The sequence below is a fragment of the Phoenix dactylifera genome, chromosome 9, assembly GCF_051530095.1.
Source record: "Phoenix dactylifera cultivar Ajwa chromosome 9, Ajwa_hap1_PhDact_Kaust_v1.1, whole genome shotgun sequence".
NCBI classification, from domain to species: Eukaryota; Viridiplantae; Streptophyta; class Magnoliopsida; order Arecales; family Arecaceae; genus Phoenix; species Phoenix dactylifera.
This window is the reverse complement of record NC_143198.1, coordinates 24,915,023-25,050,428: the sequence shown is the minus strand read 5'-3', so window position 1 is coordinate 25,050,428 and position 135,406 is coordinate 24,915,023. Positions and strand designations below refer to the sequence as shown.

General features: G+C 41.6%; 9 protein-coding genes and 1 long non-coding RNA gene across 11 annotated transcripts; 5 read left to right on the top strand and 5 right to left on the bottom strand.

The window, feature by feature from the left end:
- Nucleotides 1-9,181: 9,181 nt before the first annotated feature.
- On the bottom strand, nt 9,182-11,384 carry LOC103709309 (membrane protein PM19L). The gene is made up of 4 exons (XM_089925160.1): nt 11,122-11,384; nt 10,813-11,032; nt 10,662-10,707; nt 9,182-9,680 (listed from the first exon to the last, which is right to left on the bottom strand). Exons 1-4 carry the CDS (start codon nt 11,246-11,248, stop codon nt 9,585-9,587), a joined length of 489 nt encoding a protein of 162 aa, XP_089781286.1. The 5' UTR covers nt 11,249-11,384; the 3' UTR covers nt 9,182-9,584.
- Nucleotides 11,385-16,498: 5,114 nt separating this feature from the next.
- LOC103709310 (uncharacterized) lies at nt 16,499-24,231 on the top strand. The gene is made up of 2 exons (XR_604429.6): nt 16,499-16,968; nt 23,990-24,231. It is a non-coding gene; the product is annotated as an uncharacterized LOC103709310 (long non-coding RNA).
- A 2,067-nt stretch (nt 24,232-26,298) lies between these two features.
- Nucleotides 26,299-28,468, top strand: LOC103709360 (uncharacterized). The gene has a single exon (XM_039131740.3). It carries the CDS (start codon nt 26,461-26,463, stop codon nt 28,135-28,137), a length of 1,677 nt encoding a protein of 558 aa, XP_038987668.3. The 5' UTR covers nt 26,299-26,460; the 3' UTR covers nt 28,138-28,468.
- Nucleotides 28,469-42,855: 14,387 nt separating this feature from the next.
- LOC103709311 (uncharacterized) lies at nt 42,856-45,459 on the bottom strand. The gene is made up of 3 exons (XM_008794602.5): nt 45,145-45,459; nt 44,957-45,032; nt 42,856-44,096 (listed from the first exon to the last, which is right to left on the bottom strand). Exons 1-3 carry the CDS (start codon nt 45,181-45,183, stop codon nt 43,039-43,041), a joined length of 1,173 nt encoding a protein of 390 aa, XP_008792824.4. The 5' UTR covers nt 45,184-45,459; the 3' UTR covers nt 42,856-43,038.
- A 12,124-nt stretch (nt 45,460-57,583) lies between these two features.
- LOC103709312 (beta-glucosidase 1-like) lies at nt 57,584-62,259 on the top strand. Its single transcript, XM_008794603.6, has 11 exons — nt 57,584-58,148; nt 58,334-58,392; nt 58,591-58,666; nt 58,768-58,839; nt 58,932-59,019; nt 60,183-60,426; nt 60,945-61,060; nt 61,143-61,363; nt 61,457-61,488; nt 61,669-61,771; nt 61,855-62,259. The coding sequence occupies exons 1-11, from the start codon at nt 57,896-57,898 to the stop codon at nt 62,127-62,129; spliced, it is 1,539 nt and encodes a 512-aa protein (XP_008792825.4). The 5' UTR covers nt 57,584-57,895; the 3' UTR covers nt 62,130-62,259.
- A 5,515-nt stretch (nt 62,260-67,774) lies between these two features.
- On the bottom strand, nt 67,775-69,301 carry LOC113462868 (heavy metal-associated isoprenylated plant protein 21-like). The gene is made up of 3 exons (XM_039131741.3): nt 69,130-69,301; nt 68,885-68,960; nt 67,775-68,206 (listed from the first exon to the last, which is right to left on the bottom strand). Exons 1-3 carry the CDS (start codon nt 69,214-69,216, stop codon nt 67,914-67,916), a joined length of 456 nt encoding a protein of 151 aa, XP_038987669.3. The 5' UTR covers nt 69,217-69,301; the 3' UTR covers nt 67,775-67,913.
- Nucleotides 69,302-76,505: 7,204 nt separating this feature from the next.
- Nucleotides 76,506-92,041, top strand: LOC103709313 (UDP-Glycosyltransferase superfamily protein). 2 transcript variants are annotated; one of them, XM_008794604.6, is made up of 5 exons: nt 76,506-76,839; nt 76,945-77,787; nt 84,426-84,534; nt 86,860-86,995; nt 91,670-92,041. In XM_008794604.6, exons 1-5 carry the CDS (start codon nt 76,676-76,678, stop codon nt 91,795-91,797), a joined length of 1,380 nt encoding a protein of 459 aa, XP_008792826.4. In that variant the 5' UTR covers nt 76,506-76,675; the 3' UTR covers nt 91,798-92,041. The 2 variants fall into 2 exon arrangements, with proteins under 2 accessions (XP_008792826.4, XP_088560658.2); XM_088704532.2 differs by having other exon boundaries at nt 76,619-76,843.
- Nucleotides 92,042-93,407: 1,366 nt separating this feature from the next.
- LOC103709314 (uncharacterized) lies at nt 93,408-103,304 on the top strand. The gene is made up of 5 exons (XM_008794606.6): nt 93,408-94,055; nt 94,472-94,621; nt 102,391-102,486; nt 102,585-102,740; nt 102,834-103,304. The coding sequence occupies exons 1-5, from the start codon at nt 93,585-93,587 to the stop codon at nt 102,963-102,965; spliced, it is 1,005 nt and encodes a 334-aa protein (XP_008792828.3). The 5' UTR covers nt 93,408-93,584; the 3' UTR covers nt 102,966-103,304.
- Nucleotides 103,305-105,400: 2,096 nt separating this feature from the next.
- On the bottom strand, nt 105,401-113,796 carry LOC103709315 (alpha/beta hydrolase family protein). The gene is made up of 9 exons (XM_008794607.6): nt 113,193-113,796; nt 113,032-113,109; nt 110,818-111,495; nt 110,527-110,629; nt 109,121-109,221; nt 108,838-109,012; nt 106,097-106,267; nt 105,923-106,023; nt 105,401-105,833 (listed from the first exon to the last, which is right to left on the bottom strand). The coding sequence occupies exons 1-9, from the start codon at nt 113,502-113,504 to the stop codon at nt 105,765-105,767; spliced, it is 1,788 nt and encodes a 595-aa protein (XP_008792829.1). The 5' UTR covers nt 113,505-113,796; the 3' UTR covers nt 105,401-105,764.
- Nucleotides 113,797-115,631: 1,835 nt separating this feature from the next.
- Nucleotides 115,632-116,186, bottom strand: LOC149752908 (uncharacterized). The gene has a single exon (XM_089925661.1). It carries the CDS (start codon nt 116,184-116,186, stop codon nt 115,632-115,634), a length of 555 nt encoding a protein of 184 aa, XP_089781787.1.
- Nucleotides 116,187-135,406: the final 19,220 nt, after the last annotated feature.

Here is a 135,406-nt window from a genome sequence, read left to right as displayed (position 1 = left end):
GCCCATAAGGGCCTGGGCTGGCACGATTCATGGGCCAAGCACGGCACGGCCCGCGAACTAGCCCGGAACGGCCCATAAGGGCCTGAACCGAGCCTGGGTCGGGCCTGAACCGGGCCTGGGCCGGGCCAGGCACGGCTCGTCCCCCTTAAAATAAATAGGAATAAAATTTTTTTAATAAATTAATAAATATTGGGAACTAAGGATTTATTAATATAAAGCCACCTTAATGGTGGGGGGTTTGACATAGACCCCTACCAGTTTATTAATTTAAATCAAAATGGTACATGAAGGGAGGTTTGGACCTTGGTCTGACCTCCAGAATACAATAAGAAAGGAAAAAAATAGGGATGATTCATTTTAACAATTAAAAAAATAAAAATGTACAATTATAAAAAATTAAGAAATAAATATAAATGATCAAAATCTTACTAATCATCAGTATTCACTATTCAATAGTGTTTGTATTATCATCATCAGAGGATGTTGTATCATGTCCACCTTTATCTTGAAGTCTCGCCTCAGCATCCAACCAATCTTTGAAGTAGAGAAACATCTCATCCGTTTCGCCAGTCATCCTACTTCTCTTTTCGTCAAGAACACGCCGACCTGCACTAAAAGCGGATTCCGATGCTACTGTGGGCACCGGCACAGCTAAAATATCGCGTGCAATTGCAGACATAACAGGATATTGATTTTTAACACTCTTCCACCAAGATAATACATCTAGACTCTCTATTTGATTTTTATCATATACAGACTGAAGATCATTTCGTAAATAAAATTCTAGTTCACTACTTAAAGATGAAGAAGATGAAGATGAACTTGAAGCATGTGTGTGTTTTCTCTGTGCAATGAATGAAAAAATAGATGACGAACGAGAACTACTAGAAGAAGAAATAGAGCTTTGTACGGAAAATTTAGATCCACGAATTTTTTCATCATATATAGCATAAATATCATAAAGAAGTTGTTTTACCTCAATTTTAGCAGGTTCAGGATCTTGAATCATATTTTCACAATATGCATCAAGTAAAATTAGTACACCATTCAATATAACTCTTGAATCAAATACAGCAACTAAGTTATGCATAGGACATATCTTGTCCCAATACTCATTCCATTTAGATTCCATTTGTTCAATAATAGGCATTAAAACATCATCATATCTATGTTCTGCAAATTTTTGACTAATCATATATGCTTGTTGTAAAAATGAACATGAAGTTGGATAATAAATACCAGAAAGAACATTAGTAGCATTATAAAAACTAAGCAAAAAATCTTCCAAAATTTTTTCTTTATTTCAATCAATTTCAGTCAATGTAAAGCCTAATCCACGATCATTAATATATGCACTTAATAAGTTTTTATATGGGTATGCATCATGTATCATGTTATATGTTGAGTTCCAACGAGTAATTACATCAAGTTTAAATTTTTTAAAACGTTTACTATGATTTATACATAGTTCCTTAAATTCTTGAAGTCTTGATCTTGAAGCATGAATAAAAGAAACTGCATTTCTAATTTTTGAAATGACATCTTGAATCATGCCCCATGCCAGTTTGAACAGAAAGATTTAAGATATGACATGCACATCTAATATGCAATAAATTTTCATTTAACATGGGATGCAATGAGTCCTTTAATAATGTAACAGCAGAATTATTATTAGATGCATTATCAAAAGTAATAGACATAATTTTATCATTAATATTATATGAACATGTAGTTTGATAAATGGCATTTGAAATTTGTTGCCCAGAATGTGGAAAATCAAAAGCACGAAAAGCAAGAATACGTTTATTTAATTGCCAATCATTATCAATATAATGAGTAGTAATAGCAATAAAACAATTACTACCTACAGATGCTGACCAAATATCAAAAGTTAATGAAACTTTTACATTTAAAGTAGAGTGTGTTTCAATTAAACTTTGTCTCATTGCTAAAAAGTTAGTCATAGCTACTCTTCTAAATATACGCCTACTAGTTCTTTTGTAAGCAGGTTGTAGGTTTAATTGAACGTATTCTTCAAAATTAAAAGATTCACATAAACTAAAAGGTAATTCATCCTTAACTATCCATTTTACAAGTGCTTTTCTTTGATTTTCATGATTATATGCAAAATTACCTAAAAGTGATCCCCCTTGTATATTAAGGATACTTTGAAGACTAGAATCATGCATCCTATGACTCTCTTGATGTCTTTTTAAATGACCTATTCCCCAACTACTACTACAACTATAAAGTTTGGCACATTTTTTACATTTTGCTTTTCAGACTCCATCAACCATAATTCTATCAAATTCCCAACACTAGTCCTCTTACAAGAAGAGGTTTGATCTTCACTCAGTTCACTAGTTCTAGAGGAACTAGGAACATGGGGTTGGGGATTAGTTTCTTCTCCCTCAGAAACATGAGGAATGCCAAAATGACTTTCCTCAAAAGATGACATATCTAAATTGATGAATGCAAAAAATAAAAACTAACCACAAAGAGAAATTGAGTAGAGGACCAGAGGTAGAGCCGAGGTTTGTGAGCTTCCTCTTGTGCTCTCAACAAGAACCTCCTTCTCTTCTCAATAAAAACCTCCTCTTGTGTGGCACTTGAACACTTGTTAAATGCAAACTAAAAATTAAATTGCTAGAAGAGCACTTGCTAAATATTGCTAGAAGAGAGAAATAGTAGTAGTAGATAAGGAGAGAAGAGTTGGTTTGGTGTGGTGAGAATGAGGGAGAAAAGGGGTATTTATAGGACTCCAAATATTTTTTTTCTTAAAATACCCCTCAAATTAGCCGTTTTATGATTGTTAGGAGGGGTATTTTGGGTAAAAACCAAAAATAGTCGTTATGGCAACGTTTTTTTTTTTTTTGCCCGGTGGCACGGCCCGTAGCGGCTATTTTTTGGTAGCCAGACGGGCCGTGCCAGGCACGGCCCGTAACGGCTTTTTTTTTGCCATACGGGCCGTGCCAGGTACAGCCCGTCTCGTGCCAGGGCCCGGCACGACCCGCCACCCCACGGGCCTAGGGCCAGGCCGGGCTTAGCTTTTAGGCTAAGCGGGCCGTGCCCGTTTAGTAACAGGCCGGGCTAGGCACGGCCCGTTTAGTCTGTGGCCCGGGGGGCCTGGGCCGGGCCAGGCCCGGCACGACCCGATGCCCATCTCTAATCCCAAGCCTATTTATGAAGCGTGTGGCAATGTCAGCCATACCAAAGCCAAATGTTGGACCATTATAGTTTTTCTACCAGGTCACCTGAAATCCCAAGTACAATAGTGGCTCGCAACAAAAGAAATCTCCTACATGTTTTGATGTACCAAACAATGAGTATGGTTTTGATCATGCTTCTAGTTTGGGCAGTCTCATAATAGCTCTTCCATTTCAAGTGCAAGTGCAACCAACATGCTGTTTTTAAATCTAATGATCATCCAGTACCATCAGCTGATATCAATTTTGAGTGTTGATTTCACTCCTTTGAATTGTACGGATATACATTCTAAGACTTATATAACACCTACTCATCCTTAGATCATTAGTCCAAAAGCATTTAATCATTTTGCATCCTCTCTATCTTTACTCAGGTTATCGGTAAATGTTTTATATCATGCATGGTAAATGGTTCCACCACTTATATCATGCATCCTGAAACATGTAACTTCTTAGACAAGCTCAACTTGAGTGATATCCACTATATGCTATCTTTTAATTGCAATCTACTTTTAGCTAGTCAAATGTTCTTAGTTGTGCTGTTATTTTCTTTCATATGCTCGACATTTTTCAGGACCTAACCACAAAGGAGCTGATTGGAACCGATGAAATCAAAGATCGGCTCTACCGACTCTATAATAATCTAGCCACACTCTATATTTTACCTGCAACTTAATATTTTCTAATTTGGAATTTCGACATTAAAGACTCAGTCATCCATTGCTGGGTTGAACTTCAAGTAATTTGTTATTATTTCTAAATTTCTGTTTGCGATGATTTATTTTGTGAACCATATGTGTTGGTCAAACATTCTAGAACTCCTTTCCATTTAGTTCGAATAAATGTGATACTTCTTTTAGTTTGATACATACATTGTGATATTTTGGGAGGGTAGTGTACTCTCTCCCACTTGGGTGCTTATTATTTTCTTAGAATAGTCGATGGCTATTCTCACTTGAATGCTTTTGGATGCTTATACTATGCTAAGAACACTAATACTTCTCATCAATGGGTCTTCGTTAGTTACCTTTAATGATAGTGAGGATATCAAGTCTATGACTTAGAAACATATGAAATTTTTACTAGTGATATAATTTTTTGTGAGAATGATTTTTTTTTGCCCCAATACCTAGCAAGGACCATCAAAATCATGCCATCATGCCTTTTCCCATTGCGATAATGGCATCTTTGACGCACATATTAGACCTCGTGATAACATTTAATCTCATCCATCCAACTCACTCCCCTCACACATTACTCCAAAAGACCATCTTATTTGAGAGATTATGTTAGTATTCATTATTCAAAGCCCATTTACTGCTACAACCAGTCCATCACTATAATATTCAGATACCCCTCCATCTAGTAAACCATATCCTATCTCTCACTATATATTCGTTTCAAAAACTTTCTTATCCCATCGTGCTTCTCTCAAGTATTGCCTCTCCTGTTGAATATAGTATTACAACGAGGCTGTCAGGGACAAACATTGGAAGAATAGCAAGGCTGCTGAGTTATATGCTCTCGAATTAAGTGACGCCTGGACAATTGTAACTATTCCACCTGGTAAGCATCATATCGGGTGTAAATGGGTGTACAAAATAAAATACCATTCTGCTAAAAAGTTCCATAACTATACGGCTTGGATTATAATAAGATATTACATATGTCATCAAATTAGTCATAATCATCTGTGTCACAATCCATGATCTTATCCAAAAATGGCTGGCCGAAAGATATTATTCAGATTTCTTGATCCTATATAAGTATCCAAGATCTACATGCCGAATAATCAATGTAGGACTAAATACACGTCCACATAAGTCCTCACATACTCTCCTTGTTTAAGCCTTGATGTCCTCGTGAAATTAAGACTAATGGTTCAAATCTATTCAAATCTAATCATAAACACCATATCGGTTCATAATCAGCCTCAATGAAACTATGCTCTAGTGTCCCTTAGTTCATATAGGTTATGGACTGGGTCAGCTCTAATACTATTTGCCATAATTCAGGACCTCATCCAAAATAGGTAGTCAAAAGGTATTATTTGAATTTTTTGATCCTGTATCTAACGAATAACCGATATAAAATTAAATGCATGCCCACATGGATTTTTATACTTTATTTTTTTTTTTTTTATTGTTGCTAACTTAGACGTGAACAATGCCTTTCTCTCAAAATATCTTCATGAAAAAGTCTGCATGAAGTGACCTCCTTAGTGATGGTTCCATCCCATGCCGAACTAAGAAATAAAGCATTGGCTCTCACTTTTTTGTTGAAGTAAAGTACCAAGACTAGCATCAAATGCAAACTTGTACGGTTATGATACTAGCCATTGGATTTTGTTGACGCATGCCATAGCCAATGCAACTAAATCACGACAATCAGGCATGAGAAGACTAGACATATCAAGTTGGACTACCATGCTATTCAAAAGAAATCGCAAAATGGTATCATCATGGCTTCCTTAATTTCATCTCAATTTCAACTTGTAGATATCCTCACCAAGGTACTTGATAAAGCTAAATTTCAAGCTAGGTGTTTCTACTCTATACACACTAGCTTGAGGGGCAACCGATTATGCTTTCGTACTTGTGCCTCTCACTTTCATCTCTCCACAATTATTGAAATCTATTTTGACACTTGTGCTTTCTATAATTATGAGATTCTTTTTCTATATATTTATTAAAAAAAATTTAGTCAAGCGCATGCACTGTCATCTCACCATGATTATTGGGATCTACTTATATATTTATACACTCTACAATTATAGATAATTATTAGGACTCATTTTCATATTTGTGCTCTCTACAATCATAAACAATCATTGTGATTCATTTAATTGGGATTCATTTTCATGCTTGTCTCATCAATAATGAATTTTTTTATTGTGATTAACTTGCACTATTATACATATCTTATTGCTATTTATAAAATAATGGGATTTGTATTTCTAGATGTTATAGAAATTATGAGATTTGTATTTGCAAGATTTTATATATTCAAGAAATACAGGAGTGAAGATCAAGTCATAATCAAATTGAAATGCAACGTTTGAGGAATGCTCAAAGTATCCCAACAAGTGGTCCAAAAAAATCCACCACCCAATATTTTTTGTCTCCCTCTCCACTTCCCATATTTCTTGTCCCTCTTTAGGCAACCCCAAATAGGGAATCTAACAAGTCCTCTAAGATGCACAACTTTCTACTTTTCTATTTTAATTATCGAAGCATAAGTCCTCTAAGATAACCCCAAATAGGTAACCTGATTAATTAGGCTTAGCTGACAGAATTCTATCAATTGTCTTGCCTAATAGTGACATGCCAGATAGGTTGGTGTGGGGTTCTGCTTGTACTTCCAAAGTCAAGGCCAATGAGCTTTATAAACTCTTGAAGGTAGTCCCAAAAGTAGGAAGGATTGTTCATGGCTATGGAAGATTGGGATACATCGTCGAGTGGCATTATTTCTATGGAAGCTTGCATGGGATCACATTCTATGTTATGGTATTTTGGTTAGAAGGTCTTTGAATATCCTTGCTATCTATGATTATTGTGAGGGAGTGGAGGAGACTGTGGATCACATTCTCTTTCAGTGCCTGAAGGCATTTTCAGGTTTAACGATTATCTAATATTCCATCTATAATTTTCAGGTTTAGACATTCTCTCTTGCTTTATCTGAAGACAAATGGAAATGATGTAGGTACTGAGATTAAATATGTTCATAGACAAGTTTTTGGGACGGAGGCTTTTTCTTCAAGATTTATATTAGAAAAGGCAATTATGCAAACTACAGAAATCGTTCGAAGCACTAACATAGAGAGCTGAAGATAGCAAGGGGCACCTAGGCCTCCTCTACATCTTTTGTATCTAGAGTGGTATTTATTACTTAGGAACTTTCTTCCCTAACTTGTCTCAAGATGAACTTTGATGGTAGGGTTAGTGAAGATGGTGGTAGAGGAGGAGTTGAATTTGTAATTAGAGGGTCTAATTCCCAATTCATTACAGTAGGTGGGAGACAACTTTTTTATATTTTTGTTCCAAGGGGCAAAGTTGAGGGCGGCAATTGGGAGGGGATCGGGTATGCTGTTCTTACTCTAAAAGCTAATTGTACCCTCCTTGAAGGTAATTCTGCTACAATGGTTGGATGAATTTCAAAACGCTCTCCATCAATAAGCGAACATCTGCTCATCTTGGATATTTTGAGGTTGATTGGAAGGTGCACTCTCTTTTAAACATATTATGTTTACATAGAGGCAAATGAGATTGTAGACTGGGTGGCATCATATGCATAGAATATTCTGGTGACAATTTATGGACGAATTTTGCTTCTAACACTTCATTCAGAATTATTATTTCCGATTATGTTGGATGTATCCATACTAGACAAATATGATTCAACTATTTCATTAGAAAAAATCAAGTCATTCTTCACAACCAATTTTCTCATATAATTATAGCATTAATTTAGTATTTATATCAAATATATTTATGTTATGCTATAGACATGTTAGATATTCTTTTGAGATCCTCTTCTGCTTGAATAATTGGTTCTACTAATAAGGTTCGCTAGAAATTTGCCACCCTGTTCTTGGGGTCCATCTCTAGGCCATAGACAACCTACACCTAAGTACACCATTGTTAATCAGGCTGCTGTAAACAACGAATTAAGAAAAGTGGGCTGAAAACAGATAAATTCAGAAAAAAAATTAGATACTTGGATATGATACCTGTGTGAACACCCTTTCTATTGGCTATCTATTTTACAGGACAGGTACTTGAATTATAAAATTTGGATATGTTATTTGTTATTTCATGCAAGGTGTAGAAGATAGTGGGAATTCTTCAAAGGAGATGCCTTAATGTTCAAATTTATTTTTATAGAAATGCTATCAAAACAGGTTCAAAGTACCTCCTGATCTAGACTTGGATCCATTGGGGATTTGGGTCAACATGTTGATCCAAACTTATGGGAATTGGGTAGGGGTGAAAGTAGACCGAAAAATATTCGCCCGAATCTATTTTTTAATCTGAATCCATTCATATATGGATAGAAATTTGAGCATCCGGCTAATATTCGTATTCATATCCATATTTGTAAAAAAAAATGGATATGGATAGATAACTGCCAATCTTTATCCAAACATCCAATTCTATTTATAACCTCATTTAATTTTATATAAATTTTTAAGAAAAATATATAATCATATTAACATACTATTAATTTGATTTACCATCCACTTAGTAATATTTTTAATTTTATGATCATAAAGTTTAATTATCCAACTTATATCTGTATTTATATTCATATTTTTGATATCCATATAAAACAAATATGGACATTAATTTTTGCTTCCGACTAATATCTGTATTCATATCTATATTCATCAAATAAATAAATATAGATATAGATATATTAATATTCAATCTGCATCTAATTTGGTTTCACAGTCCCAAACAAATACAATAATTTGGTTAGCTAAATTATTTTGGTTCCTTGGAAGCTATTTATTAAATATTTCAAAGAAATCCGAAACTTAATCTGGGCCGTGATTTCCGAGCCACTATAGTGTCAGCTTCATGGGGTTTCACGAGACCAACACCATGGAAGATGTGCGTTGAAAAGTCAAATGAGTGACTCCTAACGTTTTTGAAAAATTATACCCTATGCTGTGTGTGCTCCTCATCTTTTTGTTGTAGGCTAATCACTAAAATAAGTGCATAAATAAATAGAACCTACGGGAAAAAAAATAAGATGATTGGTGTGATGCATGGCCACATAATAAATGCAGTATAAAATATAATTTTTCAAACTCTTTGAACGATGATTATCTACACCTTTAGTGTCATTTGCAAGAATTATTCTTAACAAAAAAAAAACTTACTTGTAGGAAATCAAGCTTATCCACACTTACAATTAAGGCTATTAGTATATTACGCTGCCAATCATAATAGCATCTACAATTGGATCACATATGGGGCAATCAATTTGTGGTAGAACTAGAGCACATCTTGACACTAGCATGCATTTGGGTGCTTTTATAAAGCTCTCCCCTTAATGGCTTCATAGCCGAGCACACACGAGAACTCAAAAGTCTAGCAGGAAAAAAGAATCATCACACAAAAAATAACTCAATAAGTTCGAGGTAATACCGTATCCGTCGAACATAAAAATAAAGATATATCTTCGGCACATTTACTAGGAAACATCCATACTAAAATCACTCCAACAACATCAAGCCTAAGCCTTGAGTATTCAAGCTTAATCGCACCGCACAAATCAATAACCTTTGACCTCACTTGGAATGCATAAAGGAGGTTTGGAGAACTCAATAAAAAATGATGATCAAGAAAAATTCAGTCCAAACAGTTTCAGCTTTCAGCTCCTTGTCCTTGTAGGTGATGCTCCATGTATGGCAAGAATGTATACGAGCTGCGTTGCTGAAAGAATGATCAAGAAAGCCTCTATAGTTCTCTGCAAAATCCAATGCATAAATTAAGCAAACTAGACTTGTCAAAAAAGAGAGGAGAGCTTGTAACAATTGTAACCTTATTCCTTTATCTTTCTAGAAAAGAAAATAGCCATGCTAGAGACATCTTTCATTCTCATTTTTTACAAATTAGAGAACATGTTGCTTTCTGATTGGGTTTTCTACATGAGATCTACTTTTCCTCTACAGAAGAGAAAGAAATGAACCCCTTACTTTTTCTATTTTTCCAACTCTAGAATCCCATAATAATTGAAGCATTCATATTTGTAATTGCAGTGGAATCCAGTAAGGAAGCTAATTGAAATGTTTTACGAAGTAATTGGAGAAACCATAATAGTTGAGGATGCCTCTCATGTACATAACTAGGCAATCTCCAGTTTTTCTTTTGAAAGATTTAATCAATTTGGATCCCTTGGTATACATAAACAAATCTATTTTTTTTTTTTTTTTGAGAAAGGAACATGCATAAACAAATTACAAACTTCTTAGTAATGCCTGGAAAATAAAGGAAATTACTGGAAACACATGGTTGACCAAATAAACTAAAGTAGGAACCATCCATATCTGATATCTATCTTAGTAACAACTAGTCCCTTATAACTTTCAATGCAATACTCTTCTAAATTATTAATCTTTTTCATGCATGCCAACAACTGTTAGCTCTGTTGGTGAGTACATTTCTTTAAAGGCTCGCTCTTGAAGGAGGTCCAGGATTTAATCCTGGATATCACCCAAAAAACATTAATTTGAGCATGATTAGCACCAAGTCTAAGATTTAGATTTAGATTTCAGATTAGGTCGATACCAAGTCCTAGTTTAAAGGATACAGATGTTTTATTTTCGATTATGAACACATTAAAGGCCTAAAAATGAGGGACATCATTTGCGACGCACAAAACAAAATCCATTTAAACATCTACGAGAGAGAGGAGGCTAAGGAGAAAAAATAGCCGTTTTTCTCTTACCAGGCGCGCATTCCTTCCCTCCAATTCAATCTCTTTGCAGGCCAAACTGCAAGTAACAATCGAACGTTTTAGTCCTCCTCATGATCAGAGTTTTGGGATGTTTTCTTGTGCCAAATTGTTCACTTGAATGCATGAAGAAACTTTGGCTTACCCCATTGCAAGCAGAGTAAGAGCCCACGCTACCATACCAGAAGATGCTGCGGACGGCAAGCTTTGAGAGTTCCAGGTGCGGATGTGGTGGATTCCGGCAATGGCCGCAGCGGCTCCAACAACTCCAGCTACCAGTGCAAATATCACAAGGAAGCCGGTGGCCGCATTCCCAATCGGAAAGAACACCGGCGAGAAGTGAGCCGGGAGTGCAAGTCCTGGTCCTGCCGGTCCCAAAACCACCAAAAGCATGAGAAATTTCTGGGAAGAAAAGAAGAAAGAGATCATCATACCATGCAGTGACGATCCTCACCTATAGTGAACCCTCGATCCATGGCGACGTCGAGGGCCCAACCTGATATGGCTGCCACTATGGCATACATGCAGAAGTTGAGGACCAGAAGAAGAGAAGCAATAGGCTGTACACCCTTCCCCGCCATTGGTTGAATGCTACAATCTGAGATATGCGAACTTGGAAGATGAGGACGATGATGGGTTGATGGAATACCTGCTAATATATACGGCGAGTTGCCAGTTAGACTCTGTTCTTTTCTTGTTGGACGATGGAGGCATCTGAGTGTTTGTGGGGCTGCAAAGGCGAAGGAGACTTTAAATTCAAGGCAAGGAGGGGTTGATTGTTAGATAACGCTAGATATTTGTTTAGTATATATTGTTCTTTTGAATCGAATCAATTTCTTACTTTGGAAGGAATTCGATCCAGCTATAACACTTGCACTTTATTCTTCTATTACCTAAGCCATCCTTTGCTGAAGGATAGCAACATTTTTTGATTTTTTCAGCTCTTATCATCAAATGTAATTGGCATGTAATGGTATTCTTTTGAACTAGTTTGAGTACTTTCAGGCAAAATCCAGTCATCTCTTGTCATCAAAGTTTCCATGCTCTGATCAAATTTCATCTTTCTTAGCTTAAAACTCAACGGACATGACAGCATTCTGCTATAACGAGTACAGACATTAGAAAAATAAAGGCACCATGGTATGTTGTCTTCACTTTGGGTAGATAAAGTTTTCTGCACTAATTAAAGCATCTAGGAGAGTACATTGTTTTGTAGTTGTTGACAACCTAAAGTTCATCTAAAGTAGACTCTAAGGAATACAAATGTCAGCATTATTTGCCCTCCACAGGTGTTTGATTTTAAAGTGCGGAGGTTAGTGAGATATGGCGAACAGGTTCACAACTACTTGCTTGAGCTAATAGTAAATTCTGGCAGCTTCTATCCAAACATGAATAAAGAAGGCACAATGTCATGAATGGAAGCCAACACAGAACCAATAGTGGAAGGTCAAGAAAATTGATATAACCTAATGACAGGGGAATCGATGACCAAAGCCCAAGTCAATCGCATCCATAATTATAGCAGATGATTGACGGCCATAAGAACAATGGCGGTCATAAGAGAGCGAAATTCCTTGTCGAGTTTCTATTGCATAAAAGTTGAAATAAATTGCTATTATCTTAGAGAGGCTTGATAAAATAAACGTCGGAAAGATTATGAAACTTTAGTCTTCTTAAAATTGGCTTTATGCCTTTCATGCACAGCTTATATGAAAGGCTATAGAAGTCCTTTTCCATAATCATGGCCCAGAAAATCCAAAAACCACCATCCCAGAAGACTGCATAAAGTTATCAACCAGAATACCAAAACAAATATTTAGAACTATAGAGACACAACAGAGTCTGATGGAAACTTGGCTGTGGCCAAGCAGACTGAAGTTAAAAGCCACCACATTAAAATCGGTGGGGGCAGGGCTACTGAAGTGGTTTTGCCCGTCTTTTTGTAACCCCAGATGGGTTAATCTTTTTTACTAATGCTGTGGTTAATCACTTAGAGCATATTGCTTCTCACATCTCCCCTTAGTATTACAGCTTAATAGAATTGCTATAACTTTCCACTTCGAAAACTATTGATTTGAATATTCTAAATGTCGTGAAGAAAGAGATCACTGCCGGCCTCTCTCAAGAAGAACAATGGCTTAGTCCGACTATATTGTTTTCAATGATTAACATCAAAATGGTGGCAAAAGTCTAGATCTGAATGGATTAATAATGGGGACTGTAATGCTCGCTTCTTTCATATGCTTACTTGTATTCATCGTAGTGCGAATGCTATTAATTTTCTTGAGCTTGCTGATAGCCATAGAACTTCTGATAACCGCATTATATTGTCTCTTACTTTGCTTGATGGATGGCTGACTATGATGAACTTGATGCACAGGATGCTTCTTAATTAGCTGATGCTTACCATGGTTAACTTCACCCCTTTACCTAGAGGAAATCAAAGACATCTCACTGCTCTATGGCTTTGGGTAAGGCCTGGAGATTGACAAGCGCAATGGTGTTATAGTTCAAGTTCTGAGGCAGTCACTTCATGGAAAAAAAAAATCAAAGGTTAGGTTTGTCCTCGATCCGCTCCTCCTCGAATCTTGGATTGTCGGAATCATAATTGGGTAATAACCTTTTAGAAGGCAGGTCTTGGTGCAATAGTGAAGTTCCTCCTTTGTGATCTGAGTGTCACGAGCTTGAAATATGGAAACGTTCTTTTCGTACGCGAGTGTAAAGCCATATATGCCAAGAGTTTTGTGCACCAGGACATCCTTTGGGAAACGATAATATCGTGTTAATCCCTCAAAAAGAGCACTCACATCGAGTTCGAGAGTACAAGCCCGTATCCTTGACCAATGTGTTATAGGTCGCTTGCCAAGCTCATAGTGAAAAGTCCTCTCCTCCATATATTGGCTGGCCTTGAACAAGGTGCCTTTGATTTGCTGGTAGGGATATCAGTGAAAGCATTCTTATTGTTCAAGAGCTCTTGCATTCTATTAACCATTGTAGAGAGGGTGCTCCTATCAAGTTGATTAAACTTGATGCCAAAAAGGCTTGTGACAGATGGAGCTGCTCTGTTGTTATCCAGGTGCACTTTCCAGCCTCTTGGAGCTTCTATTCACATGTTAACTATTCCATCATGATTAATAGCAAGCCTGCCAAGTGGATTCAGGCCAACAGAGGGATTAGAGTGATCCCTTCTCTCCTTATGGATCCCAGTTTCTCACTGGCTTACTGAATGCCAATTAAATACAGGAAGGAAGATTGAAAGGCCTAGAGATTGCGGATGGTCAAAGATCCTGTCACCTTGTTTAAGCTGATGATGTTCTCAACTGCTCCTGGACTTATATTAATTGAAGGCTGCAATGCACCGAACCAAGCCTTGGATACTTCTTAGGTAATCACTGATAAGAAAGAAAATAGGAGCAAGTCTATCTTAGTACTTCGAAAGGCTTTCCTTCCTCCTTTTAAGAGTTTGGTTATCGTAGCTTGGACTGACTTTTGCTTGATAAACCATTTACTTCGGAGTTAGGTTTCTAGTCCTCGTGTGCTTTGGAAAGATGCTAATGATATTTTGGATAAAGTGCATAAAAATTGAAAAGCTTTCAGGTTGCAATAAAGAGCATTTATCTCCCGCTAGCCGCGTCACGTAGTTCAGCAACTTTGGTGCATGTTGAAATCCTAGATCAGATTCGTCGTTATCGTTATATTGGTTGGGGAACTCTTCTTTCTCCCAAGTCGCAAGGAGGTTTGGCCCTTTAGATTTAAAATTGGCCTAGAATGTTGTGATGCTTTGGCATGTTCTCCATGGATGTCTTACATTGGAAGGATTCCCTCTAGGTCAAGTTGGTGCCCGGCCTAGTTGAATCATTGGAAAACATTTTAACTTGTTTGTTCACACTTGGAACAACTCTTGGGTTTTGTAAGGACCCGTGCGGTCATATATTCAGTCCTACGTTAATTTTATACTGAGTAGATCTTGGATGCTTATATATGATAAAGAAACTCAAATAATGTTTTTTGCTTAATCTTTTTCGTTTAAGCCCATCTTTGTCGATGTTGACCATGAACTTTCCGATACTTTTGTTTTAAACTTCACCGCGATTCAAGCTAGAAATTTACCTTTATTATGGTAGTTTTAATCATTGAAGGCTAGGCCGGAACTAGATATGTAAGCTTCAGGTTGCATGGAGGGTTAAGATTTTTATTTGGAAAATGGCTTGAGAGAGGCTTCTGGCCCACTTTTGGTTGAATATCTTGCACTTAAATTCATCTCTTGACTGCAAAGATGCTAATGGCCTTTTCTATCAATGCAGAAAAGCTATGCAAACTTGGTAACTACTTTGGGATCTCCTGTGATGGGCGCCCAAGGAGCTCATGCTGGCCCCTGTGGTGGTTGGTTGGAGTTTTCTTTATGGAAAGGTTGCACTTATAAGTTCGAATTCTTTATACGTGTTTTGCACTGCAGAGGACTATGTAAGCCTGGATAGCTGTCACATGTTGTGTTTGGCACCTAATGTGACCTTTAGGATCCAAACTCTATTCATATATTGTCTTGGGGGGGTGGCTTTGTTCTAATACCCTTTAGCAAATGTGGAAGCCAAGAAATTGTGCTGTTTTTGGCTCCTCTCAAGGCAATACACAAATAGAGTTTGGATTCTATCCAGTGTATATTTTGCATCAATAGCCGCCACATTTTAATTATTTTATAAATTTAAGCTGACATCTTGATTATTTTGGACCCAAGCCTCAATTATCTTCAGATTGTTTAGCAAATTGGGTTCAATGGCAGGCCTCTTGAGGTTGTTTTTAACAAGCTCAATACCGATGGTTCCTTTTTGTCACTTGGAAAATAATTGATTGCATAATTTATTGAAGGACATGAAAAAAAAGGGTTTCAGGCTCCCAGCTATGAAATTTATTTTGCAAACATTGTAATAAATTAATGGACAAGTGGAGATTTTCATTAAAATCACGGCAAACCGGCACCGGACCTGGCGCAACCTAGCGTTGTACGTGCCATCCCATCGGTTAGTAATGGCTCTAAACAACCAGCCGGCTGGCCAGGCCGTGAGGCAGAGCCTTACCGACGAGTAAAAAGTCTAAGAGACAAAGGGAGGTCTTCTCGTCGGCCAGCCCCAATGAATCCATATTGCAATAGCCTCTATTTCACAATACTATTTGTAATAACTCGGAACCTTACCCATTTCTTGATCTTGCATGAGTACCAAAAATCTATCCAACGAATAATCGATGTGGGGCTAAACCCACGCCTGCACGGATCCTCACAACACGAGAGCTTATCTCTAAGTTTTTTTTTTAAGATCAACTTTAATAATTTAAAACTCTAATTCGAGATTGCTGGCAACTGGCCGATCTAAAATCTTTGATGTGTCATTTTTTTGAGACGCCATTGAGAGCAGTCTGAATAGGTATCTATATCATGCGAGTTTGAGGACAAACTGCATCACAGTAGTCGGTTAGATTCATAGCCAGAGGACAGACTGCATTACCATTGAGACTGACTAAATCATGGTGGATGGTTGGATCCAGGGTCAGATTGGATATTTGGAGGGGCTTGAGAAAATGCACTATATTTGTAGCTAGACACATCTATCATAAAGCAAATGAAGCGACGATTAGGCCACCTCCTGGGCAGTGGAACACTCCGAAAAGTTTTTATGTATCAACATAGAACTTCATAATATTTTATTTCTTAATTTTTTTTGGATATATTTATATCACGCAGCCGGAGATGCTCACGAAAATTAAATAAGTGGAGAAGCCGAACGAAATTATTTTAAGCATAACGGTCCCCGTTTCCGTCTCTCTCTTATACGCTTTGATGCGGAAAAATAAAACTACCCCCCTCTCTCGGGATCCGCGACCTTCTCCGGTCCTCGCTTACTTTTTCTTGAAAAAATAAAATTAAAAAAATGGACGAAGAGGAAAAAAACGAGAACAAGGAATGGAGCAGACAGCCTCGGCGGCAGGAAAAACAGCTGACATGACTCTCTCTTTCTGTCCTCCGTCTCTCTTTCTCACTCTTTCTCGGCCTAAAAAGAAAGAAAGAAAGCCTTCTTTAGTTGTTTTAATTTCTGTTAGGGTTTCTGAGGGAGGGAGAAGGCTTTTTTTTTTTTCCCCTTGTCTTCCTTCTGCTCCCCATCCCCCATCAAACCAAGCATTGTCGGGGTTTCGGATCCACGGAGGCGTTCCCGGCCCTCATCGCCATGGCAGGCCCGTCCTCCTTCTCCCCCTTCTTCTCCTCCACTTCTCCTTCTCCCGTAGTAGGACGTCCTACGCGGAGAAGACGGTATGTATGGCAACATCCCTTGCCTCTACTGTCTTACTTAAACATCTCTTTCCATTTTTCTCTTTGCTTGCCTTTTTCATAGGTGGTGCTTGCATTTTGATTTATTTGCTTGTTCATGGGCGGAGTATGTTCGGTAATGATAGTTTGGTTCCTTAGGAGCTACCAGGATTTATCCATGGATTGAAGCATATGGAAACTGGGACGGTGTTAGGATAGCAATTTGTTGGTTTGTTGGACGGCATTGCTGCCTACATTGACAACGAAAATTAGTATACTTATAAACAGAGGAGGAACTTGTTAGACGCTAGGTGTTTTTCTATTGTGAGGGAAAATTAAAAAGCGGAACAAAGAAAAGTAAGTACTCCATTGTGAGACCCTAGAAATAAGAGGTAAAAGATGGGATTTTGAGATATGGAGTTACACTTTGTGCCGCTAGGAAAATTCTTGCTTGTCATCACCACCCCACAAGAGACTTTTGTGTTTTAGGGAAAAACACCTACTGATGTATTTTGGCATATTTAGTTTATTTTGTCTCTGTTGAACTCTGATAAATCATGTCCCTTGGATGTGGATACTTTCAAGAGTTGAAGAAAGTGAAGGGGTCTGGAATAAAATCCAAACACGTTTGGCTCTCTGTGAAATACTCGTTTGGCCGAGGACTTCCAAACACGTCGTAAGCTAAACCCGTACTGACGAATAACCAACCCGCAATGAATAGAGAAGGTATAGTAATGCTATGAATGACCCAGTATCGAATACTGGTAATAATATCAGCAAAAGAACGTTCTCCCGTGCTTCCAGACATTCTGAGCTCCACAAATTTTTGTACATTCAAAACAAAAAAGGAATCGATTCCGTGAAAGATGGGATCAGTAAATGGAAAACTACGGATATTTCATCTTTGTGAGATCGTCCATTTTGTACCAAAGGTGTATTTCGAGTATACCGAATCAGTATAGCTATCCTTCCTCTGGCACAGCAACGCAGTCTCGATGGGTACCGAAATACTACATAATTATTTTTTCTTCTTTTTTTGTTCCTTGTCTATGCATAACTGTATGTTATTCAATAGATCAATAGAAAATTCCTAAAATTCCTTATAAGGTGTTTCCATTATTGGCTTCGTAATAGAAAGTAAAGATCTTGGAAAAGTTTGAATCAATGGGTTCTAATAATTCATGAAAGATATTATCATATTCAAAAATTTCAATTATATTGAAATCTATAAACCCTTTTTTTGGTTAAAAGTTTTTTTTGTTCGAATCTTTCATTTCATTTCAAGTAATTGGTTGGTCGTACAATAAATAAAAAATAATAAATAAATTATAATAAATAAAAAATAATAAATAAATTATAATAAATAAAAAATAATAAATAAATTATAATAAATAAAAAATACAAGAATAGATAATATTTAATGAAAGAAAGAGAACTATATTTGCAAGCTATCTCTCCACCTGCCTCTAACTTTGATGGGATCGACCCCCTCACTGCCAATCTTTCTTCCCTTGAGCACCAAAACAAATTGCCCGCTGCCACCTCCTCCATATTTGTCGCATGATAAAAGACGTATTTACAACCAGGTTGCACAAAGAGTAACTATATTTGCAAGCTAACAAACATTTTATCACTATAGGCTGCAGACACAATTAACTTCGGAAGTAAATAGAAAGTCAAGTTCTTTATGACCATTCGATTGGTAACATAAGAAAGTAAAATAAAAGTACAAATTATGTGGTGCATGTAAATAATAACTCAGAAGTATGTAGAAGTCCTCTGAATGGTATTGCACATGTATTGCAGCATTTTTTTAAAGTAGATAAAAAGTTTGAGAAGATATCTTACTTGAAGATATTAAAATGGAATAAAAATGGAAAAATGATTTATGTTATAATGCAAATATTAAGGTAGTGTTCAGTTCCTGATCAAGGGGTGGACAAGGGAAGGCTACCAGCTTAACCAGCCAAACAACCAAAAAAAGTGGTGGATAACTTTGTTCAGCGAAAGGGAAGAAAAGCTGGTTAACCTGGCTAACTTTATTCATGGGGGAGGATGAAATAAAGTTAACAAGGCCGGGAGTTCCTCTAGCCTCTATATTTATCCCATCTTTATCTCTGGAATCAATAATTCCCCATTCTTTTTTACTTTTACCTTTCACCTTCTCCGAGTTATTGCTACACTTATCTCTCCTCTCCCTGGCTCTAGCTTTGTGGAGGTCCTCTCACCAGTTGCTCTGCTTCCTTGTGTCGTGTGACTAGATACACGTGTGGCTCCTTTCTTGAGCCTCGTCACTGGTTGAGTAGCTGCTGCCTTTTTTTTGTTACCCCTTGTTTGAGCCTGCTTCAGCCAATCTTCCTCTCCAATGGGTTTGGTTGGTTGGAGGAATCACCATTGCTCGATCTAACCTCAGTTTCGGTTGCTCAGGTTTCCTTCATGCCTAATCTTGCCTTGGTTGGTCCTAGGCTTCTCATCTTCTCTGACCTTGAATCGTGATTACCTTGACCCCGTCATGCAGCAATCGCCTTCTTCTCTAGCCTTGGCATTGTCTCTTGGTTGCCATTGAGCTCTTCAGAGGTGCTTTGTTGTCTCCCTCTCCACAGCAGCTTTAATGGTGGATTAATTAAGCACCAACCAAAGAGCATATAACTTTATTCCCTAGTTACCTGGTTAGGGGTTGAATACTAATGGTCAAATCTATTCAGATGGTGGTTAGCTATTCAGCAACCAAACATTGCCTAAGTGTTATTTAAGGCACTTTAGCAACACTAGAGTTGAGGTGTGACCATCTAGGGATGGCCTGTGATGCACATGAGAACCTATGAAAGGCATTAAATTATGTTCGTGGCTAATAAGATTGATTGTTATGTTGAACCTGTTTACAGAAGAACAATAATCGGTTTTGAAGATAAAGGACAAAATTAGATTCTCAAATGTTTTATGCAAAATTAGATTCTCAAGTGTTTTATGCTGAATTAGATTCTCAAGTGTTTTATGCTACTAAGTTGCTCTATAGTAGACTTATAAATAAAAATCAACAAACATTGCGTGTTATATGCTACAACGAGGACTAAATGATAAGTAATTGAATATAAAGGCAAATAATATCCAAGAAAGCATCAGCGAAATCAGTTAGATAGTAGTGTTCCAAAACCCATTTGTCCTAGCAAGATAACCTATTTGACACATCACCATTGTACCATCATGGGTTGGGCAACTTTGTGTGCTGGATTTTCCTGTGAATGATTCAACATGTTGACTTGGAGTGGTTCAACTATTTGAACCGCTCAGTGTCAATCTGGACTTCAACTCTATAAAAGACAAGGAAAATGAGTAACCCCATCTCTTTAGTTGATATTCAATTCCTCTTTATCTTCTCCCTTTATCTAGTCCAATCACTATCGAGGTTTTTGTTGATGGCGTCGAGAACATTTGGTGCTGAAATCTTGTGAATAGCCAATTTTTATCTCCCTATCTCTCTTTGTTGATGATGGCCAAGAGTGGGAAGAGTGGGTTGATCTGGTGATGGTGAAGAGAGTTGTATAGGTGAGAAATGGTGGATCTAGTGGGCCATCAGATGCTATGTCCTCCTTGCAGCCCCTTGAAGCAAGCTGGTAATGCCCTCATGGTTGTTGCCGTCCTGCATTTGGACAATGAAACCACTGCAGGCTCGATGCCTATTTAAAGGTTGAAGGGTGGTCAGATTTGCTGCTAGCAGGCTTGCCTGGGGATATGGAGGGACTAGGAAGGAGAGATCTCAGATGGTGGAAGGGAGGATTAACATGAGTATCACTTTGAGGGTAAATTAATGTTGAGGGGTTTTCTAGAAGGAAAGGGCTCGTTAAGCCGACAAAGCATGCCTCCTGATCTAGCCACCATGAACACCATGGTGAAGTCGAGATTGAGGGAGGGAGGAGGCAAATAGGGAAGAACAGAAGTGGTGAAAAGGATTCAATCATAGAAGTGGAGAAAGGCCTTTGATCATAAAAGATAATAGTTATACAAGTAATCAGTATATGAGGTAAAATTGGATTGTCTTGGAAGGTGTGCTAATGGAAATACAGGTAAGCACCCCATGAGTCAGGGAACCAGGAATATCAAAAAAATCCATCAAGGATAAATAATTAAATTCTAGCAATTATAGGAATTACATAATGTTTTACCATATCAGATATGTGGGTTTTTTAACCCTTTTCGTTGCAGACGGCAGACCTAGCTTGTATTTTAGCTACTTTATTTTTCTAGCCTCATAACTTAAACTTTTTTTTATCTATTTTTTCACTTATGACAACATATGGATATATGTAATCAAGCTTAATGTTTCCTGTACTTCCCAATTTTCTGCACTTCGTTTACATTGTTTAGTACCAAAGTAATGCAGGTTAATAGCCTAAATCATAAGGTTTTTAGCTACATGAAATATTAAATTGTTATTTTAAAGGCAAAATAAGAATCCATTAGAATGGAACCTTAGGCTTATTGCCAAATCTTGTGAGCACTTGGTAGCGGTTGCTTAATAAGCCTAGGCCTCCTATGAGCCATGTGAAGGCCCTAATTAGTGCTCAAATTTGTAATCTGTTGGAATAGATTCCTTTAGTAGTAAGGTAAAGCTTTTGCATGCTAGCGCGCATGTGTTGTTCCTTTGCTAAGGAGAGGAACAACTGCAACACCCATTTTTGCTAGTTTTACTGCATATGCACATCTATCTAACTTGTGTATATTTGAAAGCCTTCTAGTTCACATTCTCAGATTAGGGCTAACCACTCGATAATTTTTTTTTTTCAAATTTCATAGTGTGTTTAATAGGAGCAGTGAAACTCATGTTTCCCTTGAATGCTCTTTATGGAAATTTAGTGACAATCATGTGATATGATTTATAGATTTGATACCATATGGCTTGAAGAACGAGGTTGGAGGATTTGTGAAAATACAGAAATTACAAGGTTGGAAGAGTAGCCCTATCCATACAATTACATAGTCTCAACCAAGGTTCACTGAATTGGTACTGAGAGTCGTACTGGCCAGCTACTATTTCGATACGGTACCAATTTGTACCATATTGAGCCCCAAGGTGTATCAGAGACAAAGGAGCAGGAGAAGCGGAAGGGAGAGAGAGAGGAGAGAGGAAGAAGAAGAAGGGAGAGGGAGAGAGAGAGGCGTTCGGGTTTGAATGCCCCGAGGAGGGTGACATCTTTTGGTGTTGACCAAGGGCATCAAGGATGATAGCGTCAACATTGATATAGGGCAACATTGTCAATCAAGGTCAATAGTGTAAGCTAGGATTTGAAGAAGGGGGTGGATAGAAATCAAAGTCGAATGCAGTCCCGAGGGTTGGGGGGGGGGGGGGGGCTTAAGGGGTTTATTATAATGTGCCGAACCGTCCCGATTGGTTTAGTTTAATACACCTTGAACCGCCTGGTTCGAGGCAGTTCAGCATACCTTGCGTTGAACCCCTTTCATACAATTTAAGAATACACGGCCAAAGTATATGAAATCCATCAACTCCTGAAGCAATATCTTGAATGGATTGGTTGCTAGATTAAAATAAGTTTCCAGTCAAGGTTAAAAGGGTACTGGTCCAGGAAGCTACTGGTTAGAGGTCTAGAGGTCAATTTTGTTGTTTATGGTGTTGGTTTTAAATCTTGAGTGTTGTCAAAGTTGATGTATGAATCTATTGGATGTTTACATATGGTTTCGAATAATAGGTACATGTTCAAGGAATAGATAGCTAGGGAGCTAGGGGCTGAACTGATCTTCCATGGGATGGTGTTGAGATATGATTGATGTGTGTACATCTTCAATTTAGGGACATGTTATATGCAGATTGGGAGTTGTTGCTTCTATTTCCTCTCATCTTACTTGCAGAAGGAAATGGTAAAACAATTGAGTCCTCATGTTCATGCAGAAGAAGCTGTGAATTTAATCTAGCCAGAATTTTATCATTTCTTATTAGCAGATCCACATGTAGCGTCCGAAATTTGCAGGACTTGTAGCATATTCTAGCATTTGAATGAGGGGAAGGTAGAAAAATAGAAACCCATATGACCGTACTTACAGAGGCTGGGATTAAATTATCAGTAGGGTACCAAATCGGTCCTTTAGAAAGGATCACCATGAGAAATATGTAAGGCAGCAATGCAGCATGCAACAAAAACACTGAAATCCACCATGGGCGAGGATCTAGAGAGATGAGAGCCAAGGGAAGGGGAGTGGTAATTGGGGAAATAACAAAACTCAAACAAATCTCCAGGTCTTGATTTTTCTTTTTTTGGAGAAATACTGTGAGTATTTACCACCACTTATGTTTGAACCTGAAACCTCTCCTATGGAGAGATGGGTGCCAGCTGGCTTAGCTAACTGCTGTGGTTTAATAATGTTTCAGTTTAGGATGTTGGTTCAAATATTTTATGGTGGAAGGAAAAGTTTGAAAACATGAATAGAATTAGTTTAAAATTTTATTAGTTCAAATTGATCCTTTATCATTTTCATTGTCAGTTTAATGTTGAATATAGGCTTTTGAATTAAGTGTCAGTGCCCATGATGTTATAGTGCTTAACTTGTTTGATGGATTTGACATGTTTTCTCATCTCATCATTTTCCAAGTTTCAGTTTTTGTAAACAGATGCTATAAATGAGGTCTGCTATTGTTAATGTTTCTTTTGTTTTTTCCCCCTGTTTTAGTTCTTTTGTTAATGTTAAAGGAGTATGGGGCATTGAGTAATAGCAGACAGTCAGCTATGATCACATTATTGGAAGAACCCATTTGAGCATGCAGCATGGATATTTCTTTTCAGGGATTTGGGAGTCTTGATGACACTCTTGGACAATACTTCTAAGAGCTAGGGCTTGTTGTCTTGGTGATCTTGCAAAACATTTTATGACCTGTGGAATTCAGTCCATGTTGCTATTGGAAAACACAGCTAACATTTTTCTTTCCTTAAGAAGTTTTATCTTTTTTGAATCGTGGTGATAATACTCCTTATTAAATTCTTTTTTCCCCTAACGGAATGTTCCTCACTTTTAGGTATGATGGTGGTTTTAGCTGCAGCCTTGCATTGAGAGCTAGATTCTTGTCCTTCTGATACTATAAGCAGATATATTGTGTTAGACAAGGACATGTTTGGAGAACCAGGGAATGAAGCCACCGGTCCGGGAGCACATACATATGTTTTTGTATTATAATATTGAAATTTGAGATATTCAGTGAATGATTCAGGCAGTTCCATATATATTTATTTTCAGATTCAGTTAAATGGCTAATATGCAGTCTAATTCTTTGTTATATATGTTTATTTGCAACGGTCAACTACATATCCTCGAGCTAATGGTTTTTCACCTACATATTCCACCCCATCCCATCACATCCTAATGTAGGACTAATCTGATACGGATCAAATACTAGCATATCTATAATCATGTTTGTTTTATTTGACGAACATAGATATGGATACAGATGTTACTCGGATGCAAAAAATTTATATCTATATTTGTTCTAAATGAATATAGATACAAAATGGATAACGAAAATACGAATATAAATTTGGATATAATTCAGATAATTAAACTTTATGACTATATAATTAAAAATATTTTTAGGGAGATAAATCAAGTTAATCATATATTAATGTGGTTATTTATTTTTTAAAAAAATTATGAGTATCGTATAAAATTAAATTGTGTTATAGATGAAATCAAATATTCAAAATGATTGTCTATTCACACACACAGATACATATATACGCATATCCATATTCATATGCATATGTATACATACACATATACATATATATACATATATATTTGATGGATATGGATGCTAGCATGGATATTAGTCGCATGCTCAAATTTTTATTCATATTTAGATAGTATTGGATAAAAAAATAAATTCTAAAAGATATTATTTGATCCACTTTTACTTCTACCCTAATGTTTTATTTTTTTTAATCTAGTGCAGTCATTAAAGCTCTTCATTGTGGTTTAAGACATAAACTAGATACAAAATAATTTACAATGATGGTTATTTGCAGGTTGGCCCTGTGGTATACTCGTGAGGCTGGTATCTTGAGTGAATCGATTGAGTGTATGCTTATACTGATGCAGAAATCCACTCCTAAATTATGATTTAGGAGAAAAAAGGATCAGAATCTATTTTTTTAAATTAAAGTACGTGCATCTGGCCAATTGCATGCGGTAAATTTTCAGTTTTCTATTTACTGTTTCCACCTCTATTTGTGCTGTTCTTGTTCCCAATGTTGCTTGTTGCCGGGTTACTAGCATGATAAAAGGAAGAGGACAATATTTTGGCCTTTTTATTCCTTCATCGTCGAGGTTATGAGCATTGACCTTGTATAAGATTGGTCGCGCTGGTCAGAACGAGTTGATAAGTTATGATCTCATTTAAGATCACGGGCAAATAAGAATGGTTAATTTTGACATCATAGAGCCTATTTGAATGACCGGGTTGAAAATTTTATGAAATTTATGGGTTGGGCTAATACAACCAACAAAATTATAAGGTTACAGACTGAGTTAAATTTATATTCATAAATATCTAAAAGTGATTTTGGAGTAGATTGGTATGTATCTCATAAGATGAAAATAGGCTTCATAGCCCAATTATCTAAATAGGCTCTTAGGTTCCTGCGCTGTATATTTTTTCTCGTTGAATCCACCTGTCACACTTTGCAACAAGGTAATTTGGAAGAGTACCTTAGTTCATTATTCAACCTAGTATCTTGGTGGAGAGATCAGCAACGAGCCGAGAGTAAGGGCAACACTAAAGGAGATGAGGTGGTGGTAGGATGGTTGGGGGAACCATCAAAGGGAGAGCTGGTGATGCTTCGGGCCATACTCGCAATAGACAGTGAGATGCCGATTTACTAAAAAAAATAAAAAAATAAAGAGAGAGAGAGAGAGAGAGAGAGAGAGAGAGAGAGAGAGAGAGAGAGAGAGAGAGAGAGAGAGCTGTGACGCTGGATCATCCCCTCTTTTCTGCCTTTAAATGCTTCAACAACATCCTATATCTCCTTTTTGCATCTCTTCTATTTCATCTCCGTAAATGAAATTATCTGATGGACATTTGCTCTTCCCTTTCTTTTTTCCCCTTTAATAAAACTTAAAACAACATTCAGTGTCTCGAAGTCTACTCATTCTTCAGTACTTGCCCTTGGTGATTACTTGAGCTGCGTCTGTTGATTAACTACATAGGCGTTTGCAGCACGAGGGAACCGATCGGACCCAACCCTATCTGGTTCATCCGATTCCAAGAATCAGGTTACGGTTCGACCCTTTTGGAGTCACCAAGTTAGTTTCCCTTAATGGTCGGGCTGCGCCTGGGCCGCCTCGTCCGGGATTCGTATTTTTCAGTCCGAACGCCTAACGTACGGTCTAGGGTTTTAGCGGCAGCGGCAACGTTCGACAAGCAGTCGAGCAAGGCATAAGAGGCGTCGGCGGCGGAAACCCTCCTACTTCTTCGTCCTTCTCGTCCACCAATCAATGGCCGCCGCTACAACTCCATCTTCTTCTTCGTCTTCTTCTCGGATGATCAGCCGGGAGACGGTGGGGAAGGCGGTGGATGCCCTCCTCAAGTGGATGCAGGCGCGGGCGGAGCAGCAGCAGAAGGCCCAGCTCCTCGACCCGGACGACGACCTCATCTACATCGTCCTCACCCTCAAGCGCATCCCCCCCAAGTCCCGCATCAAACCCTACCGCATCCCCCTCCCCCACCCCCTCTACGAATCCGCCGCCACCTCCGCCTGCCTCATCCTTGACGACCGCGACCGCCCCGCCAGCCGCCGTTCCTCCTCCTCCCTCACCGCCGCCGCCGCCCTCGACCGCGCCCGCTCCCTCTCCCTCCCCCTCGCCGACGCCATCCCCCTCTCCGCCCTCGCCTCCGACTACCGCCCCTTCGAGGCTCGCCGCCGCCTCTGCGACTCCCACGACCTCTTCTTCGCCGACCGCGCCGTCCTCCCCCTCCTCCCCCGCCTCCTCGGCAAGCACTTCTTCAAGACTAAGAAGCTCCCCCTCCCCCTCGACCTCTCCCGCCCCGGCTGGCCCGAGAATCTCCGCGCCTGCCTCCGATCCACTCTCCTCCACCTGCGCACCGGATCCTGCAGCGGCCTCAAGGTCGGCCGCCTCTCCATGGCCTGCGACCCGATCGCTGAGAACATCATGGCCGCCATCGAGGGGGCCATGGCGCATGTCCCCAAGAAGTGGGCCAACGTGCGCTCGATCCATGTCAAGGCAGTCAACTCCGTCGCCCTCACCATCTACCAGGCGATGCCCGAGCTGGGCCTGAAGATCGAGGTGCCGGTGCCTTGTGTGCCCCAGAAGAAGGATGAGATGGAGCAAGATGTTGAAGAGCCCATCAGAGAAGCAGAGGTTGTTCGGAAAGAAGAGAAGTCAAAGAAGCAAGATGCTGAAGAGTCCATCAGAGAAGGAGAAGTTGTTCAGGAAGAAGAGAAGCCAAAGATGAAGAAGAGGAGGAGGGAGGAGATGCCAAAGAAGGGAAGGAGGATTCATGAAGTGCAGCACACGGATACAACCAATGATTTTGACCTTCGGTCTGAAGAATTTTTAATTGGCGAGAGTGTGGATGAGGGCATCATGGAAGAAGAGGGAGGGGAAGCAAGGATGGAGGAGAGGATGAATGAGAAGAAGAAAAAGAATAAGACAAAGCAGGGTGTGGAGGTGAGTGTCCGAAAAGAGAAGAAGAAAAAGAAAAGAGAAGATGGTATTCAGAATGACAAGGAGGCAGATAGTGACAGGAAGGAAACTGATGAATCAATGGTGGCTCTGGCAAAGAAGAAGGAGCTGAAGAACGATGGAAAGATGAAGAAGGAAAAGGACAAGAAAGGCAGGAAACATAGTAGTGTTGATGATGAAGTAACAGATGAAAGTTATGATGTTGTTAAAGATGGTGATGTTGATATTGGTTCTGGAGACAATGATGAGGAGAAAGTGGGTGTAGGAAAGAAGATGAAGAATGCAAAGAAAGATGCTAATGTGAAAAAGGGGAAGGGTAAGAGAAGCAAGAGCGACGGCAACGAAGACGATGATCGTAATCGAAAGGATGATGGTGCAAAAGAAAGTAAAAACAAAATGGCTGGAGAGAAGAAGGTGTTGAAAAAGACTGAGAGAATGAAAAGGCAAAAGAGAAAATGTTTGGAATGACAAAGAAGAAGAGCAAGATAAGTAGATTGGAAAATAAGGAGGTGAAGAAGATCGAGAGGAGTAAGGTGAGGCATGACGCCATTTGATTGATTTTCAAACAAGCTAGAGCTTGATTTTCATTTGAGTTCAATTGGTGATCTTGGACTTTTTGCTGATTAAGACTGGCTGTATTTCATGGCCTCTTGTTTAGGTTTTGGTCTATCCTATCCAATTTAGATAGTTAAACTTTAGTTGCAGATAATTATTATTATTGTTATTTTCCTCATGAAGAACGAAGCCCTTTGTTACTTTTGCTCTACCCTTTATCTTATATGGTTGGTGTGAGTTAAAATTATGAAAGCAGTTGGAGATGCTATTGATGCTTTTTTGATGAGTGGTAGTAGGCATTAATTATGTAATGTCCTTAATCACTTTTCCAATGTTATTGGAGAGTGGGTTACTCATATTTATTGTGTAGTTATTTAATTTTTTGATATTTTGCTCTTACAATGCCATTTTATTGAAAAAATATTGACTCTATAGTTTGAAAGAGTAAGCCGACACTGACTTTGTAAATATGATACCTTAATGTTGATTATGCCAATCCCTTACTCAAACAAGCTTTGTCAAGTTATTTGTAAACAAATCCACATTAATACTCCTTGGACTTGTTCATGATTTGAATTAGGTCGGGTTTCCATGCTAGCCAAGCTCGAGTTATGAAAATTTTCTTTGGACCAGCCCAAGGCCCAAAAATTATTTCCAAATTCTAGCTCGAGACTAGCTTGAAGCCTAATCGAGCTGGCCCGGGTCTAGTCCCAAGCCCCTCCTTTCTTTGGTGCCAAATGTGAGATGGAGATAAAGAGAGCAGAAGAAGGGGAGGGGAGAAGAGAGATCAGGAGAGAGAGGAGAGAGAGAGAGAGTTCATGATGCAGAGAGAGGAGATTGAGAGGGTAGAGATATTAGCAGGGAGAGGGTGATCGAGAGAGAGGGATCAGGAGGGGGAGAGGGAGCAGATAAAGAGAGCAGGATAGAACACGTGCGCGCGGGAGAGAGAGAGAGATAGAGAGAGAGATCGGAAGAAGGGGATGATGGTGAGAGGGGGGGGGGCATGCTAGGGACGGAGAGTGGAAAGGGGAGAGAGAGTAGAGAGATAGAGAGGAGAAAGGGGCAGGGTAGGCTTAATTTTTGGCTTGGATGGGCCGACGCTAGATATAAGCCTTGCTCAGAATTTTTTGAGGCTCACATTATTTCATGCCTAAGCCTAACCCTATTGTTCTAGGGCTAGACCTAGAGCATGACCAAAGTTGGCTTGGCCGGAGCCCATTTCCTACCCTAGACTTGTTCTAATTTATAAGGAAAATAGAGATGATTAGAAACTTATAAAAGTTTATAAAAAGTTTATCTTGTTTTCTAATCTTTTCTTGCCTCCAAAATGAAAAGTTGGGTTGCTTGAGGTTGATGTAGTGACTTATTGTCCTTTATAATGCAGTATATTGGTTTTAGAGGGCAAAATGTTGATTCTAGTCAACCTTTACAAAGTCAAATAAGGAGAAAATGAAAAAAATATTGATTTCTTAGCTGTTAACTCACCATTTTTTTTACTTTAGATGAAAAGGTCATGTAAATTTGACAAGAACTTAAAATGAGATACTAGGAAAATAAAAAAGTTGGAAGAAAGGAGGAATAGAAATTTAATAGATCTTCTAGGCTAGGGTCAATAGGTATGCTTTAAATTTACCTCAGAATCAAAGAAAGGAGGAAGAAGGGTTCAAGTTTTGGTAGATTGTTGAACAAAAGGTAGGGAACATCCCATGGTGATGCTTAGTAGATCATATAATAGTTAAAATCACCTTGTACAAAAATAATCTGTTTTTACTTTTCATTTATAAGTTGCCACTTCAACCTAGTAGGCTACTGATTACTGGGTAATCTACTCACCCATCTGCCCAAGTTTTTGTCTCACTTGGAATCCAATAACCTATATAGTCATCTTGAATCTCTGCATAATCTGTTCGATTGCTCTTGATGTTCTGTTCATAATCACTACTTGGACATAAATAGCAGATTATCACTTGATAAAGTCGTGGTAGATATTGTATATGATTTTTTTTCCATCATATGTTGCTTCAAGCAGTACCTTGTGTTCTAGGAATTTTTTACAAAATTGATGTTTTAGATGCCCATTCAGCTGGACCTACAATATTGAAGGACATGATATTTTCTTCTTATTCATGTGACTTGATGGGGACATGTTGTTCAATCTTGGGTAATTTTGGCAATGAAAATGCTTAGTTGCAAGGATTAGCTGTGCATGTTATGTCGCTGTACCATGCAGTCTGGAAAAGAAGAAATCTGGTTTATGTTATGGGAAATCGACCTTCAACTGGTCCACTTCGAGAGGAATCCTGCCTCCTATTTGATATGGACCTTCAACTGGTCCACTTCGAGAACTGAAAAATCTGTCTTCTTCTTCTCGAAGGGATAAAAGAGGCTGATTCCCCATTGAACTTGGACCAATTGGAGGTTGGTTCCCATCGATGAAGGAGGCCAGTTCCCTCTTGAAGTTGACTAGTTGGAGAGGTCCATTCCCCTTCAAGGCACTCAAATTTTTTCTTTCCCAGATTGCAGGGGAGAAGGAACCCTATAATGCAGCCCATGTTAAAAATGCTGAACTTGACGCATTATTGTGATATTTTTATAGTTTAGAGTGATGCTCTTTAGCCACCCTCATATCTGATTTGCAAAAGTAAGGTTGGTGTCTTGGTGACCACTGTCTGCATTTTAATTATTCTATCCTATTCTTTAATTAAGTGCCTTTTTTATTTAGTATTCCATATAAGTTTTAGGGTTATCAAAGTCTATTTGAAGACTCATTCAATGAGTCGTATTTTTCAGACTATTTGAAGACTCATGCTTGATTGTTATTTTTTGATGTGGTGGGTTCCACAATTATGCTTCTTCTTTATATGGACTCTTCTGGCCTATCATACTTCTCCTACTCCTCCTGATCTTCCCCCCTTCCATCCCCATTCTTCATTTTTCTAAAAGATCTAATAGTAGGTTGGATCTAATATTTGATAGAAACTAGCCAAACTCTCGAGCCCCTCCCTTCAATCCTACCGGAAACCAAATCCTCCTCCTAGAAACCTTAGCCCCCCTAGATTGTCTAATTGCATAGATTTGCACAAAATCATTTTATTTTTTCTATGTAAGTTTTAGCGAGCCCAGAAAATAGATCATCTAATCCTAGTTATAACTGCACACTTTCTCCAAAATATCTGTCATTCATATTATTACATCATGAACATGTTTTCTCTTTTCCTCTTAATTCCCACCGTAAATTGGTCCATGGTAGATCTCTGAACAGGTTAACCCCTTACTTCCAAAATGCAAGTTTCATATGATTTCAATTGTGTTAGATTTTACTTTGTATAAACATAGGAAACAAATGGGAAAAGAAAACAGGTAAAACTGAACTCTTTCATTTTGGCGTCATCACAGTTTTATTAGCTACCACTATGGCTATCGCTAGGGAATTCAAGATATACCAACTATTTCTACAGAATGCTGTGTGAACAATGGTTAAAAGCAGATCCCTATTGGATGAATTGTTGTGCTGCTTTGTATTAAGTAACCCTAGTTGTCCCAGCAAGCTTTTACATATCACTAAGCAGCTTTTCCCTGCTATTGGAATTGATTTATGTTGGATGTAATCCAGGAGCAAAACAAGCTCTCCTCATAGCTTAAGAATGCTAAATTGGATGATTCTGTCCTTAAGTATTTTCCTGCAAGTTAAATACTATCCTGTAACTCTAATTCATGTTTTCCAGTACTATGTCAATGCATGACAGGCTTGTATAGGTCAAGCACCTTCCTATGTGCAAATTTATGTAATCAAAGAATGATTGCTTAATATGATTTGTGATGTTACAAGTGGACCATGGATTGAAACAAATGGTTTCAAAAGTACTTTTATAAGTGGTTAACTGTCGCTGTATATGTGGCTTCTAGGTTCATCATTATCCTTTGATTATTTTTTTTTAATTTCATGAAGCTGTGCTTTATTGCTTTATGTGGATTGGGTTGCATTTTGTTAAGAATTAGGGTAATCTATAGGGAACTATTGATTAATGACATCAGTATAGATAGGCATACTTGGTTGTCATTGTTGTTAATGGTTTTAAAGGTTATGTACTTTAGATTGCAGGTTTTGTTTAGAATGAAGTAAAAATGAACACAGGTTTGAACATTTCTGTGGATATTCATTGAGTTTGATTGTTCTATATGTTCTATTATTTTTGTCCTTGGTACTGCATTAAGTTTGATTGTTCTGCATATTCTGTTATTTTGTACTTGGTATTGCCATATGCATAGTTCTTTCACACTTGAATCCCTTATGGACAGTTAGGCCTGTTTTGAAATAGAATTCTGCCTGTTTCTTTTTAGATTTATGGCACTAATGTTAAAATGACCATCAATCCAAGGGTTGGACCTCAATTCCCTGAAAAGAAATAAGTGCAATAAACTCCTGTTATTGGCCGTCACGTTGTAGATAAGTCTATTGTTATGGAGCGTCACTAGGGGGAGCCACAATAGAGGCCGTTTACACAGACTGCTACATGCTTGAACAATTGTTGGTAGCAAATTCCCTTGTTGGATTAACCTCTCCCCATGGCTTTATATTAAGGTGGCTCTAGTGATCCGGCCATAATCATTCAATTGATACTAGCTGCACTGTACCTTCTGCATGGTATAAGTTAAACCTGAAATAGTGAAACAATTTATGTTGGTTATAGTCCTCGAGAGAAACATAGCTGTACTGCTAGCTCTAGAATTCCAAGTAGTTTCTCTTAGAAGGATTTTCTGCAGGCTGAGTAGTACGCTGAAGTTCTAATGTTCCATCATCTATTTCCCTTCCCTTGAATTTGCTAATGCTTAACAAGCTTGAGCAAGTTTTCTGAGGAAAAACAAGCTTGAATAGGTTAAGCATCTGGGGCCGTCCTATTTCTGAATTCTAGGGACATAGAACGTTTGCTTAAATTATTATTTATGATGTTCCAAGTGGACCACGCTTTGACCTGAATGGTCCTTCTATCGTCTCTAACGATATGTGGGCACTGTAGATGTGGCTTTTTATGTTTTTTAGGAGCATCATGATTGTCATGCATGTAGGGAAGCAATGTACAGGGAACAGCAATCATGAGTTGGTGACATGCCATGAACTATGGGATACTTTGCCCATACATTAATCGACTAAAAGACTGGAGATACTGCAGAAAATGGTCTTTTTGGAATCTCGAGCTGCATCTGTTAAAAGTCTGTAGAGAGGGGAGAGCAGGGGAGACGCAAACATCCCCTTGATTGAAAGAGATGTACATACTAAAATACAATGAAGAAGTGGATCGAGTTGGTATTTCTTCTGTTGGTCTATATAATATCAAAACAACAGTCGACATTTTTGTGATTATTTTCTATGATTTTATTATGAGTTATAACCATTATTATCCACTCTCTTTTTATGATTTATCTAACTATGTAATGGAGTCAATACCTTTCTGGTTATTCGACTGATATTTGTGCATGTCATCAGTGTATAGCTGAAATACCTGAACATCTCAATCACTTGGGATTTCCTTGCACCTTCCACTTTTACTTGGGATGAAGAGTTGTCTCAGCTGTTCCTCTGGTAAGTTGCCCGCTGCGACGACTGAGATGAAGAGTTGTCTCAGCTGTTTCAAGGCTGCACAGGCCCAGGGATCAGTGAGTCAGGTTGGATCAGGTGCAGAGCCAACTTTGGCTGTGGTTTGGAAACTTTCGGCGAACTACAGTGCACACCCGGCCAGTGTTGTAGAAGGAAATGAAGACCAGCCCGGGTGACAGCGAGCTCTCCTCTAAAATTTAGAGGTTTCTAGAGATCCTATTATAAGAAAGCACAGGAGTGTTCTTAATTGGATTAAAGAAGGTGCACTTTGAAGCAAGAATTAGACAACCCTAGCAAGTAATCCTTCTTTCTAGCACTTTGACCTATTCCGAGCCCGCTTTGATTTTGTTTGATAAGAAACCAAACTAGATCTATAGTAAGAAGGTCTTTTAAGCTGGATTTGGTCAGTTAGATGCGAAATTTGTAGGTTTCTAGTAGGGTTGCATACTGTTTGATCCTAATAGGTTAGCTAACTTAGGAATTGGGAATTAGGTGGCAGAATAAATTTTGATCTAGTTTTAAACAGTTGAACTATTATATGAGAGAATCATTTGAGCAATGGTGAACTTATCAAGGGTAGGTCCGGGAGTGTCCGTCTGTACAGGACAAGATGCATGCAGCATCATAAATCCTAGAAACTAAATTTTGTACAGCAGATGATGCCTTTCTGATCATAGACATGGGAAAGGAAATTTATCACGTATGCGACAGAAGTGATTTCGATGTTACTCTGATGAATTCCTCTTTTAATCTATTATTCCTTGCCATCGAGAAATATGAATGCCAAGCTTTGCATCAGTACCGAGTGTGGCACCACATTGACAGCATTCTGCTAGCTGCCCATATCTTCATGAATCTTATTGATGCGTACCCAATCTTTTATGATGCGACCCCCCATGTTTTTAGCATTCTGAATACGTTTGTACGCCTTATTTTGAAAGGCATGATTTACCACAGATAAAAATCCTATATCAGGTTTTGGTCCAGTAAATATAATTTCCGCAAATGACCCAGTTATACATAACACCGACATCACCTTTGCCTTTGCCTATGGCTATCATGTATTCATGCTGTGAGACCAAAATAAATAGATACAGGTTGGGATGTAAATGGGTTGGATCGGATCAGATAATGGGTGACTCTGACCTAATTCGGCTTTCTGTTTGGATCCTAATTTTAGATCCAGATTCAATCCGATAGAAGATCAAGTCGGATCGGATCGAGTCCATGTATAACCCGGACCCGATCCAAAAAAAATTTGGTCGGATTCGAGTGTTCGGTTCGGATCAACCCATCTATGAGTTCAAAACTTTTGTTTGCACCCCTGTGGGCTGCAGCTTGCGGATCCAAATATTTGTTACAGATTCGGATCGGATCGGATCGTAGCATTAAAAATTTAAATTATCTAAATTTTAAATTAATTAAATCAGATTTGAATTTAATAAATCTAGATTCGATCCGAAAAACAGAACGAGTGCAATTTTAGTATCTGACCCGATTCATAGTATCCTCCAAAATAAATTAGGTTGGAGATTTGAATTGAGTTACGTCATATGTCAGCCCAATTCATTTGTAGCTTTTTACACGGGGCATGAGATATAGCTGGATTCGGTGCGTGGGACCCTGAAACCAGGCCTGCGTGCTCCAGCTACCACGATCCGTGCCCAGAAGTCAAAAGGCGATGGGCTCTGCAAACACTCCACCTAAATTCTCGCACTTTTCTGTCCCCACATCATTTCGCTGTGCACCAAAAGCAAGGGGCTAGCAAAGAGGTTTTGTAGTTGGTAGCGCTTTGGATGTGCTCCTTTTTATCAGTTAATCCAGCTTTTGTTCAGTCTGCTACTCTTTGGTTTGGACCTCATGTCCATATCTTCCCCTTATATTTTTGGAATCTCTTTGCCGTCCAAAAGTGGGATGGCCAATGTGTGTCACATGAGCATGGCTGGTCAATCTCTGTATCCCTCATTGGATGATGCCTTTTAGTTGAGTGAGGAAAGCAATGGCATTGATTACTTCTACTGCAGAATCACTTTCAGTGTGTTTGTTTCCTTGACATGGTTTTGTCATCCCTTATCCACTAAATCCATGATTTTTCTATATTTAATTATTTCTTCAGATTACCTCAGAAGAAGATTACAAGAACTAAATTATTTTTCAGCTTCATCGAGTATATTTTCTTTTTCATGATAATTGTGGATGTTCCATTAAAACCAAAAAAAAAAAGGGAAAAGAACTTGATATCTTTCGATGGAGGGTGGATACATTTTTGTGGATCATTGATCTAAGATCATCCAACCAGCTTTCCTGGAAGAGCTCGAGCCACCGATTTGCCATTCCTTGCAACCTGCAAGGAAAAGGAGGCCAAAAGTAGAACACAAGCTTTGCATGCGATGGTGAATTCCTTTATCCATTTTAAAGTCTCAATGAAAATGTTCAGGCTTCACAGGCGAGCTGCTCGGCCCCTTCAACTGGTGCGAACTTTGGCGAGCAGTGCTTGCATTCTCTGATACGAGCAACAGTTACTTAGCAAGCTAGATGGGAGGGCTTAAGATCTAGCGAAGCTGAACCAGTGACTACCTCTCCATCTCTCTCTCTCTCTCTCTCTGCGCGTGCGTGCGAGCGTTTATGGATGTATTCAAAACTATCCCCAGAACCTATAAGCTGTCCTTGGAACCACCAAATCCTAGGCTAAAAGCTTGTGAAGAAGCTTGTTTAGCCGCTGTGAGGTCACAATGACGTCCCTGTTTTAGACGTATGAAAAATTGTGGGCAAAGTGAAAACTGCTTAATGTCAAGCACCCTTGCAACCCCATGAACACTTTAGCTTGCTAGACATGAGTTCTTTTTTTTTTTTTTTTTTTTGGTGAAAACGGCAATTCATATAGCTCTAAATTGACTACATCCAGCCATATCAAAATAAAGTAACGAGTACAACGTAGAGGGAATATCTCCTGACGAAGTCCAGATGACCTCTCCGGAGTGCCGAGCGGCAAAGGAGGCGACCCAGTCTGCTGCACTGTTCGCCTCCCGAAAAACATGTGAAGCCTGGAAGATTCTCGCCTCCTGAGCCAATCTCCGAATCTCACGGATGAGAGGATGATCATCTCCATATCTGTCCACTCCCCGAATCCACTCTATCACCACAGAGGAATCTCCCTCAAGGCAAATGTGCTCAGCACGTAGTACCCGCCTCGCATAGGATATCCCCTCACAGGCAGCCCGTAGCTCCGCACCAACTACGGTAAATCCCGGCGCGCGGCGTCCACCAGCTGCTATCAAGCTGCCGAGATGGTCTCTGATAACAAAGCCAACTCCTCCTGACACCCCATCAGCCGACCTACTACCATCAAAATTCACTTTGAGATGACCAAGGGGTGGGGGTACCCAAGAGACTAGGGCGAACCTGGGCGCTGTGACAGCAGAAAGAGTACCCCAGGTGTCCCTGGCCATCTCAGAAGGAAAAATAACAGCAGCGGAAGAAACCTCCCTAGCAAGACGCATGGCTCTGTCCACCACCATCTGCGGGGGAAACCGCCTGCCCTCAAAAATGCCGGCATTCCTATCCAGCCAGATAGAATGAGCCAAATATGCCCCCTGGATCCCGGCCTCAACTGTGCTAGGCCGCCGTAAAGCCGCTCTCAACCAATGAATCAAGTCCTGTGTCGACTCGACTGAATGGGGTAACAGTGTGGGCGATCGACTCCAAATGCCCCTAGCTCTGGGGCACTGCAAAAGAACATGATCCATCGTCTCCTCAGTCTCCGTACACTCATGACAGCACTGAGTGATCCGCACCCCTCGCCGCGCCAGTAAGCTCCTGGTCGGTAGGCAGCCCCACGCTACCTTCCAGATGAAGAGCGCCACACGCGGGTGAATCCGCATCCTCCAGATCCAACCTCCCTCTATCTGTCGTACTGGCTCTCGGCTCAAAAAAGTATGGATATCCCTGGCTCGCACCTGCGATCGCCCTGTCGGCATCCAGACTAATCTGTCCGCCCCTCCCTGGGCAAAAATAGGTAGGGCCAGGATCCTCTCCGCCAACTGCTCCCCGAAAGCCTCCCTGATCAGCTCCATCCTCCAGTGGTCCCCCTCCGGCTCCATCAAGTCACTGACCCTGAGACCGGCTAACCTCGATGTGTCCACTGTAATCGGAAGTCTACTCATAGGCTGCTCCGTCACCCACCGGTCCTCCAACACATCAATAGATCGACCATCACCAATGGCCCATCTAATCGCCGGGAGCACCAACCCTGCTCTAGCACAAATCTCCCTCCATATCGGTGAGTGGCGTCGCCCCGACCGGGCACCCGGCACTGGATCGCCATACTTGGCCCTCATAAGTGAAGACCACATGCCATCAGGCTCCAACACCACTCTAGCAGCGTGTCGTGCAGCTAGAACCTCACGCCTCGCCATCAAGGACTGCACACCCAAGCCACCATATCTCGTCGGCTGACATACAACCTCCCAAGCCATAAGATGGATACCCCTTCTGCCTCCAGCCCTTCCCCAAATAAAATTCCTGAAGATCTGCTCAATATTCCTAACTGTAGCTGCCGGTATAAGAGAGTTAGATAATAAATAAATCGGGATCGAGGAAAGAACTGACCGTACCAATATAATCCTGCCCATCATGGAGAGAGAGTGTATCTGCCACCCCTCCAGCCTATGCCGGATGCTGATCTCAAGAGGGGTACAATCACTGCTGCGCAGACGCTGCCCAGAGATAGGGACTCCCAAATACCTTAACGTAACCTCCTGCTCTCCCACCCCCAGAATCTCCAGTATAGCTGTCTTCACATCAGGTTTGGTCTTCGGGCTAAAACAAATTGCTGATTTAGATAAATTAACCCGTTGACCTGACATAGAGCAATAATCCCGCAAGATCGTCCAAATAATCCCTGCAGCCTGTCTAGTCGCACGGACTAGCAGAAGACAATCATCGGCAAATAGTAGATGGGATATCGGGGAGGCATCCGGCACAGGCCTATAAACCTCCAGCTCCTGGGTGGTCACTGCATGCCGCAAGGTCCTGGAAAGCGCATCTGCACATATAATAAACAGTAATGGGGAGAGAGGACAACCCTGACGCAGCCCACCAGAGGACACAAAGTACCGTGATGGCGTTCCATTTACCAAAATGGCAAAGGAAGGGCCTCTAATGCACCCCATGATCCATCTGATCCATGCCTCGGGAAATCCAAACCCCTGCAATGACTGCTGTACAAAATCCCACCTCATCCTATCATATGCCCTCTCCATGTCAAGCTTGACCCCCATCAGACTCCTCCTACTCGATGCCCTGCCAAGATCATACATGAACTCCTGGGCAATAAGAACATTATCTGTGATACTCCGTCCTCCCACAAAAGCCCCCTGCTCTGGACTGATCAATCTCGGAAGTATGATCCTCAATCTGACAGCTAGTAACTTCGCCGTCGCTTTGTACAAGGTAGTACATAGACTGATCGGGCGAAAGTGACTAGGCTCCGAAGCATCCAGACGCTTCGGTATCAGAGTGACAAGGGTCCTCTGCCAATCTGTAGACATCACTGCTGTGCTGAAAAACTGCTGTATGGCCGCCGTCACCCCCTGACCAACAATCATCCAGTACCTCCGGAAGAATACCGGTGGAAAGCCGTCCGGACCCGGCGCCTTGTCCCCCTCAAGGGACCACATCACCTCCCTGATCTCACTATCCAATACCGGCCTAGTCAGTGCGACCATATCCTCCTCTGCCACCCGTGCCACTGGCGATACGATACTCCCTGAGCTCCCAGTACCCATCTGCTCAGACCAGCTGGCCCTGAAGAAACCCTCCAGCACCCTCCGGATCAAATCTGGATCCTCCACTAACTGTCCATCCTCGTCCCTGATCACCCTGATCCTGTTCCGATGCCTCCTGATAACTGTCGACTGGTGGAAAAACCTAGTATTCCGATCCCCCTCCTGGATCCACTGCACCCTCGATTTCTGTCTCCACAAGATCTCCTGCTGTCTCAGGAGAGAATCATGTAAGGATAGTAGAGATCTAAGCTCCCCCATCTCCTCCTCTGCCAAACTCCCTCCCAAGGCCTCCTGAGCCTGTAGTCTAGCAATGGCCTCCTCAGACTCCTCAATCCTCCTGAAGATATTCCCTACCTCCTCACGGTTCCACCTCCTCAACCTTCTTTTGGTCAGCTCCAACCGGCGAGACACACGATACATAGCATCCCCTCTCACCGGTACATCCCATGCCTCCCTCACAATCTCCCAGGACCGAGGATAACATGTCCAGAACTTCTCAAATCTAAAAGGGGAATGAAAAGGGACAGCTGTATCGGTACTAACCAGTAAGGGGCAGTGGTCGGACGCAATCCTCGGCAAGTGACGGACATGGTAGTCAGAAAAACACTGGGCCCACCCCGCTGTGGCGTAGACTCTGTCCAATCTCTCCCAAACCCGTGCCTGCCCCTGCTGATTATTACACCATGTGAATGTTGGTCCCGAGAAACCCAAGTCAATCAGTCCATTTGACGCTATAAAATCTTGGAACTCTCTGATTTCCCTCTTATAAGTGAAGGCCCTCCCCCCCCTCTTCTCCTGGGGATCCGTAATACAGTTGAAATCACCTGCCACCAACATGGGATAACCCTGCATAATAAGCTGCGACGCCTCCGCCCACAACCGCCTCCGCACTCTATAATCTGTACTGGCATACACAGCTGCTAGGACCCACGGGCTCCGATTATCCTCTGATATCACTAAGATGACCTCCTGTTTACAAACATTGAAAACATCAATCTGGTGGTCACCCTGTGCCCAAGTCACTATAATACCTCCCGACAGTCCTTGAGATTCCACTGCATAAAAATCCCATGACCTCGGTATCGCCGCACGGGCCTTCTGAAGGCTTTGCCCGGAGAGCCGGGTCTCGAATAAAACACAAATTTCAGGTTTGTGCTGTTGCACCAACCTGCGGAAAGCCGGGGCAAAAGAGGGCTTACCTGCACCCCGACAATTCCAAAGGAGGGCTCTCATGGTGCACCTGATGCGTCGACACAGCCCCCCTCCCCCGGGCCGCTGCCGCTACAAGGATCCAACTCCATTTCCTTCCTACACAGCACTGCTCCTCGCTGCTCCAATTCACTGTGCATCACACCCTTAGCAGTGGCCAGCAGCTTCTGAACTGCCTGTTGGTGTGACCCCCTCAGCCCCTGTGCCATTTGGCTCTCAGATACCACCGACCTCATCTTGAGTTCTTCCCCATTCCCAGCACCGCAGTGCGCCTTCTCCTCCAATCCAGGGCCGCAGACCCCGCTTCCCACCAGGGCGTCACCGGAGAGGGAAAGGGAGCTCCCAGCACCCTTCTTCTCGCCTGGTTGGTGTACCAAGCGGCACGCATCATTCTCCACCCTTTCCACTAAAACCCCCATGGCCAAGGGTCGTACCACTCCGGAACGGGTGACCTCCTCGTGTTCAATGGCTTCCCCGACTCCTGCCTGAGACGACGGTCCAGCTGCCACTCCCGACGGTTCTCCGGTCACCGCCGCCAGCAATTCCGCCGCTACCGACGCCGCGCGGGCCAGCCCCTTCCGCAGAGGTATGTTTTCCCCCTGCCGTCGGCCCCCTCCGTCCTCCGCCTGCCTCATCGTAGCCATGTCCGCCGCCACAAGGGGTGGCGGCGAGCTCTTGCTCCGCCGACGGCCGCCTCCAGCCCCGCGGAACCCATCTCCCCGAGGGGGAAGATCCCGTCTCTGTGCTACACTCGGGCCGGTCCCAGGTGGCGTCCCAGTTGCCGGATTCGGCCCACGCGTTGGCAAGGCCTGGTGGACCTTAGACGGACTCCGAGCCCTTTTGAGCGGACTTGGGCCCGGCCCAGTCTTTCCCAGGTCCACCTGGCCCAGCAAGGGCGGCCGAGTCCCCCCACCGAGTCCCCTCACCGAGTCACCGCTAGGTTCACCCTGCTCACCTGGTTGACTCAGGCCTCCGTCCATCTCCACGGACGAGCCGCCTTGAGCTAGCTTCTCCGGCGACTTCCGTCTGGCCACCTTGGTTGGCTTTTGCCAACCTTCCAAGTCCTGCGGTGAAACGGGCAGCCGCGGCCCCCCATCTCCCTCACTCGGACTTACCGCAGACGGCGCCGGAGCCGAGCCCACACTGGTGCTAGCCCCTGTCTGCATCATCTTCCCTTTCCCCCCTTTCGGGGCTCCGATGCCCTCGTTCCAGCTCATAGAGAGCCAAGGGCCGTATAACAGAGGGTCTCCCGCTTCCCTTGACGTCTTCCCGGTCTCTGGACATCGAGCCTTACTCCCCGTTCCAGCCTCCATTCCGCCCGTCGCCGGGGAAGGGAACTCACAAGCCGCCTCCTCATGACCGATTCGGCCGCACCTGTAACAGTAGGCAGGTAAGTTCTCGTACACAAACTCCTGCTAGACTTGAGTTCTTCACCACATACTAGCAAACCCAAGGTAACACTGATTTTTTTTTTGAGAGCAGAAATAATAAAGGAATGTGACTTTGGTTACAAATCACCAACCTTGGTTAAGAGACAGCAGACCAATCAAATTAAAAAAAAACACTCTTACCTAAATTGCCTAACCTTGCTGACCATATCGCATTGAACAAATGAGGACAGCTATAAAATAATAATCAGGGGACAGACTTGTGAGGAGACTCAAATAACTCTAGGACAATGCAGATATGCCAGTTTCAGTACTTTATTATTAACTTATCCAGTATGGTCCTCAGAGCTTCCTATCTTATCTGCTAGGAAAATTTTATATCAATCCTTCAAAGTTCCTGAAATACTGTCACATGGGATGCTGCAAAGCTACTCCCCTGTCATGATATCTCTTGTACAAAAAGGCAAGGGACAAAATCTGCCAGTAAACCCTAAACCCTAGTTGACCAGCCCACTTATGAAGAAGCCTACTTATCTTATTTACAAATCAGTGTCACATGAGCATGGTAATTAGAGCTTGGGAGCCCCACAAAAAGATGACTCCAAAACCCCAAAAAGCAGAGCCAAGCAGCCAGTGTAAGCTAAGACAGATGTAGTAATATAAACTATTAATAGCCACCTGAAATAGATATCCCAGGCTGCCATCAGTGTCAAATAGCACCATATGAACCATTTAGAGCAAGACTGAATGACAGAAAAAGAAAACCAACCAGAAGTACACAGTACTTGTTCCACACACACCTCACACCCCCAGATACAAGTGCAGCTCTCATCTTTTACATCACAGCACAGCTGCTGGTGTTCTCATCACTGAAAAGATGGGCACCATAGTCACCAGCCTCTGACTGGGCATTGGGATAAGGACTTGGGTAGTAGGGATAGTAATAACCAGTGTAAGGAGGGATTTGAGGAGCCCTATTATACATCATCTGGGGCTGCATGTACCTGCTTTCATTCATCAGGATGTTGTTGTGGAGCCCTCTGGAGTTCATCATCATGGATGATGGATGGTTCTGATAGCCCTGCAGGTTCCCCATCATGGCTGCCTGCTGGGCCCCTCCAAGCCCAATACCACCACCACCACCAGCAGCAGCAGCAGCAGTTGCTGGGAAACCTGAGGGGAAGGTGCTCTGTGGTTGGTGGAACACCAACCCATTGTTCCCCCCAACCCCTTTGAGGCCTCCCATGCCCATTAAGCCATTGATGTCACCCACCCTCTTGCCTTCCCCTGCACTAAAATTGCCACCACCAAAGTGGCCAACATTGCCCATCTTGTTGTTGGGGAGTGCACCACTTAAGCCCTTCTGCTCTGGCCCAGTTGGGCCCTTCAGCCCCATGTTCTGGTTGGAGCTTCCTCCTCCCTTCTTTCCTGCTCCATTGTTGCCATTTCCAGCGTTGCCATGTTCCTTAGCACTAGCGGCCGCCGCCGCCGCCGCCGCTGCCGCTGCTGCATTGTTCGCCTGCCTCAGCAGATTGAACTGATTCATCTTATCGCCAGGGAGCCGAGGCTCATCATCATCATCCTCATCGTCGTCATCGCAGTCCTCTTCGTCGGAGCTGAATGAATCGAGCATTCCATGCTGGTTCTTGAAGGCTCTGAGGCCTTGAATGAGAGCCTGGTTGGGCTGGCCTTTGGTGTTCTTCTTGCCATCTTTAAGGGGATGGATAGCTTGGTGCTGCTGGTTAGGCTTGTGGCTCTGGTTGTTGGGCTTCTGAGTCCAGAGCTCTGCATGCTTGCCTGATCTGGCCAGCTTCTTGATCAGGGTCTTGGAGTCTACATTCCCTGAGACTGTGACCTTCTGATGCTCTGCATCTACGCTCACTGTATAGACTCCTGAATGAGATGGAAAAGGGTTCACATATGTGCAAAAGCTAAACGAGATGAACATACAGAATCAGAAACATGGAATCTAGGGAGTTTTGCCTGCTGCATGTCGCTAATATGGGAGCACTCGTGCGGGCGTGCTGCATCCCACTAATATTATTCGGCTAAACCAAAAGGTTGAAAAAAAAACCGAAAAAAAAAACAGATTCTTTTGTCTTTGATTTCAAAGTTTTGAGCAGAGGAAATGACCAAACTGCGAGAAAAAAATGATCAAAAATTTATTCCCTGCAACTTTCACATAACACTATAACCGGATTCATGGAGGAAAACAACTAACTTCTAAGATACGTGGGAAAGGAAAAAGGATATTCTTAGGAAGAGAATGTATCTTCGCTGATCAACAGCTCCACATTTTAAACTCTTCATGGATTATTACGCATCAGCACAAACCAAGGCCCTGAACCACAAGAGGCAGAAGAGAAAGGCGACCTTCATGTGTGTCAATAAATCTATCGATTTGTTCACAAGATAGGTGGGACAACATTTCCATCCGACCTACACACTTTCTTTCCGACAAGTTTTTTTTTTTTTAAAAAAAAAAGAAAACTGTTTAAAATGAGAGGTATCTAAATCCCTCAACCTGCTAGCTACGGTTACAAGGAATGTTATGCATTATTTATACCATTAACAGTTAGTTAGAGAAAAAGAAATTGAATAAAAAAACTTGCTGGAGACCTCATAAATCTTTTCACCCACTTATCCGTATTTCCATGCATCTCGACATATTTCCTTCCTCGACATAGATCACAAATGTCAAAATCTCTCTTGTTTCTTCCTTCAATTGCCAGCTATATGGATAAGAAATGTACCTTCAATCCTTTGAAGAAGCTTCTTCACCTCCTGCTTACACCCATCACAGTGTATGTTCACTTTGAGTATGACCGACTGCAAGAAACAACATACAAAACCAAACAGCTCCCTTTACATCCTTCCCCTTTACTCAAAGACACACCAAGGAGACTAGAGAGAGAGAGAGAGAGAGGCAAGGAGGTGATACCTGTATCTTGAGGAGCTTAAAGTCTTCATGTTTAGTCATTTCTACTGCTGCTGATGCGGCTGCCGAGGAAACTTAAAAATATAAGGGGGAGAGAGAGAGAGAGAGAGAGAGAGACCAAGGCACAGCTACTTGTAGTAAGAAAGGGTGGCGACGGTGGTGTTTGTGGTGAAAAGGGTTGGTTGCAATGAGGACCTTCTCCTTCAATAGATTCTATATCCCCCACCCTACTCCTCTTCTGCTACATGCTCTCATTAAACCCCCCACATGGGTGCGCTCCTCAATATATACGGGAGGGCCTGCAAGCCTCTGGGCCCTGAAAAGCCATCCAACGGCCGAAGGAAATGATCTGAAGAGAGAGAGAGAGAGAGAGAGGTGATGTGATTTGACGTTTAAATCCAGGGGAAACAAAAAATCAGCAAAGGACCAACAGCGACATGACGAGGGTCCCCCTCCTTCCCCCCGCTTCCACGCATAGCCTGAGCCTGCGACCTTTTGGCCCCATTTTTACCGCGAGATGATAAAACTGGTATAGGAGAGAAAAAAAAAGAAAAGGAAGCATACTGAGCAGCCTTTCTTTTGCTTTATGTTACTTAAATCTTGCTGGATTGGCTTTGGATGCTTGCATAGTAGTATACAGTTCTACCGAGGGATTTGCTCGAAAAGATTATATATTTATTGAGTTTGTGGTTGCCCATAGAAAGGATAAGAAGCCAGCTGATTGATTTGAAGTTTGGAAAAGATGGAGGCAAGGCCGAAGGCATCAATGGAGGAGAATGTTGATCCCTCTCCGTTGTAAGAACTTAATTTTTAGCTGTGAGGTTTGGTTGTTTCCTTTTTTTTTTTAAATTAAGAAAAGGAAGAACGACAAGATTTGCTGCTGGATGTGCGGAATGTCCTAGCTGACATTTCATGTGCCATGATAAGACCTCAGCCTAGCTCCAACTTCCAACACTGGGGAATGGGTTTGAAAAGAAAACAGTCATAAGGAAATAATTTTCTAGTTTGACGTATGCATGTAGCTCGTAGCCTCGACTTCATTGTCACGAACTATGTTTGGCTATAAAAATAAACAATTAAAAAAAGAGATTGCATCAGAGAAAAGAGAGCCGGCGGTGTATACTCTTTTGACAGAAAAGGTTGGGAAAATACTCACGTAGAGTTAAGTAAACCTAAAATACTCGAACAGTAGCTCTTAATATTTTTTTTTTTTAATACAACAGCATCACACACAACAAATATAAGTATAATTAATAAAATTAAAAAAAATGCAAAACAGAAAAAATTTTCAAAATAATGAGACTAAAAAAAGCAACCTAATCCACAGCATCTTTATCTTTCAATAAATATGAGTGGCTTGGAAGGAGCTACACTCTTTTGAAAGTCTGCGGAGCAATGATAGCCCGTCAGCACCGTTTGCCATGAATCCATCCTATTATTGTAGCCGAATTTAAATCTCTAGCAAATAAAGTTTAAAGTCTGAAATTTCCTCTGCTAATTTGGGACATTTTGGGACTGTTGCAAACATGAAAGCTAAGAGAAACTTACGATAAAAGAGAGTAACACTAAATTACTATTCACGGGTTGTTCAAGAATCGTACCAAATGAAGAATAAAAACAAAGTAGACCTGACTCTATATATATAGCACGCAATGATGAAATAAAGACAAGAGGATGAGGCTATGCTAGATATGAAAACCTCAAGAAAGTCTGCCTACAATCTTTCTGCAACTCCACAAATGATTGCTCTATAGTTAGAACATGATTATATGAAAACATTTCTAGCAAGCAAATAAATAAGAGGAAAAAACTAGATTTTATAAGAAAATCTTCTTACAGAAAAGGAATAAGATACAATTAGGAGAAGATACAATTGATCCATAATTGGTTGCACTCCTAACTAAAATCCACTATTGATCATGGAGAGCTTTGCATGGCATTAAAGGTGTTCATGATGTGGCACATGGAGTTATTTGGTTTGTCTTGGAATGTTTGGGTCTTTTTCAGCCCATGTCAAGAATGTTAGCAAAAGTTAAAATTATTGCAACTAGGATAGGTGTGTGATTTGCTAGGGATATAAGGAGTTCCAAATTTACATGCTAGATGAATGCCCACAATGGGTCTTCTGGTCACCTTGGTCCTGCTAGAAGTTGATGTGGTCCTGGAAAAAAATAAATCGAGGACGGGTGTAATTCATGCAGCATATACATTGCATTCATCTGCATGCATGTAAAGAAAAGGGTTGCAAATGATGGTATTGGAGAGTTGGCATTGATGTGTACTAATTTGGGTGGTGAAAATTTGCTAGGGATTTAGATAAAATGATGATTTATCTAGGTGGAAATGGTGGTTGTTTAATTATGTAAGAGGAGGGATATGGGAGATGATGCAAGATTTTTATGTCATATATATTCCTTATTGAGTATTGATGGAGTAAATTTAGATATCATTGGAATAATAGTAGGCTATGTAGATGCAAAGTTCATGCAACAAGAAGAGGACAACATGAAGTTGGATTGCTTTTATTTTTTAAGGGTAATTCTTTGGATTGTCATGTTAAGACCATAGCTGCATGTGGATTGAATATGGCCACTTTTAAATCCGGTATGGATCTAAAAAATATAATTAGATTAAATTAAAATTATATTTTAAAACTTAATTTAGTATGATCTCAATGAAATTGAATTAGACTTGAATTCGAAATCTTGGTCCTATTCAGTTGTGGATTGGATTCAAAAATTAATATTAATCTAATTTGACTTAAAAAAATAAATGGAATAAATAAAAATATATATCGAACTTAGTTTAATCTAATATCCAACCTCTTTCGGACCTCTTTCCTGGGTCAGGTCAGCCAGACCCAACCTGACCCAATCGGGACCCAATCCCCCTCACGTTAGAAGATAATATGACGAGAAGCTATCCATTTGGTACGATAAAACGGCGTCCCATTGACCCCGGGAGCCATCCCCCCACGAGGCACGAGGTCGGGCGGGGTTCCGAGGAAAGTATTATTTTATTTTAAATTCTACCCCCCATCATAGCTTCCACTTTTTGATCCAAACCCCCCCCCCCCCCCCCCCCCCCCCTCCTATTCCCTCCCTTCTCCTTTTGGAGCTGAGTTGACGAGAATTTCTCTCGGGAGCAGCCCCGTCTGCGGCAGTGGCGTGTCCGTTTCGGCAAAGTCTTGGGACGAGACACCCCGTTCAGTAATTCCGTTGAAACCGAGGGGGTTGTCTGTGAAATTCCTGTTCTTTTATTATTTTTCTTTTGTTTTCTTTCTGGTCCTCGGGGTTTATACTTTTTTTTGTTTCGGTGTGCGTTGTTTTCGATGGGAGCACGCAAAAACAAGCGCGGCTTTTCAAACCCCCCCCCTGCCATCATTACTTGCCAGCTGCTCGGCATGCGGAAACCCAACTCCCCAATAAAATTAAATACTCCGTCCTTCAAACGTTCGTTTTTCGTCTGTCTCCTATTTAACTCAACGCCCTGAATTGGAACCCCACCCCAACACCGTACACCTACTGCACGAATATTGAAGCAGGAGCGTTTCTTCGACCATTTTGAATTTTTTTAAAAAAATATTGGTTCTTTGATATATATATATATATATATATATATATATTATTTTTTATTTTTTTTTTTGAGAGAGAGGTTCAATCCGATTAACTCATGTCTACTTGAGGCAAAAAGTATAGCTGACTAGATTATCTCCTACACAGCTCATCACTCTAGAAATTTTTTTTGGAAGAACTATGCATCTATTTCTTTATAATTTTGTTGATTGTATTTGTTGCGGGATTTTCACCCCGGCAACAGCCCGCACATCGGCCGAGCAGAAAAAGCGGCTGCGTCCCTTCCGAGGTATTGTTCGCTCTAGGCCCCGCGGGCGCGGGGCTCGCACCGAGTGCGCACCCACCTGCAGGCGCGGAGCTCGTATAGGAGGCTTGGGCGTCCCTCACGGTTTTGTCCCACAAAAGGGCCCTCGTGAGGAAAGGTTTTAGGCCTCCTCATTATAAGGCACAGACCTTTCCGCTAATTAGCCGATGTGGAACTAAAGTTCGGAATCCCATCCCACAATAGTATTCATATATGTCGTGTGTGAGGTGGTGTTGTACCCAAAAAAAAATTGTTTCCTAATTAAAGATTTTGGCCAATATTTTGTTCCATGTTCACGCTGATAAGGGTGGCGTATAGAATGATTCGGACTAGACTCGGATCAATTTGACCTCGCATAGCTAGGTTTATAGGACTCGATGTGAACTCGATCCAACCTATTAGTAGGTTAGGGATGCTTGACCAAAACCTGCCAACCTAGAACCGACTTGCGACCCATTTGAGGTTCAACCCTATTTAACTTTGTTCTTTATATCAGATAAGTAGACTATTTTTTCACAATATAGGATAATTTATGCTATAATAAATGAAATAATACATCAAGACCAATTTCTTACATTAAAATTTCATGGAATACGAGACAACTCTATCTAAAAATGACAGAAAGCGTGATGGCTTTCTGGTAGATTCTATACAATTTTATAAGATCTTACATGCGCGCGCGCGCGCGCGCGCACACACAAAAAAAGGAATAAGATTTATCTAATCCAACAGTCACCTCCGGCATCTCTCTCTCTCTCTCTCACACACACACGCACACGCACACATTAATCTATCAAACAATAGGGTCATCTATCACTCCACTCCAAACTATAGGCATCATTTAATGACATCTAGGCAACAAAGAACACTAGTTTCTTATTGAAGATACTAATGGTGCACTGCTAGCTATGGAAGAAATTAGATTTTTTCATACTACTGTTTCAATAACAAAATTATATATAATTTTAAAAAAAATAAATTTTATTATATATATATATTAAGGTATCATAAATTTATTTAAAAGACAACTCTAATAACAATTATTCAAAAAAAAATTTGATCCATCTTGTACCGGTACAATTTAAAAGTTATATAAACTCGTGTACAAATTTTAAATAATATAAACTGGTATAGAATTACGTTAATAAAAAAATATTATTAATTGATATAAATTATATTTAATTTTTAAAATTATTTTAATAAAATAATTTTAAAAAAAATTATTGACTGATATAAAATTATGTTAATAAAAAAATATTATAAGTCGATATAAATTACTACATAATTTCTAAAATTATACTTATATATATAGAGACTAGTGAGGGAAACATCAGTTCCTTCCAGCTCCAGTCCTCAATTAATGGATGGGGCCTACGAGGTCCAGGGCCTAGGTTTTGGCCTTTTGGGGGCTTGTCAATTGCTTTCCTGCGAGTTTAGGTGGGAGAAAGCTGGTGTGCAGGCAAAGAAGAAGACGCCTTTGATGCTCTGCATTTATTATTGGAAAATGCCAGCTTCGCTTTTCATTGCGTTCACGTGAAGTGTTTGCAAGGCGAATGTTGTACTTTGGTGAAGGAAGGTAAACGTAAAACCAAAACCCCCCACTGCATTTATTGATGACAACAAGCATTGCTCACTCCCCTCGCAAGACCTTATTTTTTTTGAAGGCTGAGGGACAAACTGTAAGGTCTCCATCAACACCTAACGTCTCTAAAATTAAATGATCTATACACAAGGCGTAGTACTACTACAAGTGCCTATGATTGTGAGAAATCAGAAGTTTGGCTGTTTAGGAGTTTGGAGGCTTCTATTTGGGAGTACTCTCTTGGTTGTTTTTAACAGCATTTTGAACAAAAGTTTATGCTCTGACCAGGAACGGCTTGGTTTTTGCCGGGAGCAAGATAGTTTAGGGGTTAAAATTGTGTAATTAAAGCGTAGAACAAGATAGTTTATGTTTATGTTTTCGAAAACCTTAGAACAAAAAATGATCTAGGCGGTACAACGTGTATGATCAAAGCCTTTTGGGGTTTTTCATTAAAAATTTGGATTTTCAAATTGCTTGTAAACTTTTGGAAGCAAAGCTAGATACGTAGCTTTCAAAAATAGTGAAAAATAAAAGCAACAGATGGAGGAAGTTTCGTACAAATGCTATCTTTAACATCAATCTCTGCGCATTGTGCCATTATTTAGTAGAGAAACAAAAATATGAGAACAAGGAGGATACCAAGTGAGATAACTAAGAACTGGGCCAGGTTGGTTTCTAACAGGCTTAAGCCCCGTATGGGTTGGGCCTAACAGTCACAAGGTTAATATATTTGAACCTCATAGTACTCTTATTGTGGTGGAACTCGCACAAGTAAATCTTGGAATAGAATTATCCTTGAATGTTAGATATCCGGTCATCAGGGCTTCCATTTTATCATTTATTCAATAATTGTTTGATTGATTTTGGTTGTGAGGACACAGGCACAAAAGCTTCTAGGTCATTACATTACTAAACTTTGACAATATCCAAACAAGATGCACACTAATTTAAACCCAAACTTTGTTGGACTTGTTGCATTGTGTTTAGTGAGCCCATGCTGCAATGTCTCATAGTCTATATAGACTATGGCTGGGTCAGCTTGGATACTATTTGTAACAACTCAGGGTTTTATCTGAAAAGGCTAGCTGAAAGGTATTTTTTAGTTCCTTAGTCATGTATAAGTACTTCATATCTTTCGGCGAATAACCGATATGAAACTAAATACTTGATTTTAGGTGCAATCAAGTTCTAATTTAGTGCTCAAAGGAAACTAGCCAAAATTTAAAAATATCATGCAACCGTCCTCTTAGGAGATAAATGCATCTCTAGATATATGATGTAAATAGGAAGTGACCTTCTTGGACGCTGGACAGTCATAAATTGTCCCCCCACTGGATCTTTTTTATGCAATGACTGGTTACAAAACTGTGGGCTTTTGCCATGATGAATCTAAGACCATGGAAAACTCCTGCTGACAAAACAGCAATGCTGGTTTCCAGATTTCTACATACTAGTTTTCATGGTGAAGATCGACATATTTTTAACTCGGTCACATGTAGGTTCCTTTTCTTATTTCTGTGTGCTTAGTTGATGATCAAATTGATTGCATTTCATGGTCACAGTGAATATAAAATGGCTAGATTATTTTTATGTACTTGAATTTTGAAAATTAAATATTAAAACAAACTGACATCGATACAACTGGAATCTAAACATAATCTATTTTAGAATAAGGGAGAGGTGGAGATGTTATAGGATCTTCCTTCGCATCAATTAAAATGATTCATTGAATACGTACATGTATTCTACATCCTTTGATGGTTCATAAAAGTCTTTGCAGATTTAGACTAGATGATGATAAAAATTATCCTTAATCTTGTTGGAGAAACTCTTATCCGCTAGTGTGATGAAAAGCATGATTTATAGTATGAAGAAATCATCTAGTGCTACTCAAACAAATATATGGCTGCACACAAAATTTTTACATGAGTTATTGTTGTAAACAGGCTTTGATACCCCTCCAAAAAAAGAACAATAAAATTAGGTTGAACATGGAGTTTACTCGATCTAGATCCAACCTAACCCACTTATAAATTAGGTGGGGTTGAGCTAGGTTGGTCTAGGTCCAGTCTCATGTCGTAATTTTAGGACTGCACCATCTTCTAAAAATGAACAAACATTATTATATATTATCATAATTCTCATACAGGTACCAACACAACAATATATTTGCATTATAACAAGTCATCTTAAAAAGAAATTATTATAATATTTTTGCAAAATACCTATCTTAGCTCAACCACTCATTGATGTAATTGACAAACTAATTGTGTATATGAATATTCCAAGTTCTTTGTACAAATATTTTTATTTGCGTTGGATTGGGTGTTATCGAGTTAGGTAGGGTCCCAGTCCAGGCTGGATCTTGGGGCTACACAGTCTATTGTAGCCATATATTCAACTAGCTGCAACTTATTTTGCGTATATAGATATATTGGAGGACAACATATTCATTGTCTAAACGAACATCTGATATAATATATTATAAATTGAGCATAGATCATGGGATCTAAAGATCACTGTGCATTACCAAATTATTTCAAAAAACAAGATATAATTTAGAATTATATATTCAGCTTATTTTGCTTAATAGCACAATGCTGTGTCTTTCCTCTTGGAACATGGCTGCAATTTGATTCTTTATATTTTCAAAAAACGGGTTGTTTGTTTTACATGAAAGAAGGATTATTTTTTCTTTATGCGAATGCACCATTAGAAAGTGCAATGATCGCTTCAGGATCTGTACAAATAGATGAATGAAATAGTTTAGAATGCTTTGAGATATATGTAGAGCATGATCCGACAGTCGTCGCCATGAAAGAAGATCAATCATTCGTTTCCGCTGAAGATACAACTCTAACCCCACGCAATCAACCACAAGCGTTGTTCCTAAAACATGTCATTCAGTTCATTATTCGAACTTTGATATAAAATATATTGTACTGTGTGCTATAAAAGCTCATGTTAGAATATTTTCACCTACATGGTAGCTGGATCTAAACCAGCACGATTTTTAGCAGCCCAACAAGACCCAATCTGACCAAAAAAAACACTTGATTCATAACAACTGATTAAAACCGACACGACCCACCAAACAAATTAGTGCAAAAGAGCACGAATTGGGCTTGGTTGATGGTCCAGTTACTTTTGAGTTTGGTTTTGATCCCCTCACAAAATATGCAAGAAAGAAAAGGGAAATCCAATTCCAAACAAACCTCATGCCCTCGGGCAGTTTTATAGCGTCCTCAAGATTTATCTGCACATCAAATTCACTGGATGACTGCGTGGTTTCCTAGGTTTTCTGACATTTGATGGCATTCTGAAGAGTTGTCAAGTTCAGCAACTTCTGTAGCACAAATGAGAATTTGGAGTTGTGGCCAATGTCATCTGTTTAGATTTTAAACAATTTGATTTAAGATGTGATGGGAAGTGAATGCCAAGAATGCCATGTCAAATGGGAGTGGTCACATTTCGCAATTCTGCATACATTGCTGTTAAAATTTTGAAATGCTTGCTAGCTATGGCAAATCCTCCGATGACCGGCGATGCGAAATTCGAGCTGCTTGAGCATCTACAAGTACCTATATGTAGCCTTCCTTCACTTGATCTTGAAAGCAATTTGGAAGGACATCCATAGCGCATTAGACTCTTGGGCTTGCCTTAACTAGGGTTGCAAATGGGTCGGGTCGACTTGTGACCCGATCCGACTCAACCCGCGTAAGACCCGACCTTAACCGAATTTTAGAATCCGTGGGGCCGAACCGGATTCTAAATTTGGACCCGTTCTATTTTTCGGGTCGGGTCGGATCCACCCAATCTTGACTCGGACCTGGACCCGATCTGATCTTTTTTTTGCTTGATGTTATTTACTATTATATAGTGGAACTTTGAATATAAAAATACATAAATTCAGACCCGATCTGACCTGAATAACTCGTCGGATCAAAATTTGTAGGCATGGGCCCGACTTGATCCGACCTGATTTTCAACCGGATCGGGTCTGAGTGATCCCGATCCAACCTATTTGCAGCCCTAGCCTGAACACAAATTTTTGGTAGAATACATCTATGGTCAACAAGAAACACCAAAATCTTCTTGTAAGCCCACCAGCCAATAAAGAATGGCTCTCAATTCGTCCCAAGACTCTTGTCATTGATTTCTATAGGTTAGGTGGACCACAATGTCAGGCTAGAGTCCACTTGATATTGCCGCTGTCATTCATTAAGATGTTAAGAACGTTCCTTTTTTAAAGATATTAGCCACATGCTAGAAAAGGGCGAATGGCTCTTAGTTCATCCCAAGGCTCTTCTTGTTGACTATTAGTCAATCAGTCGGTGACCACAGTGGCTAGTTGGAATCCACTTGATATTTTCACTAGTGTTTGTCAAGATTGTTGTCGTAAAGAAATTACCCAAACTCCTTTACCTGAAGAAAAAAAAAGAAGAAGAAGATCAAATCAATTATGTCCATGCAAGGAGGATAGCTTTTGAAGCCTTAGAAGAAAAGAAAGAAATTCCATGAATAAAAGTGATGGATTTAATATTTCGCATCATTCCAATCCTACATTCAAATATTGCATCAAGATTGCTTTTATGAAGACATTATCGGTAAAGATCGGAGTGTCTTGGGTGGCTTTGAGTTCATCGTGGTACTTTTACGGTCAACTTTATATTATCAATATAATAGTGTCATCATGATTGTTGTTTTAAAGAAATTACTCAAATTTCTTTACTAGAAATAGAAATTACCCCAACTCGGTCAAATATGAACGAGTAAATATTTTTGGAGCCCCGAAGAAAAGAGAGAAATATAATCAAGACAAGAGATAGACTCAACAACCATCTATTTATTTGTTTATTTTTAATAAGATATAAGCAATGTACGCAATAGATACTAGTTGATTATCAAACTACACAAATTTACAGAAAAGAAAATGGAGCAGCTGATTGAGTTGCATCCTATGCGGTCCATCATCCTGATAGATTTGTGTGGATAGAGCGGGATAGACTGCCGGATTTTTATCTGTTTTGTTGTTTTGTAGTTTTGTTGGTCGTCAGTAGGATGTGAACCGTCGTTGTACAAATAATGATAATAATAATAATAATAATAATAAATATCTAGATCCATCTTAATTTTAGAAGCATATCATGCACCGTTGATTTTCGCTTTGTATAGGCTCTGAGATTGTATGTATACCTCTTTATATATATATATATAGGCAGGTCATGCTGCTCTAATATGAGCACAGTTTGCTACATCAGAAGCAAAAAGTCTATACAGAATAAAAGAGAATAAGACTGCTAGTCCAAAGAAACGCATGTATATCTTTCACGTGGGATCAAAATAGCCACAAGAAAATCACAAACAAGTTGGGGACCAAGCTTTATGGAATGCTCGACCAGTCTCCGTTCAAAAGATTAGCAGATGGGATGATGCTCGACGTTTTGTCGTCAAACGCGTGATATTATCAGCACTCAATAATTAATTCACCCTTCAAATTATTATAAGGGGAAAAAATTGGAGTACAGGATATACAGGACGTTCTGAGGGTGGCTTTGCGATCCACGGGATCGCGTTGTATCTTTTGCGTCACCAACCGTTGGATCATATCGCCTACAAATCTCAGAGAATTTGGAATCTTTTTTTCTCCATCTATCTGCACAGATCTCGTTGCTAGTATTGTGCGATCCAACGGTGCACATTGCGAAAAAATGAACCATTCTTTGGCGCCATAGATGAAATCCGAACGTCGTCGATCCTGGTGCGTCAAATAAATTACCGGTCCCGCTCCTCGAGAAAAGCAGCGCATCTCATCCGTGCCAGATCCAGGCCTGAAGGTATTACGCGCAAGATTGGATTTTGGAACCCGTGCCATGCGCTGCCCAAATGTGATGATCCTCTTCTATGATTTTCGCCGATTTTTTCTTTCTTTTTTTTTACAACAGCAAACTAACAAGATCGGAAAAAAAAAAAATCTCCGCCCAAATTCTTTCATAGAAAATCTTCAAAATGATAAATCATAAAAAAAAACATGCAGTCAGCCATACCATTCGCCTATCAATTAGTGATAGCTCAAAAACTGCAATCTTTCACAAATCTTTGAATCATACAAAGCAACGACTATCTGTCCAAGGCCGATCTACTACTTCAAAACTTTAACGATCCAGCTCACCTTTCATTGATCTAGAATCCAAGTTTAAGCCTGTTACTTTAACTCAGAAACTTGGTCTAGCTTTTAGATGTATGATCGAGCTCAACTAAATTCTAAGCATTATTTTTAAATAATAAAAAAATTATTTATAATATTTTGATATATTATACTTGTACATTTGTAAATTATTATAACAGATGAGAGCCGGCAAGAGGGCTCCCCGGCCTCCCCCCTATTTTCACTTTCAGAGAAAGAGACTTTTATATTTATTTGATATTATTAATTTTTGTTGTGATCATGTATTTACTTTAATTTGTTTAGCAACTCATGAATTAATTTGATAAGCTTCCAGCTTAGCTTATATATTTTTTGAATTAATTTTTATTATATGAACACTCTGAATTTTTTTTTTCTTTTGTTTTTAGATCATATGAATATTTTTTCTAGGAAAAGATACTAACTTTCAAAAATAATTCCGTTTTTCCCCCTAAAGAAAAATAATCTTCTAATAATTCAGATTTTAGAACTGCTGGTTTTTTTCTTAGAAATAAAAAGTACCAATTTTTTATTAGATTGAAGGATATTTTTATTCTTAAATTTCAGTTCAAGATCTAGATGATTTTAAATTTTGATCTCAAAAATAGATATTTCATTATCGGATTAGACGGTGATTTATAAAGTTGAGATAATTTGGGGTCAAATATGATGATGTCATCGTTTTCGTCGACATTATCTTCATCTCGGGATGGTCACCGGCGTAACAAACGCGGCAGTTCTTTCTTCCCATGTGCCTAGATTTAAAAAACTACCATACAATTTTATTACCGACCGACATGACTCAATGATTCACTGTGGACCCGACAATAAATCCCATGAGATTCGCTCTGTTTCTGATCTTCTCTTCTCTCCTCCTCGGATACCCTTCAGTTCGCCCGGAGACTTGCACGCAGAAGTAGATAAAACCAGGAAGTAGTAATCGTCCGCCGAAAACATCTTCACCCCCTTATCATCATCAGAAGAAAAAGTCGATCCAGACAAACTATCACACCTCGCTTTGCTCTATAAATTCTCCGCCACACTCTCACAGCCCTGCTCAAATTAATCCCCCTTCCTTTCCCCATCACTCGTTCTCGGTTTTGGATATGAGTTCCCTCGGCCGCCACCTACTCCTACTCTTTATTCTCGCGGTGGTCGGGTGCTCCGCCGCCGCGGCCTCGGCTGCAGGCGCCGCCAACCCGCTGTCGAGGGCCCGGCTCGACACAGGTGGGCTCGGCCGGGCGGCCTTCCCGGCCGGGTTCGTCTTTGGCACGGCGGCGTCGGCGTACCAGGTGGAGGGCATGGCGCTCAAGGACGGGCGCGGCCCCAGCATCTGGGACGCCTTCGTCAAGATCCCAGGTAAAAATAAACCCCACCCGTCCGTCCGTCCATCCATCCATCCCCTGTACCCTTTCAAGTTTTCCTTTCTTTTTTCCCGTTTCTTTATTAAAGAAACTGGATTTATTGATCGCTTCCCTTGTTGGCTCACTGAGTCGACTCTCTCTTTTTTATGCTATTTATTTTTATTTATTTACTCGAAACAGGGGAGATCGCAAATAATGCCACTGCGGACATTTCGGTAGACGAGTACCATCGCTACAAGGTAATAAAAAAAGAGAAGAGTTAACTCGGGAACTCGTTCCAGTAGGGGAGCAGTTACCGAGTCATTTTCACTGAGTTAACTCAGTGAGTGGAAATTGGCTGGGCTGGGTTTCAGTTATCAGTTCTGGAATTTGTTTTCTGAATCCTTGCACTACTTCTCTCTCTAAGTTTCGCATTACACATTGGATTGGTGGTGCAGGAGGATGTGGACATCATGAAGAAGATGAATTTCGATGGGTATCGGTTCTCGATCTCGTGGTCTCGGATATTTCCAAGTAACCAAGATTTTGATGCTAAGAATTTATCTGAGTAAATGGGTTCTTATAAGTTTACAGAATTTACTCGGCTGTTCTGTCTTATTTTGCTATCAATGTAGATGGAGTGGGGAAGGTAAATTGGAAGGGAGTGGCGTATTACAATCGACTTATAGACTACATGCTAAAACAAGGTATGCTGCATCTTCGAAATGGAAACCATCTCTGTATCAAGTCCATGGATTGGTCGTCATAATTACTAATTTATATGTATTTTTTATGTCAGGTGTTACACCGTATGCAAATCTCTATCACTATGACCTCCCAGAAGCACTTGAGGTGCAGTACAATGGTCTGTTAAGCCCAAAAATTGTGTAAGTTTATAATTTTTAAGCTCTACTTCTTTTTTTGAGAAGAAAAAGGATAAAACCTTTCATTCATTTCAAAAAGAAAAGAAAACAAAAGAAATACAAGGACTAAACCTAAAACCTCAAAAGAAAGAAACCAATCTAGCACTAGGAAAAGATGATAGTCTCTGGTTCTTCACTAAATGTGTTTTGCCATGTTGATGGCTGTTCTTTTTATTATGACTTCCTTGCTCAAGATTTATTCCTCACGAAAAATAGGACTCTCACTATTAGTTATGTAATCATGTATTCAATAATCTATGCTTGTAGATTTTCATAACAACTGCTCTTATAACAAAACAAAAGAAAATTCCAACCTAATATCAATACTTCATTACTTTTTAGAAAAACAAAGAATGTAGTTGGCATGAGAAGAGGGTATGTACTCAAAAGTTTGTTAAAGAAGAAAAAAGAACAAATTTATGATCTAATATTATCTTAATCTGCACTTTTTTTTCTAATAATTTTTTCCTTGGTGTATATGTAGAGAGGAAAAGAAGCATCAATATAAGCATTTACGTAATTTTTTTCATGCTGGATAAATAATTTCAAGTGTTTGAGGTGGGCTCGGCTCCGGCAAGGGTTGCCCAAAAACTTTACAGTTCTTGAAAGTTAGTTTGGCCGGAATCAAAGTTTAAATTAGTTTGGCCCCTGTGGCTTCGCTCGAGGACATTTCTAGTCTATAATTTTGAATTGAAATGGATCTGCAATTATCACAACTGTGAAGCCTTCTTTTTGAAGACCACACAACTTTAAAGGATTGGATGATCTTTAAGTGACAAAAACCTCTCAGTTCTTTTTCAGACAACATCCAAACATGTGCATGCATAGGATCTATCGACGTGCTGATATATTCTTCCACTTTCTTTTTTGTGTATATTAGAAAAAATGAAAAGCTATGTTTACTTTGTTTTTCACACATAAATTCACTGTTTGTGCAATCAAATGTATTCTACAAAATATATGATTTTCTTAGTAGTAAAGGAGACCAGACACACCAGGGCACACCTCTGGTTTCCCTAGTCCATAAGATTAATGAAACCAGAATAGCAAAATCTCCATTCTTTCCATTATTTCTGAAGAAAAGAGTCAAATGGTTTAGAGCTAGATCTTTGATTCATGACATGCAGGGAGGCATACGCAGATTTTGCTGACTTTTGTTTCAAGACATTTGGTGATAGAGTGAAAAATTGGTTCACTTTCAATGAGCCAAGGGTGGTGGCAGCTCTTGGATATGATGAGGGTAAATTTGCCCCAGGAAGGTGTACAAACTGTTCAGCCGGTGGGAACTCTGCTACTGAGCCTTATATTGTTGCCCATAATCTCATCTTATCTCATGCTGCTGCTGTTAAGAGGTACCGGGAGAAGTATCAGGTATGAATTACCTGTCTTAGCCCAAAAAAAAAAAAAAAAAAACAGCTTGAATTCCTATGCTTAGACTATCCTGAAAATAGTGAATGGATTGCTTCTTTACAAGTAATGGTGTGGGCTTTTAACATTCTGCCCTCCTACAGCTCCACACCAAAAGTCATGTGAACACTGCTATTAATCATAACAATTAATTTGAGTGAGCACTTTTGATTGATATGCTGATAAAGAAGAAGTGGGACAAAATTAGTTGTTTTAAATGATCATTGCCGATGATCGTTGACTGGAAGCCTATATATTAAGGTTTTCAAGCAGGATGATTCTTGGGAGGATATAATTCAAATCATTAGTTTCAGAAGACTCTTAAGGCAAATTTGTAGTGGTGAAACAAAAATTATAGGTGCTCCCAGATAATAATACTTGACAGGCTAAACTGGAAATAAGAATTGGATTCTCTTGGATGCTTTTTGTTATGAACATCTTATGCAGCAATTAATGATTGCCAATAAAATCATGCATGACAGGCTACACAGAAAGGCAGGATTGGAATTCTCCTGGATTTTGTTTGGTATGAACCTCTGACCATTTCGAAAGCTGACCAAGCAGCAGCTCAAAGAGCAAGGGATTTCCATTTGGGATGGTAATTATCAAAACATTGTGAAGGAATGAGAAACATTCATTACACTAACAAATGTTTGATCTTCCTCTATCCTACTTTGCAGGTTTCTTCACCCTATTGTCTATGGTGAGTACCCAAAGACAATGCAGGAGATAGTTAAAGAGAGGCTTCCAAAATTCACAGTGGAAGAGATTAAGATGGTGAAAGGGTCTATAGATTATGTGGGAATCAACCAATATACTACTTACTACATGTATCATCCGCTTCTTCCTGCACCACAAAAGCCCACTCGTTATGCGAATGATTGGAATTGTGGATTTGCTTGTGAGTCCTCAACTCCCTGCAGGATGCTAAAACCGTGCCTAACATTTTATTACTTCTAATTAACTCTCTTGTGGTTTCTCCTCAATTTTGCAGATGAGCGCAATGGTGTACCTATTGGACCGCGGGTAATACAATTTTTATCTGTGTCTTTGACGTTAATTCTTGATTGATGATATTATAATAGTTTTAAAAGTTCTATATCTTGTATTCCCAAAATTATAAACTCAATAATTATAACTCATTTATTTGCTTAAACAAGATAAGTTGGCAGTGTTGAATGGAAAAAACTGGAACAAAATTTGCAGGCACATTCTGATTGGCTGTACATTGTCCCATGGGGGATGTACAAAGCAGTGAGCTATGTTAAGGAACAGTATGGCAACCCAACTGTGATCCTATCTGAAAATGGTATCAAATACACAAACCATTTCTCTTCTTCTTCTTCTTTTATTAAAAAAATTTCCCCCTCACTTGCTGTGCTATGATGACAGGAATGGATGATCCTGGTAACATCACTTTACCAAAAGGTTTGCATGATACAACAAGAATCAATTACTACAAGTCTTATATAACTGAGCTCAAGAGGGCAATTGATGATGGTGCAAACGTGATCGGTTACTTTGCTTGGTCTTTGCTTGATAACTTCGAATGGAAATTAGGTTACACATCAAGATTTGGGGTGGTCTATGTTGACTATAGAACCCTAAAGCGGTACCCTAAGATGTCAGCATATTGGTTCGGAGAGATGCTTCGGAGGAAAAAGTAGTGGCTTCGGTCATGTTTATTGTCTACTTGCTGCCTTTTTGTTGTATCATTGTGTTGGCTGAAGTAACAAGTCTGATTGTTCAAGTTGAGCTTCTTGTGGTAATGAAGGAGATGGTTAGAATTTTGGTATATGCACAAGAGACTCTTGCATTTGAAGTATGCTAATTGTTGAAGTTCTTGGATGCTCAAGAAAGATTATAGGAACCAAGTTTAATAATATAGAAAGAAAAAACAATAACAGTATAACACCATTTGAGAGATAACAGTATATAATCTGAAAAAAACTCAAAAGATGGATGGAATGACAAATTAATAAGCAAGCTTCAACACATTTTCATTTCTTAGTATTTTATAAGGTTTTGGCTATGACGTCGTATGGAGAATAGATGATTCTAATCTTCCACTCTGGATCTATATGTGTAATCACTGATCACTTGCACGCGCAATTCATGGCTAGAAATAAATTAAAAAGAAATCCTAAAATTTTTATAGTCTCCTTAAAATAAAAAAGAAAGTGAAGCTGGCATAAGCCAACCCATGGACTCCCTCTTCTTGGTTAGTTTTGAGATATGAGTGACAAATTATGCCCCAGGTAGACCATGTACAATAAATAGGTTGGATACTAGGGTTTGTTCTTTGTAATCCAAGCATCAATAGATAGGTTGGATAAAGTTTTTTAACCCAGGTTGAGCATGACCTGATTCATATCCAAGCAGCGACCCTGCTAACTTGCAAAAAAAAGGGTTCAACTCTTCAGTTGCGCTAGTATTTGTATTGTCCTTGATCAAATGTTACGCTCTCTCCTAATTCAATTTCCCAAATTTACATGTATTTGTTCATACATATTAATCAATTCACATGTTCGTTAGGCTTCCAGAATGTTTGTGCTCACTAATGATCACTAAGCTTTTGTGCCTAGTGAGGATTCCCCCTCTTTTTTTTCCTTGATGACTGCGATAATAGGTCTGCAGGGCCATCCACAGTGATGCCACCTTCAGCATAAGATCTTTTCGATATATCTATAACTCAATACTAAAATAACAATTATGTTGGAATGTCAGTGGTTTGCATATAGTTCTCTTTTATATGTTCATGTTGATGAAACATTTTTTACCAGTCTGATGAACAGAATTTTTCACTAGAAGTTTGTGTTACACTGGATAGAGCTGAGCTCTCTCTTCAATGATGGATCTGACAGAGTGTAGTCCATTGGACAATTCTTTGGGCCCTCACTCAAAGCCATTGGAGAAGTAGTAGTCTAAAAAGGAGAAACTAGGCTGGAACTTTGTGGACTGTGACTTTGGTCTGCCGGAGCGTAGGCAAAACTGGCCAGTTTCTCAAAAGCGAGGCATTCCATCCCCTCTCAAAACTACTCACCAGATGGGAAAGGGACCACATAATATACCTTCAAGTTCTCAGCTCTTCTTCCAGACCTCTCTCTTTCATTGCCTTTTCTTCCCCCATTTCGGCAACCTACCGGTGAAAATTTATGTAAAAAATGCATGCTTAAAATAAGGAACATTAATATTCTAAAATTCACATTACTAACGCACTATTGCATTATATGTTTATATTATTATAAGAATATTCTGTTATGCAATATCATATGTTTACATATGAATTGTAATTTTATAGAGTAAAATTATGTTCTATAAATACTAATACGGCATTATAATGCCTATTATGAGTACTCATAACTGGAAGGGGTGCATATGACGACCCGTGCGGGCGTGTGCTTAGTTCCATGTCAGTTATTCGCTGGATAAATCTTGAATACTTATATAGGATTAAGAACCCAAATAATATATTCCAGCTAGCCATTTTGGATCGAGTTTTACGTTGTGACAAATGGCCCATGGGCCAATCATGTGATTGGATTTGAAGGGAGGAAGTATGCAAGGATCCATGCGGGCGTGTGTTTAGTCTCACATCGATTATTTGCTGGATAGATCTTGCGAATCTTTTTGAGTGAGGTCTTAGTTAGCCGCATTGCTCCAAGTGCAGTCAAATCAAAATGCATCACCCGGCGTTTCTTCTTCCATACTTCATGGACGATGGTGCATAATGATGCAAAAACCTGTCTTGCACCCCAGTCCACAGCCTTCTACAAATATCTGTGGGATGTTGAGTGAGCTTCTGAAAAAGAGGCAAACCTAATAGACGGTCAGCTAAGCTCCAGGTGTTTATTTTGTTAATTTACTCTATGCTTGTGGAAGGGGTTAGAATGATCTGGAAAATGTTTGTCATACGGAAGGACTTAAATAATTCATGCTATCAGTAGGCTTCAATTCAAAGCCTAAGGTAGCTGGCCCAGTGTCGTAGTTACAATAATTTGTTTTCTCCGTGTCATTGCTCTTATCTGGCAGTCAGAAAGGGACACTGTTCCTCACAATCATTTGAAGATATCTTGTTCCAGTTATATAATTAATTTCTTAACTAAGAAGATTTACACTAAATTGGACCCTTGGTTGTTTGAAGTGAACAAAAATTATATGAGGCAGACACTATAAAATATCATATAGGACGAGATTCCTATTTTGCTACGTTTTCTCTGGCATCTATTTTAAAGAGGAAATCCAAAAGTAAAATAGGAAAAAACTCTCCATACTAGTGAAGTTCATTATTCCTATATAAAAAAAAAAATTGCATATGCATCATTTCTTTTTCTCGTCAAGCCTCTTCATTTATTCTCTTTCGTATTAGGTCATCTTTCCCATCTGTAAGGTTTTCCTTCTTTTCTTTAGTTCCTTTCTCTCCTCCAATCTATCTCTTTTTCAGAATCTTTACACCTAAGAGTTCATAAAATCTAAGGAATGATATATATATAATTTCTTATATTAGACAAAATTACAAAAGTGCGTACTGGTATTAATGAATACCATATTCTGAAAACTATATATCAATTTATCTAGAGGTGTGTATTAGCTTGCTTAATAACTAACTTTACTTGGAATATATCGCTTAGCCATATAGTGTATACGAGCCAAAAGCATGTTTTAGAAACTGTGTATTGATTTATCTATATGCATATATTTGATTGTTGTTGAATATGTATAAAAAAAGCTTGCAGTATGTATTAAAAAATTGATGAGTATGTATTATCCGGCCATGTAATATGTATTAGCAAACATAATGTTTTGAAAACTATGTATCGATTTGCTTAGAGCTGTGTATTAGGTTCCCGGATGACTAATTTGTTAAGTGTGTATCATCTGATTGTGTACTGTGCACTAGTGAATACCATATTCTATATATGGTATCCCGCTCTAATAGCTCCGAATAAATTAAATACATGATTATATATCAATTTACCTAAATATATATGTAGGCTTTCTATATGACTAATTTGTTCGATGTGTATTACCTAACCATGAAGTATGTACCGATAAAGAGCATGTTTTGGAAATGAGGAAGAAAAAAAGATACCACGTGCGACTTCCTTTCTTTTTTTTGATATTTTTAATCACGGGACTAACAACTCTATTAGTAAGAGAAGTCATGGACTTTTAGATGGTACTAAGAGAAATGTGGCAAAATAAGAAGCCCGCTCCATATTTTCTTCTCAGTGCTCGCCCCATATAATTATATTCATTTGAAGTTGATATTACTTGCACTTCTCAAATGCTCCTAGTCTTATTAAAGACAATGACTTTCTGTTATGAATCATTTTGAAAATTCCCTAATCTGTTTGTTTACTAGTCTTTAAACCTGCCTGCATTACTCCAATCATGCTTTCTAAATTTTTGTCGTCCAATATAAACTTACAAGGATTATGAAACCAACTACATCAATCATGACATAGCCCATTTAAAGTACCATAGAGGCATAGGGCCTGCCCCCTTTTTTATTCCTGGTCGGGTAGCGTCTGCCTGCGAATTAGTTGACCTTTATGCTTGTATTCCCAAGTTTTTCCGAGTTCAAACCATTTGCATATACAAACATATACACAGAGAGAGAGAGAGAATCCTTCAAACTTGGATATATATCCTGAAATAAAGCTAACTTCTTTGTCTTGATAACTACTATATTATAATATTTGCCCTCCACTGCCTCTGCAATTATGCCAGCAAGCTCTCATGGTGGCATAAATCCCTTTGTTGATGTATGCACAATAATTTCTTTTTGCACCTAAGGGAACCTAATCAATGACGGGTCGGTTTACAATCCTAAAGTTATCAGATTTACTAAATCATTGAGCTTTACTTAAAGATAGAGCTTTCGTCTGGTAATTAATTTAATAAGCCCTTGAATTATTGCCTTAATCCAGGATCGCGACCACCGTCCATACTCATTACCCAACTTGATATGATAATGTTTTTCAATCAAACTTGTTTTGCTTTACCAAAGATTAACATCATTCAAAGCGGCGCAGCATGGCTGTCCTCGCAAACAAACAATGCTGGAGAGGCAGCAAATAAGTAGTACTTTTTTATAGCTTAATCTCCTTGTCAACAAAGTTCGGCTCATTGTTGCCCTATAAGCTTATAGTTTATTGATGGTGTGGACCCTTGGCCCTAATTCTCTTCTTTGTTTGGCCGATCTTTCATGATTTGCAGCGGCACCAATAGGTTATTGTTGGATGGACCACAAAACATTTTTGTTTCTTCTATTTTTGATTTGCAAACACAAAAAACATATTTTTATCTCCTTTACTTTCTTTTCATTAATATAGTTGAACAATTGATGTTAAGTAAAACGAGAGTATGATTTTCTCTTGGATTTCTTAGTAATCTCTCTGTAGTATTTCAATTACCATTAGTGCTTATATAGTTTGTATCAGTACTTAATTACCTAGTTAAATTTTGTACACATCCTAATTTTGTAGTAACCTAAAAACTGGGGTAAATATGTTGTAAGTTGAATCTTTTCTTTCCTTTTCCAATCTTAAAGTGGAGTTAAAAGCTAGAGTGCATAGGACATACGCAAGGATGATGAGTATTTCTATTTACCCTAATGATTTAAGCTTTAAGTTGTGGTTCCTCTTTTCGTAGCAGCAAAGCAGTAAGCTGTTGTTTTCACTTCATTTTTAAGGCAAAATCCTTTGTATGGGCGGTGAAAGGAGGTGCGACCTTATTATTTTTAAGTGAGAAGTGTGGTTCTCGGATGAATTATTGTTTCCAGATCAGTCACCTACTCCTCTTTAGCAATGAGAATTAGTAAGTATTTGTTTGGAAGCTTTTCCTAGTTGCCCACGTGGCACTTAGCTACCAAATATACTCTGTGAGTCCCTCTAATTTCCTTTGGATATAGGTAAGCTGATAGTGATCAGTATTATATAATTGTAAACTTGAGCAAACTATACGATGAGCAATCTAATGGCATACTAATCAACAAAAAGCTCTGCATTCCAAATAAATATCCATTAGAGAACTATATTATGACCAGAATAATCAATTAATAATCAGTTCTCTCCTTAATTCTTATTAGATATGTTATTTTTCCTTAATATGCCAAACAACATTCACATTAAACATTCAAGATCAGAGCCTCCACTTTTTCATAAGTTATGCTAATATACATAAAACACCCTCAAAACGTTACATGATCGATTACAAAATGAAAAAGAAATGCAGAAACTCAACACCACACTCGTACCTAACTCCAAAGTAATGAAAGCAAAAGCTATCCCTGCTGCATCGGAAAGGAAGTTAACAGACTGACTAGATTTATCAAAAACACTCCAAAACCTATTGACAAGAGCTTCTTCTTCCCTGTAACAAAACCGTATCATCTTGTGTAGCATTAATTCTCCCCATCAACCCCTTACCAAGTTCACTGAGCTCTTTTACATGATGGAGCATGCATTTGGGTTCTCGTCACTGAAGAATGCCATGTATTTCTCTTCGGGTGCATGAGGGTTAGGCACTGCCTGGGCCACATTGCGTACAAAGCCGGAAGGTGCCTTCTTGTCGTAGGCCCCGGCAACGTAAGGGTAAGCAACCAAGTTGTAAGGGACGTAGGGCCAGAACTCTGCCACCTTTCCTGTGCTCTTCACCTTCTTCAGGACCTTGTTCGGTTCGATGTGGCCGGTGACTGTCACCCTGCTTTGCTTTCGGCTCACGTTCACTGATGTCACACCTAAAGACAATGCCCAGTTCAGTTTCATGTCGAAATCAGAGATTATATCCCTTCTTTACCAGAAATAAGGGCAATTTTATCTAGCATCTGGAATTATCTCCTAAGAGAAACATATCTTTCTTCCTCTGTTCTCTACTTTTTTAAAGACAGACTTCATCTAGTGCTTTAATTAGGCCATCCGACCTCCTCCTCCTGCTCTTCTTCTTCTTCTCAGTTTCTAGTATTCTACTTACAGAAAAGAGCATAACAAAAAAGTACTTACTGAGACACAAGAAAATAAGAAACTCAAACTGGTGACCTATTCAGGCTTTTATATTGAGTTCCATGAAACATTGCGTAGTTTCTGTTGATGTACCCATAAGGATAGGCTTGGTGAGGAATAAATAATCGACCTCTTCTTATAAACTTGTTTCATACTCTCTCTCTCTCTCTCTCTCTCTCTCTCTCTTCCCTGTCAGTATTGCTAACAGGGGAATTTCACCACCTTACTGAGTTTGTTCTTTAAAAATAAAGATTATAAGTAGTGCCCGTCAATTAAGTTTAGATACCTTTCTGTTAACTTGAAGAAACCATTAAATTTCATCTATATTATATTAGTCACACGACTCTGTTCTCCAATCTGACTCACTCAAACATTATTTAAGAACAATATGAAATAGAGAAAGAGAGATTTGTCACCTTTTAATGAGCTAACAGCATGCTTCACTCTCCTTTCACAACCATCACAGTCCATCTTCACCTTGATGTCCACAGTCTGATTGACCCCAAACAAACCAGATAAAACTCTTTAGATTCTTGTCGAAATATGTTATGCAGGGGAAAAAGAAAACTCCATTTCTCTTCTCAAGTTCTTATGCTCTACAAGAAAAAAGAGAGAAAGCAATACAAACGGTTGTTTATGGTCCTGATGATGCTCTTCTCACCTGCAGTGGCTTTCTTTTTTTCCTTTTCAATGCTCTTCTTGTGTCTGCAACACTGCAAAAGTTGGACAGGTAGTCAAGTGCACCCATTTTGCCTCACACACACACACTCGAGAGAGAGAGAGAGCGAGAGAGAGAGAGAGGTTGAGGAAAATGGAAGGAGAACTAGTGTATTTATATGAGTAGGATGCTGAATTATTATCTTCTAGCAGCTCCTATTGCCTGCTAATTATTAATAATTTCCTCTAGTAAATCTGAATTAATTTAACTATATAAGAGTGACCGGTGTGCATCCACCATAAGAAAAATCCTGTGAAGTCTCGATCAAAGCCATGTGGCGTAAGATCGATCGACTGTCATTATACATACATAAAAGCCCAAAGCCATCCTTCATACCATTAATTCTGGTAATGGTTTCCATCACTTATACAAACCCTACTGTCGAAAACTGGTGGCATGGCGCTTTCGGTGCCTGATGTAATTGGTTCTTGGCACCATGATGGAGGCCACATGTGATGGGAAATTTCTACAGCTGGGCTTGCGGAGGTTGCCATGATCTCTTTGTTGGCACCATAGTTTGTTCTTCTAATGGGTGCCACCAAGCAAGCATGGTCCCCCTTTGCAGCTAAACATTTTCTTTCCAAAGGCTGATTGGTCTTCAACTGCTCAAACAGTGATTATTTTTCAAATATCTTGAACACTTGATGAAATTGAGAAGTTAGAACTTATCATCTCATTATTCTATTTTGGCTAATATTTTTCCTTGCTCTCCTTTTGGATGCTACAAATCAAGTCCACCTATAAAACTCAACTCATGGTTCTTCCCTAGCTAGTAGAACAAACCTTCAGCTTATGATAATAGCTTCCTCCTTTGTTTAAAAACAGGACAATCTTTTGGTGTGTTGTCATGCACTGAATAATCTCTACTATTATAATACAAATGTTTGGGGACACATCTCCATCATAGATTTTTCCACTATCATGGACCTTTGACTGTATATATCTTTTTTTTCTTTCTAATTTTTCTTACAGTTTGTTTCATACCATTCAAATTGTTTTCATTCATACATACATGTGTGAAGGTGTCGTGCATATAATTGTTGTTGGTGCACACTAGGCAGAAAAATATGTGGGTTGCAGTTAAGATCCATCACAGATTCATGGTGAGTGGTATAAATTGTTTGTAGAAACTATCATGTAAATCAGAATTTTCTTGAGAGGATATTAGATAAAATCAGACTAAGGTAATTTTATCAGTGTTTTTTTTAAAAAAAATTCTGGATCTTTTTAAAATTTAATTGAATTATATCTCTAATGGACAATTCACAAAGAAAATAGTTACATCTTCTAAAACTGAGAGGAGGTACAAATTGTCCTCTCGTACCTAAAGATGTATAAAATCCCACATCTCCCTTTGCCTCTAATCGTGTAATCATCAAACTGTTCTTTTTCTTCCTCTGTTTCCTCTGTTTGCTTCTCCGTATGAATTAGAAGTCTCAGGGTGTGGTGGTCATTGGCTGCATTTGTTTGGAGTTGATTCCTACCAAATCCATGAGCATGACTTCCCACAGCTATAAATCTAATTGATCTATTGTCCCTTCATTCTTCGGGTTTTATGATATATATGGCTTCGCATTTAACAACAGGAGGCCACTGATCTACAAGTTCCTGAAAATCTAGATTTTTTTTTTCTTTTAGTTTCTTTTAAAACACATTTAGTACATCATTCTATTGACCTCAGGAGAAGCATCCATGCCTTCAAAACTTTTTTTGATGTAAAAAGAGGCAAAAGGAGCCACCCAGCTTTTATTGAAGATTAATCGTATTTACAACAGAGATGGGGGCAGAGATGAGTTACATTGTCAAACGAGAAGAGGAACAGATGCGGCAAAAAGAAGTTAAATAGTTCCAAACCAAATATCTGATACTTAGGACAAAGAATGTTGATGCTTATGCCTTCAAAACTTTAGTAATGGTCTCTTGCACTAGCAACACCATGTGTGCAGATTGGAGTCCTGCTAAACCAACTTGGTGAATAATAAAAGGAATCTACTTTGGCAGAAATTCTGGATCCAGATAACCTCAGATGAGCTTTGGATATAAATAGATATGGCATCAACACTGACTGCAATTGTGACCCAGTGTGTGCGTTGGCAGAGATCATCATGCATAAATTCGGCTGAGTCAAGTTTGGAGTTGATCAGGCTGCAGACTTTGATTAGGTTTAGTGCCTATTAAATATAAGGTTAATTTCTATAGTTTTTTTATAGTGATGCCACAATGTAATCAACGGTCGAAACTAAATTGTACTCTTTTTATTGCTTTTGTCCTTCCATATTTTTTGTTTCTTCTTTTAATTTGGGTGGAGTCTCCTGGCCATTAAACTTCAAAGGGGACAAAAGGGGAAGAAAAAAAGAAAGGTGCAAAGAAGACCCCAGTTTACAAGAACGGCAAACCGAGCTACGTCTAGTATGTTTTTGTTGTTCCTCCAATTGGATTTGTTAGAAATAGAGCTGGAAACGAGGAAGGACAAAGCGTTCATATTCTCATTCAATAGATACACGTTGCCCGCAACCGTAGCTTTTCAAATTTAAGAAGGCACTTGATCAGACTGATATGGAGCATGGATCCTTTGCGTGTGCATGCGACACCACAGAGTGTAGTGCAGCTGCAGATGGCAGCCATCAAGAGATGGGCGCCCATCAAACAAGGCAGTCCATGAGCTTGTTGAATGTCAAATTTATCGATAGTAGAGGAGATCTCCTTCACCTTCTGCAGCTACTTCAACATTATAGGATCTCGGGTTTCAGACTCTTCTCGAACTTGGTTAATGATCAGTTGGGAATCATTGGAGGTCTTCATTAGGGTTACCCCAACGGCTTAGGCTAACCTCCATCCGATGATCACTGCCTTGGATCCGCTTCATTGTTGGAGGTCTTGAAGTTAAACCTCAGGGCATGCTCGGCCATGACATCCTCAAGGTTGGCGAGGATCTGCTCAGCTCTGCATCCTTCTATATTGGAGAACCCATCAACATGGAGTGTCCAAAAAAGTCGTACCCCTGATTTGTGTTGCTTAGACTCGGCTTTGGCTTATGTTTAGTCTTCATACTCAGCTTTCTTCAGCAAAGTACACTCAATAAGGAAGTCAGCAAGTATCTGTGCTTTAATGGCAGCTTTGGGCCAATAATTTGTATCGAACTCTCCTAGCTCAACGATCTACTTGACCAAGCGGCCAAAAGTATATGTACCTACTTCAACAATTGACCAACCATCACCGTGATGGTATGAGCTTGAAAGTGCAGTCATAATCTTCGAGCTGAAATAATCAGGATATATGCCATTTTCTCTATTCTTGGGTACCTTGCTTCAGTATCCCGAAGTAGCTTGCTCATATAGTAGACAGACCTCTGATTTTCGTGGTCTTCTCTAACAAGAATCGAGCTAATTGCTAAGAAAAAGACGACTATGTAGAGATACAGATTCTCTCTAACCTCGGGTTTAATGAGAAGTGGCAAAGACCTGAGGTATTGCTTTAGCTGATTGAATCGGCATTCTTTGGTCCATTCAAACTTCTGGCATTTTGTAGGATCTTGAAAAGGGGGAGACACCTTTCTACCGACCTAGACATAAATCGGCTTAAAGCAATTATCCGACCAGTAAGCCACAGGGCTTCTTTGACTGTCTTTGGAATAATCATTGCCAACACTGCTCGGATCTTCTCTAGGTTGGCTTCAATTCCTCGTTGGGTTACTATGAAACCCAAAAACGTCCTCGAGGTGACTCTGAATGCATATTTGCTTAGATGGAGCTTCATACTGCATTTCCTTAAAGTATGGAAGGCTCCATATAGATTGGTGACATGATGTTTAGCCTGATGGCTCTTCACAAGCATGTCGTCCATGTATATGTCTATGTTCCAGCCGATCTAATCCCTAAAGACTCAATTAACCAGCCGTTGATATATAGCTCTGGTGTTCTTCAATCTAAATGGTATCATCCAAAAACAATATAACCCTTTGTCAATGATGAACGCTGTTTTCTGCTCATCCTGGGGGTATATCCTGATCTGATTGTATCCTAAGAATGCATTCATAAAATTAAGAAGCTAGTGACACAAGGAAGCATCAACAAGTTGGTTGATCCTCGAAAGTAGAAAGCTATTTTTTGTGCCAGCATTGTTAAGATCGATGAAATCGATGTAGATATTCCATCTGTTGGCCTTTTTGATGAGCACCATGTTGGCTATCCATTTTAGATTAGTCGTTTCATCGATGATCTCGACCTTCAGGAGCTTATTGACCTCTTTGTTGATGGCTTGTTGTCGCTCAGGGGCGAAGCTTCTCTTTTTTACCATATTGGCCAATGCTTGAGGTCTACATTCAACCTGTGTATCATAACAAAAAGATCTATACCTAGCATATTAATGGCTGACCGAGCGAACACGTCGGCGCTGGAGTAGAGGAATTGGATAAGTTGGTTCTTCATTTTCTTATCATGCAATGAGCCGATATGGATTACTTGGCTATCTCCCTCATCGAAAAGTAGGATGGAGATGAGTTCCTCAGCTGCTTCCCCACGTTGTTCCTTTTGTTCATGTCGGACATCGAGACCTTGAATGGGCAATATTTCTAAGGGTTTGATATTTTTTTCTGAGGGTGGCCATGTGGCATTGCCGAGCCACCACTTAGTCGCCCTTGATGGAGAATCTTATCATCAGGTGGTAAGTGGATACCACAACTTGTATTTTGTTTAATTTGGGTGGACCAAGGATTGCGTTGTATGCTGAGGAAACCTGTTGGACTAGAAAGTCTAGGATGATGGTCGCCTATCGAGGTTCTTGGTCGGTTGTGACTAGAAAGGTGATTACTCTCTCCACCGATATAGGGTCTTCGTAAAAACCGATCAAAAGCGAGTCAACTCTCCTTAGCCAATCGACTGGCAAATTTATTTTTTAAAATGCCTCATAGAACAAGATATCTGCAGTGCTTTCATTATCTACAAAACTCTTCTTACAACATAATTTGCTACTATAAGAGAGACTACAACTGCATCATCATGGGGGGTTTGCACCTCCCCCAAGTCGACATCAAAGGAAGATATGACTTCCTTAGATTTTGGTCTCTTCAGGGTTGAATCTCCTGATCTGGCTGCTCAAGCGTAAGTTTTCCATGCCAACAAACTCGACCCTCTTGTTGCAGGTCTGCTTGAGATGATATTAATGACCCCCACTATGGGCCAGTGGTGTTCTAGCTTTTTAGGTAAGTTTGTCCCACCATGCTCCTTCTTCTTGATGTCATTTTTATACGTACCAACCAAGATATCCTTGGTGAATTAGAGCCTCGGTCTTGTTCTTTAGTTGAGTGCACTCTTTAATGTCGTGGTTGTGCTCCCTATCGAAATAATAATATTTTTTAGGATTCGTAATAGCTGAAGGTGTCTTTATCTTCTTTAGTCATTGCAAATACTCCCGACATTCTATTTCTATCTGAAATTGGGCTCTAGGTATGTTGAGATGAGTATACCTCTCATCTGTCATTGGCAACCATCCCTATCATTTTTGGGCCTCTTTCTCGGTTCTTCTCTTTCTTCTCAACATCCTTTTCTGCCCTTTCTGTCTTAGTTTTCTTCCCTTTGAGCTGCTATTGCCTCTTCGGCCTTAGTATATTTTTTAACTCGAGATAGCAGCTTGCCCATATCATTAGGAGTCCTCTTTTCCAAGCAGAGGTAGAAGTGAGAAGATTTCAACCCGCTCCTTACTATTGATATGCAATTTTCTCATCCAGGTCATGAATCTCCAACATCTCCATGTTGAAGTAGTTGATGTAGCTTATGAGGAACCCATCTTTTCTTTGCTTCACTGCAAATAGACTGGTGGTATGTTTCTTCTGCTTCCGGCTGCTCACAAAGTGAGCCATGAACTGGCGGCTGAGCTGATCGAAAGAATGAATAGATCCTGCTCGAAGACTAGAATACTAGAGGCAAGCTGCTTTCCTTAGAGTGGCTAGGAAAGCTTGACATAAAACTATATTAGTTGCTCTCTATAACATCATGAAAGCCTTAAAACTTTCAAGGTGTTCCATCGGGTCCGAGGTGCCATCATACATCTCAAATTGGGGTATCTTGAATCTTCTTGGCAATGGTTCATCTATAATCATCTTGGAGAATAGTGGGTTGGTTTTAATCTCCAGATCTTCTCCATAGCCGGCTTGCCTTTCTCTCAGGCCTTCGATCTTGTTGTTCATCTCCTCGATCATTCAATTGAGATTGGCCTATCTCTTAGAGAGCTTTTTCGGCTAGGAGAATTTCGAATTTCTCAGGCTAGAGCCCATTTCAGAATGAACACTAGGATGATCATCTTCTAAGTGTCGGCTGAAGTTTTCTAGGCAACGATCAATGTGTTGTGCTAAGCCATCCTGATGATCTGATGACATGGCAGTAGTTTGCTGATTCAGACATTGCATACCCCGAACTACCTTCGTCAGAATCTACACTTATTGGACTAGCATATTATATTGCTCGACCGTTACCACTTTAGAAGTTGGTTGTAAAGTCAGAGACCATTGAGAGCTAGGTTGGGAGTCATTGGATTCCTGTTGGGGTTGATTGGTGGAATGGTGGTTATTTCAACCAGACTTTATCTCTTTTAGATTTCTAGAAAAACCTCAAAAGAAGAGGACATTTCCTCTAGCACAATTCTATTATTGCTTAAAATCCAACTTAACGGGTGGACGAGCTGGCGGATGAGATGCTCTGCTCAGTTGAGTTGGAGGAATGTAGCATGGTGTTGGAGTTGTTCTGCAACCACATAAAACAATCAGAGGGTCATTGGAATATGTCTTTCAAGAAAAAGCAGGAGAGATAAAAGAGAGATAAAAGTATGAGAGTATCGTATTCAGATCTTTCTTTATACTTGAGGGTCCCTATTCTTGATTGTTATAGAGGAGAGAATGCGAATTTGTGCAATTAGGATTGCACGATTCGCGAACGAGCAGTTAAGTGCTTTTCATATCTTCTGATCGGGATGGTTATAATATTTCTTTTTAAGTGTATTGTAATCGGGCACTTTTTCTTATCTGCTAATCTGGTTATTTACGATATATTTTTTTTAAATATGTTGAGATCGTGCTGGGCAATAATTAATCGTGTTAATTGTTTGAAGATTTAATTATCTATTAATTTTATTGAATATGTACCGTCATTTGGCAGGCTGAGTTGTGATATAAAATTTTAAAGACAATAAATTTGAATTATATAAAATATATTCTCAAAGGTACAAAAATGGTTGCTCTCGGTCTCACCGAGTCAGCTTGAAGAAGCCGAGTAGCCGGAAACCCAACCCAGCCCATACGAGGCAAACACAGGACGGTATTCGGGAATCGGGATGGTGCGTGCTTTGCACCGTAGGCGGGCTATACAGCTGTCGAAAACGTGCAGTCACCGAACCGAAACACCGCGCCCGTTTCCTCTGGACTGCCCGGTCTCCCTCACTTGACTCTATATGCAGTGACCAGTAAGCTCATGAATCTGCAGCGCTTCCCGAAGCTCCCATGGCCGCCGCAGCTTCTCTCCCTCTTCCCTTCCTCCTCTCAACCAAATTCCGAAATTACCCTTCCTTCCCCCTAAGTCAAATAAGTCTAGCAAGAACTCCAGCACTCCTCCTGCCCACCACCGCCACCGCAACCGCCACCGCCACCGCCACCAACAGAAGAAGGCAGGTATTATCGGCCCACATAACGCCTTCTCTCCTCTTCTTTCTTTAAACCTTTTGACTTGTTACGTTCTTTCTTTTTTTCTTTTTTTCTTTCTTTCCTCCCAGGGCCCAGCTCCTCACCTGCTGCCTCGCCGTCGACCGCGAGAGCACCGACCTCCCCAGCTCCACCCCGATCCCGACACCCGGCGCCGAGCTCCGCGTTGTATTCTCCGGCGGAGGCTCCGGTGGCCACATCTACCCGGCGATCGCCATCGCCGACGAGCTCAAGAACGCGTGCCCCGATGCCAAGATCCTCTTCATCGGCAGCGCCACCGGCATGGAGGGCGTCGCTGTCCCCACCGCGGGCTACGACTATGCCACCGTCCCCCGGTCCCGCCTCGTCCGTCCCTTCTTCCACCCCATGAACCTCCTGCTCCCCTTCCACCTGCTCTGCTCCGTCGCCGCCAGCTGGAAGATCCTCCGCGAGTTCCGCCCCCAGATCGTGGTCGGCACCGGCGGGTACGTCGCCGCCCCCGTGTGTTTCGCCGCTGTCCTCTCGGGAATCAAGATCGCGATCCAGGAGCAGAACAGCTTCCCCGGGCTCACCAACAGGGTCTTGGCGCCGTACGCCGAGAAGATCTTCCTTGCGTTCAATGGCTGCGTGAAGCATTTCCCCAAGAAGAAGTGCCTGGTGTATGGGAATCCCGTCAGGCTTTCTCTGAGGAGGTACACTTCCAAGGCGGTAGCCCGGTCTCATTTCTTCCCCAAGGCTGGGTCGGATAAGGCTCAGGTGGTGCTTGTGCTAGGGGGCTCGGCGGGTGCCGGTGCCATCAACGTTACTGTTCTGAACATGTACTATGAGATGCTTCTGGAGCACAAGAACAGATACATTATATGGCAGACAGGGGCTGAGGGATACCGTGAGATGGAGAGCCTTGTCAAGAACAACCGGCGGTTGCTGCTCACCCCGTGAGTCTTTCTATACTCACCTTTGCTATTTTTTTTAAAAAATTAATTCGTTATTTTCTTGTTCCAGACTGTTTAAGTAATTGAAGCACTTCAACCTGAATGTTCGATGGTGGGCTAAGGGTTTGAACCTAAAGATTTTGTAGATGCCAGTATCATTTGTGTCTAAAAGAGTCCAACACTTATGTGGAGTTTAAACTCTTTTGATGCTTAATATTTGTATGCGGCATGAAAAGATAAATGAATAAGGTGAGAAAAGCGAACTGTAACAGCCATACATATGAGGCCTTTAAAAGGAGACCTCCTATAAATTCAGGGGACTAAGAGACAAGATTGTCTTGCGTTGCTTAACTGAAAGGCATCAGTCTTTTGTGTATTGTGTTTGACTATTGTATCCTATTGTAACCTAAACTAATAGTGGCCAGAAAGCTAAATTCCCTTATCTATAGGTGTCTGGGATAAGTAATCACCTTTATCTACATTCAACTTCTTTTCTTCATGCCTAACAAAATTCTTCTGTGAGTCGAACTGTTAATCATAATTCAACCCCAAATGTGATGGGTCTTAAATGACAAGTATGGCAATTTCAGCATATAGATGAAATCATAATTTGGATTCTAGATCAACTGAAGATTGTCAATGATGGACACGCCAAACCCGGTATCAAGGAGGATGCCATTATATTGTGGGTAAACAAATTAGAAGTTGCCTTATTCCAACTCTATTAAGCTGTATTTGATTGCAAAGTTAACCTAGAGTAAATGGGTTAACATGCTCTACCCACTTTACTCTGAAATAAACTATGACACCCTACGGCTGCGTTTGATTCATGGATAACCTTCAATCAAGTGGTGGTTATTCATTTAACTAACCAAACACCTTAACTTTTTAGCTGGTTAAACTTAGTTTGTCAACACCCACAAACCAACTATGGTTAAAGATACTTAAGTCCTAATCCCCTTATTTTCCTACTATGTAACGCTTTTCTTGTTAACTCCCCCATTTATTATTGTGGCTAGGTTTGGGAGGGTCCTCTTTCACTGCGCCCCACCCTTCTTCCCCACTCCCATTCTCGGCAGCATTGTGGATCCTTCACCATCCTAGCCAACTCCTAGTCACAATCCCGATGGCATGGGTTTTGTGTTGGTCGGTGGGCCATAACCACTTCTTTTTGTCGCTTTTTGTTGGTGCTCATCAGTGCTACCCCATGATTCTCCATCGTTGGTTCTGATTCCCATTGTTGCCAGTGGTGGATCTGCACTCTCGGCCTCACTGAAGCTTGCTTGGTGGCCATGGAGGTCGAACTCGGTGGTTGGATCTCCTAATGCCATCTTTACCAACAAGGTGGTGTTCGTCGATGGTCCAATCCAACTTCACCAAGGTTATTCCTAGAAGTCGGATCTCCCTGTACCATCTTCTCCAGCGAGGTGGTGGTGGCTAATAGCCCAAGCTAGCTTCACCAAGACCATTCTAGGAATAGCCTAGAATAGACAATGTATAAGGACATTGCTCCCCACATTATTTTATTACCCCAAAATCATCATTTTTTCTATGGAGACAATGTATAAGGACATTGTTGTCCATACAGCACAAAAATGGGCCTTAACCACTTAACTCATGCTTTTTGCAACCAAATAGCTTTCTTGCCACTCCCCATAAGGTTAGTAGAGAAGCAGCCAAACATCACTTTTTCCAGCTACATGGTTAAATGGTGGATTCTACTTTAGCTGCCCCTTAGTTAACTATCCTGGAACCAATGCAGCCTATAAATTTAAAGCTAGTTGGAAAAAGTAGCTTTACCGACCTTTTAAAATATCCACTTTTCTCTTAAAATAAATTAGTTACTGTTCTAACATTTGGCGGGATAACGTAGAATAAAAAAGTTTGGCCTTTATTCTATTTAGATGTCCTTTAACTCTGAACCAATTGCAAACTTAACGCTTGGATGAAGCAGCTAACAAGGAGACTGCCCAAATGACATCTAGCAAATAGGTTCAAACATCTTCAAGGGGGTGGAATGTGTAAAACAAGATAGCCTTTAGATTTCACTACTTGAGTGTGAACTAGCTTACATGAAAGGAGTATTTCCTTCACCATAGCTGTCCTGCAGTCCTTATAAGAATTGTTCCACCAATAGTGGGTTAAAATGATCCGCAAGTCTTTATTAGGGCACAAGATAAAAACACCCAAAGTCTGATATCCTGCATCATGTAAAAAAAATCAATGCTATAGGAGATTGCGAGAATCAATTGCTTATTACCATCTGAACTATCTTTTGCTGCAAACTTCACATCATAGTATTTATTTTCTATTTTCAAATGTTATGTAATCCTTTTTTGTTCCTTCATTTGCTCTTTTTTTATGGAAATAATTGCAACTTTCACACCTTTCATTCTTGATTTGGATCAAGCACATTTCTCATGATTCCTTCAACATGTTGCCAATCCGCCAGTCTTTGATTCATTGACACTTGGCCACTTCCTAATCACATTTAGATAAGAGAGTCTCAGTAACATCTTTATACTACCTTATCCATCCCACAAAGAATAGGTGCCCCTAGCTGCTTGTAGGTTGGTGGCAGGGACATAGAAACATAAGTGCCTTTTCGTCTTCTTCCAATTTCAGATCAATATTGAGTGATCTTTCATGATTTTATTGAAGACATTCATATGATCCAATATCACTGTATTATTATTCATGCAAAGCCTGTACAAATATATCTTTTGGGTGCAACATGTTTGAAGGGGTTTTTGTTATGCATAATTTCTCCAGCTTAAATGGTATATTTGCACTAATCTTCTCATCTATCATATTGTACTCCATCTCATTTGCTAGGCACATAAGCTAAGCTTCATAGCCTATGGTTTTAGTCTTCATGTGCTTTTTCCTGATAAAGCCTTATGGTGGCCCTGTAGAACTGGAGGGGCCTTTACCTTCTTTTGCCACGAGCAAAAAATTTTCATCAAACTTCTCCGCTTAAAGCATGAAGCTGAACATCTTTGAGCATTTGGAGCAAGCTTGTTGCTTGGAAGCAGTCCACACAAACCTGAAATAACCAAGCATATGGCTGAGTTTTAGTTATGTCGACACGCAGCAAGAAGGGCATGCAGGAATTTGTGTATTTTATTAATTTTGGGTTTGAGCCGGTCTGATTATTGAGTCAAGCCATTTGTTTCAGTCATAATTGGCTTTTTGGGTTAAAAAATTACTTAACTTGACTAATAGACCCAAATTGAAGTCAGAACCTGATCTATTGACAGACCCCCTTATCTCTACATTGGGTGGGAATGAGCAATATTTATCTTCATGATGGAGATATGAAGATGTATATAAAATTCTGTTAATATTGATTTCATTCTAAATAACTATATGGCCATAAACTTTTCTATTTTCAACTTTTCTTTATGCCTTGTTAACTTATTATATTTTCTTCTTTTTCCTTAATAACCGGAAATAAAAATGGTGGTGGTTCAATAACATAAAAATCAAGTTATTCTCATTGAACATGTTATACTACTATGCAACAAAAGATTTTAGTGATCATAAAATACTTTTATATTAGATTATAAGATAAGATTTCACTTTTCTCGTGTTTCCTTGTTTTGTCACGTTCATGATTAATGGATGTCTTGAAGGCTTATTTCTTGTTTGCATGGGCTTGAGTGGCATAGCCAATAGCATGGTCTTCTTTACTCATCAAGGGACCTCCTAAATTTTATGGTAGGCACTTTTTTGGTCAAAGTTAGAATGGCTGGATTTTGATATTTGATAGAAGGTAGTTATAAAATTCGGAAGCTGTCTTAATACATTTTCAATGTTTTATAGTTTATAGCTTGATCCTTATAGATGACCCTTTTAGATTAGAGGCAACAAGCTGGCAAGTGTTAACGTAGTAATGTTTTAATAGTATGAAGTCTATGTCTATGGGGTATTCATGTTGCCATGGAAGTATATTGACATTTATGATTTGGACTTAGCTGTGTCTACTGGGCCATACGAGGTCATTTCGAAGCTTTTTCATCAAGGATTTGCACATATATGTATTCATTGTTATCCTCTTTTGCTTGAGGGAATGGTGCTGCATGTGGTTATGACAATTTTCATGACACACACACACACACACACACACACACACATATATATATATGTATATATCTTGTATATAAAATCTCAGGTTCTAGTGGCTCTATAAATGTTCTATTCTGATGGTAAAATGATGTCAATTCCCATGACATGAAACAATATAATAAAAACAAAAAGGTTGTAATGGATCTCCCAAGTCTTTTGACTTCTTGTCCACTGAGGAAGCACATGTAATCACGACAATGCTTAGTAATTAATATAATATATCATTATCTGATTGTTTTTTACTCACTATTTGTTTCCGATATCTTGTCATCTTATTTATGATACCCGTTCTCCCTGATTAACTCTCCCTCCTCTGGAAAGGCCAAGGTGGGATATTTATAAGGCGTTCCTTTATGACATAAAGTTTCTTGAATCTACATACTTAACCATTGGAGGATTGGTATTAAGCCATTTGCTCATCTGCATTATCTTTAGATAAGATTTTCGACTTCCATGCTTTGTGAAATTTATCAGCGAGGTTCCTGCCTAAAAATGTGGAATCATCACAATATTATGCTTTATATGTTAGTCCTGCATCTTTGCATGTGATTCATCATATGTGTTATGTCAAAGTTCTAGCTAATTTCTCTTAGTTGTCTCATTTCCTGATATCTGACAGTTTTTTAATTAATCTATCTTTTTTCCATGCACCATTATAAAGACACCGTTTCTTGATGTACTGTTCATTTGAAAACATTTTTCCATCTGCATGTTTTTTCAAAAGAATCTGGTATTCTTCTTGTGGGAAACCAAACTTATTAATCATGACTCTGAATAAACAAGCCTTCCCAATTGCTGGGTTGGGCTTAATATTCTTCACAATTTGTTCCTGTCACATTTGCCGTCATTTTAACTTATCCCATGTCCTCGTTTGCAACTGGAAACCAGGTAACTTTGGTCTTTGTATCTATCTTGAATTGCTCTCTCCTAAATAAGGTCCATATTAGATCTTCACTGCACATGCTAGTACCATATAGTGGTTCTATCACTTTATCCTCAATTGGTTCGACTTGTGAATATTTAAAATAATAAATTTAACTCTGTTCTTTTGTATTCGTTGCTTTACAGCATGTTAACCCTCCACCCAAGAAGAAAATATGGTTTGCCTTGGAACTCTTACAATTGATTAAAGAGTTTCATTCACGTATGATATATATGGTACCCATTAGCATCCTCACCTATAAAGTGGTGAGCTCAGGATCACAATTAGAATCGTATTGCCAATTCTTTTGACAGTCTTGTTTTCAGAAGCAGCAGCAAGTGATCAGCCTCTCCAAGAAGCTTGAGTGCCCAGTTGTCTAATTTAATACAATGCCTCTTAACATTTGAAGTCATATTCAACTGCCATGGCTCGTGTAGCTCAATCGGGTTTGAAGCAATTTGGTTTTCATGTTTATGAAAAGTTTCTTTGTTATACATAGAGTTGATTTGTCAAAAATATGCAGGATTTTAAGGCAAGCTTTCATTTCATGTGTAATGTTGACGATCCCTGGAATCCACCTAGCATAAGCAGTAATATAAAGTCCCTGTTGATCTCTGGTATGTCCAATGCCCTCATCTGGTCAAATATGACGAAGCGATGCAGAGGTTTCTACCAGTTAAAAGATTTCGCAGTTTAGATGTTGGAGCTGACCAATAAATCTCAGTTGATTAAGACCGACATTGTTTGAGGGCTATCATCTTCCTTGAGTTCTGCAATCTTCTTTCTGTTTCTGATATCTTCATCAATTCTAGTAGAAAGCTGTGAATTTCTTAACATTATTGGAATTTTTCCATTTTTGTATTTCCACATAGGAACTTGCAGCTATAGCAAATCTCAACCCCCAGATAAAAGCGATTCTTACCTTGGACAAAGCTTTTAAAAAAGGATTAGCAGGTCCTTGAAGTTAGGACAGGTTGTATCTCAAGGCCTAATTTGAGTTTAATCACATACAAAACTATTTTATGAAAAACTCAACCTAAAGAAATATGTTCCATGAATTGGTTGCTTCTGGTGCTTGCAAAAGCTGCATCTGCAATGGAATTGAACATTGGCCTATTGGAATATCACAAGGAAAATTCACTTTGTTATATCCTACTCGTTTCATGTGTTTACAACCTTCTTATTTCCCAGGATTGAAAGTCATACAACATTACTGGCTTTCTTTGCTGCCTTTCAATTTATTCTGTTTTTTCTAGTTTCAGAGGCCTGTGGCTATCCTATAACTCCCGTGAATCACCTACCTGTTTTATTTGGCCTGCTCCAGTACCATGTCATTTTTCTCTCATAGGAGATGATAAAACACACACACACACACACACAAATCGAGATAGAGATAGATAGAGAGAGAGAGCAGCATTTCGCGTGTTGTGATTTGGTTCAATTTGCTGCTTATACTTTTTGACCTATTGTTCTTGAGATTCATAAGTTTGTTCATTGTAGTCTGTGCTGATCTCAACAGTATATTAACTTCTAGTGTATGTATAAAATTACTTTTATTTTTAGTGTAATAAAATTTGCTCTTTTAATGAAGGTTCTTGCATGCGATGGATATGGCTTATGCAGCTGCTGATGTTGTTGTTTCTCGAGCTGGAGCAATGACTTGCACAGAGATATTGGCTTCTGGAAAGCCATCAATTCTGGTATTAAGGATGCTATTCTTTTCACAAAATTGAACTATATGAAACTCCTATCAGATAAATATGCAATTAGGAAATTAAGAATCATGCACTATAATGCTTCTTTAGTGTCCAACCATAATATGATGAAATTTCATTTGCTAAATATGGCAGTATCTTAAATGGCATTCATTGAATACTTTCTTTTTGACTGATATTTTCATCTTAACAATTGTCGGTTATTAAACATTTTGGGACAAATAAAGAATGATATCTTCAAAATTAGTTGCTAGTAAGATAGAGCAGTATATCGTCTTAGTAGCTTAAATGGCATTTATCGAATACTTTCATTATGATTGATATTTTTACTTGAAAAATTATCAATCAATAAACATTTTAAAGAACTTACAGAAGCAAAAGAGGAACATCAGTAAGATCACGAATCATCATGAGAGATTTTAGAATTTGCAAAATGTAATGGTAAAAAATAAATATGCAATAAAAAAATTAGTCGATTATGTTAAGAATATTGTCCTTTATAGCCATATAACAAAGAATATAATTATTAATAAAATATTATGCTTCTCAAATAAATTACCTTATTAGTGATAACCTTCTGATATTTGTAAAGAATATATCATTCATTAAACCAGATGTCATGTTTATTTTTTAACTTCAAATGTTCCTCTAGAAGAAGAGGTTAAATGTCATAAGTGAAGCAAATCAAATTCCTTACCATCTAGCAAAATTTTTTTATAAAAACTCCCTTGTCCCGACCAATAGGTAATAGACCATCACAAACTTCCTAAGATTCGGTTTGTTTCTATTCTCTTAACACTTAATTTATCCAATTGTTTTCTCTTTGCATCATTGGTTCATCATTTTGTTGATCTTACATTAAAAACTTGGTATGCTGCATGCCGTTTATAAAGCAAAAGCTTTTATGGACCAACAAAAACACAATATTGGAGAATCTTGTCAACATCATTTTGTCACGATCATCAAGTTATTTATGTTTTTCAATCATCATTGTGAAATCGACACTAAATGGGGTTAGGACAACGGCCTTGATCATGATGATGTAGGACAATGGAATAGAGTTTTGAGCATATTTGTCAACATTGGAGAATCCTGATGATTTTAAACCCTTCTACCAGTGATGGTCGGGCCATTCTAGGCTTTTCAATCACATACTTGAGTCGCTTATGAGTTTTTCTTTTCCCGGGTTATGAGAAGAGGGGGACTTGAACCAAATATAAGTAGATCCTTCTCTGTATGAGTCCTGTCCGTCATGGGACTCCAACTATATGCTATGCTTGAAATTTCTACATGGGTCTACAAGGCTTATGAGCCTAACAGGGATGATCTTTTCTAATGAGCCTATCCTTGTTTGCCATACCTTATGACCAAGACCTACGGCCTAACTTTTGTGAAACACTAGAACTTAGCATGTGCTATGCACATGCCTTTCTAAGAATGAGAGAGAGAGAGATAGAGTTGCTCCCCCTTCTTTGTGAGTGCAAGCAAGGACCTTGGTTTACTGAAAGAAAGAAAAGAAAAATGTGCTCCCCTATGGAGACTTGGTCGAGTCTGGTTTTGCTTGCCCAACTCCAAGAGTTTCCAATATATATGGTAGATGAGCTGTTGCTAGACCATAAAATCTAACACCTTTGCCATAAAATAAACTATATCATATGATAGACAGGGTTAATTGCATCATAGCTACTATATAACTCTTGCTCTTTCGTATACATAGCGAAATATATATTTTTTGGTGATAAGCTAAATATTTATTTGAATGAACAAAGTTACTCTGACCAGTTGGTTACTATCATTGCCACTAGATGTAGGAATTTACATGGTCATTCCAGTTTACAATATTGACAGTCATTATCAGCAACCTACCTATTCTAAGTTAGAGGCATGTGTGGTATATAATATGTATGAGTATGTATTTGTCTAGCTGCATATAGTTAGTGTGAAAAGCACAATCATATTAACTTTCGGAAGGTATCATTTAGGTATTATCCAAGATGCTATAGTATATCCAAATTTTTGGAACTTTATTTGGAAAGTTCGATTCCAATAATTACCCTATATGCAGAACCCTGGATGTCCGTTGAACCATGTAAGATTGGCTATGTACAACCATCTTAATGGGAGACTTTTATGTAAATCTTAGTTACTGCGATGTGCTTTTGAGAATTATTTTACTAGGTGCATGTGTAAGTTGTACTAGTGATTGAAAACTTTTGGGTTTACCTATATCCCTAGTTCTACAATTCAAGTTTTAACTCCTTGTATCCTGCATTCTTTTTTCTTTGAACCTATTTTTAACCTTTCTTACAGATACCGTCACCTTTTGCTGCGGATGATCATCAAACAAAAAATGCATATATTATGGCGGACATAGCTGGATCAAAGGTTCTAACAGAAGATGAACTTGATGCAAGTAGTCTTCAAACTGCAATTGATGAAATTTTAGGTATGTTTTCCCTTTTAATTTTTTTATGATTTTTGAAGGTCTTCAGGAGTTTCTTCAATGTTCTTCAGTTAAAAAATGCCTTCCTTATAAAAAAAATACAACAGAAATATTAGGGGTGGCAATCGGGTCGGGTCAGGTCATAAACGGGTCGGGTCACATGCATGTCGGATCAGAAAATCATAAACCTGAACCTGACCTGTTTATTAAACAGGTCAAAAATTACAACATGAACCTGACCTGTTTATTAAACAGGTAACCCGACCCGACCCGTTTAACCTGTTTAATAAACAGGTAACCTGTTTGCCCGACCCGACCTGTTTAACCTGTTTGCCCAACCCGACCCGTTTAACTCGTTTGGACCTATTTAACCTGCCCAACTAAACCGGTTTAACCTGTTTAATAAATAGGTAACCTCTTAGGCTTTTAGCCTTAGGCTTTAGCCCAACCCAACCTAACCCACGCTTTTCAGAAGCTGTCTTTTCAAGCAAACTTCAGTCACCTGCCAATATCACTATGATCACATACAACTTTAGTCTGTAGCCCTTTAAAATTTTATATGATCCAAATAAGACGTAAAATATGAAGTGCCCGGCAACACATAGCCATCTTACAGGCTGTTATTTCTTAAACAGCAGAGAAAACGAGCAAACTTTAAGAAGCTTACGTTCTTCGTAAATGTTTGTATAGGTGCAAAATTTCTGTACTTGAAATGGATTGCACCATACGTACCAGTAAAAAATTGGCACAGCATTCGAATTGTTTCTAGAAGATCACAGAGCTCCCACTGCCACTAAATCAATTCATTCTCCCAAACGTAAATTTAGCAGTTAGAGAGAGAGAGAGAGAGCTTTTCTATTCAATACGAAAAACAAGCATCAACACTAACAGAAAATATAAGGAACATGCAATGCAAGACCTTTATGATCCCATTTAAAAATAAATTATGGTAACAAATCTCTTTCTGCTTCTGATAGATAGCTTTGTCATGGTCAGCAAGCAGCTGCAGTTCTCTCATAATAGCCTTGTCTTCTGGGGCAAACTTTTTGGCCTTTTGAAAGTCCTCCCTCGCAGCATCTATTTGACCGAGTTGTGCTCTGGCTTTTCCTCATCTGTATAACGCTTTCACATTGTTTTCATCTTCAGATAATACCTGAGAGGCCATTGCACCTGACAAACTGAGTGAAATCACAGATTTATCTCAACATGACATTTGTTAACGTGGATTTCTTGGTCCTAAAAGTCATTCGGACAAAAGAAGATACTCTAAACCTCCATAGCAAGAAAACTTTAATCAGTGCACAACATTTACAAATTTATCATTTCAAGATCAAGACACCCTTCATGTAAAGAAAAACTAAAATAGCACAGCCCTCAGATGCATTGAACTTCAGACTTGATTCCTTCATAATCAGTCTTACAGCATAAACATGACTGTAGATATGCAATAAAAAAAAACCCCTCATAAAGATTCATCCATTTCCAGCTGAACATTAATAATGATAAGAAGGCACTGGCCTAGCACATTTACTGGTTCTGATTCTATTATACAACTAACAACAAAGCATCAATACATTGCTGCTTAATCCAGGTGACAGAAAAACAAAAGGCTTTCTCATACCATTAACTTGATAAGCAAGTTTCTATAAACAAAGCAGATGCAGTACTCTGCTGATGATAAATGCTCTCTATCAGCAAGTAATTCTAGAACCATGTGTTCTCTACTACAAGGATTCTAAGAGAAAACATGCACTCACTTATGTAAAACCACCAAAAAAAAAATTGCACAGCCAGACTAATACTCATCTATTACCTTCTTTAGATGTGCCCTGAAACTCGGTCACAAGCTCCTGCAACAAAGGAGGAATGCATTGCTAACTGGCTAAGCTCGAAACATAAAGACCCATTAAGGACTCCTCCACTAGCATTTAGAAGAGAAGTTAAAAAAAAGGAAGATAAAACTCATAACTTAAAAAAAAAAATAACGGAGATAAAACTCACAAATCAACACAAACTCTGGTACTAATAAAGTCCAAAAACACTCAAAGAACTCCCAGAAAGAGGAGATCCAAACGAAACCAGCACAAGATCCAAACTTTTTTATATCTCAATCACAAAGAAACAGCCAGAACTCAAAAAATGCATTGGTAGACACAAGAAATCACTCAAATCAAACCCTAAAACACCGGATCCCACCAACAAACAACAGAACTAACCCAAAAACACAGTTTAAAAAGAAAAAAATTGAAGAAGACTACTAGAAATGATCAAAACAAGCTCATCATAAACATTCCAACATTCAACAATCGAAAATGAAATCTAAGAAGAAACAACGAATATAAACATTTAATTCAAATCAGAGAGAGAAAAGGGTTGGGGAACAATATACCCGAACGCGTTCAAGTCATCGAAAGGAGAGCCATGGAGGGATCTAAAATCCTCGAAGAGAGAAGAAAATCGGAAGAGAGTTCTACGAGAGCGGAGGAATCCACGAGGAATGGCCGAATGATAGAGAGCACTGGAACACTTAGGGACTTTAGGGTTTGTGCGCCGCCCTCCCTCAGTGTCTCTCCCCTCTTCTCTCCTTTGGGGCTCCAGATTCTTCGCCTCCCTATTCCCTAAGGACCCTAACCCTAACTAAGGAGAAGTGGGAAGTCGGAACTGAGAAGTTGCGCCTCGCGGATGGTGGGGTGGACTTCGCGTTGATATTGGGCCGAGGCAAAGAAAAAGGGCTGAGGCGGGGAGTTAGGCCGGCTCTGGGCTTTGTGGGTTGTGGCCCTTATCTATCAGCCTAATAGTTAAACGAGTTAAACAGGTTAAATGGGTTAGACATCTAAAACCCATATCCGACCCAATTAATAAATAAGTTAAACGGGTCGACCTGTTTACGACCCGAACCTGTTTAGGCTAAATCCAAACCTATTTATGGTGGGTCGAACATGGGTCGGGTTGGCGGGTCGGGTCATATTTTGCCACCCCTAAACAGAATACCATGTATATTTCAGATTGTCAAAGGGGACAAGACAAAAAAAAAAAAGGTTTTGCAATTTTTGTAGTTTTGTATTTATTTGTACCATTCCAGACCAAGTCAAGCTCTAGCAATGATACTAACAAAATCATTGCAATTTAAGATTTTCTTGCATGACTTATTGTAGGTTTCTTGCGTAAACTAGCTCAACCAGAAACCACATTAAGTACTAACACAGTTTTTATTGCAATCTAAAATATACATCTTGCTCCAGTTAATCCAATTGTTGCGAGAATGCTATAGTAATTGCTAATAGATACCAGATTGACTTTCTAATAATGTCATTATAGGCTAACCTTCTTTTGTTTGGTTTCCACAAGGATTTATGATGAATTAAAGGACTGCAGATCATCATCATTGCATGTAGATTTAGTTTAATCTTTCATATTGCCATATTTTCTTTTTTATTTCTGTTATATTTTTAGTTTTAGCGAGTCCTAGAATCTCTGGCTGAGCTTAAAACTTCAAGTTATTTGGATGGTTAGATGGGTGTATCTCAAAACATCTTCAAGGCTTTCATATTGACCTTTATAATGCCCTTCTATTCCTTTTCAAATAGTTCGGCTCTTGGTGCCATTCATGGATAAAGACATCTTGTCTAAGCCATGTAATTCATATGCTTCATTTTAGTTTGATTATTATGTATATTTCACTTGATGGGCTATGTGTTGGACATTTGCTTTTCTTGGCCCTCAACCTCAAGATTTGGTGGTGGGATTGGGGTTCTGCAATCCATCGTATGTTCCAACGAGTGCTGAAGAATGTCCATATATCAAACTAATTTGTGTATAATGAGGGAATAAGAACCCCATACCCATGCTTTAGACTGCTAATGGTGTGAAGTTAAAGTTAGATCGGATCAAGTTCATCTATGGCTGTATGGAGATGAACCTAATAGAAATGTTCACAGATTATAAGTTCTCTCAGATATTTGAGGATGTGACTTGAATTAAAATCATTTAGAGACACAATCACAAAACAAGGTTATGAGTGTTACTGTATATTTCTCACTATTGGCGTACTATTCTCAAAGTGATAACTAGCTACAGTAGGTTTTGAAGTCTGTGCAAATAGGACAAGGGATTGTGTCTCATTGATTACTGCGATGTGGTATAGCTGGAAATGGAATGTTAAAGGACCTGTCAGGGTTTAGCTGAATTATTGCTTTGTGAGGTGAGGAACTGGATCTTCAATGTTGGTTTGGTGGCACGATCTAGTCTAACTGAAAGAATGGTTGTTGAAACCAGGCCAGAGAACTTGTGTGAAGGTTAGTATTTCCAACACGTGTTATCCAAATCCAGGGAACTGGAAGATAGTATAGATCGAGGGGTGGAAGAAAGACTAAAGGTGTTAGACTAGATTCTTTTCGTATGTCAGCTGTAATCTTGTCTCATATATGCAATATGCTGGCACAGCACAAATGTCATTCCATCAATCGAGCTTTATACCTTCAATGTCTTTTTTCTAATATGCAAGGCAAATCTGACTCATCATGAGTGGTTAATTCTAGAGACCAAAATTTGATTATATTGTAATGCTTATTTTTATATATGTCTGGTTACATGTTAGGCAAATCTGACTCCTTTTTTTTGACCCGTGTGCGTGTGTATATGTGGTGGTTTGTTCTCAATGTTTTCTAAACTTTACAGGGAATGAGCATCTGATGGCAGAGATGTCGGAGAAAGCACTTAAATTTGCACGGCCCAGCGCTGCTGCCGATATTGCCAAATGCATCCTTTCTCTAGTTGTCCTCTCCAATGTGAAACCTGTAACATAGAATGGTTTACTTTCATTTTTGGAGATCATCGCTTCCAGTTTCTTTTTTTTTTCGAAAAAAAAAAGAGATCGTTACTTCCGATCTGCTGTTTTATTTTAATCTATTTTATGGTGAAGTTTATATGATGTATCTATAGGTCATAGTGTAACAAGTGTTACTCATTTAGCTCAGATTATAATAGCACTCAGGTTTTCTTTTTTGAAACAATATTTGTTCAAGAATTTCCAAATGCATCAGTTTCCAATTTTGTGCATCAATTTCTTGAATGCTTAGTGGAAACCATAGTAATAAAACAAGAGAAAGGAGATCAAGCCTCTTGGCACATGGTCGATACTGGAGCTAGCTAGATTTTTCCTGCAAGCATTCCGTATAAATATTGGGCATGGAAGTGATTGGGTCATCCTAATTGCTAAATGATCAGGCGGTGTCCGCTAGAGGGTGGTGGTATCTGGAGAGCATGTTTGCTAGAGCATGGGGAAGATGGGCTCCAAAATTGACAGACATTATATTCCGTTCATTTTAATTGTCTTTTTTTCTAAATTCTTATTTTATGCTTACAATTTGCCTTCAATCTAAAACTCTCAATTTCCTTTAGTGTTTCTGAAAGATAATTTACCTCTATAAGTTTTACTAAAATTATTGATCGGTAAATTTGGAGCTAATATTTCCAATGCAGGAATCACTTCTGTTACAAGTGATTCCACGAGAAAAAGAATTGCCTTGTAATAGACTCACGAGGGAAGAGTGTGAGCATAGAAACTCATAACTAAGAGGGGATTTCTCCTGATGCATTAAAAGATCTGACACTAGAATATGACTATGGAAAATATTTGATAAGAAAATATTTGATAAATTCAAATATGGGAACTATTTATGGTCATATTTTAAATATTCGTATAACGCAGAGAGCATTGCAAAGAGATGGAGCACCCACGGACGCAGCTAATCCCTATATTCTAGGGATAACTAATAAGATAAAATAGGGATAGGCTATAAGCGCTGGCTGCTCCATTTCCTCAAATCACTTAAGAGTTTTTATGTAAGAAAATCCATTACAAGTTGATATTGTGCTAACGGAAGGGTAAATTATATCAGTACGTAAGCGAATTTCCTCCTTGAAGCATTTCGCTAGTACTATTTGCATCATCTATCTCTTTTTTTTTTTTTTTTTTTGACAACCCAAAATTTTCCCACCGACCTCAATCAATTCGTTGGAAATCTACTTTGTCCTGCCACCGGCCGTATCGGACTGCAAAAATTAGTCGTTCAAAGAAATAATATATAAAAAATAAATTTATCAAGCTTACTCTAGATTGTGTGTCTGCATGCTTGAACTGCTCATTTCTTTTTAAATAAAAATCACGTGCATTCCCTGACGAAATCTAACAACAATCTAACGTAACAGCTGTGTTTTTAAGAAGCATGACATGACTTCAGAAAACACTTTCCATACTTTTTGTGATCTATCTCCATCATTATGTCTTGGCCTGCTTCCAAGTTCGAGCGAACGTCAGCCTCTCCCGTTCATGGCTGCCTGGTGCTTGGTGAAAAATTATTTTTTAAAATAAAACTTAAATAAAATGACCGTTTCTACTTTTTGACCCTACCGGCCCCATTTTCTTGACTTCCGTCTCGCTCCCTTCTCTCTCTCTCTCTCTCTCTCTCTCTCTCTCTCTGCTCTAAAAATTGTTAATCCGCGAGCCGTACGCTTCTGGAGAACAAAGACTGCCCCTTCTTTATTCTTGTCGCTATTCTCCCATCGGCGCCGATCGATTGAAACCCTGATCATGGGGTCCACCGGCGGCACCTCGCCGTCATTGGACCGCCGCGGCGGCCTCCGCCGGCTTCTCCCCCTTCGGAAGGACTTCATCTCCCCGAAACCCGCCGACCAGAACCTACTGTTCTCTTCGCCCCCTTCCCCTCTTCCTGGCCCTACATCTTCCCCGCCAGCCGGCAAGAAGAAGGGCTTCGCGGCCGCGGCCTTCCGGGGGCTCGGATGCGCCTCCGCTTCCTCCTCCCAGGTCTTCGCCCCGGCCGCGGCCGCCGTCGTCCGGTCCTCCGCCGACTGGCAGGGGAAGCGGCCCCGGCGGCGGAGGGCCAAGCAGAAGAAGAAGGAGCGGCGGGCCCAGGCAGTCGGCGCCGATGTGTGGTGCGCCCCCGGGATCCCCTTTGCAGCCGATGCCTCAGTGGACTGCGTCGTGTCCCACCATCAGATGATCGGTCGTGGGAGGCCGGAGGGGGAGAGAATTCACAGAGAGGTATCCATATTTTTTCTTGGAATTCGTTCGACTCTTTCCAATTTTCGGGTTTAACGATTTAAATCTATTATTTTCTGTTGTCTCTTTTTGTTTTTTTAGATGTAATTCTCATGGGGTTTTGACTGATTCATGGTCTTTCTATCCAATTTGGAAACTCTTGAGAATTTTTTGTTTTCTATTTACACATTGATATTATTGATTTTAGTTCATATCATCAAAATAGGTTAGTTGGGGTTTCGATCTTTTTTGCTCATTTTCTTTCTTGTTTTTAAATCGTTTGAGCAAAAGACCTTGATTTCTCTTTTGCCGCCCTTAAAATCCATTCCTGCAACCTTTATAACTTCATATGTTCGGCACCAAAAAAGGGAAAATTTTGGTAATTAGTTTTGACCTTCCCAAGTTGTTTTCTTTGGCAGCGGGCTTTCATTGCTAGAAGGGGTAGCAACCAAGAACAGATCTCATCCTTTATGGATTCTCCGGTGAATCTTGAAACACCTGAACTCCTACCATCAGGGCATCTTCGTCATTTGCGAGGATATCGCCGTTCTCCTGGCGGGATCGAAGAGGTGATATGCTTACAACTGATCCTTCATTTTTGTTATTATAATCTGTTATATATCCTGAAGATTGCCCTGCATGCTTATCATGGCCTTTGCCTAAGAGGATCGAAACTACATTTATATTTTAAAGTTTATCTTATTGGTCTTTCCTATAACCATGTTGTGGAGATGGTGGATATGCATATTATTGGTTCTTTTCAATTGGTTTCTGAGTGAAACCTCTATTTTCATTCAGCATCAAAAAGTTTTCAAAATATGGACTTAAGACTCTTGGACTTTTACATATTAATTATAAATTAATCTATTCAAACACATATACAATAATCCTAGGAGGTCTCTTGTGGAACCTGAAATATCATTATCAAGATCCCCACCTCATAATTGGGCACCTGTCATGGAAAAAATCCTTTATACTGATTTTCTCTACCTTCATTTGGCTATCATCTTCATTGCTTGCTTGTGATCGGCTTATAATAGATGATCCAACATATACTATCGGAAAGTATTAAGTTCAGCATTTTGGTTTAAAAATTCAAAGAGGTGGTATTGATTTCATTTACCTTCTGATGGATATATTTGCTTATTTTTTGTTTTCATTTTATGCTGTACTCTACATAGTTTTGAACAATCAGCATTTGTTATTATCATTTCTTCCTTTGTTTTAATTCTCCATAATTTTTTCCACCATTTCCTAGCAGATTAAGATTCAAGTCATGGTCGGTACATACCAAATTTTCCTTTCATATTTCAAGCACTCTTGCACTGTGACCAGTGATCTGCAGTGTTGGTGAAGTTAAATGTTAGAAATAATTTATCTACACTGATGTTTTGATTCTGATAAAGTGTTCTTAAACCTGATACCATGTCTCAAAATTCGTAGTTTGATTGAACTAAATAGGATGTATGGTTAATTGTTGCAGTTTGGAAAGGTTGGTCTTGTTATGCAGAAACATTGGAATCAGTTGCTGTAAATATGAGTTCTTGCATTACTTTAAGCACAATCACTGTTCAAAAGCCTATAAAAAACATGAATTATTTTGTAATGCTAATAATACTTTAATATGGATTGAGATTGTGTACCTAGTGATATTAGATATTTCCTCTGGCATATTTTTGTAATTACTTATGCAATGCTGTTAAAGTATCAAAGTAGATACTTTGTCAAGTAGTGCAAAAAGAATATAGCTTAGTATAAGTTGAAAGGGTGGTCGAGGCATGTTATCACTCCATAACATTGATTTTATGTCCTTGATCCAAGAATTGAGCAATATTATGACTGGTGTTGAGAGTTCTAGAGCTTGGTTCCATTGGAAGTATCAAATGGAAGACCATGGTTATGCTATGTTATTTAAGATTTTAATGTGATCAAGATTAGGGTGTACGTTATTGATCAGCTTATGTTGTCTATTTTACTAAATGAACTATGATTACAATAATATAACTAAGGTTTTAACCTGCGATAGGTGATTGCCCTTGTCCTACTTTCATGTAACCCCAAATTGGAATTATGGATTAGAAAAGACTAATAGTAAATAGTTTTAGATCTGAAAACAGAAGTGATCTCCTGTTATAAATAGCAAAGAATAAAAAACAGGGAATATATTATGACAGAGAGTAGGATAGAGGAAGAAGAAGATGATAGAGAAGAAAGAAGGTCTATGACCACTGTCAATCACAGAGTAAAATCCACGTATTCTCTATTTTTCCCTTGTAGTGTACATAGCTATTTAACCTCAGCTGCCCTGCTTTCCTAGTCTTGCTAGGACTCTTTCCAAAAGGAAATATACTAATTCTAAACATAGGCATATTTGACTGTTACTAGGATTTTTAACCAAACAAAAGAAACTTGAAAACTATGACTAAAGTACCTCAGAACAGCCCAGTTACTGTCACAGCATTGTAGCATGAATAGTAACCGCGAGCAGTTCATTATAATTTATTGACCCACTAAAACAGAAAATAACAACTAAATAAAAACTGAAAAATAAAATAAGACTTCAGAAACTTGAAACTTAAAAATCTGATCGTATTAGACTTGCTTCCAAACACATCCTGGCATCAAAAGACAACACATTAGTTTTCCAAACTAAGATCTTGCAGTATCATGAATCTTGAACAAGAGATATTACTATATTAGCTTGTAGCTCTAGAATGTAAGACCTTAATAGGCTTTCCAGATTATGATGCTTTAGTGACACATTAAGCAGGTGTAGGGAGATTTGCCTTCAATAGAGCACACATGGTATATGACGAGCCACCTGTCTGAGATGGAACCATGTTTGCATTACTTTATATATTCAGAATTTCAATAGTTCTAGCATCTCTAATGAATATATTGAAAGAGCTATACTAGTAAATTGGTGATATCATTAATATATTCTAAAAGGTGGTAGTATATTCCATGAAACAAAGTCCATCATCTTTAAATATACAGCTAAAGTATTTTATAAGTATCTACAGTTTTTGATGCATATCCAACACATTGATATGTGCTTACATGGTTTTTTCAAGTTGGACAAGAGAGTCTAGGAAAGTATGTATTTGCAAAGGAAAGGATTAGGGTTTGTAACATTGGCACTGAGAACCGTACTAATGCGTTACCACTTGGGTATGGTGCGGTGTGCACATCCTAAGATAGGCTTCCAACAATTTTTCTCACTCCCAACCATGTTATCGTCTGAAATCGAGAGGTATGGGTTGGTATTAGGCAATACAGGATGGTTCTGCTAGGTTCGGATAAGTACGTACTGATTCGGTTCATATACTGAATCGAGCCTTAGTATTATACTAATACTTTATTGGTACGGTATGGTATGGTTGATATGGGATGGTATGGATCGGTATGGCAAACCTTGGAAATGATACATTGCCAGAATGTCGAATGAGGAAAAGTTTGAAGCCGTGGACTTGCATTGGGGAGCGGGGGTTAACAATGCCATTGTAGTCATAAGTTAGTAATATTTGGTGTAGAGTGGGAAAAAAAGAATAATACAAGAAATAGGGTTACATTGCTAAAGGGAATATACTAGGAAAGAAGTTTAAAGCTGTACTAGTGTAGCTTGGCATGAGTGGCGTGTTTTAACACAAAATGAGATAAATAATCAGAACTGAAGAATATGTGATATCAAGGACTTTGACGGATATAGGAAGGCTGAAAATGATGCAAAATGGTAATAATTTATAAGATAGGTTTCATCTATTGGAAGGTAAGAGTGAAATGTACTAATATTCAAAGTAACAGAGATGGTATTTTGAGATATAAGATCAAGTTAAATGCATTAAGATTCAGGATGTAGAATCTTGTGAAGTGTTACAAAATTAAAGAAGAATGAAATGGTAATTTTCAAAAACCATTAAATGAGGTTTTTACTAGAGAAATTTGTAAATAAGAGGATGCAAAGGTTAAGGCACTTGAGCTAGACGAACATACCAATTGATGTCTGGAAAATGAAGGGAGATGGATAATGAGTTAGCTCACTAGTTTATTTAATGAGATTTTAGAATCTAAGAAAATGCAAAATGATTAGAAAAGTACTATATCACTCATCTGTAAGAGGGATGTCAGAAACGTTTCTAATTATGGTGGGACTAAATTCATGAGCCACTCTATAAAGCTGTGGAAAAGAGTGATAGAACAAAAATTAGGAAAAAGGACAACAATTTCCGAATATAAATTTGGTTTTGTGTAAAAAATGTCAACAAGGGAAACTATTATTTGGTTTGCCAAACACCAATCCCCTCTTGGATGGTTTTCTCTGGAGGAAATAAATGGAAGTTTTTTCTTGGGGCAATTATAGAAAAATATAATGGAAGAGGGAAAAGTCTACTTACGGTAGTTCTCAACTTTGAGAAAACTTATGATAGAGTACCAAAATAATAATTGGGTAAGCTTTATGATGGAAACGGGTGCATAAACAGCACTATATCAAAGACAAAAAAATGGAGATATTTAGTGCAAGTAGAAGAATGTGAAAAAAGGAAAGGTCTAGAAATCGTATTTATCTACTTGGAGAGAACTTACAATAGGGTACTAGAAAAGTAATTTGGTTGGTTTTGTTAAGGAAGACTATGCACCAAGATTTGTCATACGGGTCAGTACTGATGTGTACCTGATCATACCATACCCGTATGCAGTATGGGGGATGTATCGACATCCGGTATACCAAATCAGATATCGTACTGGGCATACTGACACTATAATAAGATGGTATCGCTATGTTGGATCTATTATAAGTGTTAAGAGTAATTGTCGTGCCACAAGTATTTCCCTAACATAATGGGCTTAGCATGCACTAAATCAATATCTTTTTATCGATAACCATAATAAATTTACTCCTGATTTTTGGGAAGATGTATCATGAAACATGTTATTCACAAGCGATATAGTGTTGATGAGGAGAAAAGAGCAAGACTAATGTGGAATTAGATTGTAAATAAAGCCTTAGAGGATAAGGGCTTAAAAATTAGCAAAACAAAAGTGAAGTTAATGGAATGCCATCTTGATGAAAATGGAAATGAGGATGAGGCCCCAAACAAAACTGTTTAGACAATAGATACAATTGAGTGATCGTAGTGGTTATTCTAGGATCTATTGGTATAGTATCTATTAGTATAGTGGTGATATATTTAAAGACAGGTAACAGAATATAGCTGACTGGGTGAAGTGGAGAGGTGCTTTTAGGGTCCTATGTCATTAAAGCATGTCTTAGCAACTCGAATGACAATGTTGTACTATGTCATTAAAGCATGCCTTAGCAACTCGAATGACAATGCTATACTATGTCATTAAAGCATGCCTTAGCAACTCGAACAACAATGCTGTTAGTGTTGTGTAACTCAGAATGTTCTACAACTTGGAATGTTGTGCAATAAAGAACAGTCAAGAAACAAGTTTAATGGAATAAAAATGAGAATTTTGAGATGGATTGGATACGACTAATGTAGATAGAGTAAGAATGAGTATATTAGAGGAGTTATAAGTGTTACATTGATGCTGGTCAAAATGATACAGAAGCAATTGAGATGATATGTGTATATACAACAAAGATTTTGGAGTGCTGGGAGCTCAGGGTAGCATGGGAAGGAATCTCCTATGCGAGATGGGTGTTGGGGGTTGGGAGCATCATCCTTGAGCGAGACTCAGCCGTGGTGATCGTGTGAATACGGAATGAGAGGCGGAGGGGGGAAGAACACCCGCTGCCATGAGATATGCGTTGGTTGGCGAGGGAGTGTAGTGCCTTCCAAGCTATGCACGTGTACCGGAAAGCGAACAAGACGGCTAATTGGGTTGCCTCGTTTGCTGCCCAACACTCTGGAGAGGTCCTCTGGATATGTCATGTATCTGTTCCTCTATCCCTAAGCCGTCTTCTATCTCTTGATTTTGTTAGCTGTGCTCACGCTCGATCTATGCGAGTAGCCAGTGTACCAAAAAAAAAAGATTTGGGAGTGCTTTGGTGAGGGAGGGTAAGGGAAAAGAAAGGGAAGATTTAAGCCAACATGGTTGGAAGTTGTGAGAATGGAAATGAAATAGTTTGTAGTAACATTAGAGGTAGTATTACATAGGAAACCTAGGCAAATGAAGACTGACAGGTGAATCCAAATAGTTAACACAAGGCTTGATGGTTATGTTTTTGGTTAATATAAATTAGTGAAGAGTATAGAGTTGTCAAACATAACATTATGACTCTTAGCTTTCATATTTTGTTGGTCATATAGCTTAGATGGTTTTATATTTTATCGAAAACATTGGATCATACTATTTTTATCCTGATCCTACGGACTCATCCAGATTGAAGAGGGGGGGGGGTTGCTGTTTGAACGAGGCTGCAGGATTTAAATCATGGACTGTAAGGACCTGGCAAATCTTGTCACGATGAACTGTAATGGTGTCCTTGATATTTCATACTGTCAAGAGGTTGCATCTGTTCTTGGCTTAAACTACAAGATCTGCTCCCTTGTATAAATGGGTCTTGGCCTGGTATAATTGACTGTTTGATAGCAACTATTTGGGTGTGGGCTGAGCCTAGTAGCAGCATGGTTGTTGTGGTCGAGAAACAGGAGTGGGTGGCGACATCAAAGCTTCAACAAGGACTACTAGTTCAGAGACAATGCAAGATCTGGTTTTTTTGTCGCATTTATTAGGAAGTAGCAGGCAGCGAAGTAGCTTGACAGATGGATTTGGGTTGAATATAGTAGGACAAGCAAAACATGACCTTATTGATCCTCCAAGCTACTATGGTTATCTTCCAGAGCAGATTTGAGTTCTGAAACTGGGGTTGTAGATTTGTTTGAGATTCATATAATCTGGCTGTTCCTTTTTAATGAGATGGGGCTAGGAATTGTACTATGCATTATGATAAGGCTCGGCCTTGCTTTTTCATTGTCAACAAACTGACTGTTAGGCCTGCAACCAGCCCAATTATCATCAAGGTTCAAAAAAAAAAAAAAAACACTTGCACTTTAAGCATGGCCTATGTTCTCTCAAGCTGATTTTTAATTTACTCGAGCAGCCTTAAAAGCCTGTTGGGCCAACTCAGCAAATCAATGGTCCTGCTTAGTCTCATGTACGTCTGTTTGTTTAAATTTTACTGCAAATTATTATAAAATCCATGATTTAAGATGAACTGAGGATTGCCCCAGTGGTCGTACCCCTCTGCTTAGCAACTAGAGATTCTGGATTCGATTCTTGGATGGTGCATCCTCAAAAATCAAGACTTGGTAATTAAGGTGCAGGTAGGTCTCATTCCCTTTTGCTAGAAAAAAAGCTATGGTTTGAGGCAGCACAACTTTCTAGTGGCATGACAGGATAGACTTCAGTTAGGGATGCTGCAACCAGAATCAGTTGAAGATTATCTATTACAGTTATATTAGAGTTCATTTGGAAGGTTACTGAACCACTTTTGCTAATTGTTGATTGGTAAGGGGTAGCCAGAGTTTGTGAGGTCAACCAAGGTAAGCGTTGTGGTCATGCCACCTTTGAGTCCTTAAACCTTCAGATCAAGATATGATGTCACTTGACATTTAGTCGATTCAACCTAATATATAAAGCATTGCCCTCATACAAGATGTAAGAAGCCTTACTTATCTAGCCTTGTAATTTCTACTGCAGCTTTAAGCCATTAAGCTGATATTGTATCCATGTTACTGAAACTTTAATTAGTTGCATAAAAGGGCTTCTGTTTGCTTTTTCTCAAAACACAGCACTACCACCAGCAGTACCAAACTACCAATCATGTGACAGGTCATACTACTCAAATTTTAATTTTGTATATCCATTCCCTATCTTTTTTAACAGCATTCTCGCTCTTGTGGTCATCTTCATGGATTCTCACATGTTCAAGGATTTGACAATTATTTTCATATATTGCCAGTGGATTCATTTATTAAAGCAAAATTGAATTCATCACAGGAGTTTCTGGTCAGTTCAACAAAAGCCATAACCTCCAACAGTCAGCTTTAAACATTTTTAAATGATAAAATTTTAGTACTCTTAGTGTAGTTAATCTGAGATGCTCTAATGCTTAAGCTGATGGAGAAAAGGGTGAGTGCTATAGCTTTGCCTAAATTTCTCATTTGAATAAAGTGCAAGTTGTGTCATGAAACAAGAGTATTAACTGTCTCCTAAATTTAAAAAGCAACATGAAGATGTAAATTGTGGGTTTCAGATATGGAAATATTACTTTAGGACTAGCATTCTCAATATCTAGCATGGAACCTGTGAGGATTGCTTACCCACTGACATTGAATTATCACTTATACATTGTGTTAATATGCAGATCATGATGTTCCAAACTAGGATATTGCTGGGAGGAATGAATGTATATGATCGATACCAGAATTGGCGTCTTGATGTTGATAATATGTCATATGAGGTGCTTGATTTTCTCCTACTCCTGTGTTTCTTATGATTGTTCTGGTTGCACTGGATGATGGCATTGGATTTCTGATTTTTGTTTTTCCCTTTCAACAGGAATTGCTTGAGCTAGGCGATAGGATTGGATATGTGAGCACTGGGTTGAGAGAGGATGAGATCATTCGCAGTCTCAGGAAAGTTAAACACTCGACTTTTGATGCTTCAACCATACACTTCTCGTCTGAAATGGAATGGAAATGCAGCATTTGTCAAGTAAGTTATTTCTATCTTGGATCTACTCAATTACTTTTATGTTTTCATTTCATTCACATTTTGAGGTTGAGTGCTTCATCTTCTGTGGTACAGGAAGAATATGAAGCAAATGATGAAATGGGAAAGCTGGAGTGTGGTCATAGCTATCATATATGTTGCATAAAGCAGTGGCTCTCTCAGAAGAATGCCTGCCCTCTTTGCAAGACAGCTGTGCCCAAGGACTAGCACAGACTGGTGCAGCAGAACTGAGATCACCATTTCTCCTACCTCCTGTGTATAGCTTTTGGCCTTTGACCCCAAGATGGACAGAGCATTCATTGGGAGTTTTGTTTGCTGATAGAAATGTTGCGGTTCCGTGGCTCTTGGTTGGATTGGTCATAACCTTCAAATTAGTTCTGGTTCAGATAAAATTGAATCCATGTACTTGCTCTTTGTTTGAGCAAACAACCATTTTATATATGCCTTGATGTAGTTTTGTGATTCAGCTTGAATCCAACATGCTTGCACCAAACAAACTGTAAGAAGAGAACATTTGAATTTTGCAACTCATATTGGATTTTTGCATCTGTAGGTTGTTTGCGGAAGGTTGAGTAACTACGCTAATGTGTAATGACAATTTCTGTAGTTGACAGAGGTAAGGTATGTGTTTGATTCTGTTTCAGAAACTTGTGTCTGTTCTACACTGTACGTTTCTTTCGGTGGTCATCCCTTCCTATACTTTTTCGAGTCATGCCTGCGCATGAAGTTCTGCTTAGGTCTCTATGATTAAAGCCGAAGAAATCTGATTGTATATTTGTTGTCTACTATCCTTAAGCTTAAATAATCCAAAGAGTACTTGTGAAGTTCAAGTTGGAAGTATCATTACATAACCCCTTTCAAATGTAGGATTGGTTCAAATAATAAAATAGTCTTTTGAGTACAACATGGGGAAGGCTGGGAGCTGGTTGGGTTGGGAAGTATTTGATAATTTTCATGACTAATCTCAATGCAGGACATATTGTATGTTAGCGATTTTGTATTGGTATATAGTATGAGAAATTTACTGATTCAATATGCCGAACCGGTCTTATATTAGGCATATATTAACACAGTGATAAAGTAGCACCGTTACGAGGTTCGATTTTGAGATAGCATATGTTGGTTGTAACGGCTATAATGGACGTTATTTGTCTCAAAAATTACCATTTTAAATTTTTATTATTTAATAATTGTTATAATGGCTGTTATGATAGTCTTATAGTGGAAAATAATACCCTTCCTTAATGGATTAGCACTAGCATAAGATTGTAACCTCCATTTTGCGGGTTGAGTTACTTGAACTTCTGAATTTAGTCAGCAGATAACAATCATGTTTTTTCAGTTCTTGGTCTGTCATATAGAACAGGGAAAACTTATGTTATCATCGCTGGTTCGAACTATGGCGTTCACAGGTACTAGAAAATCATATATATTGGATATTCATACAACAATACATAGGCATCAATACAATGTATTGGATAACCTATCAAAGTCAGGATGTGAATTCACAAATTACATCCAGCTCTATGAAAACTTTCTAATACAGCCTGCAGTCATTGAATCTGATATTACTCCACCAGTTTTTATTACTTTGGTTGTTAAAGAAGCTGTTGTCCAAGCTATGAATGTTGGACAGCTTATGAGCCTCACAAGGCTTCAGCATTATGGAGGCCTAGTGTGATGGAGGTTTTCATATTCAAAGTCTGCAACTTTTGCTGCATATTATGAAATTTAGTTATGACTACGGTTCAAGGGCATGCATTTATTAAAGGATGGCCCTACCTGAGCAGCTCTCTACATACAGAGGTTAATTGTGCTCCATGATCGATTAAAGTTTTTGATTGATGCCCTCTAGTTTGTAATGTCGCTGTTTACCTTGGTAAGAAATTTAGCTATTTCAACCGGACAAAAACCTTGTCAAGGAAACAAAACCGAGAATAATAATACCTCAGCACTCACATTCCTACATAATGACGTTTTCTGTCTGCTTCCATTTTCCATTCTGTAACCAAAACAGCTTCATCCAGTAGTTTATGCCCGTTCACATCCGAATGACGCTACCAGTTGGAAATCTTTGTACCTGATTCCAACCATCAACCAGGTGAAACCGTTCTAGGCTCCAAGCTGATGCTGGAAACAATGGCAACCATCAACCATGCCTATTATGAATGAATTATGAAACCACATCTAATTACCCGTCCACCTCAGCGACTTTCTTTTTGCCAATCTATTATATAAAAATAATGGTTAAGAGTGTCTGAGCAACAGGTCTAATTACCAACAGGTCTAAACCCCATGAACCAAGCTACCGGAGAATGAAGATCCAAACTGGCCAACCAAACCACAAAAAACTACATTGATCACAGCAGACTACTGTTTACTTGGTTAGAAAGGATTCTAGGGCCACGTTAGACATTTAGGTCCTGAAAACGTTGGTTACTAGGCCCAGCTATTTGCAATTAAGAACTGCCTCCAGACTGAAGCATTCATGTCAACTGCACATGACCAAACAACCTAGCAACCTACCATCAAGCAGCAGCAAGCAAAACCTTGCAGCACCCCTGTAGCATAAAACACCACCAAGACCTCAAAATAGAGGAAATAAAAAAGAGAAAAGATAAACCATTGCATGGATTGTCTTCTTTATGCAAGACATGGACTCCAACCGCATTATTGCAGTCCTGTTTCCATACTTTTTTTTTTGTAACCATATACAAGACATCTACAGAAGCAATAGAAACAATTTACTGGGCGGTCTGTGACCAACAAATTTCCAGGACATATGAAACGTATGTCATAATATGCGGGCACCTAGAGAATTAATGTTCTTTACCACTAGTGTTACCCATTCAAGGATGTCAGTCTGATACATAGGTCAAGGTATCAGAATCACCAACCTTTATCCCAATCCTCCAATGATGAGAAACCCTAAATGTGTCAAAAAATATGAAAGGGCACCCGATTGGATCAACGCAGGAATTGCGGTCTCTGAGTTCCACGCAAATCTCAAGACAACGATAGCTTGTCATGCTGAGAAAGAAACTCTATAATGCAGGGATAGACTTCATCAATTGCCTGCATCAGGAAACCAAAATAAGACAAGGCATGAGCAAACTTTCAAATGCATCACCTATTTGTAATGTAGTGATGGACTAGCAGCGTACCAGCCGCCCGCCCACCAAATCATAGTGAGCATAATGTGGGCCATCTGTTTTTCCAAATATTTTGCATGTGACCATATGCTGAGGGATGAGTTTGACAGTTTCTGCTCATCAATGGAAAAGTTTAGTTGATGCCAGTTGAGTATAACAACTATTCTGTAAGTTCTTTGGGTTTACCATTCACAGCTTCAGGAGGGCAAATCAAATCCTGGTCTCCTGCCAATGCCAGGACGGGAACATTGCATTTATGCAGATGATCCTTGTAAAAAAAAGTGCCAGTTCTGTTACATAGCCCTCCATCACGGAAAGCAGTCGTCAGCTGTAGGAGAACCTTGGCAGGTACAGTACCTGCAAATTGTGATTCATTCCAAGCACAAAAAAATAAAATGTCTCATTATCAGATACATTGAACTTTGTCAAAAAAATAGAACAATAATGTTTAAGAGTTTCAGAAATAAAGAATGAAATAGATAGCATGAATGGAATGCGGTAGTTTTATGAATGCATGATCTTGAACTTAGATTTCTGGAGACAGCAAAATTGGTCACTGCAGTCCTTGCATAGAAGTTCTCAATGCTCAGAAGCTAAAACAGTTTTAAACTTTCTATATATTTTAAGGTTCCCTCAGACAGCATGTCTGTTTTTCATTTGCATGGTATCAAGAATAAGAGACAAAAATAAGAGACCTGACTCAGGTTATATGCATCAAACATGAAGATCAAAAAGTTTTGGTTAAGGAGGATGAGATCAAAGAAAGGGAAGTTATTTTGATAACCTATTGAATAGAAGTCATGCAGACACCACTGAGAATAAAAATGTTAAATATACACATAGAATTAGAATACTTGAGATACACAGAGACTGAAAAAAATGAAATTATGAAAAGTGGACCTGACAAAATCTCTACAAAGATTTGGAAATGTTTAGATGACAAGGAAGTAATTTGGTTGACTAACTTGTTTAATAAGATTTTGAAGATCAAGAAGATATCTGATGAATGGAGGAATAGCATTATAGTACCAATTTATAAAAACAAAGATAATATTAAAATTATTCAAATCATCCTGGTGTTAATCTCATAATCCATATTATGAAATTTTGGAAGAAGGTGACTGAGAATAGATTGAGATGCAACATAAAAATATTAAAGAACCATTTTAGTTTTATTCCAGGAAGGTCAACTATGGAAGCTATTTTTTTTCTTCAGAGGTTAATAAAGAAACATAGAGAACAAAGACAAAACCATTATATAGTTTTATTATTTTAGAAAAAGCATATGATAGATTCCTACAGATGTCATATGGTAGGTGTTAGAGAAAAAGGAATAATTGTAGTTATTTTAATGTAATTAAGGATATGTATAATGGAACGGTTATTAGTGTGAGAACTACCTGTGGTAATAGTACTAAGTTTTTGATCACATTAGGTTTACATCAAGGATCTGCTTTTAGTCCTTATCTTTTTCATGCTAGTCATGGATGAACTTAGTATGTATATTCAGGACAATATTCCTTGATGCATGTTATTTGCAGATGATATAGTCTTATCAGATGAAACAAAGATTAGAGTAAATCATAAATTGGAATTATGGAGGAGCGCATTAAAATCTAAGTATTTCACATTAATAGGACTAAGACAAAATGCATGGAAGGTTTTAGTAAAATTAAACATAAAGATAAAGATGGAGTAAAAATTGAGAACCAGAAAGTTTCTAAGAGTGATCGTTTCAGTATTTCGGTCTGATTATTCGTACAGGGAGATTGAAGAGGATGTTATCCATAAGTGGATAGAATGAAGAATTGCAGCTGAGATATTATATGATCGTAGTACCTACCAAATTGGAAAAAAAAAATAGGATAGAATTACAACCAGTTATTCTTATATGGTATAGAATGTTGACAAATAGAAAATAATATATACACAAGATAAGTGTGGCCAAAATAAGAATATTGAGATGGATGTATGGTAACACAAGAAAAGATAAAATAAGAAATAAAGCCATTTGTCAAAAAGTAGAGGTAGTACCAATTGAAGACAAATTGAGAAAAGGATAACTTAAATAGTTCGGACATGTACAACCTAGGCCAATGAATGCGCCAATACAAAAGTGTGATTTGATATATGTAAGAAGAAAAAAAGGGATAAAAGTAGACTAAAAATTACATGGGATGAAGTAGTAAAGGAGAACTTAGTATTACTACATCTTTTAGAAAGAGTGGCCTTAAAAAGAGTAGAATGGAAGAAAAGGCTTCATGTAGCAACCCCAGCTAGTTTGAGAACAAGGCTTAGTTGAGTTGAGTTGAGTCTACTTAACTAGGGGGATTTCTTCACTCTCTAGACAACTAGGAACAAGAAAAAAAAAGGACAAAAACTAGTTGACTAATATCTTATGTAAACATAGAATAAAAAATGCTCCTAAAATATGGATTAACACAAAATGTTAAAAATTGGATGGTTATCATCTTTTTTTTTCTTTTTTTTCATCTTTTGAGAAAGTTATCATTCATCAAAATGATGCATAGGTAGCAAACAAGTTTAGAAATATTAACCAATCAAAAATAGAGAATGGTTTTGGCAATAAAAGTAAAGCCTTCCAAAATTCAAGGGGCCTCTCCAAAATGGAGCAGTCAGAAGCACATATAAGTACACAATAAAACTTCTCCCTAAAAAACAAACAAAATTCAAAAGAAAAAACCTTCATACACACACACACACATCTAAGAGAAAATTTTCCACTAGGAGGCAAAAAAATGGATCCAAATATATGAAAATCTCAAATAATCAGCGTATTTGCACATCATTGAAACATTTAAGGTGGAGCTAACCAGTTGACTTGGTTTCCAACTTTAGATTAACTAAAACTATCAAAGGATATAATTTTAGGTTGAAGGCAAAGGGCATAGCAAGTTCCCACTTACAAAAGTTATTTAAGACAAGCTTTGCAAACAATTCAGGATGCATCATGTCCTGTGCTGAAATTTGAGGATTGAGCCATGACAAAACATATGGTGGACGACATGATAAAGGATAAGCAGCTGCAAGTAATGCTCCTAATGGGACGACAGGAACATTTAGAGCCTGTGCAGGATCAGCCTATAGAAAAAAAAACCAATTAAGATTAGTTTCTCAATCATTCTCTCACAATATCAAAAACAAAAAATCGACAAGCTTTTTCAATTAAACAGTGCTTCTTCCACTTACAAGAGGCAATAACAACTTGAGTGAAGATCTAGATGATGTATAGTCAACAGATGATGCTAATGTAACAACTGCTCCCAATCCAGATTGTACTCCTTCAAAACCTAAGAAATTAAAAAGACAGAAAGAAAATGAGACTAAATAAAGTACCAATAACTTCTTGAAGATTCACTGATCCTCAGATAAATCTAAACTCCCAAAACAGTGATAATAATAAGAAAAAATTTGATGGGGACATATTTTATATTGGTCGCACTCATAGATCAAGTTGAATTTCTCAATGTCACAAGAAATGTAATAAAGAACACATGATCCAGATTGGAGTCTTATGGTACATGCTAGAAGCAACAAAAACAAGAAATTAACTGGGAAGTATGGGTCCAGATCATGGTAAAATGTCCAATGTGACTGAAATTTAGTAAAACTAAAATTTAATTATTATTGGTTAAAGTGGTTAGGTCACTCATAGAATAATCTGATTTACATTAAAATACAAGCTTATACTTTCTTACTAGAAATATAACAGCAGAATGGGCTCAATACATTCCATCCAGTGATTACTTAAACTTTAACTGTATTAAAAAGACTAAAACACCTAATATGGTAGGAACTATTCATTCATCTCCTTTCAGATTAAACAAGAATAGTGTTTGAAATCAGAATATATACAAAGTTATACACACATGGAATACTAAAAGGTGAGCTAATGTATGTCAGAAACCAGATAACATGAACTGCCGCGACAAGAACATTAACCAAAGAACAAAGGAAATTACTAGTGCCGAAAAAAGCACCATCAGAAACTGGAATACATTAATACCAACTAAAGTATGAATATTCTGCATGAACTCTTCGATAATGACTTCCAGACAGAGTTGGTGACCTAGTTCAAGACAACAGATACATTTCCACACCTAGACAGGTTGATATCTAAAGTACCTAGCAAAACCCAGTGTTCAATAAAATATGTTCTTCAATTTAGAAAAAAAATGCTGTAATTAATATAATCCATTCATCTGGGCATACTCGTTGGATTAAAATCTCTGTTGTTTTATCATTATAGCAAGAGGAAAACATAGCCAATTATGTTTCAAAGCTACTGAGCCATACCAAAACCAAATATAAATCCTGAATATTTGTTGCCCTTGACTACACTACAATTATTTCATTAAGAAAAACAAAAGGCTAGATATTGAATGAATGATATAAATAAGCGTTTATGTGCATGTTTGAAGCAGACACATCTACCTCCAAGCATATATTGCATGTTCAAAAAGCATGAGATAATTATGAGAATTTATATGCCAATAGAGATGAAGTGAGAATAAACAGGCAAGAAGCTATTCAAAATACAAAAACTATGCTACAAAACTCACGCCATCAGTAGGCAGAAAAGCAAGGAAAGCTACCATATTTTGACAGCATTGCATACAACAATATTCCCCCCATGGAGTGACCAATTGCAAGCAATTTTCCATCCTTTGCATTGCTCTGAAGCTTTATATATTCCATCTGCAGAGATCAAAATGAAGATTGGTGTAATTCCTCAGATATACCAGTGCAGGGTCAGTTATAAACTAGAATAAAGGTACTATGATCATGTAACACAAAAGCTAAAGTGGAAGAAAACATTGATCTAGAACACTCAACAGAAATTCTCATAATTAAGTCAATTATAGCAAGGGGACATGTCACCTCACCGCAGCAGGAACATCCTCTTCCAGGTAGTGATCAAAGTCCCAATCATATGTAACAATCAGATCCAGCTGTTTCTGGAAATCTTCAATGGTTGCTGAAAGGCGCTCTTGCAAGTCAAACAGTTGCGGTGAAACAGATCGTTGACCTTCCTCAATAATATTTACAAGTCGTTGACTTAGATCTCTGATTTGGCCAGCAACAGAAGAATTTTGCCTTGCTTCTAACAAACCTGAAATTTTGTCTGTGATCTCATTAAACCGTTCAGATAATCGAGCATCTTCCAGAAGTTTTGAAATCCGATCAAAGAATTTAGCGGAGACAACCCTTAATTGACCTTCATTTAGATAACCCGAAAGCCTTTCAGCCAAATGCATCAAAGTAGCTGTTAGACTTGTTACTAATTGTGATTCATCCCAAGGAACTAAATCTGTCTTGTTTCCATTTTTCATGGAGAGTTCAGAATCTGGCATTAGACCAGTTTTGACAATTGAATATTCCTCTACAGGCGTATCAACATTTGAGTTGTACTTGTTAACAAAATTTGGATTACATATAACAGGTTTACTGGAGGACTGATCAATTGCCTTGGATTCAGTTACACGTGTACTTAACCCAGCACCTCTAACTTCCACAATCCATGTATCAAATCCTTGGCTAGACATGTGACGAGCAAATGAAACCTGAGTACAGTTTTTATGCATCAGCAAAAAGCAGAAAATGGATAGATTAAATGATAATGATATTACAACAACTCTCCATGATCACAAGGATAAAGAAAGAAGTTTTTATGATTTTATGGCAGAAAATTTAGTTACATGTTGAGTTTGAGGTTCAGAGAGATGCAAATAAAAACAAGAAAATATAAAGCAGAATTGATGGAAAGGGCATGCTGATCTTTGAACCCTCATCAAACAGTTCGAGATCACTACCACCATCATATTAAAAGAATTATGTTAATAATTATCAAGCATTTACAATGATTAGAACTTGAAATGGAGACAACAAAGGCAACATAGTAGATTGCAGGTAAATCTAGTTTGTAACTTATATGCTGAGATGAAAAACAACCATAAGTTTTACAAACACTTATATCTACAAAGAATCAGCAAATAACGCCATCAGGACTGCACAGCAGTCAACCTGGTCCAACAGGTGCCTTGGCCCAGCCTACATAGGAGGGTACAGGAATGTGGGAACAAATCACTTTTGGGCTTGCATTATAGCCCTTAGTTACCTGAAGCAGGAGTATATTCAAGTATGAGGTGCGAGTGCAGGTGTGAATAAGTGAATCGCTCAGAAAGAAGTTTAGAATAGGAAGGGCTTAGGAAGCATGTGCAGGAACAAGTTCCTCAAAATATTTCAAAACAGGTATGGCACCCTAGCTAGAAATTTTGCTACTAAGTTCTAGCCAAACAAATCAATTAAGAAGGCTTGATATGTTATGCCTATCAGACCTTCACAGTATATCATAAACAGTCCATAGGGAAATGGCTGGACCAGAGATTTCAATATGAATAAACCAACTGCTCTAACAAAAATGGAGAACTACTTCTATAGGAATAAAGTTACATGAAGATCATTATTTTATTTCGTATTACATGCTTAAACAAATCATCAAATAGATTACATGCTCATAGGGTGGGCCAGGAACTTCGCCCAGGGAATGAGCAAGGCCTGAAGCTAAGCCCAGTGAAGTGGATGGGTTTACGAAAGCCTGGCCAAGGATATCCCTATAGGTGGCATAACCTCAAGATAAAATGTGGAGGTACACAACTAACAGTACCCCGACTGGTTTCTAAGAATCTGAGAATAAAGAAAAAGTATTGTAAATTTAGACAAAGACATTCTATGAACTCTAATAAGCAACAAATTGTAGAAGTGTTAATAATAGCGTATGGCTTGATGTCTCGGCCCGTTATTGATGTGTTTTACCACAACTACGGCAGGGGAACCCCATGCACCATAGAATTTCCAGGACATATTTGTAGCTTATTTATGAAATGAACGCATGACAACAAGAAAGAATGCAAACTATGGGAAAAGCAAGAATCTGCGACAGCTCAAACAAGTATGGTTTGATCAATTATATAAGTAGTTCATGTCTTGGCAGAGCGGCCAAAAAGCTGTTAAAATAAGTAATTAACCAGACAAACGGAATTTTTCACCCAAAAGATCTTCCAAAATTACTAAAAATCATCAATAAATGAAAAACTCACCCCAGGAGAGAGATCAAACCCAATCGCGTTCGTCCCCACCCCCGACAAAAGCATCAAGGGATGTTTCCTCGACGGCGCCTGAAAATCCCCATCAATCTATATCAAGAAAAGAGAAAAAGAGAGACAGAGAGAGAGGGCAAAGGGATCGGGAGAGGAGGGACCTCCGGGGAGGGGGTATAACGCCAGAGGGCGAGCCTCCACTCGGTGCCCGGGACCGGCACGTAGTGCAGCTCGTCGGCGGTGCAGACGGCGGGCTTCTTGCCCTCCTTCACGGCGGCGGCGGATGCGGCCTCCAGCGAGACGGAGAGCGGACTCGGAGAGGGATCCGCACGGGCCGAGACGGGGCGATACGCCGCTCGCCCGCCTCTCCTCCCGCCGCCCCATGGCGGGATCGAGACGTGATAGGAGGCCGTGGCCGCCGCCGCCGCCGCCAGGGCGGAGCGCGCGTCGGCGGGGTGGAGGAGGAGCATCATCGCCTCTGATGGCCTTCTCCTTGCGCCGCTGTTTCTTGTTTCCTTTCTTGTAAAAAATATGAGTATTATTCCCCCACGTTTTCCTCTTCGCAAGCCCTTTCCCTTCTAAATGGGGGACGATGACTGGTGACAGCGAGGGCTTTTGTCCGTGAATAGACAAAGACCAGAAGCTGCGAAAAAGAGACGGTTGGTTGTTGATGCATCCACGAACACCAGCCATGGATTTCTTCAAATGCATCCTCTCGATACTGGTTAGAAAAAGCGGCTAAAGCTCCTTTTCTATATAAATTACTAAAATAATTTTTTTTATTTTTTAATGTTATGAAATTTTTATGTTTTGTTATTAATTTGGCGGTCTACCGATGCTACCGCGATGTTGACCTCTACCAATAGCCACCTACCCCCTACGTCCTCCACCAAATACCAATCCCTCACTGCCGCATGGAATCTAGGAGTTGAATCCAAGAATGGAGCTGCCATGGGTCGCAATAGTGGTTGTTTGCATTTGAAAGAGTTGTGATGTCTGAAATTAATTTTGTATAAGAAGCTAAACTTCTAAAATTACGAGTAGGTCAATGCAATTCCACGGAAGGATTCAGAGTCCAGCCCTGGCAATTGAGTTGGGTCGGATCGAATATGAGGCGAATCATGTACTGATAAGGTTAAGTGTCTACCAACCCGAATACGACACATTAAATGGATCGAAAATTTAAATCCAAGTTTCAGATTTTTTTTATTAAACAAATAACTCAACCTGCATAATCTCGGATCATGATCTGGCATAATTATTATACAAATCAAAAATCATCAATATTGTTGGAAGAGCAACGCGCAGGAGAGATGGTGATGGACCCATGAACGGAGGGGAGAGTGAGACTTGACCGTTGGAAGGGTGGAGGCGGAGAAAGAGGAGGAATGAGGAAGGAAGAGAACGGAAAAAGGGTTAGAGAGAGTCTCGCTTCTTTGTATATAAAACTCACTTAATACACTCACTTTTTACCATCAAAATAGCCATTTGTCGGAGTATGAATAGTCCAGTTCTCTACTTGACCTCATCATATAGCGCTATGATTCTGATTTAGTTCGGTATATATATATATAGATATATATAAATCGAATCAGCCGGTTTGAATAAATTTTTTAAAACCTCAAATCGAAACTAAGCTAAACTTTTTTAATTTAATTTTTTAAAAAACTAAACCAACTATTTTTAAAAAAAATAATTATATAAATTGATCTAAAAAGATCAGCTCGGATCGGATTTATGGTTTGATGGATTTTCCGCACACTCCTACCATAGATGAGGCACATTTTATGCTGAAGCTCAGGAAAATTATTTTTTTTAAAGGAAATATAGAAATTGAAAACTGCATCCATTCTGTTTTATTCCCCTAACTAAATAGTGGGATTCAGCACACCCTCAGGTAAGTATAATTTAACATAAACTAACTACAAAATCATATATAAAACAAATTTATTCGTAATAAATGAACAAAGTAGCTGATTTGCTTTAGTTTTAAGCAATTAAATTGTTTTGCACATGAAGCGACAGAAGAAACTGAGTTATTATTTTAAATTAAGTGAGCAATTAGACTATTAAATAGTTTTGCACATATAAAACATCGATCTCATCCCCAATCAAAGATCATGATGGTCGAACACAAGTAACAAAAAGCTTGCATTCGACTCTTGTTTGCATGCATGACACTGTCCCTCTCCAATGACTACATTTGGCCTCACATCCATGCTGTTGATTAAGTTACCTTCTTTTTTTTTTTTTGGTACATCGGCGGCTCACACTTGACGAGCGTGAAGATGACCAACAAAATCAGAAAACAAAATGTTGTGCAAAAGCGTAGGCACAGCCTCGTGGTCTATCCAAAAAAAGCCTCCCGAGTGATGAGCTGCGAAGAAAGCAACCCAATCTGCAGCACCGTTCGCCTCCCGATATACGTGCGTGGCCTGGTAGGAGACAACCTCCCCCAAAGCTCTGCAGATATCGTGGAGCAGCGGCCGATCCTCAACTGAGCATCCCTCTTCCCGGATCCACTCGATCACCGTGGTCGAGTCCCCCTCGAGAAGGATGCGACCCGCACCTAGTACATACCTCGCATAGGAGACACCCTCTCAGGCCGCCCGAAGCTCCGCGTTCACCACTGATGAGTCAAAAATCCTCCCTCCACCTGCCGCCACAAGTCTGGCATCATGATTCCTAATAATAAATTCCACACCTCCGCAGCTCCCGTCCGCTGATACGCTGCCATCGAAGTTCTCCTTAAGAAAGCCAGGGGATAGGGGCACCCAGGATACTAATATCGTCCTGGACGCTGCAAGAGCAGAATGGGGGCCCCAGATGTCCCTGACCAACCCAGTAGGTGAAGCCTCAATAGTGCCGGTGATCTCCGCCGCATGCCGTAGAGCTCGGTCCGCCACCATCCTCGGATGGAGGCTCTCGCCGTCGAAAATCCGTGTATTCCTCTCCAACCAGCAGTGATAGGCCAGGTAGGCTTCACGAGTCCCCCTCTCCCCTCGTACAGACCCCCGGATCGAGGCCTCCAAATATCGTAGGAACTCCTCAGTGGACGCCCACATCTGCCTCTGGTCAAGCTGAGCTGAAGCATATCTCCATATCTGACTGGCTCTCGGGCACCCAAAAAGAACATGGTAGATGGTCTCCTCCATCGCCTGACAAGCTCCACATCCAGCAGGAACTTTCACTCCCCGCCTCACCAGAACCCACTAGTAGGTAAACATCCTCAAGCCACCTTCCACAGGAACAAGGCCACTTGGGGGTGAATGTGCATCCTCCAAATCCAGCCGCAGTCCATCTGTCGCGCTGAGGGCCTTCTACCTATCGACAAGAGGTCCCGAACTCTCACAGTCGTCCTCCCTGTCCTGCTCCATACCCTCTTGTCCACTGCCTCCCCCTCTGGGATCGGCAGAGCCAGGACGCGCTCAGCAAGGTGCTCCCCGAATACCTGCTAAACAAGACTCGCGTCCCACCTCCGCTCCCCCTGGGCAAATAAGGCACACACTCTGTGTCCCTCCATCCAGCCATGGTCAATCTCGGTGGGCCAACCCTACAATGATACCTCAGCTAGCCATCTGTCCTCCAGAATCCTGATCGTCCGCCCATCCCCAACCTCCCACCTGATCTCTGGCATCACTCCCGGGGCGCGGGCGCAGATCTCTCTCCAAATAAAGGAAGCTCCTCGGCCAGCATGTAGGACGTAGTGGGGGGCAGGATCCCCGTACTTCGCCCTCAACAGTGAGCCCCAAAGGCCCTCAGGCTCTAGAAGAAATCGGGCTGCCATCCTGATCGCCAGTAACTCCCTGCGCTCAACCAACGAATGAATACCAAGTCCTCCCCTGCTGGTCGGCTGGCAAATAGGCTCCCATGCCACCAGATGAATGCCGTCTCTACCTCCCCGCCGTCCCCAGATTAGGTTGCCTTCTTTGCTGTTCATCATTCGCAAGATATTTTATAGACCAGCTCTGTCTTTGTTCCTCTACCTTTGTGGAGTATTTTGACCTTTGACTCAGATGGCTTTGACTCAGATGGCAATGCTCACGTGCAACTAGTGTGAGCTGTCGATGTATCCAACAAAAAAAAAAAGAAAAAAGTACTGATCCTCTCCATTAGAAGAGGCCGAATGGTAAGCGGTGACTTCGGCAAGAGTTCTTGTAGCCTAAGAAAGAAAGGAGATTTACTTTGCAATAAAAAGTTAAAAGAGTTTGTTTTTTGATAAGTAAAAGTTATAAAAAAATTTGAAAAGAAACCTAAAAGCGAATAAAGGAATATATCATAGGGGAAAGAAAATAAGAAAAATGCTGCCAAGGTGGTAGCCTAGTGGTATTGGGCAAATTTTTATCCTCATGGTCCCAAGTTCAAGTTGCTACGGTGTTGATTAAAATGTGGTTTTGGTCTGAGAGCTGCTACGTAAGAAAATAAATAAATAAAGGAACCGTGTCCTTTTTGCGTGGTTTCCAAGGCCTCCCTCTCTAGGCTTGGATCAGCTGTCCTCCAAGAAATAAATGACAGCCTTCCTTACAAGTCTTCACCTGACACGCAGATAAAGTCGGTGTAATAAAAGATGATAAATTACCGTAGCCTGCCTTACGAGTCTGTCTGCTGTTAGATGCATCACAGCTCCTAGCTTTCATTCCATCTCTCGTGCGGTGAACCGGCATCTTTGCTTTTAATCCCTTAAAAACTTTCGGCGGTTGACCGCAGGGTGAGGTTCCCTCTGCGTTCTCTCTGGGTTCTGCTCAACCGTATCAGATCCTACTGTATTTTGGTATCCTTCCATTAGAAGCTCATATGACTAATAAAGTTGTGATATATTTTGGATTTATACTGTTGCTGGAAATTGGACCCGGGGGCAATCTTCGGTCGAGGAGAGGGAGCGGGAGGTGGTTACTCACGGCGGGGCGGTGGTTCGTCGACGGGCGGCGTCCTCCGTCTGGGGCGATCGGCGAGAAGGAGCGGCTGATTCCCGCGGCTGGGCGACGATCCGACAGTGGGCGGCGTCCTCCGTCTGGGTGCCTGCACACGAGCCGGTGGCCGGGTCTCCCGGCGCCGGCCCTCCGACGCTCAAGTCAGGGAGGGGGCAAATCGTGTAGAGTAGAGGTAAACGGTGCGTCCCCCCCAGTATCGATTTTCCAACCCCCTTTTATAGACCGGGGGTCGGTTTACCTGCGATGTAACGGGGCGAAGCCGTAGTACGGCTCGGCATGTCGTTCAGGTCGGCGCTTGGTCAGGCGAATGATTGCACTGATGTCGGCGATGAGGGCGTTGTACAACCCGAACTAGCACGCTACTAGGCGAATTTATTGCATCAGTGTCGGAGGTATGGCCGAGATCAGAGACTTATCACAGTTGACTAGACTCTGCTGGGCTTATTTGCCGTGGAGAGCTGGGAGTCCGTAGATGACAGGAGTCACGTGCATTAATTGTTGAGTGAGCCGGAGATCCACATTTATTGTGGAGTAAGCCGGAGATCCGCATTTATTGTGGAGTAAGCCGGAGATCCGCATTCATTGTGGAGTAAGCCGGAGATCCATATTTATTGTGGAGTAAGCTGGAGATCCATATTTATTGTGGAGTGTGCCGGAGGATCACAGCGGTCATGCGCAATAAATGCCGGAGGGGCGTCATAGTACGGTCTCTGGCCGGACCTCGGAGACGTATAGCCGTAGTAGGTGGCTGACAAAAGTAGGCCTCGGGCATTGGGGTTTCTCTTAGGTCGGAGGTTCCGAGTTCGGGTGCCGACTTCGGCCTTCCAGGGTCGACGATTGTGCGGCTTCTTTGGGGCATTCGTGTCATTTGGGGGAAAAACCTTATTCCCCCAACACTACCCCCCGACTTCCAAGTTCGAGCGGCTTGTGGGCTCGGACGTAGGAAGTAAAGTCCATCGTTAAAGTTGGGGGGCGAACTTCGTCCGCACCCTCATGTTTCTTGGAATTTTCGTGGTAGGACCTGCGCCCTTGGGCGTTTCGAGGTTACTTTGTTCGGCGAATTAATGATGGGGTCCATATCCCTACGTCTTTCGAGGCGACTATAGCGGGGGCGGTGTCTCTTGGATTACCGAGGTTGGTTTGTGAGGCGGACCCAGGATGAGGGCCCTCGGGTTCGACGGGGTGGCGCCTCGGCCCCACAATCGAGAATTCCCGCTCATCAATGAGCGTGCCATTTTGGGTTTCAAAACGGACACGCGGCATGACCAGGGGTCGGACGCTTCCGATTTCGTGTTACCGGGTCATAATTTCGGAGGAGTGGAGGTCACACCGGGGCTCCACGTGTCCCAGATTTTATTAAACGAGGGGAGCGGGGGTGCCGTCCGCTCATTCTTCGAGGCGATGGGGTTCTGTGGACCCATAATGAGGTCCCGAGATCCGATGGGACAACACTTTGATTTCGTATTCGATTTATTGATCCGGAGTGGATGCAGTGCCTCGGCCTCAGAGGTCGCCACGTGGCGCAGCCCGATCGGGGGATGGGAACCGACCCCATCGATCTGGGCCGTCAGGGGGGTCTATATAAACCCCACGAGTCTGCCCTAAAGGTCTTGTTTGGCTTCCCCTCATTTTCGTCGTCTTTTTTCCCTTGTTTTCTCCCTCAACCGAATTTTGCCGGCGGTGCTCGGAGCAATTTCTGGCAATGTCCAGTAGGTTTTCTTCCTGTTTTCTCTAGAGTTTCCTCTTTTCTTCTCCTTGCCAACTTCCATTTTCTGCTCTTAATTTTTACTCCATTCTTCTGTGAGAATGAGTCTCGGTCCCGAAGAAGTTGGGTCGAATATGTCAGAGGAGGAACTGGAGACAATCCGCTCCCGTTTCTTCTTCCAGCCCGGGTTTCGTCTTGAAACCGCAGGGCCGGGGGACAGGGTGACGCAGCCGCCCCCAGGTCGGATCGCGGTTTACCGCGAGACACTCTGGGCGGGCCTGCGTTTTCCCACCCATGAGTTCGTGAGCAGCTTGCTGGCCGAGTACCAGCTCGTCCCGGCGCAGTTGGCTCCGAACTCATGGAGGACCATAATCGGGTTTTTGTCCCTGTGCCTCGGGCACGGGATCCCGATCACGGTAGGCCTTTTCCGCCGGTGTTTTCTGTTAAAGAAGAACCCGGCGGACGCAGGGTGGCTATATTTCGCCTTTCGGGGCGGTATGTCACTCTTCCGGGGCGCCCCTTCCTCGATCCACGAGTGGAAGGTGAAGTTTTTCTTCCTGGCGTCCGCGGCGCCTTGGGGATTTGAGCCGAGGTGGGGACACCCACGGCTGAAGGCCCTCAACAGACTCTCCGAGCCCACGGGGAGGGAGCTGAGGATCCTAGACTCTGTGCGAGCCCTCGGGAGGGGCAACGACCTGACCGAGCTCCTGCGGGAGGGCGCCCTGGCGAGCGTGGGTCTGAGCTCGGCGCGCCCCGAGGGTAAGGGCGGCTACGTTATTTTCATTCTTTGTCTTTCGCTTTTACTGCCACTGGCCTGACACTTAACAAAATTTTTGATTTCAGATATTCCCCGCATGCCGACCAGCAACACGTCGCTTTTTTCCCGCCTGAGGAGGCGGGAGGCCGAGGCCGGGGGGGCTAATCCCCAGCCTCGGAGGAGGGCGAGGACGGACGGCGCTTCCTCGTCGGCCGGGATGAGTGGCCCCGAGGCGGGGGCCCCTGCGGCCGACCCGAGGCGGGAGCGGGTGGTCAGTGGTGCGAGCCCATCGGCCCCTCCTTGCCCTGCCCCCCTTGCCCAGCGGGGGGAATCATTCGTGGCCCGGCCGCAGCAGCCAGGACCCGGGCCTGCCCGAGGCCCCGAGGCGAGCGGCTCCGGGACCTCGGGTCCGATCGTGCCGAGCTCTTCCCGAGCTTTCCGAGAAGAGTCGGTTGAGCCAGACTCTTCCGTTCCTGAGGGGAGCTCGGCCCTTCAGGACGCCGAGGTCGCACGCTCCATGTTGCGGCGTGCAGTGCTCCCAGCGGACCGGGCCGCGTTCCGGGGGATTTCGCTGGAGGAGGTCGCCGGCAGTGCTTACTGCAGCACCGCCCGGGTAAGTTCTCTTCTTAATTTTCCTGAGTTATTAGCGTGCATACGTGCCTTTCAACTCACAATACCCTCGCTTCTTCTTTTTTTTTTTTTTTTTTTTCTTTCAGCATATTCTCGAGCTCGACACCATGGCGTTCCTCGCCCACGGGTATCGAGAAGAAGTTCGGCAGCTCGGCCAGCAGCTGGAGCCGGCCAAGAAAAGAATCGCCGAGCTAGAAGCGGTGTCGGCCGCGGCCGAGGCTCGGTGGGCGGCCACCGAGGCCGAGCGCCTTGCCGTGGTGGGGGCGCTTGAGGAGGAGAAGGCGGCTCACGCCATGACCAAGGCAACCATGCGCGGCACGGAGGCGCGCTTGGGGGAGGTCCAGGCCAGGGTCGCGGCCCTCGAGTATGAGGAGAGGGCCCTTCGCCTCCGAATCGAGCAACTTGAGGCCCGGGAGAGGAGGGCTCTCGAACGAGCCGAGCACGCCGTGGAGCTCTTCAAAGAGTCGCAAGAGTTCCGCGACATGTTGGAGGAGGAGACGGTCGACGGTTTCCTTCGAGGCTTCGAGAACTTCCGAGAGCAGGTGCGCCTGTACTGCCCTCAGTATGACTTCTCGACGGTCCGTCCGAGGGAGGACCGGGGCTGGGGGTCCGACGTGCGAGCCCTTCCCACCATCCTGACATCCGAGGCGGGAATATATGAGCAAGACCCCGCCGAGCCTTCGACGAGGGTAGCCGAGGCGGACGGTGTCATGGAGGTGGCTCTGGCGGCCGAGACGGACGCTGTCCCGGAGGTGGTGCCCGAAGCTCCCGCTCCCTCTCCTCGACCGAAGATTGCCCCCGGGTCCAATTTCCAGCAACAGTTGGCGCTAGAGGAAGGGACCGAGTAGCAGTCATGAAGTTGAGAAGTAAGGGAGCCTCTAACGTCTTCCGGCGTCCCCCGCAAAGTCCTGGACACTCCGTCCAGAATTTCCCAACTCCAGCTGACCCAGGTCCTCAGGTCCAGCTGGAACAGTTCAATGCCCTGGTACAGCAAGTCCAGGCCCTGGCCGCCGCCGTGCAGGGCCTACGGCGCGTGGAAGCTTCATCGGCGCTTCCCCCGCAGGCCCAGGCCCCGCCGGAGTGTCTCCCCAACGGCCCGGTTCTCCCCAGTCAAAATCTGCATGGCTCCTCCAGAGCCAACAACGGAGAACGGGCTACTCCCCGTAGGGAGTTACCGAGAGAAGGTTTCGATCGGAGACCCCAACTTTCCGAGGCGGAGTCAGCCCCGGACCGCCAAGGGCCGGCGCAAACCACAACGACAATCCCACGGGTGGGGGAGCTCGACCGAAAAGTTGAGCATCTGGAGCGCCAGATTGCGGCACTCCACGGCAAGAAGGCAAGACAGGAAGGGGACTTTGAGTTCACTGCCAAGTCCCCCTTCTCCCGCCAGATCGAGGACGAGCCGGTTCCCGTGAGATTCAAAATGCCTCAGGTGGAGCCCTACAGCGGAATCACCGACCCCCTCGACCACTTGGAGAGTTATCGGGCCCTCATGGCCCTACAAGGGTCCTCGGAGGCCATACTCTGCAAAGCCTTTCCAGCGACCCTCCGAGGGACCGCTCGGCTTTGGTTTTCTGGACTGAAGCCGAACACGGTGTCCTCCTTTGAGCAGCTCGGCAGGCAGTTCGCCACCAACTTTGCTGCCAGCCGGCGCCAGCGACGGACATCAGACTCCCTCCTGGACATCAAGCAGAAGGAGGGGGAGTCCCTCAAAGAGTACCTGGACCGCTTTACCGCCGCCACATGGGAGGTCCGCGAGCCAGACCAGTCGATAGCCATGTCGGCTCTGAAAACTGGGGTTCGCTCCTACCGATTCCTCTTCTCCATCGAGAAGAGCTTCCCGGCCGACTTCACCGAAATGCTGGCCCGAGCCCGGAAGTATGCCAAGGCCGAGGAGGCAGTCGCCTCCAGGCGGGGAGCAATCGAGCCCGCCTCTAAGAAGCAGAAGAAGCGCCGCGAGGAGCGCGGCCGACAAAGGAGCCGGTCTCCCCGCAGAGAGAAAAATCTCCCCAGACTGAGGAGTCCGCCCCGTCAGCAGGGGCGACCTCAGCAGAGGACACCTCCTCGTCCGAGGTCTCAACCACGGCCACGGACGTACCAGGCGAGGTACGAGAACTATACACCCGTCAATGCTCCCCGGGTCGAGATCCTGATGGAAATTGAGGGTCGGGACTTCTTCCGACCCCCGCCTCCTATGCGAGACACGGAATTTCCCCGAAATACCAGGAAGTATTGCCGCTTCCACCGAGACCGTGGGCACGACACGGAGGACTGCTTCCAACTCCGGGACGAGATAGAAGCGCTCATCCGACGGGGAGTACTCAACCGGTTCGTGAGGAATCGACCTGAGGAAAGAAGGCCGGCGGAGAATGTCGCACCAACCGAAAATCCAGACGACAACAGGCCCATCGCCGGCACCATCAACATGATCGGGCGGGCCTCGGCAGGAACGGCCGCCCAGGGAACACCCCCGAAGCGCCCACGTACTGATGAAGTCATCTCGTTCTCGGACGAGGACTTAGAAGGGGTCGAGACCCCTCACGATGACGCTGTGGTCATCTCCATGATTGTAAATAGGTTTGATGTAAAGCGTGTCCTAGTTGACAATGGAAGTTCAGCCAACATTTTGTACTATCATGCCTACCAAAGAATGGGGTTGACAGGAAAACATCTCCGGAGAATCAATGCCCCGCTAGTCGGGTTTACCGGAGATGCGGTCTCGGTTGAAGGTGAGGCTAGCTTCCTTGTCACAGTTGGCCTCGCCCCCCGGGAGAGCACTGTGAGGATGGACTTCTTGGTGGTCCGTCTGCCCTCGGTCTACAACGCCATCCTTGGGCGCCCAGGGTTAAACACCCTTCGAGCCGTGGTTTCAACCCGCCATTTACTCATGCGGTTCCCCACCGGCCAAGGAGTAGGCGAGGTCCGCGGAGACCAACTGGTCGCCAAGCAATGCTACATGGCGGCCCACACAGTGAAACAACCAGCTGAGGCGCCAGACCGCCCGACGCGCCCCTCACTCCCCATAGAAACCCTCGATGCAAGGGACACCCCCTGGAAGAAGCAAGTAGAGCCCGGTGAGCTCCTTATTCAAATTCCACTACGAGAAAATTTTCCCAGGCTAACCGTGCAGGTCGGCTCCGGCCTCGGCGCCCATGAGAGGGATCGCCTCGTCAGCTTCCTGCGGGATAATGCCGACGTCTTCGCCTGGTCGCCCGCGGACGTGCCAGGAATTGACCCTGAGGTCATGGTCCACCGACTTCAGGTGAAACCAACCAGCAGGCCTATAAAGCAGAAGAAAAGAGGCTCCGCCCCCGAGCGACAACGAGCTGCGGCCGAGGAGGTGGACAAACTCCTCGGAGCCGGCTTCATCCGGGAGGTCTCCTACCCGGACTGGCTCGCCAACATAGTCCTCGTAAAGAAGGCCAACGGAAAATGGTGTATGTGTGTGGACTACACCGACCTGAACAAGGCCTGCCCAAAAGACAGTTTCCCCCTCCCGAGCATCGACCAGCTCGTCGACTCCACCTCGGGACACCAACTGCTAACTTTTATGGACGCCTTTTCAGGATACAATCAAATCCGAATGGCGCCAGAAGACGAGGAGAAGACGGCCTTCATCACCGACAAGGGCACCTACTGCTATAAGGTGATGCCCTTTGGCCTGAAAAATGCTGGGGCCACCTATCAGAGGCTGGTCAGCCAGATTTTTAAAGACCAGATCGGCCGGAACATGGAAGTCTACGTGGACGACATGTTGGTGAAGAGCCGAGCGGCGGAACACCACATAGCCGATCTCGACGAGACGTTCGCCAAGCTCAGAAAATATCAAATGAAACTCAATCCGGCGAAGTGCGCGTTCGGGGTCACCTCGGGCAAGTTCCTGGGTTTCATAGTGACCCAGCGCGGAATTGAGGCCAACCCGGAGAAAATCCGGGCACTGCAAGAGATGTCGCCTCCAAAGACAGTTAAGGAGGTGCAGCGGCTCGCGGGGCGGGTAGCCGCCCTGGGAAGGTTCGTCTCTCGGTCAGCCGAGCGTTGCCTCCCCTTCTTCAAGAGCCTCAAACGGCCGAAAGACTTCCGGTGGACAGAAGAATGCCAGCAGGCCTTTGAAGATCTTCGGAGCCTTCTGGCTTCTCCCCCGCTGCTCACCAAGCCCCGGAAAGGCGAGGTCCTTTACTTATATCTGGCCGTCTCCCCAGCCGCAGTGAGCTCAGTTCTCGTCCGGGAAGAGGACAAGCTCCAAAAGCCGGTCTATTACACCAGCCGGGTTCTCAGGGATGCCGAGACCCGATATTCTAAACTTGAGAAGACCATCTTCGCTCTCATCATCTCGGCTCGGAGACTCAGGCCTTACTTCCAAGCCCACACGATAGTTATATTGACTGACCAGCCCATGAAGCAAATATTGCAGAGGTCGGATCGTGCGGGGAGGATCGCCAAATGGGCGGTCGAGCTCGGGGAATTCGACCTCGAATATCGGCCCAGGCCGGCTATCAAAGCTCAGATACTTGCCGACTTCATCGTGGAGTGCACCCTTCCGGACGACCCCGACCTGCCATCTGGACCCGCGGAGGAGGCCCCGAGGCAGCCATGGGTCCTGCACTCGGACGGGTCTTCGACCTCGGGGGGTAACGGGGCCGGACTTATCCTCACTAGTCCAGACGGAGTGGTGGCTGAGCAAGCCCTGCGCCTCGAGTTCCCGGCCTCGAACAATGAGGCCGAGTATGAGGCCCTGATCGCCGGGCTCAAACTGGCGAAAGAACTAAACGTGGGAGACTTGACGGCATTCAGCGACTCCCAGCTGGTGGTGAACCAGGTCCAAGGAGATTTTGAAGCTAAAGAGCCATCCATGCAAAAGTATCTCCAAAAGGTGCGGGAACTCATATCTGCCCTGAATTCTTTCAACATTCAGTACATTCCCAGAACGGAAAACCTCAGGGCAGACCAGCTATCCAAGCTGGCAAGCTCCCGCATGAGCGAGCTTCCTAAGGGAACCGCGCTCGAGTATCTTCAGACCCCCAGCACGGAGGAACCCGAGCCTACCATGTGCATCGGCTCCGAGCCAAGCTGGATCGACGGGCTCGTCTGCTACCTTCAGGACGGAACCCTACCTCATGACGAGATGGAGGCTCGCCGAATCAAGCGCCAGGCCCCCCGATATGTCCTATACGAGAACAGGCTCTATCGACGATCATTTACTTCCCCCCTTCTCAGATGCCTCCGCCCCTCCGAGGCGGACTATGCTCTCCGAGAGGTCCATGAAGGGATCTGCGGAAATCACCTGGGGGGCCGGGCCTTGGCCCATAAGATCCTGCGGCAGGGATATTACTGGCCCACACTCCAAAAAGACGCAACAGATTTCGTCCGCAAGTGCGATCGGTGCCAGCGAAACGCCAATATCCAGCGCCGACCTTCAGCTCTGCTGACCTCCATCATCGCCCCCTGGCCGTTTGCCCAATGGGGGATCGACATCCTGGGGCCCTTTCCCCTCGCCACCGGACAGAGAAAGTTCCTGGTCGTCTCCATCGACTATTTCACCAAATGGGTCGAGGCCGAACCTGTCGCCCGGATCACCGAGCAAAGGATGCGGGATTTCGTATGGAAGTCTATAATCTGCCGATTCGGACTACCCCGTATCCTTATATCTGATAATGGTCGACAATTTGACAATATTCATTTCAGGGAGTTTTGCTCTGGACTCGGCATTGATCATCGCTTCACCTCGGTTGCCCATCCCCAGACAAACGGGGAAACCGAGGTAACTAACCGAACTATTTTGCAGGGACTTAAAGCTAGGCTTGATCGGTCCAAAGGACAGTGGGTCGAGGACTTGTACAATGTCCTTTGGGCGTACCGGACCACGTTCCGACTACCCACGGGAGAGACCCCCTTCAACCTAGCATACGGCACTGAGGCCGTCATCCCGCTGGAGATCGGCCTGCCTTCTCCCAGAATGGAGCATTACGACCCCGACACCAATTCTTCCCAGCTCAGGAGCAACTTGGACCTTGTCGAAGAAACGAGAGAGGTCGCCCGGGTTCGCATGGCGAGATACCAACAGCGAACGGCCCAATACTACAACTCCAGAGTCAAGCCCAAGCTCTTCAAAGTAGGGGACCTCGTCCTCAGGAGAGTCGAGGCTTCTCAACCGACCGAGCAAGGAAAGCTCGCCCCAAATTGGGAAGGGCCATATCAAATCGCCCGGGTACAACGACCAGGGGCGTACAAATTGAAGTTTCTGGAGGGGACTCTGATCCCACGAAGCTGGAACTCCGAGAATCTACGGATGTATTACCAATGAAACCCTAAGGGGTTCAAAACAATCAGGACAATGGACTCAGCTCCTTTTTCTGCAAAAATTTCTCTCACCTTGATAACTGTAATCCTCTTTTAATATTGGGTCGTCTGTGATCCTCAGATTCCCCGGCCAAAATCGGGATGCCTCGAGGCTCGACCGTAGAGTCCCAAACTCCCTCGACCTCGGGAAGAATCGCAAGACGACGAAACGTGGAATGGAGCAGGATTCCTCGACTAAGGCCGAGATGCCCCGAGTGTCGACAGTGCGTGCCCAGACCCCTCGACACTTCGGGAAGACGGGGTAGTACCTTCGCGGCCCCCCGTGGCGCTCATCACCAACAACGGGGTAGTACCTTCGCGGCCCCCCGTAGCGCCTCCTCAACTAAGGTCGGGATGCCCCGAGGGTCGACCGTAGAGAACCAGACTCCCTTGACCTCGGGAAGGCGCCGTGAGGGGTGGAAAGGGTGGCTCCACCTGGGGCGCCACGAAGTGGACCCCCAGGAGCGGTCGACGATCCCCGATCCCCGAAGCGAGCGATCCCTCGACTAAGGTCGAGATGCCCCGAGTGTCGACAGCGCGTACCCAGACCCCTCGACACTTCGGGAAGACGGGAAAGTACCTTCGCGGCCCCCCGTGGCGCTCATCACCAACAACGGGGTAGTACCTTCGCGGCCCCCCGTAGCGCCTCCTCGACTAAGGTCGGGATGCCCCGAAGGTCGACCGTAGAGAACCAGACTCCCTCGACCTCGGGAAGCGTCGCAGGTCGACAGTGCGTACCCAGACCCCTCGACCTGACGAACGATTCCTCGACCAAGGTCGGGATGCCCCGAGGGTCGACCGTAGAGAACCAGACTCCCTTGACCTCGGGAAGGCGCCGTGAGGGGTGGAAAGGGTGGCTCCACCTGGGGCGCCACGAAGTGGACCCCCAGGAGCGGTCGACGATCCCCGATCCCCGAAGCGAGCGATCCCTCGACTAAGGTCGAGATGCCCCAAGTGTCGACAGTGCGTGCCCAGACCCCTCGACACTTCGGGAAGACGGGGTAGTACCTTCGCGGCCCCCCGTGGCGCTCATCACCAACAACGGGGTAGTACCTTCGCGGCCCCCCGTAGCGCCTCCTCAACCAAAGTTGAGGTGCCTCGAGGTCCGACCACAGGGTCTCAAACTCCCTCGACCTCGCAAAGAGCTACAAATCAATAAAGCCTCCCCAAGCCCTCTCAACCTCGGCGGGTGCTGTCGGGTCCGTGAGAAGCCCGAGCCCCCTTAAAGTCAAAAATGACTCCGCAGGTCGACGAGGAAGGGAAGCAGCCTACTCCACCATGCGAAGCATAACTCTGAGAATGAAAGAGGTACATTCAACTGGACGCCCTCCTTGTCAAATTTTATTTACATATTGCTGAACGGAATCTTAATGTTGAAGCCTTGTCTCGCCCCAAAGTCGGGCCTCTCTAACGGGTCGGCTTAGGATCGACCTCCTAATTACATTATGCATGCACCGTTCGTCAAGTCTCCGAAACTGGTACAGAGGATTTCATAAATTAGTGCCCGACTTGGCTCTTCGACGTAAACTCCTACGTCCGGCTAAAAAGTGGTCCCGGCCACGAATGCGCCAGCCAAACACGAGTACCAAGGCAATCTCTGGAAACCCCAGCCTTGCTCACCGAAGCCTCGGCAGAGTCCGAGAACAATAACTACGAAAACCTTCGGTAATAACCTGCCTATTGGCCCGCGCTCCCTCTGAGGAGTTTGGAGTTAAGTTCGGAAACCCGACTAAACTCCCCGATTAGCGGCACATACAGACCTAGTCCGGTCTTAGTTAAAGGGCTAAGGCCCGACCTCGACACCTTGGGACTTCCCTAAAGGCTAAACGCGATGACCTCCACGTCTCCCAAATCCGAGCTATAGGACTTAGGGAAATTTTCTAAAAAACTCAAGACTCGGAGCTCCTCTTCGTCGGGATGACTGGAACCCGAGAAGGCTAAGACGTAGCCCGAGAAGAAGGGCAACTTCGTTAAGCAGCCCGGAAATTAAAATGCAAAGCTAGGCCATCGAGGCTGTTCGCTAAGGCCCTGGCCTCGGTCACGACAACAGAGGGAAAGATGAACACGGAATGGCAAAAATACTTTTTCATTAACAAAGGGCCGGAAGGCCAATTACAAAATTGGAAGTCGGCCGCTCAAGGGCCGACCTCGGATACAATGAAAAAGAAAGAAAAATACGCTAAGTCCTAAGCGGCGGGAGCCACATCCGGGGGGTCGTCCGGCACATTGATGACCTCAAGACCTTCCTCCGGAACAGGCTCGGGGTCGGGAGCAGGAGCTTCGGGCACCACCTCCGGGACAGCGTCCGTCTCGGCCGCCAGAGCCACCTCCATGACACCGTCCGCCTCGGCTACCCTCGTCGAAGGCTCGGCGGGGTCTTGCTCATATATTCCCGCCTCGGATGTCAGGATGGTGGGAAGGGCTCGCACGTCGGACCCCCAGCCCCGGTCCTCCCTCGGACGGACCGTCGAGAAGTCATACTGAGGGCAGTACAGGCGCACCTGCTCTCGGAAGTTCTCGAAGCCTCGAAGGAAACCGTCGACCGTCTCCTCCTCCAACATGTCGCGGAACTCTTGCGACTCTTTGAAGAGCTCCACGGCGTGCTCGGCTCGTTCGAGAGCCCTCCTCTCCCGGGCCTCAAGTTGCTCGATTCGGAGGCGAAGGGCCCTCTCCTCATACTCGAGGGCCGCGACCCTGGCCTGGACCTCCCCCAAGCGCGCCTCCGTGCCGCGCATGGTTGCCTTGGTCATGGCGTGAGCCGCCTTCTCCTCCTCAAGCGCCCCCACCACGGCAAGGCGCTCGGCCTCGGTGGCCGCCCACCGAGCCTCGGCCGCGGCCGACACCGCTTCTAGCTCGGCGATTCTTTTCTTGGCCGGCTCCAGCTGCTGGCCGAGCTGCCGAACTTCTTCTCGATACCCGTGGGCGAGGAACGCCATGGTGTCGAGCTCGAGAATATGCTGAAAGAAAAAAAAAAAAAAAAAAAAGAAGAAGCGAGGGTATTGTGAGTTGAAAGGCACGTATGCACGCTAATAACTCAGGAAAATTAAGAAGGGAACTTACCCGGGCGGTGCTGCAGTAAGCACTGCCGGCGACCTCCTCCAGCGAAATCCCCCGGAACGCGGCCCGGTCCGCTGGGAGCACTGCACGCCGCAACATGGAGCGTGCGACCTCGGCGTCCTGAAGGGCCGAGCTCCCCTCAGGAACGGAAGAGTCTGGCTCAACCGATTCTTCTCGGAAAGCTCGGGAAGAGCTCGGCACGATCGGACCCGAGGTCCCGGAGCCGCTCGCCTCGGGGCCTCGGGCAGGCCCGGGTCCTGGCTGCTGCGGCCGGGCCACGAATGATTCCCCCCGCTGGGCAAGGGGGGCAGGGCAAGGAGGGGCCGATGGGCTCGCACCACTGACCACCCGCTCCCGCCTCGGGTCGGCCGCAGGGGGCCCCGCCTCGGGGCCACTCATCCCGGCCGACGAGGAAGCGCCGTCCGTCCTCGCCCTCCTCCGAGGCTGGGGATTAGCCCCCCCGGCCTCGGCCTCCCGCCTTCTCAGGCGGGAAAAAAGCGACGTGTTGCTGGTCGGCATGCGGGGAATATCTGAAATCAAAAATTTTGTTAAGTGTCAGGCCAGTGGCAGTAAAAGCGAAAGACAAAGAATGAAAATAACGTAGCCGCCCTTATCCTCGGGGCGCGCCGAGCTCAGACCCACGCTCGCCAGGGCGCCCTCCCGCAGGAGCTCGGTCAGGTCGTTGCCCCTCCCGAGGGCTCGCACAGAGTCTAGGATCCTCAGCTCCCTCCCCGTGGGCTCGGAGAGTCTGTTGAGGGCCTTCAGCCGTGGGTGTCCCCACCTCGGCTCAAACCCCCAAGGCGCCGCGGACGCCAGGAAGAAAAACTTCACCTTCCACTCGTGGATCGAGGAAGGGGCGCCCCGGAAGAGTGACATACCGCCCCGAAAGGCGAAATATAGCCACCCTGCGTCCGCCGGGTTCTTCTTTAACAGAAAACACCGGCGGAAAAGGCCTACCGTGATCGGGATCCCGTGCCCGAGGCACAGGGACAAAAACCCGATTATGGTCCTCCATGAGTTCGGAGCCAACTGCGCCGGGACGAGCTGGTACTCGGCCAGCAAGCTGCTCACGAACTCATGGGTGGGAAAACGCAGGCCCGCCCAGAGTGTCTCGCGGTAAACCGCGATCCGACCTGGGGGCGGCTGCGTCACCCTGTCCCCCGGCCCTGCGGTTTCAAGACGAAACCCGGGCTGGAAGAAGAAACGGGAGCGGATTGTCTCCAGTTCCTCCTCTGACATATTCGACCCAACTTCTTCGGGACCGAGACTCATTCTCACAGAAGAATGGAGGAAAAATTAAGAGCAGAAAATGGAAGTTGGCAAGGAGAAGAAAAGAGGAAACTCTAGAGAAAACAGGAAGAAAACCTACTGGACATTGCCAGAAATTGCTCCGAGCACCGCCGGCAAAATTCGGTTGAGGGAGAAAACAAGGGAAAAAAGACGACGAAAATGAGGGGAAGCCAAACAAGACCTTTAGGGCAGACTCGTGGGGTTTATATAGACCCCCCTGACGGCCCAGATCGATGGGGTCGGTTCCCATCCCCCGATCGGGCTGCGCCACGTGGCGACCTCTGAGGCCGAGGCACTGCATCCACTCCGGATCAATAAATCGAATACGAAATCAAAGTGTTGTCCCATCGGATCTCGGGACCTCATTATGGGTCCACAGAACCCCATCGCCTCGAAGAATGAGCGGACGGCACCCCCGCTCCCCTCGTTTAATAAAATCTGGGACACGTGGAGCCCCGGTGTGACCTCCACTCCTCCGAAATTATGACCCGGTAACACGAAATCGGAAGCGTCCGACCCCTGGTCATGCCGCGTGTCCGTTTTGATACCCAAAATGGCACGCTCATTGATGAGCGGGAATTCTCGATTGTGGGGCCGAGGCGCCACCCCGTCGAACCCGAGGGCCCTCATCCTGGGTCCGCCTCACAAACCAACCTCGGTAATCCAAGAGACACCGCCCCCGCTATAGTCGCCTCGAAAGACGTAGGGATATGGACCCCATCATTAATTCGCCGAACAAAGTAACCTCGAAACGCCCAAGGGCGCAGGTCCTACCACGAAAATTCCAAGAAACATGAGGGTGCGGACGAAGTTCGCCCCCCAACTTTAACGATGGACTTTACTTCCTACGTCCGAGCCCACAAGCCGCTCGAACTCGGAAGTCGGGGGGTAGTGTTGGGGGAATAAGATTTTTCCCCCAAATGACACGAATGCCCCAAAGAAGCCGCACAATCGTCGACCCTGGAAGGCCGAAGTCGGCACCCGAACTCGGAACCTCCGACCTAAGAGAAACCCCAATGCCCGAGGCCTACTTTTGTCAGCCACCTACTACGGCTATACGTCTCCGAGGTCCGGCCAGAGACCGTACTATGACGCCCCTCCGGCATTTATTGCGCATGACCGCTGTGATCCTCCGGCACACTCCACAATAAATATGGATCTCCAGCTTACTCCACAATAAATATGGATCTCCGGCTTACTCCACAATGAATGCGGATCTCCGGCTTACTCCACAATAAATGCGGATCTCCGGCTTACTCCACAATAAATGTGGATCTCCGGCTCACTCAACAATTAATGCACGTGACTCCTGTCATCTACGGACTCCCAGCTCTCCACGGCAAATAAGCCCAGCAGAGTCTAGTCAACTGTGATAAGTCTCTGATCTCGGCCATACCTCCGACACTGATGCAATAAATTCGCCTAGTAGCGTGCTAGTTCGGGTTGTACAACGCCCTCATCGCCGACATCAGTGCAATCATTCGCCTGACCAAGCGCCGACCTGAACGACATGCCGAGCCGTACTACGGCTTCGCCCCGTTACATCGCAGGTAAACCGACCCCCGGTCTATAAAAGGGGGTTGGAAAATCGATACTGGGGGGGACGCACCGTTTACCTCTACTCTACACGATTTGCCCCCTCCCTGACTTGAGCGTCGGAGGGCCGGCGCCGGGAGACCCGGCCACCGGCTCGTGTGCAGGCACCCAGACGGAGGACGCCGCCCACTGTCGGATCGTCGCCCAGCCGCGGGAATCAGCCGCTCCTTCTCGCCGATCGCCCCAGACGGAGGACGCCGCCCGTCGACGAACCACCGCCCCGCCGTGAGTAACCACCTCCCGCTCCCTCTCCTCGACCGAAGATTGCCCCCGGGTCCAATTTCCAGCAACAGCTACCATAGTATCTATCATAGGCTTATGATCCAAAAGCTTAAGTTGTTGGAAGAAGAATAACGACAGCATGGATCCCAAAAAAAAAAGATGTTTAGCCTATTTTTCAGTATGGGGACTATAAAATGCTTAATGATAGAAACTTGGAATGAGTTCAAACGTTCTTTTCCAATGTGAACTAGGAAACTAGAAAGAGCCGGTCCTTAAATTATAGCCATCCATGATTGGTTCAATAGTTGTAATTGAAGTGGTTTCATATGATACACTACACAGCAATCATGCAGGATCATTTTATCACGGCCATCGGACCTATCATAGAAATTCATGACTAAAGGCGATCTTCTCAGGTTCACGTTTGAACCATAGAGGATCTTGATTATACTTAGATTAGGGTCTGGTCATGAGTGGATCCATGCTGCTTTCCTTGAAGAACCTATATCTTGAGGATGCTTTAGATGTAAATGAAAATTGGAAGAATAAGAAAAAGTTATCCAAATAAGTTTGGAAGTTAAGACTAATTCATGGAATAGAAAATTTGTATTTGGTTGGATATGTAAGTTTGGAGGTTATGTTGTTGAGCAAATAAGCTCTCTTTTTTTGTCGGGACAACAATATACTGGGTAGAGGCTGAATAGCTAGGAGTAGAAGGTGCAACCGGGCCGAGTCGAATAGCTTGAGGTTGAAACTTGGCTCAATCAAAAAAAAAAAAGAAGAAGGGTCATACTCGAGTTCGACTCAACTCGAATATCAATCGAGCCATACTTGAGCTCGAGTTCGACCTCGAATTAAAACTTTGCTCGTAATTAAGAAATATAGTTAAAATAAAATATAATATTATATTATATTTTAAAATATTAAATTAATAATATATTATAAATAAAATATAGTATTTTATATATATATATATAATCGATTAGTTTTGTGAACTTTCAAACCGAGTATTTTGCTATTTGAGCTCGACTTAAAAAATTGTTCAAACTACTCGAGCTTGGTAATAGTCGAGTCGAGTCGAGCTTGGACTCGAGTTAAGCTCGAGTAGCCCTAGGGTTGAAGGTGGTGGGCGTGTGGCATGAAGTTGTGTAACGAACTAGGAGGTTCAATTAGATTACATATACTGGCTTTTTTTTTAAAAAAAAAGAAAAAGAATATAGGAGAAACTAAGGCTCAGCGTAGCCTTGGGCTTAAATTGTCCATCCCAACAAACACAGCCTGGTGTTAAATAGCTCAAGAGATGATGGTTGTGAAACAATAGTATTTAGCCACCCATATGTGTGCGTGTGTGGATCAAGACAAACATAGCCTTTGGCTTAAATTATCCATCCCAACAAACACAGACTGGCGTTAAATAGCTCAAGAGATGATGGTTGTGAAACAAATGGTATTTAGCCACTCCCCTGTGTCTGTGGATCAAGACAAACCATAGTTAGGGCATTAATGTAATGAGCAAGACCAAAAATATTGCATCCCTTGCCCACTTAAGCATGGCATCATGTCCACGGTTAAATGACTTCTAAGAATATATTTTTTTTTGATAGAAATGACCCCTAAGTTTAATCAGTCAAGGCTCTTTTCTCTTTAGGGCTCACTCCTTTGTCCAAGTCTTAATTACTTCTCCTCCGGTTGTTATGTAACTGACCACGTTGCTTCTTTGACCTCCTATTTTATGTGGACCATACAAGCATGTGTTTGGTTCCATATTAGCTATTCGTCAGAGAGATTTTGGATACTTATACAAAATCAAGGAATGTAAATAATATCTTCTGACTAGCCTATTTGGATGAG

Excerpts from the sequence above, each read along its gene's own strand:
- LOC149752908 (XM_089925661.1), bottom strand. The coding sequence starts at position 116,186 with ATGGAGGAGACCATCTACCATGTTCTTTTTGGGTGCCCGAGAGCCAGT.
- LOC103709360 (XM_039131740.3), top strand. The coding sequence starts at position 26,461 with ATGGCCGCCGCTACAACTCCATCTTCTTCTTCGTCTTCTTCTCGGATG.
- LOC103709312 (XM_008794603.6), top strand. The coding sequence starts at position 57,896 with ATGAGTTCCCTCGGCCGCCACCTACTCCTACTCTTTATTCTCGCGGTG. Across the intron at positions 58,149-58,333 it reads CGCCTTCGTCAAGATCCCAG|GGGAGATCGCAAATAATGCC; the intron begins GTAAAAATAAAC and ends TACTCGAAACAG. Across the intron at positions 61,772-61,854 it reads TGTGATCCTATCTGAAAATG|GAATGGATGATCCTGGTAAC; the intron begins GTATCAAATACA and ends CTATGATGACAG.
- LOC103709313 (XM_008794604.6), top strand. The coding sequence starts at position 76,676 with ATGGCCGCCGCAGCTTCTCTCCCTCTTCCCTTCCTCCTCTCAACCAAA. Across the intron at positions 84,535-86,859 it reads CTGGAAAGCCATCAATTCTG|ATACCGTCACCTTTTGCTGC; the intron begins GTATTAAGGATG and ends CCTTTCTTACAG. Across the intron at positions 86,996-91,669 it reads TGCAATTGATGAAATTTTAG|GGAATGAGCATCTGATGGCA; the intron begins GTATGTTTTCCC and ends TAAACTTTACAG.
- LOC103709311 (XM_008794602.5), bottom strand. The coding sequence starts at position 45,183 with ATGACTAAACATGAAGACTTTAAGCTCCTCAAGATACAG. Across the intron at positions 45,033-45,144 it reads TTAAGCTCCTCAAGATACAG|TCGGTCATACTCAAAGTGAA; the intron begins GTATCACCTCCT and ends TGTTTCTTGCAG. Across the intron at positions 44,097-44,956 it reads GCTTCTTCAAAGGATTGAAG|GAGTCTATACAGTGAGCGTA; the intron begins GTACATTTCTTA and ends CATCTCATTCAG.
- LOC103709315 (XM_008794607.6), bottom strand. The coding sequence starts at position 113,504 with ATGATGCTCCTCCTCCACCCCGCCGACGCGCGCTCCGCCCTGGCGGCG. Across the intron at positions 111,496-113,031 it reads GGTTTGATCTCTCTCCTGGG|GTTTCATTTGCTCGTCACAT; the intron begins GTGAGTTTTTCA and ends AACTGTACTCAG. Across the intron at positions 109,222-110,526 it reads TGCAATGCTGTCAAAATATG|GTTTTGAAGGAGTACAATCT; the intron begins GTAGCTTTCCTT and ends TTAATTTCTTAG.
- LOC113462868 (XM_039131741.3), bottom strand. The coding sequence starts at position 69,216 with ATGGGTGCACTTGACTACCTGTCCAACTTTTGCAGTGTTGCAGACACA. Across the intron at positions 68,961-69,129 it reads AAAAAAGAAAGCCACTGCAG|ACTGTGGACATCAAGGTGAA; the intron begins GTGAGAAGAGCA and ends GGGGTCAATCAG. Across the intron at positions 68,207-68,884 it reads TGCTGTTAGCTCATTAAAAG|GTGTGACATCAGTGAACGTG; the intron begins GTGACAAATCTC and ends CATTGTCTTTAG.
- LOC103709314 (XM_008794606.6), top strand. The coding sequence starts at position 93,585 with ATGGGGTCCACCGGCGGCACCTCGCCGTCATTGGACCGCCGCGGCGGC. Across the intron at positions 94,056-94,471 it reads GGGAGAGAATTCACAGAGAG|CGGGCTTTCATTGCTAGAAG; the intron begins GTATCCATATTT and ends TTTCTTTGGCAG. Across the intron at positions 102,487-102,584 it reads TTGATAATATGTCATATGAG|GAATTGCTTGAGCTAGGCGA; the intron begins GTGCTTGATTTT and ends CCCTTTCAACAG.
- LOC103709309 (XM_089925160.1), bottom strand. The coding sequence starts at position 11,248 with ATGGCGGGGAAGGGTGTACAGCCTATTGCTTCTCTTCTTCTGGTCCTC. Across the intron at positions 11,033-11,121 it reads GGATCGAGGGTTCACTATAG|GACCAGGACTTGCACTCCCG; the intron begins GTGAGGATCGTC and ends TGGGACCGGCAG. Across the intron at positions 9,681-10,661 it reads AGGGAAGGAATGCGCGCCTG|AGAACTATAGAGGCTTTCTT; the intron begins GTAAGAGAAAAA and ends TGGATTTTGCAG.